Source organism: Aotus nancymaae, unplaced genomic scaffold (genome assembly GCF_030222135.1).
Source record: "Aotus nancymaae isolate 86718 unplaced genomic scaffold, 86718_ANA_hifiasm-v0.15.2.pri h1tg000057l, whole genome shotgun sequence".
NCBI classification, from domain to species: Eukaryota; Metazoa; Chordata; class Mammalia; order Primates; family Aotidae; genus Aotus; species Aotus nancymaae.
The window spans coordinates 15,496,740-15,640,918 of record NW_026988471.1 but is presented as its reverse complement, the minus strand read 5'-3'; the positions used below and the strand labels follow the sequence as shown (position 1 = coordinate 15,640,918).

At 42.2% G+C, this 144,179-nt stretch overlaps 1 protein-coding gene across 1 annotated transcript; it reads left to right on the top strand.

Moving 5' to 3' along the window:
* Window positions 1-30,145: 30,145 nt before the first annotated feature.
* Window positions 30,146-141,155, top strand: CYRIA (CYFIP related Rac1 interactor A). Its single transcript, XM_021669019.2, has 12 exons — window positions 30,146-30,193; window positions 73,499-73,651; window positions 103,786-103,865; window positions 125,822-125,943; window positions 127,550-127,655; window positions 129,494-129,630; window positions 130,099-130,176; window positions 130,353-130,469; window positions 130,561-130,640; window positions 132,055-132,181; window positions 136,193-136,263; window positions 138,303-141,155. The coding sequence occupies exons 3-12, from the start codon at window positions 103,796-103,798 to the stop codon at window positions 138,364-138,366; spliced, it is 972 nt and encodes a 323-aa protein (XP_021524694.1). The 5' UTR covers window positions 30,146-30,193; window positions 73,499-73,651; window positions 103,786-103,795; the 3' UTR covers window positions 138,367-141,155.
* The last annotated feature ends 3,024 nt before the right edge of the window (window positions 141,156-144,179 follow it).

Sequence of the window (144,179 nt, the reverse complement as noted above, 5' to 3'; positions counted from 1 at the left end):
CTCAGAATAAACTTAACCAAGGAGGTGAAAGATCTCTACTACAAAACACTGCTGAAAGAAATCATAGATGACATAAACAAATGGAAATACATCCCATGCTCATGGATTTGAAGAATCAATATTGCAAAAATGACCATACTGCCCAAAGCAATCTATAGATTTAATGCAATTCCTATCAAAATGCCAACATCATTTTTCACACAGAAAAAAAATCCTAAAAATCATATGGAGCCAAAAAAAGAGCCCAAATAGCCAAAGCAAGTCTAAGCAAAAAGGTTAAATCTAGAGGCATCATATTATCCAACTTCAAATTATACTACAAGACTATAGTAACCAAAACAGCATGCTACTTGTATTAGTTCGTTTTCATAGTGCTAATAAAGACACACCCAAGACTGGGTAATTTATAAAGGAAAGAGGTTTAATGAACTCACAGTTCCACATGGCTGGAGAGGCCTTAAAATCATGGCAGAAGGTGAAGGAAAAACAAAGTCATGTCTTACATGGTGGCAGGCAAGAAAGCCTGTACACAGGAACTCCCATTTATAAAACCATCAGATCTCATGAGACTTATTCACTACCATGAGAACAGTATGGGGAAAACACATCCATAATTCAATTATCTCCACCTGCCCCTACCCTTGACATCTGGAGATTATCACAATTCAAGGTGAGATTTCAGTGGGGACACAGTCAAACCACATCAGTACTAGTATAAAAGTAGATACATGGATCAATGGAACAGAATAGAGAACCTAGAAATAAAGAATCTGGAAATAATCTATTCCAATCTAGAAATAGAGCATCTAAAAATAGAGACTCTAAAAATAAAGCCCAACCAACTGATCTTTGACAAAGCATACAAAAACATAAATTGGGATGAAGGATATCATTTTATTCAATATCATTTACTTAATAAATGGTGTTGGGAAAACTGAGCAGCCACACAAAACCAGATCTCTATTTTTCACCACATACAAAATCAACTCAAGATGCATTAAAGACTTAAATCTAAGACCTGAAGCCATAACGATTCTAGAAGAAAACATAGGGAAAACTTTTCTGGACAACGGCATAGGTGAAGGATTTATAACTAAGACCCTGTATTAGTCTGTTTTCATGCTGCTGATAAAGACATACTCAAGATTGGGAAGAAAAAGAGTTTAATTGGACAATTCCATATGGCTGGGGAAGCCTCAGAATCATGGTGGGAGGTGAAAGGCACTTCTTACATGGCAATGGCAAGAGATAATGAGGAAGAAGCAAAGGTGGAAACCACTAATAAACCCATCAGATCTATTTAGAGTTATTCACTAACATGAGAATAGCATGGGAAAGACCAGTCCCCATAATTCAATTCCTCCCCTGACCCAGGTCCCTCCCACAACACAATGGGAATTCTGGTAGATAGAATTCAAGTTGAGATTTGGGTGGGGACACAGCCAAAACATATCAAACCTCAAAAGCAAAAGCAAAGAAAACAAAAATAAATACATGGGACCCAATTAAACTAAAAATCTTCAGCAATGCAAAAGAAATAATCATCAGAGTAATCAGAAAATTTACAGAATGGGAGAAAATATTTGCAAACTATGCGTCTGACAAAGGACTAATATCCAGAATCTACAAGGAACTCACACAAAACAACATAAGAAAGAACAAATAAACCTATCAAAAAGTGAGCAAATGACATGAGTTGATACTCCTCAAAAGAAGATATACAGATGACCAAAAAACATGAAAAAATACTCAACATCATTAATCATCAGGGAAATGAAAATTAAAACCATACTGAGGTACCACCCTACCCCAGCCACAATGGCAATTATTGAAAAGTCAGAAAACAATAGATGTTGGCATGGATGTGGTGAAAGTGAACGCTTATGCACTGCTGGTGGGAACATAAATTAGTACAACCTCTATGGAAAACAAACGGAGATTTCTCAAAGAACTGAAAGTAGATCTACCGTTTCATCTAGCAATCCCACTACTGGCGTTTTCACCTTAGGAAAAGAAGTCATTTTATATATATATGTATGTATATATATGTATATATAAAACCTACATGTGTATGTTTATCACAGCACAATTCACAATTGCAAAGATGTGGAACCAGTCTAAGTGCAAATAAACTGATGAGTGGATAAATAGAAAATGTGGTATATATACATCATAGAATACTACTCAGCCATAAAGAACAAAATAATGTATTTTGCAGCAACTGGCATAGAACTGGAGGACATTATTCTAAGTGAAGTAACTCAGGAATAAGACATCAGATACTGATGTTCCCACTTATCAGTGGGAGCTAAACCATGGGTACACAAAGGCATGCAGAGTGGTATAATGAACCTTGGAGACTCTTAACAGGGAGGGTGGAAGGGGGATGAGGGATTAGAAGAACTACCTGTTGGGTACAATGTACACTACTCAGGTGATGAAAGCACTAAAATATCATACTTCACCACTATAAAATTCATCTATGAAACCCAAAACCACTTGTACCCCAAAAGCTATAGAAATAAGAAAAAGAAACAACAATTTTTTTTTTAATGCTTAAAAGGAGAATGGATGAAAAAGAGCAATGACAATTCTCTAGTAAATTATAGCAGGAAAGAAGAGATAAAGTGGAATTCAAAAGGAACTAAAAGTACGTCTTCGAAGGGGATTTAAAAACTATAAGAGAATTTTGTATATAATTGACTGCTAACAGATTAAAATCTCTTTCATTTGAATGAAAATGTAAATTGGCAAAACTTGATTATGAGGAAAAGCAAAATATGAATGAACCAATAACTTTGAAAAACACTTAAAACTCTGTCACTAAAACTAGTCCCATAAAATGGCATCAGTGCAAAATATTCTGTAAAGTAGACTTCTGGGATTCCTATGCTGTTTTATGTTTTTACATCACAGAAATAAATAAAAAAATTCAATTATTTTTATAGTTTAATTCTGACATCAAAATGTTACAATGATACTAAAAAATTAAAATCATGTATTGAAAATATATGTATATTGCATAGATAAATAACATGTTAGCCAATCAAACCCTGTATTTCAAGTTTTAAAAATAGGACCTCTCTGTGAGGTTACTCAAGGCAAAATGGATAGCAGTTAGTGAACAATCTCAGCAAATAGAAAAAGTAAGACTCATTTTAGTTGTACAAAGTTAATTCACCTTTATGAAGTCATGGTAAATTAATATATTCACAAGACAAAGAGGGAAAAACTGTGTGATAACTTTTACAGACAGCAAGCAGGCATCTGGTAAAATTAACATCCCTTTCTAAATAAAACAAAACATCTTTTCAAATTAGAGTTTAAATGTACTCCTAAATGTTATTGACTTGGGAACCACAGGTGTGGTCCATCTCCAGCAAGATATCATTCAAGGGATGTGCCCTGAATATCTCCTAGCCCCAGAGCATGAAGCCAGCTGCCACGGGACCAGTTTACAGAAGACCTTTCTTATCTCTTTAACACTCTTCACTCCCAATCTCCAAACTTGATGGGTTAGAAACTGCTTACCAAGCCAGTGTAGGGGAGTAGGAGTGCAGGAGACGGGATAGCATAAGTGGAAAAATTAAAAAACAGAGGCCATGGAAGGCTTCTTGCCTGAAACATATTCCTGCTGGGAGAGGAGAAGACTTAAGCCTAAGTCAACTTTGGAGTTCTACTTAATATCTTGGACTTCATATTCTAATTTTTGATTGAGATTGTTTGAAACTTAGATTTTAGACTGTTATCTAAGAGTAAGGAGAAAAACTATGTGTCTGCTGGAGTTATCATCTAAGAGCAGAGGAAAATTACCTCCTCTAAGACATCAAAAGGGATTGGAGTTTTTATTGTGTTGTCAGTCTTGCATATTTAATTGTACTGGTTGCATTTATTTTCAGTTCCATATGAACATTTGAATTAGCTTGTCAAGTAACTATAAAAACAATCCTGTTAAGATTCTGAGTAGAACTGCATTTAATTTATACATTGATCTGTGGTGAAGTTACGTTTTTATAATACTAGGTATTTTCTATTCAAGTGTCCTTTTTATATCCTTTGCCAGTTTTCTAATTTACTTCACATAGGCTATGCATATTTTTGTTAAGATTTTTCCCTAGGTATTTTTTAATGCATTTGTATAGCAATAGGAAGTGTTTTTCCCGTATAATTTCCCTCAGAATTTCCACTTTTTTATCTTACAATTTCCATGTAATCATTATTATATATTTATTGAGTTTTTTTGTGAGTCTTTAGTCCAACGACCTAACAAAGTCCATTAGGCTTATTTGTTGTTTTTATTGTCTAAATAATTAAATAGTCTGCAAATATCATTTTTTGTTTACTAATATTTATGCTTCTTATTCTTAACAAATTTCATGCAGTGGATTATGCAACTACATCAATTCTTGCTATCAGAGTGAGGCTATTTCATTATATCAGCTGATTGAGGAGTGTGTGTGTATGTGTACATGTGACCAATCAGGAATATGTTCTGACATCAGTTAAGATGATCCCATGACTCTTATTCTTCTATATGTTAATAGTGAATTTCATTAATTGTTTTCCTCATGAGGAACTATTATATGGCAATAACTATAATAGGAAAGGAGAAACCTTAGTCATAACTCATTATGTTTTTAATTCAATGCAAAATATTATTTTATAAGTGTCTTTTGTATGAGTTTTGCATATACGTTTGTGAGGCTAGCCAAAATTGCGTGTGTGTGTGTGAGTGTATGTGTGAGTGTGCAAGTGTGTGTGTGAGTGTGAGTGTGCATGTATGTTAACCTTGTTTAGGGCTTAGTATCAAAATAGAATTAAATTGGCTATGAAGTGTTATTTTTCAGTGCTGAAAACCAGTTAATACAACACCGGAATTACCTTATTTTTGAAAAGCAACTGAATAGGAATCTGTTTTTATGGGGCTAGATCTTGACTACTTTTTAAAATTGTTACACATCAGTAGATCAGTGTGCTAACTTTTATTGATTTGATTTTACTATATGTTACCAGAAAAATCACTCACATTTTTTAGTTTTTCAACTTTTGCCCTATAGTAAATGTGTTATTCTTCTATCATTTTAATTAATTTTTAATTATTATTTTCTAATCTCCATATTTTTTCATTTTTATATTTTTGTAATTTGGGAAATTAATTTGTCATGGATTTTCTATCTTATCAGTTTTTTCTAAAATAACCCCCCTTGCTTCTTTTTATTATTCAGGGTTTTTTTAATAACCTTTTAAAATTTCCATATTTCTTGCTTTTATCTTTGTCAAAGCAGTCTTCTTTTCTGAGGGGATTTATTTTGATTTTTTTCTTGCTTTCTTTAGTTGTATGCTTACTTCTTTTATTCTCAATGTTCCTTTTTTCTCTTATATGAAAGTAAGACTATCTATGAAGACTGCTAAGCCAACAGTCTAAGGCTTTCGAAATGAAATGTATTCATTGTAGTTTATTTCTAAATAGATATTTTAATTTTCTCTTTAATTCAAAATTATTTAAAATCTTATATGTGGCCATTTTTATTAAAGTCTAACATACATACAAAAACGTGCACAAGAAGTAACAGGATTGTGTGTTTCAAAATTTTTTTTTAGTTTGAAATAAGTAATTTTTAGTGTAAGACATTCTTTAATGTATTTTCTGATTTTATTACATTATAACGAGAATTCAGTCTAGTTTTTTTTGTATTTTATTAAGATTTTCTTTAAGATCTAATATAGTGTCTTTTTTGAATACTCATTATTTAAAAATATATCATTTCTGTTTTTTGGTACAAAGTTTCATAGAAAATAGACATATAAATACATATATGAATACATATATATGATATCATTCACACATTTTCATCATATAATGTATCTAATGATATTTAATTATCCTTAGTTGTTCTAAAATTTGTTCAGGTCACAGCACAGCTCACAAAGAAATTTATTTGTATGGCACACTCAGAAAATGAACAAAGCTGCTTGAAGCCTGAGGTAATTGGTTTTAGGCTGTGGCTGCCTCGGGTCCCACCAGGCCACCCCATGGCCACGTGGATCAATATCTCAGCACTTCAGTGACCCATCTGCGGCACACCGCTGTGGGAAGGGCTGGGAAGCTCAGCTCTCAAGCGTTTGTTATTGTTTTCTTAATCTGCTGATTTCAGAAAACTGTGCATTAAAATGGTCTACATGAATGTGGATTTGTCTGTTTCCCTTTTAATTTGCTAATTTTTTCTTTACCAATTTTGAAGCAAGATTGCTAGAGATCTAAAAATCTATGATTCATATGGATACTATGATTTTTAAGGATTATACTATTTATCAATATTTTATCTCTCTGTCGTCTTGCTTAGAAATCCTCACTTTAAATTCATTCCTTCCTAAAATTAATATTGCTATTTTAGGTTTTGTACTATAACAGTGTACCTGGTACAAATAAAAGAGCCAATTTACGTTACTTACAAGTGCTACACCTAAAACAGAATGAAACATACATTTTGCCTTTTATATTTCATTCTGTTCTAGGTGTGCCACTTGTAAACAGTACAGAGCCATTATCCAACCTAAGGATCTTTTTCCTTCATATTCACTGTAATTATTTCCTTTTGGACTTATTTTGGCATTCATATTTTATACTTAATGAGCTTTCTCTGTGTTTATTTTTATTTCTCTGTCCTATTTTTGTTTTAAGAGATTGAGTTTTCTTTGTTCATTTTATTCCTCCAGTATTTTCATGTTTAAACATCCTATATAAATTTTGCTGGTGAAAACTCTTAAATCATTGGATTACATATCAATCTCTAGAGCTAACCAGTATCTATATCTTTTATTTCAACAGGATAAAATCCTTAGGAAAGTTTCCTCTATTTCTTTAACCCTAGCCTCTTTGTATATTAAGGTACAGATTGATGCTAAAATATTTTTAAATTATGCAAAAATAATTATTTCAACTATAAGCCATATTGGTTGCTGGGGTTTGGTGACTTTGAGGTTTTTGCAAGGCTATTTAAGAAACAAAATATATATCTTCCCCTTTCTTGAATTTATTATTTATTTCAATACAATCTATGCTCAAACGAGTCTTTCGGAAGGTTCTCTGAGTTGTGAGTTTTAAGAGCCCTTGCATCACCAAGAACATCTCAACATTTTCCTCTCATTTGAGTGTTAGTTTGTGTGCCAATTCTAGAACTCTTCTTTCAAAATGATTTTATCTCCTAACTCTGAAAAAACTTCCTCCATTGTTCTTAGCATCCAGCATTGTCAAAAGAAGTTAGGTGATAATCTAATCTTTACTGATTTTTTCTTTTCTTCTTCTGCAAACTTAGAAGAATTTCTCTCTTTTATTTTATTCTGAGCTTTTATTATCACATATCTAGATGTAAATATTTGTTTATTTATCTATTTAAATTAATCCCAAGTGGCACTTTTTGGGTCTTTAGGTTTGAGAACTCTGTCTCAAACCACTTACTTTCTTCTGAAGAATAAGTTGTAATCTGACTGTTTTCAAAAAATAGATATTCCTGTTTTTAATTCCCTAGAGAGAGGGCAGGTTGCTGGTAGGAAGTTGAGACTTAGAAGGTGCTATACGCAGAATGGCCCTTCAAAGATATCTCATCCTAATTCCCAGAACCTGTGAGTATGTTGAGGCATTCCTGCCATGATTTTACTACATTATATGGTACAGTTGAGTTTAAGATGGGGAAATTATCTAGCTGGGTCTGATCGAATCTCATGAGTTCTTGACAGCAGTGTGCTTTCTCTGAAGCAGAAGGGGAACTTAGAAACATTGGAAGCATAAAAAATACTCAATGTGTCATTACTGCTTTGAAATGGAGGAGGCCATATTCAGAGAACATGGAAAAAGGAATATGAGAGCCTAGAGGAGCTGAAGGCAGTCCAGGTCAACAGAGAGGGGAAAACAACAGGTACCTTAGACCTACAAACCCCAAGAAACTGGATTTTGCCAGATACCTGAAAGTCATTGGAAGTGGATTTCTTTCAGAGCCTCCTGATAAGAACCCAACCAGTCAATACTTTCATTTTGACCCTCCCCTAAGGCCCTAAGAAGAGAACCCAGTCATGTCTACCCAGACTTCTAATCTATAGAACTGTGAGATAATAAATAGGAGCTGCTGTAAGCTGCTAAGTTTGTGGTAATTGTCATGCAGCAATGGAAAGCTACAGACAGCAAGCCTTTTTCAAGTGGGAAATAAATCCCTGCTTCTTACTCTTGGGCTTTAAGGATGGGAAATATGTGGGTAGGAAAGCGAAGTAAGTGGTGACAGTATGATAAATGGAAGATCTCCAAACAGAAAAGTGAACATTTTGTAACTAATGTCATACAGTCAAGGCCCTTGCAACCTTTTCCACCAAGCAAATGACGGTCCATTGTTAAGCTGCAGAAAGCTATCAATTTCCTTGTATTGATTCAAACTGGGTCAACAACATATCCTTCTTAGGTGGATATTACTTCTTTTGTTTAAAATTAGAAAACCACAGCTCATAAGATAAAGTGACTTGCTCGGAGCTACATAGTCACAGTCAAGCTGGGATTTAAAACAAAGCTTGTTTTTTTTTCCTGAACTCTGGATGTTAGTTCATTCATAACTAACACTCCAGTTCAAAGGCTGGGACAGATCTTTTCTGAGCCTTACGCTCCTAGACTAGGACCTGACCCTGCCTGGATCCTGCCAGCTCCTTGAGATCTCCATCTAGTCCTGCTTAGACTGGACTTCACAGCTGACTTTCACTGCCTCTTAAACACCAATATGGAAGCCGATGGGAATCACCCCCAGCCCCACCAGTGACCCTAAAGCTAAATATTACATCAGTCCATCTCCTTTACTTCTCTCTCAAGGAGCCAGCTCCTCCATCTAGACATTTGCTTCTTATTCTAAGACCATACTCCATCCCCTTCTGAAGAAGGAGGAGAGGACATTGAAAATACATGCATGTCCTTTTTTAGTTGTCACGGTAACTGAGAGGTGCTCAGCTATTGAAATCTGCTGTTCCTACAATTCATGGGTCAGTTCACACAATGAAAAATCGTCTTGCCCTAAATGCCAGTAGCACCCCAGCTAAGAAACACTTGACTGTGGCTTGTTTCCCTTCCCCGTGACCTGAGGCAGAACATCACCGGATTTTACCCAAACTAGTTGTATCTGCCATACGATGCCTGCTGCAGTCTTGCCCCTACCCACCTTTCCAAAACTATTCCTTTTATGAATATCCTCGAACACCTTATATGCTCCCGTTCCTTTCTGCCTCCAAATTCCTACACTTTTTTCCTCTAATATCTTTCTTCCACTTGTCTATTTGCCTGGTGACAGGCAATCACTCATCCCCAAAGTAGCTGAAGTTCTACTTTTAGGAAGTTCTTCCTAAGTCCCTGAGGCAGGGTCTCAGTGAGGATGGAGGTCTTCTCTGTATCTTCAGAATTTCATGTTAATAAATAGTCAGACAAATAAAGTAGTTTTTCAACGAATATTATTAAATAAATAAATTAGTGGAATGAATAAATTCTATAAGCAATGCTGGATTATTATGTAAATGAGCAACTGATTGGGAAGAAAATATGCGTTGCATATTGCTCTGTAATACATTTCATATCATAAATAGCCTGCAACCATTAAATATCATCCATTGTCTTATGTGATGCTGAACTCAAGCTAAAGTGGAGCTCTCAGTGCATTTCAAGGTGCCTTGAACAGTCTCCTCTTATGCTCATAAGTACTTTGCTTGTTATCAGCTGTGCCCTGTGCACACAATACTTTGCCCCTTTTTGGCAGGCTGGTGGCTCATTTGAGCCATGAAGCTCAAGGGCAGTGACCAAGTGAGTGCCCACTGGCTGTGCCTGGGTGCCTGAGAAAGGAGGCAAGCTCAGCTGTTCCTTTGCTGTCCCTTTGATCTGTATTCCTTCTCCTAGAATATTATTAAAAAATGGAAACATCCCATTTTAAATAACATAAGAGTTATTTTAAAAATACTGTAATTTGCAAAGAACATGAACTCATCCTTTTTTATGACAGAAAACCAAACACCGCATGTTCTCACTCATAAGTGGGTGTTGAACAATGAGAACACATGGACACAGGGAGGGCAACATCACACACTGGAGCCTGCTGGGGGGTTGGGGGGCTAAGGAGAGAGATAGCAGGGGGTAGGGGGATTGGGGAGGGCTAACATTAGGAGAAATACCTAATGTAGGTGTCAGGTGAATGGATGCAGCAAACCACCATGGCATGCATATACATATGTAACAATCCTGCATGATCTGCACATGTACCCCAGAACTTAAAGTATAATTTTTTAAAAAAACCATAACTTTGCATCGAATATGTATCATCTTTTCAATATAAACATATCATTACAGATGAAGCCTCTGGAGGCCATGTACATTGACTGATGGCTCTCCAGTTCCCTGCATTGATTAAATGGGGATGTTAAAAGTCCACTTCTAAAAAATGAGAAGTGCACATAATAAATTTTGTGCTCCGGATGCGGAAACTCCTATGCACTGTACCCGTTTATTCACATGCTTCAGATGCAGCATTTACTGTACGTCCATGAGATCCCAGGCACTGGGAGGCTGAGGAAGGCCAGCACTGTTATTCTCAGAGTTCAAGGTCTAACACTGGAGACTGACCCACAGAGTTTATGATGAGAGAGGTTGAGGCAAGCAGGGGGGCTGACTTCGCAGGGCAGACACCCTTCTCTTAGCCAAGGGGAATTGGAAGAGGAGATAGGAGAGACTCCCATAACAGACAAGTTCCAAATCTGAATTTTAATAAAGTAGGAATGGACCAGACAAAGAGAGGAGGAATTCCAGAAAGAGAAATCAGCTTGTGCTGTGCAAATGCCAAAAAGTTGCTATGAGTATTGTTTCTATTACCTTTCTTATGATTGCCTATTTGTGAATAATACTTGCCTAATTATTAATGATACATGGCTTGGTGTCATATTGTACCATCACTGAATGCTACTTCTTTGTTGCATTGCTGTTAAAGTCTCAGTTGTTTATATGTTGTCTCCCCAAATATCTACGATGTTTTTTCCCTGCATCCTAAACAGAACTCATGCAGAAACACAGCACATCCACTTGCCCAGAACCTGCTCCCTCTTCAGTCATCCCTTCTCCAATCCGTCAGTCACACAGACTCAGGGCCTGGGTTCATCTTTAGCACCTCCTTTCCCTCTTCTGCTTCCCTTCTCTGCTCCCTGTCCTCACAAAGACACTGGTTATGGAGGCGCAGCACTTCTGCCTCTGTTAAGTTCCCTTCCCACCCCCAACCCCAGAAACATCTCCTCTCCCAGCCCTAGACCTGCCTAAACCCTCTATGAGGGGTCTGAGGGGCCTCAGTTATGGCCACAGGCTCCGCCCTGGCCTCCTGACCCCCAGGCTCGTCCTCTCGTGTCTCTGCACATGGGCTGAATGACTGAACTCCGCTGCCTCTGTGCTTCTGGTGTTGCCCTAGCCCTTTCAGCCCAGCAACATGGACATAACATCTTTCTTGGATATTACAGGGATGCAATGAGACTCGAGACCAGTTTAATATGGTGCCAGGCACAAGGAATTGGAAAAAGTGAGATTTTGGACATTACTAATGTGCTTTTTCTTTGGCCTTTCCAAGTACTAGACCTTTAATATGCTCCAGAGATGTGTGTGTGTATGTGTGTGCATGTGCGTGCGTGCGTGCGTGTGTGTGTGTGTGAGACAGAGAGAGAGAGAAGAGAAAGAGAGGCCAGGTGGAAGAACAAGGTTTTGACATACAGGAAGAAAAAAAAAGAGTTATGAAGCAAGACAATAATCCCCAAGCTAGACTATTGTTTTCAGAAATATTTACTGAGTGCATTTTTTTTCCATGCTGGCATACTTAGAACCAAATTTGGATAACTATATTCTTAGATCTTTCCCAAAGTGTAGAGGAAAACATTCTTCTCTACCCCTAAGATTTATTGCAGTCAGAAATAAGGAGCCTCTGACACATAGGGAGAAGAAATACTCAACCCAGTGTAACTTTTTCAGGCTGTTGTCCGTTCCAGGGAAATGATGGTTTCAGATTTCAGCACTTATTGTAGAAAAAATTAAATCTTAGAAAGAACTTGGGGAGAGAGGGCAACTGGATGGGGCCTTGACAGTGAAAAGCAGACATGCATGGGTCTGCTGCCTGTGAGAGCTAAGAAAGGCTAATTCTGTAGAGAGGAGTGACCATTTCCCCCTAGGGAACATTGCTGAAGCCAGAGGTATAGACAGTCTATCAGCAGTAACTACAACATGAAGATCACTAGCATTCCTGGCACCCACATGGCCACGCAAATAGCAGGTGTGGTTCTGATACCAAAATGTGCAACCTGGACAGAGGACCAGAGGAATCACAGGGGCCTCTGCCTTTCCAAGGCCAGGAGGCCATGTTAACTTCATTTCCCATATTCAGACTCTATCTTAGGCAGAGCAGTGGGTTTGTGCAGGAGGGGGACCCCAAATAATGAAACAGTTTTTTTTTTGAGATAGGGTTTCACTCTGTTTCCCAGGCTGGAGTGCAGTGGCACGAACACGGCTCACTGCAGCCTCAATTTCCTGGACTCAAGTAATCCTCCCACCCCAGTATCCTGAGTAGCTGGGACTACAGGCATGCACCACTGTGCACAGCCAATGAAACAGGTTTTATCAATTCTGAGATTGAATAATGCCTTGAGAGAGGTCTTCAATTTTAATATGAGACTAAACTTTATACCAGACTGAAATAATTGAGATTTTAGTAGTTTTTGGAGGGGGGGTGTGTGTGTGTGTGTTTGATGTGTGAGTGAATGTTTTATTGCATTCTGGCTAACCAGCATAGAGAGATTTTTGAGAAGGCCATTTGATTACACACAAATTTTTTTTAAAAACAATTACCATTTTCTCTGCAAATCCAAGTTGCTGTGAAAGTTGACTTTGTGCCTTCCTCCTGCGTAGCCTTCCAATCAGTTGTAGTGAGGAGAAAGATGAATAGGAAGAGATGAAAACTGGAATATAATCCCAAGAAATTATTTAACCTGATATCTAATTGACTCCATGATCTATCCTTACCTACCTTCAAATATTATTTCTCATTTATTCCTTTAATCTACCCAATCCCTTTCCAAGGATCATTTCTCCCAAATTTTGAGTCTCTCTGAAAATGAGCTACAGCTTCCTAATTAGAAAATTGTTCTTATGCTTCTGGCAGGGGCCTCCCCTTCCTCCCACCTGTCTCAATGCTTCTCTGAAGCTCATATTCTTCCTCTCTTTGTTCTGAGTTCATGGACTCTGGGTACCCAGGGCTGAGCCTCAGTGGACACAAAGAATAAGAGCTGAAAGTGGAGATGAAAAGAAACTGGAGCACCAGCCTGGCAGAAGCATGGGATCAGATAAGAACCAGGGAGCAGAGACAAAGAGAAGGGGCTCTCTACAAGTGACACAAAAATGGCCTTTGTGTGGAACAGGCACTGCTGGGAGTTGAGGAAGTAGCCTGGCTGGGCCATTTTTGGGAATCCTACCAGTGGCCTCTGGCCTTGTTTGCTTCTCAGCTTTCTCTATTTCCAGATATCAAGCTTCAGGGTGGCATGGGCTGGGATCTCAGCAACAGGTGCCTGTGAAGGGGAGAAGAAATCTAGTCATAAAGCCAGTTTCATTATTAAAACTACTCAAGAAACCCCCATTGCTTGTTGTCTGCTGAGTGCCTGGCCCTGTGCTAGGAGAGTCAGGAAAAAGAAGGTTTTATCAGAAGGCACCTGTGCCAATGAGTATGCTCAATGGAGTGGGATACATTTATATTCACAGATCAGGATCCACCAGCAATGGCACAAATGCTGCTGGTGGTACTGCAGACTCCTAGCTCAGTGCTCTGTTTCCGTGACACTTCTTCTGAACTATTGTTAAAGCACGTGTGCCTGAGCTAACACTGTGCATGCTCACTCTGCTTAAACCCTCCTACTCCCAACCCTGTTTCTCTTCTGTGCCCTCATAGAACCATGTTCATTTCTTTACTGGGTCTGTAGTATTTTGTCATGAGGATTACAAAGTAATTCTTGAGATTTTGGGGAATATTAACGTGATGGCTTTAACAGCTACTTTGAAAATAAAAATTTAAGTTGTTTTCCTTACCAAGCAGTGGCAGAACAAACTGAGTCTCTAGGGAAAGTTTGAGGGTTAGTGTGAGAACGAAAGTGCACCTTTTGGGGCTTCCGGGTCTAAGGGCCATTCCAAGTTGGCTGCATCAAAATATCCTGCTTTTCCTTTCTGTGTGGGCCTGGTCTGGGTGACCGCTTTGGGATCTTGGGGCCTGATCCCTGACTGCCTTGTGTTCTGGCTTGGAGTATACGGGCCATCTCCCCTTCTAAGACTTAGCACTGTGTGTCAGGACTTGGTGGGTTGTGTCTGTGTTCTCACAGTGATGCCCTGAACAGCTTTTACAGCTTCTGCAAAGATGTGTGAAATTGAATCATAAACCAGAAGTTCCATCCCGCCGCCCAGTGAACTTGGCAAAGACAGAAGTGTTCATCTTCCCTGTGTTGTGTTCGCCCACATGAATCTCTCCTCCCATTCCCAGAATGGCCCCGTCATCCTCTCCTTTTTCCTCTGTAAGTGAGTTCTCAGCCAGTTGGCTCTGCTCTTCCACCCTAGCCTCACTAGGATCCGCCTTCCTTCATCTTTACCAGCTCAGGCAGCTGCAGCCTCCTCCCCGATACCTTTGACTTCTTGGATCCTTGTGCTGCTGCCAACAGTGTATTTCCAGATCTGCATTCAAGACGATCCTTTCTGTGCCAGCCCTCCTCAACCTGCCCACTCTTTCTGCCACTTACTAAAAAAACCACAGAACCTCAACATGAAAGGAGCTGATCCAGGGTAGAATTTACCTCCTTCTACAGCATTGCAAGGTGGCCAAGCAACCCTGTTTGAGTGTGTCCAGTGACAGCAGACTCCCTGCCACACTAACTCTTCTTCTGCAATTTGTGTAGCTCTAACAGAAATCTCCCCTCAAAATCAAAGAAAACCAAAAAGGGCCTTGTAAAGTTCTCAGAATACGAATCTATTATGGTGCGAGAGTGAAATAGGGCCACAAAGCTACAAAGACAAGTTAGGGCAAGTTCAGGGTTAAAAAATACTACACTGCCTTCCAATCAAAGAGCATGCCATGCACACAGTCTCCCTTAGGTCTAGCTGAGCTCTGCCCCCTGTAGTGTCCATCTCTACTCTTATTGCTGTCCTCTGGGGCCACATGGGACTTTGCACAACTACTCTCATGGGTTTCTGGAATCTTCTCTTCCTCGGGGTCAGTGCCTCCTAGGCTTTAATACATGCTGTCATCCAACCTGGATTACTTTTTCTACTGGTTCATATATTCAGCCTTTCTTTCTAGATACATTTTTCTGCACTTCCCTCTGGAAGCCATATCTGATAACCTCTCTTCTCCAACTTCTACTTAATTCTGCAGCAGTTTAGTAAAGTTGATGAGAAGTCTTTCTACCATTTCCATGGGCTTGTTTTTCTCAAATAGAGCTGGAAGGCAAGAACTCATGTTAGTTTTATTGCCTATATGTAAACAAAGCACATTGGAACTTTTCTTCAGTGATTGGCTTCTAGCTTCCTAATTGTGTCTCATGTCATATGAGGAAAGTGAAGCTCATGGAGGTTGGCTGAGTCCCAAGTTCCTTCAGCTGAGTGCTATCAAAGCAGGAGTGAAACCCAGGTCTCCTGACTCCCATTCCAGTGGTGATGTTTTTTCCCCAGTGTATCCTCTTGGCCTATAGAATTTAATACAACAGTTCTTTCTGTGAAATACTTGCCTGTTCAGGTGTCTGTATGTCCTCTGATAAACATGATCACTCTTGTCTATCTGAAGTAACACCAACCAATTTACGTATAATCTCTCATTGAGCCTTTTTAAAGCCTTTGTAAAGAACTACGTACAGACCATAAATGCTTTTTTGATTATAATAGTGATTTTTACCAAAGGCCTTCATTTAGGATAAGTGTGCAACTGCAGGAAGCAAGGCTACTGTTCCTACTCACATTCCCACATTCACTACAAGCAACTTCAAAGAAATTTTGCAGATGGAGCAATGCCACTATATTGCAATTTAAGCTTTCTTCAGTCATTTATCTGCAACCACACTCAAATTTCAATTCCTCAAATAGAAAATGAACTGAATAGACATTAACAAAGTAATCTCTCTACTTCTTTGAAAATTGCAAACTAGCTGAATTTTTCTCTTATGGTTGATAATAGCCATGAAGAAACCAATCATAATTCCTTCTCTTCAGCCTCTGAAATACATCATTTGAAAAAGCTTCCCTTATTGGGTAATAAAATGGGAGGAAAAATCGTATTAGAGACTAATGAACTCATATAGTGTTATTTTCATCGCTTAGTAACCTCAGGATATGAATAATTTTCTTTAAATGAATTTTTTAAATGTGGACTAAGGAATCCATATCCTTAAAAGCCTGAAGTTGTCAAAGTAGAGTGATAACTTTTTTCAAGTTTATGAATTTTGAGACGGAAAAACAGTCTTTTAGGGCTTCAGCTGTCTTTAACTTCAATTACATATTCTAGCTAAAGTCATTAAGCCCAAGCACTGACCTAGATGGAGAAAAAGAGGACATCAATTCTAAAGGCATGAACATTTGGGACAATAACTGTAGCCACAGCTCAAAGTGGAGGCATCCTGTTTTCCTACAGGGATGGACAGAGAACTTCACAAAGCACATGCTACAGGCTGAGGCTGTACCTAGGACTCAAACTGGGCACCACTCAGAGAAGGCATTAGCTGGGCTGATCCTGGAGAGTCCATCACAGCCTTTAGTGACTTTAGAAGTGAAAAGAAAGAAGATGCAGTGGAAGGGCTAGTTGTGTAACCAGGAAGGGTTGGTCCTTTGCCAAACAAGTGGAATTATTTGAGAGTCAAAAATAAGCCAGCTTCAGCCCCGTGTTTCCCGTGTGCTTATCTACAAAGTGTCTGGCCTGCCTACAGGCCAGAAGCAGAAGTGTCTTCCTTTCTGCTAAGGTTTTGTGTGTTCCTTTCAGAATATATATGTCTTTATATCCTGTGAAAATTAATACAAAGTGAGCTGATGTGGAAGATACTCCCCTTACTCAAAACACTGTAGCCATGCTGTCTTAAAAATGGAGAAACAAATCAGCCAGAAATTGCAAATTCATAGCCTAATTTGAGACCAAGAAAGGAAAATTCCATGTTGAGAAAAAAAATAAGAGAGAATCTCAAAATGGTAAGTGAGACTTAAAACTGAAAAGTGTTACAGGGAAATTGGAACCTGTTACAGGCCTTAACAGCTGGGACTGGGGATTAATGCCACCCAGAAAGGGGAATCCAGCCAGAAGCCCCATGTGTGGGGAGCTGAAACTGAATGGTCTGAATTGATTCTGCAGCCACTGGTATTGTTATTTGTAAGAAAATCACTGCCCACGGTCTAGGCGCAGTTACTCACACCTGTAATCCCAGAACTTTGGGAGGCTGAGGTGGGTGGATCACTTGAAGCCAGGAGTTAGAGACCAGCTGGCCAACATGGTGAAACCTCATCCCTACTAAAAATATAAAAATTAGCTGAGTATGGTGGCATGTGCCTGTAATTATAGCTACTTGTGAGGCTGAGGCAGGAGAATTGCTTGAACTGTGAAGGCAGATGTTGCAGTAACCCGAGATCACACCACTGTACTCCAGCCTGGGAGATGTGAGACTCTGTCTCAAAAAGAAAAAAAAAAAGAAAAGAAATAGAAAATCACCGCCCATCTAACCCAAGAAAGTTGTAATGAAACTTCTTATCCACCTAGGTCAGTGGATAAAAGTAAACACACCTTCAAAAAATCAAAACACAGGAAGGAGTCCAAATCTAAGCTACTTAAATAGTTCAGGACACCAAAGAAATAAATTAACATAAACATTAGTCCAGTACACTTAAACTCATAAAGCATCAGCAGATGCAAATGAGAAACTGTCACACAAAGCAAGTCACATGGGTTTCCAATAGAAAATATCCTCACTGACCAAGAGCTCATAGACAAAATTATAAATCATACAAGAAAATGAATGATCCAGAAGAATAATTAAGAGAAACAATAAACAATCCTGGAGATAATTTTGAAAACTTAAAAGTAAAACTAATTAAAATCAGTAGCTTCCATTAGGATTTCTCTCAGGATTTCAAGGATAATTCAGCAACAGAAACTCTACCAGTATATTTTATTATATTAAACAAATTAAAGGGGAAAAGTCGTATGAAATACAGAGAAACCATTAGATGAAATTTGCCATCATCTGTGATAAAGACCCTTAGAAAACTGGAAATAAAAGAAGATGCTTTTAATTTTATAAAGAATGGCTACCAAAAACTTATTGAACTACCACAACTAAGGGTAAAATTCTGAAGACATTCTGTGTAAACTCAGAAATGAGACAAGGGTGATGGATATAAGCACCATTATTCAACACTGTACTGAAGGTCTTAGCCCATGCAATAAGACAAGAAAAACAAGTTAAGAGGAATAAGAACTTGAAAGACAAAGTAACAGCTACACCTAACTGTAATTAATGTGACTGTCTAGATTAAGGGTTGAAAAACTTTATCTATGAAAAACCAGAAGTAAATATGTTCAACTTTTTAGGATACATGGTCTCTATCACAACTACTCAGCTCTGCCACAGAAGCATGAAAACAGCCATAGATCATACACAAGCAGATGAATTTAGCTATGCTCCAGTATAACTTTATAAAAACAAGTTGTGGGCTAGATGTGATCTGAAGTTCATAGTGTGCAAATCTCTGACTTATATGCATATATATATATACACACACATATATATATACATATATATACACATATATATACATATATATATATACACGTATATATATATATACGACAAATACTGAAAATCAGTAAAAGATTTCATCAGGATTGCTACAAATAAAATCACAATATATAAATCAATAACTTCTTACATGTTGGCAATAACTAATTAAAAATCCCTTATCCACAATAGCAAAATGATTCATTCACAATAGTAATAATGTGAAGTGTCTATATATACACACACACATTAATATATATGTATGACTGAGTGTGTGTATATATATACATATATACAAATATATATTTTAAAATCTATATCAAAAAGAAAATTCCAAAGAAAGCCAAGAAATTTGTTTAAAAATCAAGAAAAAAGTGGGCACATTAAATATCAGAGATGAAGATACATTATAAAAATAGATTAATTAGAACAATGTAGTATGTGAACAGGGATAGATGTGAACTTGGTCTATGTTAGAAGAGATATTAGAAAACAAAATGGAAAAGACTGTGTTGGCACAAATGGCTTTTCCTAAAATAAAATAATTAGATCCCTTTCTTATAGTATTCTCCAAAATTTATTTTATATGTATCAAAATGAAAAATATACTTTAACATTAGATGTAAACATTGAAAAAATATATTTTTGACTTTTGGTCAGAAAAAGTTTCCTTAAAGAAGAAACAAAAAAAGAAACCCAGAAATTATAAAAGAATATAAATTGGCTTCAACAAAATTAAGCCCTCTAGATGATAAAAGACGCCACAACAAAGTGAAAAGGCAAGCTGCAGATTAAAGCAATTAGCAATACGTAGAGTAGATGATTAATTAATATTCAGAAAATAATATCTGACTCTCATAAATAATAATAGGTAAACCATAAAATTATAAAGTATAAAAGGCATAATAGCTATAATTGTAAAGAATAGGTTTAGATATTTTTCAGAAAAGAAAACCTGAAAAATCAGCAAACATATGAAAAGATGTTCAGTTTTCAGTCTCTCATTAGTAATTAAGAAAATGACAATAAAAACAATAAAATTAAATCTCAGAAATAAAAAATACCAGAAAATTTGACAACAGAAATACCGGAAAATATATGGAGACATCAGTATGCTGATGCATTGTTACTATGAGCAATAAAATAGTAGAACCATTTTAAAGAGGTATTTGTCAATATCTGGTAAAACTAAATATATATATAGTCTACAGAATTACATAGTTATCATGAAGGAACATTCTAAAAACCCATATTATTGAGTGAAGAAACAAAAAACCAGAATATTATGTGATAGTATTTACATCAACTTTAAAACTATGCAATATATTAAATGTATATAGCTGTTTAAAGAATGTTCAGATAGTGTGGATGGAAAGACTCCCAACAAATTCATGTTAGTTGTTGTCTCTGGAAGGAGAAAAATGGGAATGGGGCTGGAAGACGTGTCAGTTGGGTTAAATATGGTTATAACTCCAAGATGCTACAGGAGGGGTACAAGTTGTTGGAGCATCTCACATTGCTCACATTGCCAATTCAGGCTTCCAATCCAGCAGTGACTTATGACTGCCCACAAACCATTGGTCAGAACTGATTACATGACGCTGCAAAGGAAGCAGAGAAATGTAGTCCTCTCAGTGCCCCAAAAAAGAAAAGAACCAGACGTGACTTGGCACTGTAAATTTAAGATTTACAATTTTCAGTTGAACATTAATTTTATTACATAAAAGGAAAAATTGAAGCCCAAATTACAAAATGTTAATATTCTGGGTGGCAAGAACATAGATGTTTATTACATTAATGTTTGTCAACGTACCCCTTAGAATGAGGTAAGAACCTCTCAATCATTACTCCTTAGTGTGAATTAGATTATCACACTAAGACAAAAAATAAGAAAGAAGAAATAAATGCATGCTGAAATCACACTTTAGTTACTGACACATTCACCCATCACTTTCAACAACTAGTAGAATCTCCTTAAAAAATCAGAAAATTTATCTATAATGACCACTCTCTAAATCTCCCATCACTTCTTTCAAACCGAAGTATTCATAATGTCCTGAACTCACATCTGGGTACATTTGTTGCTATTTCTAACCTTCTCCCTTTTCCCTCTGGGTCAATTCTACTAAGCTGAAATATGTAAAAATATAAAAATATAAAATTTATTCAATATTTGGTAGGGGGAAAAAAAGCAAAAGAAAAAAACAACCAAAAAAAAAACTTCTGACCACCTGCAGAAAATGGAGTATCAAATTAATATGCATGCCACTTTGGCAATAAACAAAGCCAACATATTCCACTGTGTTTCTTCTGCTACATGAAATGATGATTTCTTGTTTTGCTTTTCACAGTCTTTTCACTTCTGTCACTTTACATGATTCTTTCAACATTCTTATGAGGTAGGCAGGGCAGGTATTTATTATCCATAGTGAACAAATAAAAACATTGAGACAAGAGAAGTTTGCTGACTCACCCAAAATCATACAAGGAATTCAAAGCGGAGCTGTTCCCATCACCTAGGAACGAGGACCGCAAGCTCTTGCCACTCTATCGCTCTGCCTGTTTAGAAGAGCAGATTCTGATTCTTGTCCACATATTTGGCCAGGTCCTTCTGCTATATACACTCGTTCTTCCTGGAGATAAGACTTAATGGAAGCCAATGGGATCCATGAGAAATTGTGAAGGAACTTGATAATTTACAAACAGAAGACGAGCCTCCTAGATATGCAACAAGCTGTAAACTTTAGTGCTCGTATCAGAAGGCGGGGTGAATGTCCACTATCAGAGACCCTAAAACACCAGCCTGGAAGCAGCACACGATTGCTGTGGTTTTGAATCCCAGCTCTGCCATTTATTTGCCTTATGACTTTGGGAAATCACCTTCCCTCCCTGGGCCTCAGTTTCTCTGTCTGTCAAATGAATAAATAGGTTTAGATTATGCCTAAAGCCCCTCCTCCTCTGAGATTCTAAAAGCTGTAAATGCTTAACTATGTATAATAAAAGGTAATGTTCCTTTTTTCTTTATAGAAAAAAAAAATCCACATTAAATGGATTCACTGAAGCCTAGGTATAGATGAAACCCAGAAATCAGAAAAGTAACAGCACTTATATATGTAAACATAAAACCACCAGATTTTCTAAAATTTTCCATTTCTTCTCTCACTAACAGATGGGAGGCAGTTTGATAGAGTTTATCAGATGAAGCAGCTGCCATCTTACATGAGTGACACTAATGAGACAGGTGAAATATTCGAGAGCCCAAGACTGTCTTCAGGAAACCACTATAGCTCTGCCAGGGTCATACTGGGCATGCCTGGAGGTTTGTCTTCCGCTCTAAAAATAGACTGTGTAAGTACTATTTTTTATAATGATGATGACTATTATTTAGAGTTTGCCCCAGCCTCCAGGCAAATATCCCAGGAAGAACAAAAGGACGCTTAGTATAATTAAAACAAAGAAAACGTAGAGGTGTTGGCATGTGAGAAAAGGAAGTGTTTCGACATCAGAAGCCAAGAACTATTTGTTGGATTTGATTAATAATCACTAATGTGGATTTTATTTTCAGATCACACGACATCGTGGAGTTTTGTTTTATTCATACACACACAAAAGCATCCAAACAGCCTCTTTATGAAAAAGTTATCACATTGCCCTTCCGGGTTTGATTGTACTTTTCCAGAAATAATTTGAAAGGGCAATTTTTCTAATCTCTGGATCTTGAGGATTCAATGTAATGTAGATCAATTCAGTGGATATGATTAAGCTTATATTAGAGGTCAATACTAAGTTTAAGTTATGTTAAGTTTATATTATATATTTAGATATCAAACATTGAGAACACAAACGTTGTGTGTGTGTGTTTTTTGTGTGTGTGTGTGTGTGTATGTGTGCGTATAATTTCTAATTTTCAGGACCCCAGAAAATAATGGGCAGAATTAAAACACTTTGAGATACATTCTAGGAAGAGGAAATAGCAGTTACAAAAGCAGATAGAAGTGATATATTTCGAGTTAAAGAGTGGAGAGAAATGCAGCAGAAAGAACACGTAAAGGCAGATTATAACTGGCCATATGAGTTCTGCAGAGAATGCAAGACTGTGGTCTAGTGTAACAGGAAGCCATTGAAGAGTTTCAATAAAGAGATTCCATGATCATAGTTGTCTTTTAGAAAGGTCACTTGGGATGCAGGGTGGACAGTGAATTAGATAGGCTAGATATGAAGGCAGGGAGACCAACCAGAAACCTGTTAAAATAACTATGGTGAATATTGATAAGGGGTTGATCTGGGCAGTGACTGAAGGAGGGATAATAAAGAAGATATAATAAATATGAATTCTAAAGATAGCAAGTTTCCTGCAAGTATCACTATTCTAAGGCATTCCTCATTTAGTTACAGGGTTAAAAGGTAAATATGATAGGCTGAAAATTATGAATATGGCCATTTATATAGCTGTCTCATGTAGTAATGGGCATTTAAACATGAAATATTAATATAATATTAGAATAGCTTACAAAGAAGCTTTACAGAGTCAACCATTCTGTTTGACGATAATTTTAACACTGTCTTAGTACTGAAATTGTACTTTTCAGCTGCTAAAGGTTAAGATCAACAAACCCATGAAAAAGTATCCGCGGATCAGGACTTGGAACAGAAGTGATTTGTTGAAACTTTTCAAATAAGAGAGAAAGAAAGAGAGACAGAGAGAGAGAAAGAGGACAGAATCTCTGATAGGAAGAGAGAACCCTGGCCTATGTCTGAATCAGACCTGCCCACTTGCTCACAAACATACTTTCTGAAAAGCAAAGAAAGCATTTGCAAAGTAAAAGAAGAAGATTTGGTTGTCCAAAGAATTTAAGACTTGGTCCCAAACTATGAGTCATGACACCCGTGTTTTAATTTCTTGGCTGTGGCTGAAACTCAGTTGATGACTTGAACAAGTTACATCAAGCCTTAATTTCCAGGCTATAAATGGGTATAGTCATAAGTGACCCCTACTTACCTGTTTGTGTAGTTGAATAGATGACTTGCATATGTCTATTAAATGCTCTAAGTCCCTGCTCAAAGACTAGCATATAGGTGTCATTACTTCGATGGTGGTGATTTTGGAGACTGTGAGCTTTGAAGGTGGTGAGTTTGAGTACCCTAAAGGGGCAGACTCATTTTGTCAAAGGTGCCAACAATAGATACAATCAGCAATTTCTGGGTTTACCTGGCCAGCCAAAGAATGAGATCAACTGACCTATAAAAAGTATCAGAAGATTTGGACTTAAAAGAAATAGAAGTCACATGCTGAGAGTTTCCATATCAGAGAGAAAGAGAGAGACAGAAAGAACAAAAAAATTGTTTGCACATGAAAATAACTATAATCACTTTTTAAATTTGGTAGCTGGGTGATATGGTTTGAACCTGTGTCCCCACCAAATCTCAAGTGGAATTGTAATCTCCAGTGTTGGAGGTAAGGCCTGGTGAGAGATAATTGGATTGTAGGGGCGGGGCTCTCAAGAATGGCTTAGCACCATCCCCTCTGTGTTGCTCTCATGATAGTGAGTGAGTAACTTCTCAGGAGATCCGGATGTTTTAAAAGTGGGTGATACCTCCTTCACTTACTTTCTCTCTTACTTTTTCTCTGGGCTTGTAAGATGTGCCTGCCTTCCTTCACCTTCAGCCATGGTTGCAAGTTTGCTGAGGCCTCCCCAGAAGCTGGGGAGATGGCCAACATCATGCTTTCAGTACAGCCTGCAGAACCGTGAGCCAGTTAAACCTCTTTTCTTTATGAATTATCTGGTCTCAGGTATTTCTTTGTAGCAATGTGAAACTAATACGCTGGGTTACATCAGGCACTGTGCTAGCTACTCATTAATGGTCTGCACATTCGTGATCTTATTAACATTCCGGTCTAGTACACAGTAGGCCCTCAATAAACATTAGTTGCAAAAACAATTATTTGTGGCAAGTCCTGTTACAACCATTTTAATTATGAATGTGAGAAACAAGACTGGGGGCAATGAAGTATGCAAAGTTCCTACATGGTCTCTCTAACCTCCCTGCCCCTACTCTCCTTCCCTATTATCACTGTGTCACCAGTGACCCTTACATTTCCTGGGTTATGTAATTTTTCTTTCTTCAGTGTTGGCTATCATTTGACTCTATTTTTCTAAATCCTGAGAATTCATCTCCCACTTCTCTTTTTGGGGGAGAAAGGTGGATGGTGATGTTTATACTCTTTCTCACCTTGGAAGTCAACAAATGTATTATCTACATTTGTAACATGCGAGGAATCTATTCTAAATAGAATGCTCTTTACATCCAGAGTTGGGGGCTCTTATCAAATAACTGGCAGGAACCAAATCAGATCTTTGACATTCATATGGGAAAAGTACCAGCAACACTTTTTTGTGCTTTATTAATGTACATTTATTAAATTTTGTTAAAAAATCTAAAGAAATGCAAGGCCAGATTGAACGATTCACTCAGCCAACTGGCATTAGTTAAATATTAATATTTTTTATCTGTCGGGTACTCTTCTGGGTGTTGAGGAGATACAAAAACCAATAATAAAGCATCAATCCTGCCCTCAAAGAGCTCATAGTCTAGTCTGGAGGCACATACAGTTGCTGTTCACTACTAGAAGATTCTGATTTGTGATATTGCCTACCTGTTAAAATTTATTTGTAACCTCAAACTCAATACTCCATCGCTTTTGTGATCTGTAGACATGCCCCAAGCATGAAGCACTTGAGGCGCCCAGACAGGCACGTTCCCAGCTGAGGTCCAGCAAGACCATATTCTGCCTTCTTGTTTCCACTCTTATAGAGTGTCCTTTTTGTGATCTGTTTAGTGCTACACTTCTTTCACATTTTTGTACTTGTTGACCATGATTTCACTGTTAAATAATGACCTCCAAGCACAGTGCTGAAGAGGCATCTAGTGTTTCTAAGAAGGCTGGGAGGTTCCTTACAGAGAAAATACATGTGTTATATAAACTTCGTTCAGGCATGAGTTATAGTGCTGTTACCATGAGCTCAGTGTTTTTTGTTTCTGTTTTTGTTTTAGACGGAGTCTTCCTCTGTTGCCAGGCTGGAGTATAGTGGTGTGATCTCGGCTCACTGCACTCTCCACCTCCCGGGTTGAAGTGATTCTCCTGCCTCCGCCTCCCAAGTAGCTGGGACTACAGGCCTGTGCCACCACGTCCAGCTATTTCTTTTGTATATTTTTTAGTAGAGACGGAGTTTCACCATGTTGGCCAGGATGGTCTCGAACTCCTGACCTCGTGATCTGCCCACCTCGGCCTCCCAAAGTGCTGGGATTATAGGCGTGAGCCTCCACGCCCAGCCAAGTTCAATGTTAGTGAATCCACATTGTATATTAAATAAATTATTTTTAAACAGAAACACACATAAAGCAAGTTTATGTGTTCATTAGTTGACAAATATGTGACCAAAGGCTTACAGGAGCTTAACCCTACATTTCCCCTAGAAGCTTTTGCTCAGCATTTATTCAGTATTTAAGATGACTTATAGAATATAGCTACTGCACATAACAAGAATCAGCTGTGTAGAAAGTTATCCAATCATCACAGCTTGGTGAGTGTGCCTGTAGAGTGCTAGTCTATGAAGCACATGGGAAAGAACACTTGACTTGGTCATGGAGAGCTGAAGGAGTCATTATAGAGGGGTTGCTTTTGAATCAGTTTTCAAAAATAATGAGTAGAAACTCAAAGAACAGACCAGGTTGAAAGGTCATTCAAGGCAGTGGTGAACCATGTGTAAAGGAAGGAAGGTCTGGAAGAGCCTGACATGCTCAGTGATTAAAAGTGAGTAGAGGCAGAGCTCTTAAGTCGTGTGCTCCAACTCAGCCACAGGCAAGGATTTCCAGCCATCACAAAGTTTCTCTACACAGTTTGGGCTGCGATTTTTGCAACAAGGAAGTGTGCAGCATGTCAGCTGTGAAAATTGGCTCAATGTTTATAATCAAATCTATTATGCTCCCTCTGAAGCCTAGTCCATGTTTCCGTAGAAACCCCTAGTTATATAAAGGGGCCCCGGCCAGCAATTGGCAAGAAAACCCACCACCTTTGGAAGCCATTATAGTAATGCCAGGGGGAAAACATTATATAATTCCTGCTGGAGATTAGTGGGCTTGGAGGGCAAAAATAAAGATTCCTTCCTCTCAGAGTACCAAGCACAGAGCACTACAAGCTTCAGCACACAGGATTCCTCTGTCTCCCTGCCCTGCCCTTATCTATGAATTAATCCACCAGCCAGTGGGTTAATAAGCACTTTAACACAGCTTGAAATGAGCACTTCCTACATGCCCAGTGCAATTCAAGGCACCACAAGGCCACACACACACACACACACACAAACACACGACACTTAACATATTTTTTCTTTTACAGCTACAAAGCAGTTTATAATAGCCTTCACATCAACCTTCTCAGGTAGATTTTATTACTCCAATTTTATGGAAGAGAAAACAAAAACACCAAATGATAAAGTATCCAGTGAGTGGCAGAATTCAGATTTATGTTCAGCTTTGACTTCAAATCTACGGTTTCATCTGTGACTCAGAAAAAATTTAATAAGTCCCTGTCCCAGAGAAACTTGTTTATGTGAAAAGTCCTGAATGCCACTACTGAGAAACAGCTGTCACACGTGATGTGTCAAAGGAGTAAGTGGTTCAGACTGTCAATTTTATAGAAATACGCAGAGGACAGAAGTTTGAGCCAAGGTATCACACTCTCCCCTAGGCCACCATTAGCATTGGAAGAAATAATTTTTGGTAGCTGAGATGGCAGAGGTAGGCATGTCATCGAAAGTCCAGAAGCAGAAAGGGTCCTTTGAAGAGAGAAAGGAGTCAGGTGGGAAAGGGAAATGTAAATCATTGAGTGATTTAGAGGGAATGCTTCACAAGGTCTTGGACAGGTCTCAGTGGGTGGAGAGGGCACTGCTGCCTCCTCTTCTTTCTCCATCCACTGTTGCTAAGGACCTTAACCTCTCCTCAGTCTCCTTATTTGGTACTCTGGTCAAGGACACTTGGTCCCCAGGAGCTCCCAGGATCAAGTACAGATTCTCAGGCTGATGTTCTAGCTCTGCATCTCTGTCCCATGTTGCGGGATCCCCCTGATACGTTGGCCACCCCGGACCACTTTTCACCCAGGCTCCACTTTGCCTCTCTACGTGAAGTATCTTTGTCCCCACTTCCTACGTATTGAAGTTTAACTTCCCACCTCTAATTTTAGCTTAAAACTGCCCTTTTCAAGAATCTGCTCTCAGTTTCCCCCAATCACAATGAATTCTTTTCCTGCCCACATGGAACATATCTCTATTGTAGACTGTCTCCACAGCCAGCCTGTCTGTCCTCCTCAAGACCAGGGAACTGTGTCCTTATTCCATCACTTAGCAGTGCCTGGCACGTCATCCATGCTTCATCAATCTCTTTTAAAAAACAAACACATGAAAAAGAGGCCCTTGAAACTAGAACAGCTCAGTTTACATTTAATTTAATTAAGATACTAAGGTTCGTTTTAGCAAACATTGTGAGTGTCAACCACCTGAAAATCCATCTCAACTTACCTGCCTCCTAAATGACAGTTTAATTTCACTATAATCTTTATTATAATAACCTTTAAACTTGTTATTAGTATTACTGATAAAGTTAAAAGACTTTCATCTGGTTATTGTGTCTTAGGAAACAATTATTAAATTCCACACTGATCATTAGACAACCCTATTATTTCATAATAGGCTGGGCAATACTATGCAGGTATTCCTCAATTATTCAAACAGAAGCCATCTCTAAGTGTGTGGAAGTGAAATCTCAGGCATCAAATAGTCTACTCACAAACAAGCTGTATTATTAGAGACAGATGGGTGTAAAGTGAAAAGTCCTCGCATGGTCTGAAATGATAGTGTTTTATGGGATGAATGGTGTCTGTGGCTGATGAGTCCTTGCTGGTCCCCAAACCTGGCCAAGCTCAAGGGGGACAGATTATGCCAGAAAATTTTAGGGGTGTGTGTGTGTGTGTGTGTGTGTGTGTGTGTGTGTGTGTGTGTGAAGTAGACATGGTTTAGCTCATGGCAAGAAGGCTTTTCTCATAGGAACACTCACAGATAAAACACCTTTGCGGAGATTGACAAACGAGGCTGGTCTAGGGCATCGGGAAAACTCAAAAAGTTAATGGGAAAGTGTTTTTTTCTGGTCCTAAGGACCCCTTCCAAGTGGGAAATAATTTCACTCTAACTAGGCAGTGCCTTTCTGACCTCTGTGAATTTTTGCCAGAAAAACAGACCAAGAGCCTCTGTGGGGAGTTCAGGAGAGCCTTTCAGAGCCCAAAGGAAACGTGGGCAGCAAGTCCTTCCAGGAGAAGCACCCTGGATCTCAGAAAGGAGAGGGGCCCCAGCACGTTCTCCTGATCCCAGCCCACACAGGGCCCCAACCTGTGCAGGGTCGGGCACATACCTTGGCACACTATGGGAATTTAACACATGTTTCATGATGTTCTGGCTGATGGAATAGGAAAGGAAGCAGCCGAAGCCAGGGTCCGCAGGAGCTCTCCCTCCCCTCAACAGGAGCTCTGACTCACAACCTGTTTGGCACTGCTGAGTCCTCTCTGGTTTCCTGAATCTCCCTCTCTCTAATGCAAAAAGCCTCCATGGCAGATGTTTTAGAACAATGATCCTGTCAATGATGCTTTCTTTTTGCATCCTAGAATTTTTTAAGTGTTTTTGCGGACTTACTCTTTAAGGTTAATTACATCTTTTGGATTAAGCCTTTGGGAAGCCTTTACTGTGGTCCCATGAGATAACTGCGGGCCCCCAGGCTGGAGATCTGTTAATAGGATGAGCAAAAAGGAACTGGGAGCGAGGCTGGGTCAGAATCTCAAGTAATTTGGGAGCGGGCCTAGGGATTGGGATGATTTGGCTGGGCATGGATTTGAAGGTGAATGTGCGTCTGGAGATTGCGGGGATTTCTCCTTTTTCTTGGAGGGCAACAGTGGGTGTGGAGGAATTCGGTGTGGAGAAACAGAAAGGTCTGCTTCAGGCTTCCTCTGGGAGGGCAAGGCCAAGAGGCCAAGGCTGAGAGGGGGCGGGGGCGACCGCGCTCCGCGGGTCCGCATCAGCTCCTGGGAGCAGAGGGCAGAGGCGGGAAAGGAGATGGGGTCGTCCGGGCGAGGGTGAGGACGCGGCGGGTGACAGCGCGGGTGGGGATCCCCGGGGGTGGGGCGGGGCGGCCGCCGCGAGCCGGGCTGGGGGCGGGGCGGGGCGGGGCGAGGCGGGGCTCCGGGGCCGTCTCGCAGGCTGCGGCGGCCGCGGGAGAGGCGTCCACGGCGGCGGCGGAGCGGGCGGCGGAGCTGGGCGGCGGCGACTCGGTGAGCGCGGCGCGGCTGGGGGCGCGGCAGGGGCGCGGGCGGGGGTCTGCGGGCTCGGGGCTCGGCCTGCGCGGGGCACCGCGGGGCGGGGCGGGCGCCTCCCGGCCACCCTTCTCCTCCCGGACGCCCCTGCAGCCTTCGGGAGGGAGGCAGAGCGGAGGACCCGGTCCTGGAGCCCTTCTCCAGCGCTCGCCGGCCAGAGGTCCGGTTTTGTGCCCCGTTGCCCCCTTTCTGCGGTGGCTGCCTCCTGATTGTGTTCCTTTCCCAGGCCACCCTCCTTCGTCCCTCACTCACTTACCCCCAGGTATCATAAGCTCCAGTCTTGCGGGGGACCCCAATCCTCTCCTTCCCACCACCCGAGGCCCGGGGCTCCTGGACACTCTACAACCCCAGAAGGAGGGATGGTCCTCTCTCCCCCTCCCCTGTACACCTGGACCCTTCTGCTGCCACCTGCCACAAAAGGTCTTAGCCAGCCAGAAAGCTGCTGTGCCTGGGACCCAGCACTCCTTGCCGTCACCCTCTCTCCCCCATCAGAACCCAGAACCCCAGTTTGGCAAAAGACACTTTTCCAATACTGAGCTTAGGGAACAATTTGACCCACTTCCCAAAATGCTGGTCCCAGGCCAGCCATGCTTTTTGGTGGAGACACCTGTCTTATCTGCCAGGAGACATTCTCTGTCAAAATGGGCCAGCCCTTCCCTGGGTCCTCCTCCAAGCTACTCCTACTTGCTAGCCAATATCCCCAGAGACCAGGGCCACGAGCTTTGTCATTTAAGGCCTCCAAAGCTATTTCCCCACTCATGCCCAGAATTCCCCCAGTCACTGTTTGGGGAGTGCCAGGTCCGGAACTGATGGAGCGACCCTTCTGGGTCCAGGGCCTGATGTCCTCTCCCACATCCTTGTTTACCCGCCTGCTCCCCAGGGAACTCCAGACAGGGTCATGGGGCTGGAGTTTAGGGCCTTGATCTCCCCTGAACCTCTGTGACCCTCCTTTTTTCCCTGTTAGAAACTTTCCTCTCTGTCACCAGTCACTATCTCCTCTGGATGGGAGATGGGCCATCTGCACAGTGTTGAGTCCCCAGGGCACAGAATGCTGATCTGGGACCCTGGGAGGCTGGGACTTGTGCTGGGCCAGCAGCAGGAGAGCGGCTGCTAGCCGAGTCTGGGCTTAGGGAGTAGGGATCTTTGGGTGGATCATTTGTCAGCTTTCACTGATCTCCGGTTGGGGGCGAGGGTTTGCTTTGCAGTGGAGACAGGAGGCAGAGCAGGGGCTGTTTTTCCTGCGTGCTTCTGACTGTCTTGTGTTGCTATGGTGACAGTTTTGCCTGTCTTCTTCCTTCTGACTCTTCTGGGAGCTGGTTTTTATTGGTCTGTTGTCCTGTCTTTCATGGCTCTAATTTCTCCTTTCTACTTGCTTTGAAATAAACAGTCATAAACATGGGCGCTGGGCCCAGGCTGGGGGCTGGCAGAACTTCACCTCCTGCTGGCCCTGGGTTCCTGTGAGGGGAGAGTGGGAAAGCGAGGTGGAACAGACTTGCCCACATTCCCTCCTGCCTCTGGGCTCTGGCTCTGGAAAGGGGGCAGCAGCATCACAGCTTGAGCACATAGTGGGCGCATAGTGCCTCGGTGCTAAAACTAGATCCCAAATGTGGTGAAGGGCCTCACTGGTGTTACTTCCTTTCATCTTCACAATAGCCACGTGGGGCAGGGGCTCTTTCCACTTTGCAGATGAGGAAACTAAGCTCAGAGCAAGTGAGCTATTTCCCTGAGGTCACATTGATTTGAGCACACAGTCAGCCCTCAGTTTTGGTTGAATGAATGGAAAAGTGATGAGACTGACATACATTCATCTCAGTTGGGCTCCCTGGCCCAGTCCCAGAGGGACCACAGAGACCTCCTCAATCCAGCTGCCTAAACCCGCACTCCAGGAGGCTCTTCGGAAGGTGTCTCCACTTTCCCTGTCCCTGCTGGACTCCTGTGGAGGGAGCTGCCAGGGAGCTGCCTGGTGTGTCCCAAGTGTACCCTTGACCTGAACTGTTGAGGACCCCAGCTGAGAGCAGAGTGAACCACTTGTGACTTCCTGTTTTTACTCAGCACCAAGAAGAATTCAGTTTAACTTTTGCTCCCAGGCCCAGATGCAACCGGGTAAGTCAGGGACACAGAGTTGAGTAGACCCTCCCAAGCCAGCCCTGGGCAGGGAGTTCATAGCTCCCCAGGGCCATAGGGGCACCCACTGTCAGCTGTCAGGGGGTCTCCAGTGTGGCTGTTCCCTCCCTTCCCTGGTGTTTTTGCGTCAGTACTCCCTTCACGTTGCCACGCTCTAGGTTTGTTAAAAGTAAGCTGAGCAAGTATTATGGTAGCACGAAAAGACCAGAGAATCAGCAGCCTCGGTGTCAAATGTTGGCCTTGAGAAAATCAGTTCACTCATATAGCCTCAGTTTCTCAGTCTTTAAAATGGGGTTGACATCATCTATCCTATTGGCCACATTTCCTTGTTCTTTTAGGATGGAATAGAATAGCTTGCAGGGAGTGCTTTGAACACTTTGAAACACCCAAGGACCCATAATGTCCTGGTTCTTTTGGGAGATATCAGTGTTAAAGAGAGCCCTGAACCACTGTCCAGAGATTGAGAACTGACTTAGGAATAATTAGGCTGTAAAATCTCAGTGTTAGACGCATCCTCCAGAAGCATTTTGCCCAGCCTTGATGTTGAATCCTTTAATTCATTTATGTACCCTACGTTTATTGAGTATCTGCTCTGTACCAAATGCAGTTTTGGAAACGAGGGATTCAAAAAATAAACAGTTTTTCTGTTTTCAAAAAAAAAAATGTAGTCAAGAGAAAAGATCTTTGTAATACAGTGAGAGAGGTGGTGTGATAAAAGGAAGGGCAGGCTGATGTGGGCGCAGAGATGGCCACTTGACTAAGTCACCCATGAGGGTTGAATCAGGTGGCCTGTGCATTGTGGCTGAATGCATTTGTCCTTCCACTGCCCATTTGAGGAGCAATGGAGTGATGGCTAGAGAGCCACTCATCAGCCGTTGTGAGCAGGGTAGGGGAGAGAAGCATGGTGGGGAACCAGGCCTGCCTTTCTCACTGAGTTTTGACTCATCCTCTCATAGAAGCCTCCAGTTGCTACTTCATCATGGTTAAAGTCTTGTCTCAGTGGCTGCATGAATTACCTGACAAGGTATCATGGTGATTGGAAAGAAAGTGGTCTTAAGAGTCAGACATGAGTTCAGACTCCTCCACTACTGCCTTGTCTTAGCTGTGGTTGAAGGTGCATCTAACCTCTTTGGGTCTCAATTCTTACATCTGAGAAATTGCAATAATTATACTTGCCTTCTAAGATTTAAATGATCTTATGTATTTAAAGGGTCTGGCATGGTGCCCGCCTCACAGTAGACTTGCTGTTATTTAGTTATATTGATTAGAAATGTGTTCTCAGTTACTGGGCCTCTGGGTCCCCTTAAAACCATGGTACAAAGCTCTTTGGATGAATTCTAGCCTTTGGAGATCCATTCATTATCTGAGAAGGTTAAAAATTGCCTATGCTCAGGCTCCTAGCACTGCTGGTTAATTTTCAAGTTATCTCTCACTAGATAAGCTATGTCCCACAATACCACTACAATGCAGGAATTGCCAACACTTTTCATTTCTCAGAGGAGAACAGATTTGAGGTGGCAATAAACACCCTGACTTTTAGAAACTTATTCTATCTCTGAGAATACTTTAAAATGAATGCTTCATATTTTTTATTCTGAGCATGTTGAACTTTCTTTTAAGCTACCATAAACATGAATATACATTTTTCCCAATTATCACTACAACTCTGTGACATTAGTATTATTGTCTCCATTTAACCCCAAGGGAAAGGTAAAGTCCCTTACATCGTGTCTAGCGTCTCGGAAGTGGCAGGACCAGAATTTAAAGCTAGGTTCTACTTGCTCTTTGTGCTGTGGTACACAGTCTTGTCATTTCCTTGGCTGGCATGTCAGTGACCTAAAATAATTGTGTTTGGATAATGCAGGCAGATTTTAACAGGGGTGGAACCGGTCAGCGTTGTAACTCAGTCTCTTAGTAAATATTTAGAGTTTATTAGGATTTAGCTCTCAACATAGCCTTAAGAAGGGTTTCTGCAGTTGGCTGGGGTTTTGTTTCTACAAGTGATAAATAGAAGAGGAGTTTGACACATCTGAGTTAAGGGGAAATGTTTGATGGTGCTAGAAGTAGCTTCCTTTGCCCAAGAATGGATTGCTGGTTTGTCACTGAAATAAACTGAACCTTTAGGCAGGCCAAGATTTTGCGATTGAATCTATGAATGGAAAGCATAACAGTTGCTTTCCAGGGATACAAAGACAGGAGAAACAACAAGGTCAGAACATATGAGTGGATGGCTCTTCAAACACAAAGGTGATTTGAAGTCAGTCTATTTTTTTTTTCTTATTTTAAGACAGGATCATGCTCTGTCACCCAGGCCAGAGTGCAGTGATGACATTGTAGCTCATTGCAGCTTCGACCTCTCCAGATCTCCCACCCCAGCCTCCTGAGAAGCTGGGACCATAAGTGTGTATCACCAAGATTTTTTTATTTTTTTGTAGAGGCGGGCTTTCTCCACGTTGCCCAGGCCGGTCTTGAACTCCTGGGCTCAAGCAGATCTTCCGCTTCAGCCTCCCAAAGTGCTGGGATTCAGTCTGTCAGTACAGCTATCACCTAGGAAATTGGAGATATTGAAAAGCAGTTATAGAAGTGCTCATGAACCTTTCTTGTGTAATTTAGAAGCCTAAGTTTCCTGGTTTAAGAACCCCATTTTCCCCAGAAATCCAAGAGCTGAAAACGGCTGCCATGTTTCCCAGCAGTGTGTTTACCAGGTCCAGCTTAGCGCTGCAGACAGATGCGTTTCTATTTGCAATTATCTCAGGGCCTGAGTCTGGTGTCTGCTTATTTAATGACTTCACTTTCTAATAAAAATTCTGTATGGCATAGATAATTAGATTTTTTAAATGAAACTGGGGAAATGGAGTGCCCCAAAGAGTTTAATTGCAGTTTTATGATGGATCAAGCATAAAAATAAGATTAGTTATTTGACAAATATGTATGGGGTGGGTTCTTGCCTTGTGTTGCACTAGGATACAGCGATCAATACAACATCACCCCTGCTCTCAGGTGGCTCTCCCTCCACGGTGGAAACAGGGGAGGAAACACGCGTCCAAGTGGAGCTTGGCCAGTGTTATACAGAGTGCCGTGTGCTGGGGGAAGAGGGAAGCGTTGTTTTGACTCTTACTAAAATAGAGTTCATTCCCTCCACATGGGCGCTCTCTGTGGAGCACCTGAATTACACCTGACATTATACGGAAAGGGAGCACGAAGCAGAAAAGCGCATGTCCTGGAAGGCTGCCCACCTAAGCTCAGCTGTCAGCTGCAGGCCTCACTTCCTCGTAAGGGAGGAGCAGGTCTCTGTGCTTCAGTTTTACTGTTGGTGAAATGGGAAGGCTGGATTTCATGACTTGAAAGGGCCTTTCCACATCTAGCCTGATGATTCTAGTAAGCTCTTGGGCTCATTTCCTCTAGTGACAGGTGAAGAGGCAAAACCTAGCCGTCTTAGTTAGCAGGGTTGCCAAGAGAGAGCTGGGATGCGGAGAACCAAGTGTGTCTTCAAAGAATCCTCTCAAGGAGCTGAGAAGCCCTGCTTTCCTTCCCAGAAAGGAAACAACTTTCTGGTTGAGGCTTCCGATAAAAGACTGATGACAGTGAGAAGGGACAAGCAGAGACACAGGAGTGGCACAGAGGCACCAGCTTACTCCCATATTCTGGAGCCTTCACCACCATGAATGCAGAAGGAGGCTGACCTCACAGATGCCTTGGTTACTGCAATGTGCTCTTCTGTTTTAAGTTCATGTGGTTTTTTTAAAAATTATTATTTAGTTTGATGACTCCTGAATTTCCAAACTAAATGCACAATCATTTTTTGATCATGAGGAACAATGAGTGACACACACCTATCCCAACATTCTTCAAGTTCTCTCATTCGCATTGGCAACCAGATGCAGGCCTTTCCAGCCACAGCCATGAGGCTGGCTCCCAGTCACCTCAAGTAGAGAAGCTTCATGCTGCAAGAGCAAGTGGAGAGTCCAAGAAGCCCTGGGGTCTTAGAGTCACTCTGCCCACTCACAAGCAGCCTGGGCTTTGATAAGCTGTCTGATCTCTTGAGTCTTATGTTCCTACTGAGCCATTTAGGATATTGTCAGCAGGACAATGATAAGCATTTTGTACCCACTTTTAGCAATCTTCTGAAGAACTTTTGAAACAGATATTATCCCCATTCTATGGATGGGGAAACAGAAGTCCAGAGGTGTTAAGGAATTTACATAATGTCACCTCATTAGAAAGGTGGCATGTTTGGAATCTGAAACCACATCTGTGTGCCTTCAAAGCCTGATCTCTCTGTACCGCCCACACTAGAAATAAGAGCTGTGCATAGGTGACGAGCGTGGAGTTAATTAGCATGTGTCTTGGGTAGAACTTTCATCTCAAAGAGTGGTAGTTTCTGCTGGCCAGAGGAACCTCCGTATCCTAAAACTGAATGAAGTATAGCTTGTATTTCAAGTGCTTCCCTGTGACTGGTGTTTCTGTGTTTGGCTGACGTCCTTCAGGGCGTCCTTTGCTCAGCCCACCTCTATGGAGGATGCCACCCAGCAGTAATGAGCTGAGCCTGCAGTGAGTGCTGCATATGGCCTTGCCAAGCTGTGGATCATGCCCAGTCGAGGCAGGTGGTATCCGACTTACTTCTCAGGCCCTTCCATGGGACAGCTTGCAGTCATGGGAAGAAACACAAGATAACTACATTCTTAGCTTACAGAGTGACAGACATGCATGTAGATGACACCCCTGCTCTTTCTCTGTTCCACAGAAACTTGGGGGGGTTAGATAGATAGGTAGATGGATGGAATGAAGAGAAAAGAACAGGAAGGAAAAAAGAAGGGAGGAAGGAAAAGAAAAGAAAAAAGGAAAGGAAAGAAAGAGAAAGAACGGAAAAGAGGAACTGAGACCAGTGGCCTTTCCAAGGCTGAGACAAAAACTCAGCTACTACAACTCTTTGAAATCCAGACAAGTGACATCTGCTTCTTGAAGTTCTGGAGCAAGTGTTTGGAAGCAAACAGACCTGGGTTGGATGGAATCTTGGCCCTTCCCTTGGGCAAATTCCTTAAGCTTGCTAAGTATTCCAGTTTGTGAACTAAAGATAATAATGTTTGTGTCTCAGGAATATGGTGAGGAATATGTAAATTAAATATCCATCCATCCTCCGTTTTGCCTGATCTTTGAATAAAATTTGTTTGTAAAGTTTTTGCTACACCCTCTAGGTTCCTCTTTGTTTGTTGTTCTGGGTGGGAAACGACATGACGTGAAACTTCTCCTTTCTCTGACTGCACATTCCTGAATCGTCCCTGAAAAAGCCCCACATAGTCAGCCCCTCTGGACTTGTGTTTCTAGCTTTTCAGCCTTCAGTTTATGCCTGAAGTGAACCTAGCCATATTATTCCTAGACTGTAACAAGGATAATGATTCTTGTCAGCATCAAGCACTGTACACACACTAGATGATCAATCTCCTGATCCTAAGTGTTTTTCCTATTTTTTAAGAGTGTATTTTTTTTCTGGAGTGTTGCAGTTTTAAATCCAGGTCCTTTCGTACCTTCAGAAGTAATAAATGGGGTCATAAGCTATTTTCTGACACATATACATTCACTTATTTTTAAGTCCAAACTCCAAAAAGCTCTGAAAATGGGAAGTTTATTTCATCATGCATTTGAAAGCAAAAGCTGGCCCAGAGACTCTTTATAGCTTTTATGTATTACACTCAAGATGAATGAGGTTTTCAGCAGAAAGATGAGTGACTCAGACCCTGCTGGGCATGTACATAATATATGGCTTATGTACTCTTTACCTTTCTAAAAGGAAGCACTTCTGAGCAAAGGGTCTCAAAGAAGAGTTTATAGATCTTGCAAAAAGACTAAAAGAACTCACTGTGTCGGCAAAGTCCAGATGGCACAAGTGAATATCCTACCTTTGGCTATTAGAGGGTATGGTGACATGGCCCATCTCATGCGTATCAAAAGCGTTAATGGCCATTTTTATATTTTGTCAATTAACTGAACTAAATGACCGTGCTTGGCACAAAAACAAAACAGCAGCCATAAAACATTTAAAAACATGAGCTTTCAAGTTTCATTGGGACAAAGTCTTTAAAAAAACCTTTTTCTGAGAAGTAAAAATAAGCTGGGAATTTTTGATCAAGTGTGGCTCATAATTAAGTTTTGGTTTGGGCCTTGGAGGGGAAGGTAGAGGGAATTTTTTAATCTTACTCATCATTTTACCCATGTGAGGAAGAACCAGGGCTAAAAGAGCAAGCATGGGGAAGTGAAAAGCCTCAGCCAAGCGTGAGAAGGTTTTGGTTCTTATCTTGGGTCTGCTCTTGGCTTGTTGAGTGAGCTTGAGCTTGTCACTTCCCTTCCCTGGCCCCTAGGAACTGAGTTATTGAGTAAATGACTTCTTCCTTTGTCTCTCTGAGAATTAAGACATGGAGGCTAGGACGTCAACAGAGAAGGAGAGTGGGAAGCACTGAGCTGTCTGGCTGGGTGTACTGGGAGCTTCTTCCAGCCCCAGGCTGACCTCCAGAGGGATGCAGAAAGTTTCCCTGTGCTCTGCTGGGTTCCCTCCGGGGTCTTCCTTTACTTCTTCCACAGCACTGGTCTGTGCCTTTGGCTGCTTTGTGTCAGATTTATTTTGGCCCTGGCCATTCGCACCACTGATGCCCACGAGGTCTCATTGGCTGCTTGACCAAGCATGGCCATTGGCAGTGGCCCTAATGGCAATGGCCATTCCAATGTTGCTCTGCTTTTGGGGTTAGACCGTAGCTAAGCATTATTGAGGAGGTGTCAGAGAGGAGGGTGAAAGTTTTCTATTGTAGAGCACAGGGCCAGTGCAAGATTTGTCCAAGGAAATGGAATAGTTTATGTAGGGTCCTGTGTCTGTGTGGACTAGGTGTTTAAATAGAGAACATTTAGGTAAACAGGACTGGGGACCGACCCCCTGAGCTACCTCTCCCTGTCTCACCTTATCTTTCTCTCTTGTTTTCTCTTTCTTTATATCTTTGTCTTGAGTTTATTATTAATGCATCATAATTCTGACTTTTTCTAGGTTAAAAGCTTAACATTTCTTTCGGTATCTGATGATACTTCAAAATCATCAGCTTCTCCTCTCTGAGGACCCACTCTGTCTGTCTGGCGGAGGGTCTCACCCACTCATAACCAGTGATAGCCATGTGGCTTCCACCATGGGGGAGTGACCTTAAGTTGTAGGATCCTGAAGGCCTTTGGTTTGCATAGACTATTGGAGCCACTAGCGAGTTGTAAATATGGTTCACATCAGGGCGCACAGAGATGAGTGTGCCTCTGGGATGGCTGAACCTTCGAAGCTAGAGAGGCCTGGACTTGCGAGTGTGTAAGTATAACGTGTGTGGTTTGGATGTATGTGTGTTTATGTGTGGCTTGGAGTGGGTGTGTGGGTGTGAATATGTAGATGTGTATGTGTGTGTTGTGAATATGGGTGTGTGTGTGGTTTGTGAGTGGGTGTGTGGGTGTGAATATGTGGATGTGTATAGCTGTGTGTGTATAGGTATGTGTGAGTGTGGGTGCTGTGGATACGGGTGTGTGTGGTTTGTGAGTGTATGTGTGGATGTGAATATGTGGATGTGTATAGCTGTGTGTGTATAGGTATGTGTAAGTGTGGGTGGTGTGGATATGGCTGTGTGTGTGGTTTGTGAGTGTATGTGTGGATGTGTATAGCTGTGTGTGTATAGGTATGTGTAAGTGTGGGTGGTGTGGATATGGCTGTGTGTGTGGTTTGTGTGTGTGTGTAGATGTGAATATGTGGATGTGTATAACTGTGTGTGTGTAGGTATGTGTGAGTGTGGGTGGTGTGGATATGGGTGTGTGTGTGTGTGGTTTGCGAGTGTGTGTGGATGTGAATTTGTGGATGTGTATAGCTGTGTGTGTATAGGTATGTGTGAGTGTGGGTGCTGTGGATATGGGTGTGTGTGTGTGGTTTGTGAGTGTATGTGTGGATGTGAATATGTGGATGTGTATAGCTGTGTGTGTATAGGTATGTGTAAGTGTGGGTGGTGTGGATATGGCTGTGTGTGTGGTTTGTGTGTGTGTGTAGATGTGAATATGTGGATGTGTATAACTGTGTGTGTATAGGTATGTGTGAGTGTGGGTACTGTGAATATGGGTGTGTGTGTGGTTTGTGAGTGTGCGTGGATGTGAATTTGTGGATGTGTATAGCTGTGTGTGTATAGGTATGTGTGAGTGTGGGTGCTGTGGATATGGGTGTGTGTGTGTGTGGTTTGCGAGTGTGCGTGGATGTGAATTTGTGGATGTGTATAGCTGTGTGTGTATAGGTATGTGTGAGTGTGGGTGCTGTGGATATGGGTATGTGTGTGTGTGGTTTGTGAGTGGGTGTGTAGGGGTGGATATGTGGATGTGTACAGGTGTATATGTAAGCGTGTGCATGTGCGATGGGAGAATCCTTTTAGTTCCAAGGAAGCACTGTAGAGGGCAGAGCCCTGCCAGGCACTCTCTGGACAAGGCTCTGTCCTGGCCTTTGTGTAGCTCACAGGTGGAATTAACTACTCAGACCCCCCTGCGGGCCAAGGGACCTTTTGTCTTTCAGGGACCAGTGACCTCCAAGAAAGGCAAATCTGACAATTAACTGGCAGAAAGCAACTGAATTACATTTCTTAGGGAGGAATATCCAATTCTGCTGCTTCAGAAGCATAGAACCCTATAAATCTTATTCCACACATTTCAAACACACTCAGATCATTTGCGTATGCTACTTTAGAAATAAAAATAAAGAAAAATCTAATACAGGTTAAAAAGAAAAAAACACTAAGAATGCATTCAATTTTATGTAAAGTCAGTTGGGAAAAGTAGGAAAAAGATTATGAAAGAGAAAAGGAAGGGCGGGGGAAGGAGAGACGGAGGGAGAAGCTGTGCTGCAGCTGCCGGAGCCCCTGTGTGATCCGGCCATGCTTCAGTTGCCTCATGTTTACAAAGTTCAAGTGTTTAGGGTCAAACCCAAGCAGGGCTTAGCAGAGTTGAGACACTGGATGTGAGAAAGAAGGAACAGAAGAGGAGGTGAAAGATTGTTGCAGTTTTCCTTACCAAACTGAGGAGGATCAGGAAGACCTTGTGGGCAGTGGAGCGAGCACTGTCCAAGGAGTCCCCGGGTATAAGCCTGACTCTGGCGCTGACCCTCTGTCTAACCTGCTCTAAGCTCCCTCTCCTCCCTAAGCCTCAAGTCCTCCATTTTTAACAAGTATGTTTGACTAGATGAAGTCTAAAGCAATTCCTGTGTTGGTGAGGCAAGCCTGGCCCCACACTCGAGGCCCAGAGGCTTTCTCGAGATGGAGAGGAGATTGGCTCTGGCCTGCAGTCACTGAAGCCAAGAGCCCTCTTCCCCATGGGTCCAAAGTGGGGTTTCCTCTTTCATGACTCGGGGCGAGCGGATGAGCTTGTGCAGGTATGGATGAAGCGCTAAGTGGATATCTCCTATTTTTTTCTCCCTTTGAAACATCTGTTTTGTCAAGTCCTCGTCCCTGTTTCTCCCTTTCACACTGTATGTTCAGTAACCTGCTAGTAAGGTCATGGGTTGTGTAAATTTATCTGTTAAACCTCAGATTCAGGAAGTAGGTTGAGTAGTTCATAGAAGCTAAAATAGCTACAGTGCGATCGCTATTTGTGGTACATGAATGTGAGGTTTTTTTTAAAAAAACTGGTGACTTACAGATTGCCCAGTCCAGACATGACCCCGAATTTTTCAAAGTATTCCCAAAGTTTTAATTATATTACTAACAGTGAATTATTAATTCATTCTAACTATTTGGATAGCATTTTTATATACATTTTTCATCCCACAGACAACCTTCTAAGGTGATATTTTCATTTCTCTTTTAACGATAAAGACAAAGAAGGTTTTAAAATTTGCTTTAAGACATAGGACTGGAAATAGGGCACCAGGATTTGGTTGAAGTCTGCCTGGCTCTAAAAGTTCTACACATTTCCATACTACACACTGCTTCCAGGCCACAATTTTATTTTTTTTTTTAAGAAAATAAAATCCTTTTTCCTGCCATGACTGGAGTCTCTTAAGCCTCAGAAAATATGATCATAGCTTCATTTCTTTGCCTTTTTCCAGAATGGAGGTCCACGGTGTTCCCTACCTTAATGTAAATTTCATGCAAATAGTATATGGTATTTCTATTTAACAAGCTTTGACTGTGTATTCCCAAAGTACCAGACAGTTTTCTGGATACTTGCAGATGTGTCATTCAATGGAAGAAGCAGTTGTGCTCTTTATTATGTAGAGGGCAAAACCAAGACTCGGAGAGATGCAACATTGTGGCTTGCTTTGTGAATCAATGATTCACAGACTACAGTTTTATAGAGTGCTTGGGGTTGTGTCTTGCCCTGGAACAGAAGTCCTCCTTGTTCAACCAGGAGATCGAGTTGACTCACCAGCTCCCACCTTACAGGGCTGGGGTCCCCAGCATCTGTCTGCTGCTCATAAGCCAATCTGTGGTTGTGGAGAAAGGCAACTTCCTCTTGTCTCTTCCCATGTTGTTTCAGCCTGCACCGCTATTGGCTCATTTTAGCTCACCCAAGCTCCTTTTTCAGGTTCACGGCTCATCCTTGACTTGCAAATACTACGCATTAGCTTCGTATTACAGAAGAAAAAATGGTAATGTGATTTACCCAGGATCACACATGAGCTACATCCTCTTTTCAAAATGTCCTTTCTGTACCTAGACAGACTCTTTGAGATTCACTTCTGGTGTAACATTCGCTGGAAACCTTCCCCAGGTCCCCATCAAATTCATCCATCTATTCGTGCATCAACTTATTCAACAGATATTTATTGAGCACCTACAATGAGTTGCACACTTCTCTTGGTCTGTTTCTGGGGATTCAGCAGTAAACCAACACACAAAACTCCCTAACCCATGGAGCTTATATTTTGTTGGGGAAAGATGGACCATAAACACATAAACAAGTAAAATGTGCATTACGTTAAATGGTGACAAGTTCCATGAAGAAAAATGAAGCAGAGGTGGATATACAGAAGGATGGGTGGATGACAGGAAGTTTGGGGAAAGAGTTGCTATTTTAAATAGGGTTGTCAGAAAAGGTGAAGATTGAATGAAGGCCTGAAGGAAGTGAGAGAAGAATCCATGTGGCTAATCGGGGGAAACTGTGATCCAGGCAGAGCCTCGGCGAGGGCCAAACCAGGGTAGAGTGTGCCTGGCCAGGTGAAGAAACTGCAGGGAGGCCAGAGCTGGAGCTGAGTGGACAAGTGGCCAGTTGCAGGCCATAGGGTCATGGAGACATCACAGGCCAGCCTGTGATTTCAAGGCCCTCCTGGCGTTCCCTCTGACCCAGAACATTTTTGCTGTTTCCAGTTCACTGGCTTGTTCTCACGCTGGCCTGTGCACCACGCAGGGCGGGCCCAGGCTTGTCCTCAATCTTCACATCCCCAGCACATAGCACAGGGTCTGGAATAGAAAGAAAGCACAGCTTTTATGAAGACCTCTGCTCCTATTTACTTTTTAAGTCCAAGAGTCCTAGTTAAATATTATTTGTGATTTTTTTTTAATAAACATGGGAACTTGGAAGAAATGCTGGCTCTAAATCCCAATTAACCAGCTGGACAACCATCAGACAGGCAGGATTGTGCTAAGGAAAGGATAAGGTGCCAGGAAAAAGCTGGAAGTGAAAGCTGTGGAAAGGAGAGTGTTAATTGGAGTCCAGAGGAAGACAGCTTCTTCAGAATCCCCGGGGATTAACAGCTCGCCGGATCCCTGCTGGGGACTGGTGTTTATAAAAAGTGACCGGAGGCTGGAACAGGGAGGCTCTCGAGAAACCCTCAAAGTGTGTCAGGATTTCAGCCAGGACTTTCCACTCCCACTTTGCTGACGCAGAGGGTAGCAGGGGGAGCCTGTGGGACCTGGAAGACTGTCTCTGGAGACCTTTCCAGAAAGAAAAAAAAAAAAAAAACCTATCCTGGTAGGGCCTTTCCCCTCACAGAGCAAAATGCTAGTCTTTGAGAAGCTTGAGTTTCTTCAAATGCAGGGAAAAATCCTAGCACATGTAATGGGACTACAACAAGGGGAGAGAGGAGGGCTAAGGAAAAAAAGCATTTGGCCCAGTGACACATCAGAGTCGGGGACCTCTGAGAGCTGCCGGCTCCCACCTCATATCCTCTCCCCATCTGAATCCTGCTCCTCAGGACAGTGGCTTACAGCGACTTGTACCAACTTAGAGCCGGTGGCACAAATAGCTCAATGGGGTTGGAGTGTGAGGGGGTAGCTAGAGCTCAGTGAAGACTGAAGCTAGAGGACATCCTGAAGCTATGGGAAGCTATCAGGGAATTTTCACAAAGGAGCAATGGAAATGGATTTCCAACCAGAGGTATGTGTGAGTTTCAAAGGATGGACCCCATAGTTACAAAGTTGCGGAGTGCTCATTACCGAGAGTTGGGGAGGGAAGATTGCTTTCAGCTGCTGGATCAGGTAATAGGTTTGCTTAAAAATATTAAAAAGGGGAAAAGCAAAGACTTGCCTTTTCCTTGTTCAACAACCGTTTTTTGAGAACTGACTGTGCTTAGGTGCTAGAGTTGTTCCAACAGATAAACCCTGCCCTCATTGAACTCATTCCAAGGGGCCTCCCTGAAGAAGCTTACTTGAAGGTACTTGAGGTAAGATGACGGGAATTTCCTGCATTCAATTGCACATAACAAATTTATAAAATGGGGAAATTAAAAAAAAATCACTGCACCTGATATTAAAATTATATAAAGTTACTTCTTGGTCTGCCAATGACATGCTCAAAGCGACTGGACAGCCTCCTTGGGCCTTCATCTGCTCATCCTCCAGTGGAGCTAATCTTCCTTCCTGCCTGCCTTTCAGGAATATTTTGAACATATCAAGCTTTGAAAACAAGTTGAAATCTCTGTACAAATTGCAGGGTGTGGCTCACATGCCTGTGAGGGACCCATGTTCACAAGGTACTACCTGGTGAGAGGTTTTGGGTGAAGGACAGAGTCTGTTCACAGATCAATTTTTATCAACTTTACTTCTCCAGGTTTGTCTGCAACTGTTTGGGGTTATTTTTCCAGTTGTCGGAAATACTTTTCCTGATTTTATGTTAGTATTTGGCTTCTGCAATGCAGTGCAGTGCTTTACAGACATGCACACGTATATGTTTACCTAATTGCTGTGGGATGATAATTTAATGTAGTTGATATGACAATATAAGAAGGCCAAGGCCAGGATTGTTGCTCCAGGTACGAGGAGGCTTGAAAACAGCAGCTGTGGGTACGTAGGAGTGGAAGGTGTTAGAAGTCAGCCTCGCTTGGGTCAGGGTAGGAAACCAAGGGTGTGAATTGTCATGGAAAGCCACATGCAAGGTGCCAACCCTCCCAGACCCCCCAGAAATAGCTGTTGAAAATTGAGCTTTCTGGTGAAAAGATCAGCTGCTGCAGAATGCCTTCCATATATGTCAGCAAGTGGGGCCAGAGAGCATAGAGCGAGCCTGAAATGTGTCTAAATAAATGATTATGGTGACTCACTGGCCCCCATTGAAAGGAATGTTTTTTTTTTAAAGTGAAAGTAAGAGAGAACAAAGATAATAAAGCAAAAGAAAGGAACAATAAGGTTTGAATTTAAAACAATAGAAGCAAGAAAATTGAATTAGTCACTCATGTCAAATCGTGTGAGCCTCTGTCCTGAATTGCTACCTCCCTTCTTGACTTGCATGAAGGTCACGGTCTTTCTGTTTGAATTTCCTGGCGAAATAACACACCCTCTAATTGTTGCCATTCCCAGTGCCGGCTCCAGGCATGGAATGGGCATTCCGGGATATTTGTCACAGAGCCACTACAGAGCTTGTCTGTTGAGCTCAGAAAGCCTTTCCATGGCCAGAGAGGAGCATCCAGTCTCTCTCAGATATTTAGTGTTGCTTTGTGGAGCCTCTCAGTGTGAGAGCTGGGGCTGCCAGCCCGTGAAGCTTAATGGAGAAGGTTCTGCATTTGTTCTATTGCAGGCCTGTTGGTCTGTTGTTGCATCATCTGTGATATCAGGAACTGGCCCATATACCAGTGAGACCTTTATGATTTGCTAGTGTTTTAATCAATCTGCAGTTTGCAGAGATTTTTACATTAAAGTGAGTCAGTCTTGTTATATACTATAAACTCACTCAGTGAGTGTATATAGCTTTGCTTCTCTTTCTGGTTGATTTCTGGGCCATTGCTTAACCATTCTTATGTCTTGGGATCTCATCCATAAAATAGACATAATTTCTTCTCAGCAGACCCCAACATAATACTTATGAATAGAAAATGATTTAATCTGGAAAAATGTGGAGTATGTCACTTTTGGTGCAGTCAGAAATAACAGTGGCTGATGGTGACGGGTATCTTGCTATGCTCTGTGTCAGGGGCTGCAGGTTGGTTTCAGTGGCACTGGTGCACATTTCTTCTCATTCTGGAACCTGGCCTGAAGGAGTGTCTGTTTCTTGGAATGTGTCATGCTCATGACAGAAGTGATTGAGCAAGGTGGCAGAAACTTGAGACTCTTCTTAAAGCGTCTACTGGGATGTGCCTTTCTTTATTCTACGTTCACTCCATTTGCTAAACCAGGCAAATGTCCAAGTCCTGTATCAATTGTGACCTTCTCCCAGGGAAGGGGAATCCAAGTCGTCTGGCAACCATCAAGACTGTACTGTACAATCGTCCCCTGTACTGTGCTACCGTGCACTGTACTGTACAACTGTCCCCTGTACTGTGCTACCGTGCACTGTACTGTACAATCGTCCCCTGTACTGTGCTACCGTGCACTGTACTGTACAACTGTGCACTGTACTGTACAATCGTCCCCTGTACTGTGCTACCGTGTGCTGTACTGTACAACTGTCCCCTGTACTGTGCTAGCATGCGCTGTACTGTACAACTGTCCCCTGTACTATGCTACCGTGTGCTGTACTGTACAACCGTCCCCTGTACTATGCTACCGTGCACTGTACTGTACAATCGTCCCCTGTACTTTGCTACTGTGCGCTGTACTGTACAATCGTCCCCTGTACTGTGCTACCGTGTGCTGTACTGTACAATCATCCCCTGTACTGGGCTACCGTGTGCTGTACTGTACAACTATCCCCTGTACTGTGCTACCGTGCGCTGTACTGTACAACTGTCCCCTGTACTGTGCTACCGTGTGCTATACTGTACAATCGTCCCTGTACTGTGCTACCGTGTGCTGTACTGTACAATCATCCCCTGTACTGGGCTACCGTGCGCTGTACTGTACAACTGTCCCCTGTACTGTGCTACATTGTGCTGTACTGTACAATCGTCCCTGTACTGTGCTACCGTGTGCTGTACTGTACAATCGTCCCCTGTGCTGTGCTACTGTGTGCTGTACTGTACAATCGTCCCCTGTACTGGGCTACCGTGTGCTGTACTGTACAACTATCCCCCGTACTGGGCTACCGTGTGCTGTACTGTACAATCGTCCCCTGTACTGTGCTACCGTGCGCTGTACTGTACAACCGTCCCCTGTACTGTGCTACCGTGCGCTGTACTGTACAACCGTCCCCTGTACTGTGCTACCGTGCGCTGTACTGTACAATCGTCCCCTGTACTGTGCTACCGTGTGCTGTACTGTACAATCATCCCCTGTACTGTGCTACTGTGCGCTGTACTGTACAACTGTCCCCTGTACTGTGCTACCATGTGCTGTACTGTACAACTGTCCCCTGTACTGTGCTACCGTGCGCTGTACTATACGATCGTCCCCTGTACTGTGCTACCGTGTGCTGTACTGTACAATCGTCCCCTGTACTGTACAACTGTGCACTGTACTGTACAATCGTCCCCTGTACTGTGCTACTGTGTGCTGTACTGTACAACTGTCCCCTGTACTGTGCTACCATGCGCTGTACTGTACAACTGTCCCCTGTACTGCAGTCATCCCTGGGAGAGCGACCACCCCTCTCCCAAGATATCAAAATCTGCAGATGATCAAGGCCCTTATATAAAATGGCATAGTATTTGCATATAACCTATGTATCTCCTCCTATATACTTTCACTCATCTCTAGATTAGTTATAATACCTAATGCAATGTAAATGGTTGTTATACTGTGTTGTTTTTTAAATTTGTATTATGTTTTGTTGTTGTTATTTCTTTATTTTTTTTCTGAGTATATCCATCCTTGGTTGATTGAATTCCAGGGATGTGGAACCCGTGAATATGAAAGGCTGACTACAAAATCTTTTGCAATTGAGGAAATAATGCTGTGTAACAAGTACATTGTAAGCTTATTAAACACAGTGTGAGGATTATGTTCTTAGTAAGGTAATATTTGATTGGATACTAAGAATGGAGCTTATGTCTGGTATCAATATTTATTGGGAAATATCACACTAGGATGTGGTAGTCTATGATGGAGGAAATTTTGTGTCACCCACCCCTACATTTTAAAGGTGAGGCCTACATTCTCTTCCTGGCATATAGTAGGTATTCAGTACACACTAGTTGTTCTGAGTAAATTCATGAGTTCACAGCTGCTCCAATACTCTAGAAACCCAAGGCAGTAAAATATAATTCAAGTCTCTGCAGTCTATTTAAGATTAGAAAACAGCAAAGCCACATTTCAACTTCATGCTAGAGAGATAAAAAGGTTTATCAATTTGTTTCTGAAATTCAAGTGTAATCACATCCACAAAGCCTTTTGCTGAAATTCCCCTTTTGATGAAACTCATGTCATCCCATCTAATAACTCCAGTGGCACAGACTTAACTCAAGGTCTCCAGCATTGTTGATGGGCAGTGGCCTTGACAGGGACAGTACTGACATAGTGCTTTTGACCATTGTTGTGTCTTTCTTTGCGACTGTCCCAAATGCTTGCTATTCATTACCTTCTTTTCATCGCTGTTGTCATTGTTGGTCCTACTCTGTCTTCCTGGGAGCAATGGTAACCTCTTAAATTTAGAAACAACAGAGCCAAGGCAACAAGATGTGAGGGTAGGGCCAGGCTATGCAGTGGATGTGGCAGAGATTCCACCTCCCTGGCGGAGTTTCTCCAGGATAGGTAAGACCACCCGGGACACTTCTCCACTCACTAGCTGTGTGACCTTAGGCAAATTACTTAACATTTCTGTGCCTCATTAGTCAGATTAATGGAATGAAGATAAGAATAGCATTTTCTCTTAGAGGTGCTGTGAGGATTTAATGAGGTGATACACGTAAAGTGTTTAGAGCCATGGAGGTCAGGGGGATGAGATTGGCATCATGGTTGGAGGGGGCCATGGGCCTCAAACTACTGTGGTGGTGGCTCCAACCGGAGCCTCTCAGAGCAATGCTCATTGGAAGCACAAAGGCCATTCACAAGGACATTGTCATTCACCTTGATATAGGTGGGTCAGGGAAGGCAGTCTGATGGGCAGATAGGTGGAAGAAGTGTTTGAGCTGTGGGGTGGGGGGCGGGGGCACTGAGTGAGCCATGCCAATATCTGAAGGAAAGATGTGGATTGTACAAGGCAGAGGAGAAAGAAAGTGGGGAGAGCCCGAGATGAGAGTGTGCTTTGCTAATTCAAAGAAAAGCTAGAGGGGTCGGTATGTATGTGAGGAGTAAATGAAGACAGCAGTGATGAGGGCAAGAGGGAGACTGGACCTGCTGGGCCTTGTAGTATGAGTTTTGATCAAGGAGAAAGGAAACTAGCACTTACTGAGGACACATCGTATACTAAGCTCTGAGCTGGGTCTAATCTTTTCAATAATTCTGCAAGAGCAGCTGGTACAGATAAGAAAGAGGAGTTTACATTTTTACGTATGATCAATCAGGTGACTCACACATGGCAAAACCAGAATTTAGACAAGGTCTTTTGGATTTCAGAGCATACTCCAGACATGCTTCAAATTTAGACGTTTGTTAATTATCTAGTATTTGAATATACTTGTTCAATTCTTTGCTTCAAATCAACTGAAATGATACAGGAAAGCTAAATTTCAACTCACTAATTTGCATTAACACAATTAATGACTGTAAAACATCTTTTTGGAAGGAAGACAGTACCAGATGTGGTTTCATTGCTTGAGCAAATTAACACATCCCTGTTACCTGGTATGCATTAATCTGGGTTCTTCAGAGAAATAGAACAAATAGGAGATAGATACAGATATGGATGTGGCTATAGATATAAAGAGATTTATTTAAGTAATTAACTAACATGATAATGGGCGCTCAGATGTCCCAAGATCTGCATCTGGCAAGCTGGGACCCAGGAGAGCTGATCATAGAGTTCCAGCCTAAGTCAGAAGGGCTGAGAACAAGGAGAGCTGATGGCGTAAGTCTGGTTCAGGTCAATCCAAATGCCGGAGAAGACTCATCTTCCAGCTTAAAGACAGAGAGGGAGAGAGAGCAAATCCCCGCTTAATTCACCTTTTATTCTATTCAGGCCTTCAAGGGATCTGTTGAAGCCCATCCATATTGAAGAGTGCCACCCGCTTTACTCTGTCTACTGATTTAAATGTTAATTTCTTCCAGAGATACCATCACAGCAACACACAGAATAGTGTTTAACCAAATATCTGGGTACCCCTTGCTCCAGTCAAGTTGATACATAAAATTAGCCATCACAAAGGCCATTTTTTAATGAATGTAAGTACAATTAAAGAAAATGTCAAGTTACAATAAGGAGGCTCCCACACTGCACGTGGCTCCTCTGGTCTTGCAGGGAGGCCTGAGCTTGCCTGCCCCAGAGCCGCATTTCTCCTTGCACTGATCGGCTTCTCTATATTCCTGAGACTTCCTTTGCCTATACAAGCCCTCTCCATTTTCAGGGCAACACTCAAGCTCGCCTCATAGGTCAACTAAGCAGGCAGTATTCTCTGAGTTAATCTTGACTAGGGATTTTCAAAATGTGTTGTGTCATGGCTGCATGGAAAATGGTAATATTTGTACAGCACACCAAAGAAATGGATGAAGCTGCTTGTAGCCACAGGGTAGTGGCCTGTTGGGGGAGGAGGAACTCTAGACACCTTGATTCTACCAACTGTCCCCCTAGACCACAAATGTACCTTTGCTACATGGTTGGAAAAATCTGATTTAAATCAAGCCATCCATCTTATAGATGGGAACACTGAGGCCCAGAGAGGGGAAGACCAGAGCTAGAGCCACCTAATTTTCTCCTGGGATATGCCTGTGCAGTTCTGGTCATACTGCATTGCCTGCCTGATCCTTTTCTGCCTCCTCATTTCTGAATTATTCATTGGGCATTTGTCACAGACTGTCAGGGACAGCTGACTTGTGTGGGTGTGTGGGTGTGTGTGTGTATAAGCACATATGATCTTTTCCCAATTAGATAATAAATCATCTGGGGACAGGATCTTTGTCATGTTCTCTTTCTTTTCTTATACCCTCCAAATTACCAAGCATATCAGATCGTACTTTTCTATGTATCAAAGTATAAAGTAATAATCATCCACCATTAGCCTTTAAAATAAACTGTAGCATTCATCCTACTTCAAATGTCCTTTCTTCTAGAAAGTAGTTGCTAATCCCTAGCTGCCAGTGATCTCTGGTTTGTCTCATCTTCCACAGCATTTTCTTTGTGACACTGTAGTGCTTTTACTGCTTTCCACCTTATATTAGAGTCATAGCTAGAAATATCCCATCTCCTTTTCCAATGACGTGACCACCTCAACAGTAAAATATGTATGGCTCATGTAATACAGTGGTGTTTACTTCACAGGCATTCAATTCTAACTCCTCATTTTAAAATGTCTATTACGCATCAGATACTGCACTATCTGTGTCATTGCAGGAGCTCGTTTAAACTCCAGAGCAGCTATATATGGTGCATATCAGCTTTGTTTTATTATATAAGGAAACTGACGCTCAAAGAGGGGAGGTACCTAGTTCCAGACTGAGTTGAAGCCAAACTTCTGGTTCCAAATGCTATACCCTTGTTCTAGCCCAGGACAGTTGCCTGCTTACCTTAGCAAATGTTTGAGGAATAAATGTGCAAGCCAAGAATAGGTGAGTTAATTCATTTGAAGGCTAACAAATGCTGAACGTAAGTTATTTGTGGCTTTTGGAAATCGTTGTGAAAATATCTTTATACTGCAAAAATTGAAAAGAATGTTGATTCTTATGGATCACTTTTGCTCGCCTATGGGTTGTCTCTGAAACATTTGCAAGTTCAATTGAAATATAACTTTCAGATGAAAGAATGTTATCACTGTCCCAAGTCTTTCTTTCCTGATTTCTATCACCATGAAAGCAGAAGTTTATACTTTTTCATTTTAATGGTAATCGGTTTCCTTAATAAGTCTTGCCTTGGAGAGGTAAATTCAATCAGCTGCTGTCTGCTATGAGGCTGAGTTGTTGCGGCTCCATGTGTGTGGGTTGGTGGGGCAGGTCTGTCTTTATTTTTCTGCTCTATTTTCTTCTTATTTCCCATAGCAGTAACTGACCTGTTGCCTGTTAAAGACTCCCACAAAGGTAGAAGAAGGCATGCACAGCCATGTTGGAATCGTCTTCCACGTGGTTATGTAAGTGTGGCCTCCAAGGAAGTTACTTCCGGAGCCCAGTTAATTTCTGACTTAAGCCGAGCCTGAAAGCCTCAATCATGCTTATGAATTTGGTAATGGCAAGTGTCTTCACAAACATCTGGGAAGAAAACAAGCTTAGAGGAAGCTTTGACAGACAACAGTAGTTAAGCCCCAGCAACAGTGTGACAGATGCCAGTTGAACAGTGTGATAGGCTCCAGCTCACAGGTGGACATCCAGAGGAGAAATGGTCACCCGAAGCCAGAACACAGCAAGGGCAGTCTTCCAGCATGACTAAACACTGAAGCTTTCATGACTCAGCCCATCCACCAAGGGGACTGATCTTAGAGTTTCAGTCCTAACCTCCCTGTGTGGCAGGACAGACACAGCAACTAAGTGGGATGTGTGACTTTACTCACATCGGCTCTCTACCCTCTCTACCTGGGGTCAAACCACAACAGCAGGGTAGAGAGCCCTGAGATGCTGGCACAGAGAGTTGAGAAATAGCCTTTATTATGCCCAGGCTTGCAGGTAGATGAGCTTGATCTTCAGTCATCAGATACTTATGGAATGTCTGCAGGCACTGTGCTTGGCACTCGGGCTAATGATGGTTCATGCATTTTCTATCCATAGGTCAAGTCTAGTAGAGAGCTCTTTCTCAGAATATATTCTTGTGTCATTGGACTTGTCCTAGCAGGAGATGTTCAGAAGGCATTCATTCATCTCTTCACTCATTGAACAAAGGCTTTGAAAACACTATGTCTGGGTGGGCCCTAGGAACATAACAGTGAGGAACACTGATGTGAGCCTGGCCCTGGGAGCCTGCAGGGTGTCTAATGGTGGGCGAATATAGATAGAACTGGGGATATGGTTTTTGTAATCATTTTTAAAGGTATGAATATATGCATAATGCAAACAAAATTGTAGAGGGAATGTGTACACAATTATCGATCAACTTTAGTGTTGATTGTTGCTTCATTTACATCTTGACACTATGTCTTAAAAAATACAAAAATTTTCAAAAGCATTGCTGCACATTGAGGTCCCTTGAAAGTGTCTATGGTAGGTCTGGGCTCAGTGGTGCTTCTCTAGCGGTGTCCTTTAATTCAGGCAGGCTTGTGCAACACTGTCCCATCTTGAAGTATCGAAGAAAACTTTATTTCCAGGACGCGGTTCCTCAAGCTTCTCCTGCCTACAGGAGCCTTTCAGCTGCCTTTGCCTGTGGCTCAATGCCATTCATTGTTTAAGGATTATGGACTAAAGTCATTCATTCATGCATTTGACAGATATTTATTGAATGCTTACCTCAGTGAGGGAAAAAAGTAAATAATAAATAATAACTGTAGCAATGTTAAAGCAATAATAATATTTTATTATGGTAATAATAACATTAAGAAAAAAGTAATAAAGTCATGTATTTATCTTATTTGTTGTAAGTAATAATTATTATATTATATATAGTATACTATTATAAATAATAACAACTTTAAGGTAAGGCAATAAGTATTTTTTGCCTTCTAGTATATTAGAAGGTCAAATGGTCAATGGAGCCAAACCAAGGGGATTGTGGCTGCTGCAGAGGAGGCCATTGCAGTTGAAAAGGATGGCCAGGGTAGTTCTCATTGAAAAAATGACATTTGAGCAAAAACTATTAAAAGGTGAGGAAATGAGCACACATATATCTGGGAGAAATGTGTTCCAGGCAGAGAGAAAGGGCAGTGGGACTTATGGATCTGAGGACAAGCTACGAGGCCAGTGTGGTGGACCTGAAAGAACACAGGAAGAGGAGCAGCTGCAGCTGATGTCAGAAAGGTCCTGGGGAGGCGAGGCCTTCCACACTGAGTCTGATGAAGTTGGAGAGCATGTACCAGTGAAGGGTCCCGGTGGGATTCGCATTTTAGTGGCATCACCCTGGCCGCTCTGCGGGAAGTAAACCACAGGCTGTCAGGGATGGAAGGGGCGGACCTGGCAGCAGCATGTTTGTACTGGACTAGTTGGAAGGTGTGCAGGGATGCCGGGTATATTTTCAAGGTAAAGGCAAAAGAATTTTCTGAAAGATTGAATTTGGGGCATGAAATAAAGAGGAAGCTCAGATGATTCAGTATTTTTGTCCTAGCAACTGGAGGGATGGAATTGTCATTAGCTGACATGAGAAAGGATGTGGGTAGAGCAGGATTGGAAGGAAAGAGGAGGACTTCCATTTTGGGCCACGCTGAGTTTGAGTTAGGCATCAGAGTGTAGCTTCTGAGTAGACTGTTGGTTATTAATGGCAAGGGTGCGGTCAAAGCTGGAAATGTAAACATGGCATTTATCAAAATACAGATGGTGTTTAAAGGTGTGAAACTAAGGCAAGATCACTACAGTAGCGAGTCCTGATAGAGCAGAGAGAGGCTGAGGAGCCGAGTCCTGGGAAGTGCCAATGTTAAGAATTTAGAAAAAGAGAAAGAAGTAACCAAAGAGACTAAGAAGAGGTCAAGATTGGGAAGAGGTCAAGTAAATAAAAACCTTCTAAAACGGGTGATAACTCAATTGTGTCAATTATTGCTAGTGGGTTTAGTAAAGATGAAGACAGAGTTGACCATTGGCTTCAGCATCGTGGAGATCATCGTGTCCTCTGCTCTCACCCCCAGCCCATGCAGCCTGCCTTCTTTGCGTGCCATCATGAATGATCTGCTTATGTAGCTACGTCTCCTGCAAAATAGTTTTCTGGCTGCCATCCTTCAGACACGCTCACTTATGTGCTTATGCAACATTGTTGAGCACCTCCCACGTGCTAGATGGAATGAGTATGCAAAGTTGAACTTGGTGTTTTTCTACCCTCAGATGTCTTACAGCCTAAGGAGAAAAGCAAGGTGTCTGGCATCTGCTACAGCAGAAGAAGGGATGGAGGGATAGTAAAATTATGAGAGTTCAGAGGACAAAGAAATTTTCTCTGGGGGTCAAGTTTGAGTCCATGGATGAAGTGGCCTTTAAATCTGGCCTTGAAGGCTGGACAGGATGTAGAATCAAAGAAATGGAGGAGAAAGAAGAGTATTTTAGATAGAGGGGCATATAGGAGTAAGGGCACCCAGGTGGGAAGGCTGGAAAGGGGGCCCTGAGCTGAAGGCACAGCACAGGGAGAAGAAGAAGTGGAGAATGAGGTTAGGGTTTGGGCCAGGGACCCGATGAAGGCTCCTTAGAAAATAGAGGCTGGGCTTTATTTCTTAGTCAATGGATGAATCATTAAAGGTTTCTGAGCCACAGAGTGATGCAATAATAGCCGTGCTGCTTTGGGAAGAGTCATCTGGCTGTGTGCACAGAACTGTCCAGGAGAAAGATAATAAGGGCCTAAATTAGGGCAGCAGCAGTGGGAACAGAGGAGGGGGCGAATGTGAGGCACTGCAGGAGCGGAGTTCATGGGCCTAGCACTCCAGAGGGATGGGCACGTGGTGGGGATCTGGGGCCTGGGCCCTCCCTGAGAACCTCGTCAGCCTTTTGAGGTCAGTGGCCTGGGCTGTCCCTCGTGCTTGTCACCCCCACCTCCACACCATCCTCTTCTGAGCCCATGTGTGCTCAAGCTTCACCTCATTAATGAAATGAAGCTACTTATTTTTGGAACTCTGTGATTAACACAGTTCCTGTGCTTAGGAAACAAAAGCGTTCTGTGCATTTTAGGACTCTCCACCTGCACTGTGTCCATCTAAAAAGGTGAGAGCGGGCACATCCAGATCACTTCTGGCTCCAATCTCTGATCTTCTGCTGCACTTGATCTGATCTATTGCATGCAGCATTGCCAGGAATTGTGGAGCAAAAACAGCTCTGGAGGCCCAGAGTGGGCGATACATGGTGCCACCCGACCAGCAGCACCACAGGAAAGGCCAAACTGCCAGATGGGGCTCTCCACTCTGCCTCCATAAGACCAGGCAGGCTGCCTGCCCATTTTCCCTAGAAACCCAGCCTAGTCACTTGGCCAATTGTGCCAGAGAATGGAAGCCCTCTCAATGCCCTGCGGTTCTCCCAGCCCCCATCCAGGGCCGGCTGGGGCATGGCAGGCTATGGCCCCCAAGGGTATCATCACTGATTTAGGGAGGCTAGAACCCTAGCGCTGTGGGGGAAGGGCTGGCCTGCTGCCAGTCCCAGCATCCCAATTCCTGTGGCAGTGCAGGGGGAAGAGCCTCTGTGGGGGCGAGGCTGGCTTCCTCCTGAATCTGCCCATAAAAGGATAAAAGCGCTGCTATCTGGTCTGCATTGGTAGGATTGCTGATGATAAATTTTTTAAAAGTGTGGATTTTTTCCCCCTTTTTGCAAGGATATGTGTGTGTGCATGCAGGCGCACGCGTTCGGGTGTGCCTGCGTTCACACAGTTTGCAGCCTGTATGTGCTAACAGATGGATTCAGCCTCATCTTTTATCCGGTGTTACAGAAGATAAAACTGAAACTGGATGATATGCTGCCTCTTCAATTTAAGAGAGAAAAAAATAAAATAAAAAAGCTCTTAAAGGAAGCCCTTATGGTAGAAAAGAGTGATCCAAAATATTGTCAGGCTTTACTCAAAAGGCAACGAATAGCAGAGCCATTTGAAAGTAATTTTTCTCCCTCCTCCCTCTCTGACTTCTCCAAAATATATCATCTATGTGTCAGAAGTAGGGCAAGCTTTAAGGCTATCATGAATTATATATCAAGGGACATCATTTCCCAGGAGTCTTGAACAAATGCCCCACGGTTTAAATTTTACAGACATGCTCTTCCCCCCAGTGGCAGCAATTTCTTTCACTACAGTCTTCCTGAGATGGAATGGGAAAGTGTTTTGCAAAATGCACAATGGGACGTTATGCTAATAAAGGTAATTGTGCAGTGGTTGGAAACCATTCCTTCCTGAAAGAGGCTTTTATTCTCCACAGATTGCCCCACACTCCAGGTACTTAGGCAGAAGGCTGCTTCCACGGGTCTTGCCCTCTTTAAGCTGGAATCAAATACTTTCAGGGTGAGGGCAGATTGAAAGAGGGAAACTGAAATCAACTGGGCATTTCTGTGCCCATCGCATAAGGCAAAGACCCTGCCATTTCATCTGAATTTCAGACATGCTTTGCTTATCTATTCATTATTCCCTAAGATTCAGGAAGAGCTTTGTGAAAGTCATTCTTTCATCTAAAATTGGAAACATACATTCATTAGCTAAATAAGAAAGGTGGGTTTGAGGGTCTTGGTATTTTGCTTCCTCACCGCTGTTGGTTGGATCAGAAAGTTAGCCCAGAACATGGGAGCGGAGGATGAGCGATTACCATGCCAGCCTGCGGTGCTGGGTAGGGTGTTGCAAGACACTGACAGCGACAGCTGCAGGAAGTGGCTTCTCCACTCATGCTTCATACTCTCCCTCCCAATTCATTCTTTTGCGGTGGATATTTTAAAGTTCTGAGCTTTTCTGTATGCAGCCTTGAGAGAGTCCAGATACAGTTCTTTATATAGGTTTGTCATTTTCTTAATCTTTAACAATTGTTTATTAATTATCTCACTTTATTCTTACAACACTTTTGAGATATGGAGGGCACATCATGTTTTTCCCATTTTAGAGAGAAAATAGTTGATGCAGTGGTGAAGTCACTTGACTAAGGTCACTACTGCCAGAGTAGTGATATTATACAGATCAGCTGTAGATCTACACACGCAATACTCCACACTCGCATGATATAAAATACAAACCTGGCAACAGCACCCTGTCTCTGCCAAATAATGAAAGGTAAAACCCTATATTAAAAGTGCAGGTTCCTTTAGGAGGATTTGCTGGGACTTCTGTGATCCTCCTCCCAGCCCCTGCTTCACATGCAGCGCAAGCCTCTCTCCCACTCCATCCCATCAATTCCTTATGCTCCAGCCACACTCCTTCCTCACATGGGGAGCTTTGCCACTCTTGTTCGTTTTCAAGGCCCATGCTCTCTGAACACCCTATTCCCACTTCACATCCTCACTGCCTCAGTTAGTGGCATATGGAATTCACACTCTGATTAGGCACCAGTCACTGCAGGAAGCCTTTTCTGGCCAGATCCCATCACAAAGGTGGAGTCCGGTACTCACTACAGATGCTTCCACACCAGCCTGTGCGACTGCCACACTGTAGTTAATCGTCACTTCCTGGTGTTTATATTTCCTGGAGGCTTATGGGCTGTTAGCAAACAAGAGGGCGGTACCATACCTTGTTCTCTGAATCTTCAACCCCAGAGGGGGAAGAAATTCAGGAAGCCAGTGACAGCCTGCAGGGTGGGCTCCAGTGAGATTCCTTCTCCTTCTTACTGCTCTTTTGTCTGAATGCACCTCAAACAAAGGCTTTACCTAAAAGGTAGGCTTCGGTGACTGTGTGCCATTCAGGTGTGTGGCTCCAAGATGAGGTCACAACTGCCACCCCACCCATCACCCCCCATTACCCAGGCCCTAAGCCCCACATTCGGCAGACGTGTTAATGAAAGATACCGATTTCCAGGGTCTGTGGTATCTGATTGGTCCCTAAGTGGACACAGCCCCTGGTGAAGAACACAGAGTTCAGGATCAGAAAACCTTCTGCCATTGACTGGCTGTGTGATCTCAGAAAATTCACCTGGACCTTTGTTTCTGCAACAGTAAAATGAGAGCGGTAGATGCTACTGAAAGCTGTTTTGTTAATAAGAGATTATTTTGTATAATGCAAGATACATAAATCATATGCATAAGTATTAGCCATTATTAGCAGGAAAAAATTCAAGTTTGCAATCCAATAAATTAGGGGATTATTAATAATATGTAGCAAAATTATTTAGCCATTACTGAAAAAGTCATTGGCTTAATCAGTTCAGGATACTGTAACAGATTACATAGACCGGAGTACTTAAATAATGGAAATGCATTTCTCACAGTTCTGGAGGCTGTGAAGTCCAAGGTCAAGGTGTGGGCAGATCTGGTGTCTGGTGAGGGCTGGCTTCCTGGCTTTTAGTTGGCTGTTTCTTCATTGCATCTTCATATGGTGGAGAGAGAAAAACCATCTCTGTTGTGTCTCTCTTTTTTTTTTTTTTTTTTTTTTGAGATGGAGTTTCGCTCTTGTTACCCAGGCTGGAGTGCAATGGCGTGATCTCGGCTCACCGCAACCTCCGCCTCCTGGGTTCAGGCAATTCTCCTGCCTCAGCCTCCCGAGTAGCTGGGATTACAGGCACGCGCCACTATGCCCAGCTAATTTTTTGTATTTTTAGTAGAGACGGGGTTTCACCATGTTGACCAGGATGGTCTCAATCTCTTGACCTCGTGATCCACCCGCCTCAGCCTCCCAAAGTGTGTGTCTCTTTTTAGAAGGTCATTAATCTCATTCACAAAGCTTCATCCTCATGACCTGCTTCTTCCCAAAGAATCTTCCCTTACCTCCAAATACCATTCATTGGGAATTTAGGCTCCAACATATGAATTTAGGGGGATACAATCAATCAGTCCCTAGAAGTCAACATGTTGCTGCTTTACATATTACAATGTTAAGTTAAAAAGCAAAGAGTTTGTTTAAGGCACAAGCATTGCAATCAAAGAAATCCATTAGCTGTTTGGCCAAGCAGATTTCTTTACTGCACTTAGCCTGGGCATCACAAGACCCGCTGTGCTGGGATGTGCATGTGAGGAATGAATTACAGAGGCATGATGGAAGGGGCCAAGTTCAGCCCGGGAGATAGCCGGCTCCTGCTATGTGGTGGTTTTGGAAATTTCTTTTCTATTTTTTGTTTGTTTGTTTGTTTGAGATGGGGTCTTGCTCTGTCACCCAGGCTGGAGTACAGTGGCATGATCATGGCTCACTGCAGCCTCAACTTCCCGGGCTCAGGTGATTCTGCCACCTCAGCCTCCTGAGTAGCTGAGTAGCTGTAACTACCGGCACATGCCACCATGCCCAGCTAATGTTTAGTGTTTCCTTTTCTTTTTCTCTTTTCTTAGAGATAGGATCTTATTATGTTGCCCAGGCGAGAAAAATTTCTTCCCTGAAGTTGTCCTACTTCCAATCTGTGGCCCTAAGTCCCAGCTGAAGTATAACCAGCTTGTCCTGAGTTCTGAGTAAGCCTTGCAGAGGGAATGTAGAGACTGCAACTAAAACATTTTCTCCTACAAGAAAGGTGACTCAGCACTGGACACCAAGCAAGCTGCACTTAGCTGAAAGTCAGTAAGAAACTCAGGACGAGGCCTGGGGCAGTCGGCCTCCTATCCTGGGCCATGGGCCTCTCCTCCACAAAGCAAGGGGCTGGGCAGACAGTTGCCCAGGTGGCTTCCAGCTCTGGCATTCAGTGCATAATAATTTATAGTTGAGTGAGTTGTCATTCATAGAGCGGGAAGGGTGGAATTATCCCCATTAATCTGCTCACAGTTCTGGCCCTTGAGAAGCCACTGGGTCTTGCCGTGTCTCGAATTAGCTCTGGGCCCTTGGGCTTTTAATTAAAGGGCTTTGTGAGTCAGATGGTTTATGGTCAGATTCAGATCTTCAGGGAGACACAGAGGGAGGTCCTCTGTTCTGTCATCTGCTTGTTTAGAAATCAGCTGCCTCTCAGTGTGAGAACTCAGAATCTGGAGTCTTTCAAGGAACTTCCAGGAATGACTCGTGGTTACGCTTCACCCCCTATTTTGCTGACTCCAGGCCCAGAGGCTGGGGGACAGTAGAGATGCTGCCTGCCATTGCGTCTTTCCTTATGTGTGTCTGAGTGGTGCCAGCCTAGTCAGAGTCTGTTGCAGTTCCCCGTGCTTGCCACAACGTTGGTCGCGTTTCTTACCGAACACTGTTTCCGCTTCTGGTGGTTTGTGCTAAATGCATTTTCAATCCCAAGTAGTACAGAGAATAAATGGATTGTCTTTAAAAAGTGGCTTTGAATGTGTCGAAAGCAAGGTTGCCTGCTGTGTGTTTTTGACAATTGCCTCCCCAGAGGAGCCTTTGAAAACCTCACTTTTCAAGATGTTTCAACTCCTATTAGAAAGTGACTTAAATAAAATTGCTCTTCTGACCATCGCTGTTCTGGATGCCCGGCTAGTGATTATTTGTCTAACCTGAGTCTCCAGGGCTACAACTTCACACCGTTTCTTTTCACTACCCTCCCAGAGGAGGTGAATAGACACTTGTCAGATTCTTCTGCCTGGTGTCACTGTGGGGGGATGCACACACTGGAGCATGGGCTTGCTAGAGAGAGACTGCATTATTATTTCAACTAGACACGTTTGCTTTTCCCGCAAATGATTACGGAGCCCCTGTAGTGTGCCCGGGACCATGTTAGGGCAAGAGCTCTGCCTCATCCTTGCATTGTCAACCTGTAGCATCCGTGGCAATGTTCTATACCACTGCCCTCCCGGGGTTCCCACAAGCTGACTCCAGTATCTTTTATTTTCCTTCTGCTTGCTGATGTATTCAAGATATTTGAATGGGCTACTGTGCGACTATCTCCCCATCAGGCTCTCTCAACCTTGATACTACTAACATATTGGGCAAAGTAGGTCTCTGTCAGGGGAGGAGGAGGGGCTTTCCTGGGCATGGTAGGATGTTTAGCAGCATCCCTGTCCAGTAGCACCACAGCCACCTCAGTTGTGACAATCAAAAATGTCTGCAGACATTGCCAAATATCTCCTCCCTATTTTACATTGACCAAAGTGCTCTTTATGCCCTTCACAGTTAAGGAAACTTAGGCAGGAAGAAACTTGCCCAAGTCAGACAGTGAGTTGACGGTAGAGCTTTAGCTACAGTTTAAGTCCTGTCTTCCCAGCCCAGTGTCCATCTTATGGATGCATTCAGTGGTGTGCTCATAAATGTTTCATAACAAATTCTCTGGGATAAACAAAAGCCAAACAACCTTGCTGGGAGCATGGGCCAATTTCCATGGTGTAAATACTCCCGCCATGGCTGGCTTCAGGCTCCTTCCATGGCCTTCCTGAATGTGAAGTTGGGAAAAGATCTGTACAGTTGGCTCCGGTGAGCTGGTGCCAGCCAGCTCAGAATGCCCTCGGGTCCATGCGTCCTGCTGATCACATATTAGTCTTGCTCTCCTCTGGACTTGGTTCTGCCACCCCAAACACAGGCACTTATCACTGTGATGTGCTGTGGGGGAAGCATTAGTCTGGTAAGAGTTTTTGATAATTTATCTGTATAAACATAAAGCAGTTAGAATGGAGTTTTCCCTCTCTTCTGTTAAACAGAAGTTTCTTTTCAGAGTCTTTCCATTGAAGGAGTTGGAAAAGCAGTGGGACAGCTTTGGTGTTAGAGCAGAAATGAAGTTCCCCAGAAGGGTCCTGGACAGAATGATCTCTTGGGCAGAGACTAGATGCTGTTACTCAGTGTCATATGTGTCTAGTGTAAGGTGCTTGGGAGGCATCAAGGTGGTGACAGCAGTTGGGTTTTACCATTCTGGAATATAAGTGAAGGGGTGTGCCTGGTATTTTAGTCCAGATAGCTGTCATAGAGTCATAGCTGCTATGACCACTGGGTGCCTCATTTTCCACACCTGTGAAAGGAGAAATAGTGATCCCCTTCCCACTATTGGTGTAAAGAGCAGATGAACCTCTGCCTGAATCTCAGATGCCTACTGCCCACTTGGTTGCTTGGTGGATGGGCTGGATACCAACAGTGTAATCTCATCAAGCCTAAAGTCTTTGTTGGTCGTGACTTTTTCACCTTGACCATGACTCAGTGTCCTGTGTTCCTTGGTATCCTATCTGTTGCCAAATATTAGACCAGGGAGAACCTGGGACTGAGGGAAGCACCCTCAGCTAGTTGTCAGGAGATCCAGGTTCTCCTCCTGCCTTTGATATCACCTCATTACACAACCTTGGGTAATACTTCGGTGTGTCTGGAACGTGGATAACCCCAGGGGACAGGCAGGAGCATGGTAAGGCATTGGATTTTATCATGAAGGTGGTGGGAAATACTTGGAGGGTTTTAAGTATCATCATCAAATGTGTGTTTTGAAAAGTTTTCTCTGCACAGGACAGGGCCACAGCCCAAGCAGGATCAAACCAGTTAGGGGATTGGTGCAACAGTCCAGTCAGAAAGTGATGAGGTAGCTGGGTGCAGTGGCTCATGCCTGTAATCCCAGCCCTGTGGGAGGCTGAGACTGGCGGATAGTTTGAGACCAACCCTTGGCAACATGGTGAAACCCCTTCTCTACAAAATATACCAAAAAAAAAAAAAAATAGCCAGGCATGGTGACCCACACCTGTAATCCCAACTGCTCAAGGCAGAGGTTGCAGTGAGCTGAGATCATGCCACCGCACTCCAGCCTGGGTGACAGAATGAGACCCTGTCTCAAAAATAAATAAATAAACAAAAGTTACGAGACAACTCATAGGCACTAAATGCTAAGTGACACAGACAGAAAATGCTATGAGAGTTCAGAAAAGGGAGAGATCAGTATGGATTACAGTCTTGGGGGGGTATTAGAGGACACTTTGTGGGGGAAGTAAGACTGCTGCTGGCCTTGAAGGTTGGTAGACGGGGCAGACGGGTGAAAATCTAGGCTGCAGGGCAGGACTGGAGAGTACAAAGCTGCAGTAAAACACATTTGGGCTTAAGCTGGGAGTTTATGTAAAGGATGAGTCTAATTAGTATGCACTCATTTATAGAGGGACTTGTACCTTCAGCTTAGGAATATGGATTTTGTTAGAGGTGGTGATTCTCACATGGAAAGTGCATTTTCCTGTAGTCAGTTTCTGTGGGGATCTTATCCTTATCCATTCTTCTATCCACTGCTTCCCTGATTGGGGCGGGGGGTGTGTACCCACCTCCCACAACCCTGTGCCGTTGGGGAAGGCAGAATCCATTTACATCTTGGGGACGAATGCAATGCTGAATACTGATCATATGACCCCTGATTTGCCTCACAGCAGGGAGCCCAGGAACAAGAGCAGCTGTGCTATTGTCTGGAGCGCAATTGCCAGTGTTTGTCTGCCGAGGCCAGGGGTGACCCTTGCCAGCATCATAGATAAGCCGGTTCCCAGCTGTCATGGGTGTGTTCTCAATCGTTCCTCATCCTGTGGACTCTGACTCTCTCCTGCTTCCCAAGAATGATGGAAGTTTTTTATTTTCCCCCGTGCCTGCTTTGCAAAAGTGTGCCTGGCTCTGCCCACAAAGATGAAGGATGACCAACCTCAGAGTATCCAGATGAATTGAGATTTGTACTTTCTGTGAAGTGTCAGGAAACAGTTTGCTAGAAAATAGTATGAGCGATATATTGTTGCCTCTGAGGCTCACATGAGGAAATGGAGGCTCAGAAGTGTGAAATGACACACCTGAGGTGGCACAGACAGGAACTGGTCAGGCAGAAACCAGAAACCAGGCATCCTCTGGACTTCAGCATATTCCTGTTGGGTTTGGACCAGAGCGTGCTATAGAAGGAGCCTCATTTTCAGGGTAGTTTTAGCAGAGGTTTGCCTGATAAGAACATGACTTTCTCGAATGGCAATGTATATCCTAGGTTAAGCTGTTACAGAAACACTCCACTGAAGGACACTTCTAGGCATTGAGGGTCCCAAGACTCAGTCCCAAGACTCAGCCACTGTGCATATGGCAAGTGACTTGCTCCATTGTGTTAGGGAGATTTAGGTCCAGGGCAGAAACTGGAGTCCAGATCTCCTGCTGCTCAGCCCAGAGTGCTGTGCCTCCTAGCTGGCCTTATGGCATGAGTGATCTCTATAGAACACCCAACAGAAGCCACCTGACAGTGTCCCTTGTAGATAGTGCTGTAGGCCAGGGCACTGGGAAGTTTTGAGGTGATCTGTGGGACTCGGGGGATTTGCCATGTGACACCATGTGGTTTTTGGGTATATGAGAGCTGTGGGTATTCACAGGATATGCCAGAGCACACCAGAGTTGCTGGAAACTTGGACAACACATGACTCTAGCCAGATTGGCTCTGGATTGTACTCACTGCAGTATGGCCATGGTACCATTGCGTAGTTTCTCACTCCAAGGCAGCACTGGCCTAGAACCTCTGTAACATACCTTTATATCTGATAGTCAGTGTCAGCTTGGCCCCACTCACTTAGGGCAGTAGTATTTGCTGAAGTTCAAATAGATGCCAAATACTGCACTGGTCACTTTAAATGCTAGGTACCCCTAATGACCCTGGAATTAAGCTGTTATTCTCATTTTGCAGATAAGGCAACTAAGGCTTAGTTCCAGAGACCTGAGACTGAGGTCCATGATTGTTGGGCTTGAGACCCCAGGCTCTTTCCACAGCTCCATCCTCCACTAATACTTACTAAAGCATCTGGGGTATCAGCTTACCATCCGGCTACAGATGAAATTTAGAAGGATCGGTATGTGTAAAGTCCTCCACAGCCTGGCAACAGCCTCTTTTTCTACTCACTGTATCTCTGCCACCTCTTTCCTTCCTCCCCAGCTGTGCTGGGCTGTTCACTGCCCTCAGAGAAGCTGAATTGTACAAATTCAACCATCAACACTTCTCATTTGAGCAGGGCTCTGGGCTAGTTACAATAGTTTGTAAAGATGAATGAGACATGGTCTGTCTTATTAAGGAACTTTCCACCCAATGGTGGAGATAAAACATGAACACAAACATAATAGCTCATTTGGTTTTCAAAGTAGTCCAAAGAAGCTTGCTGGTATATATCTCCATGTGATCTGCACTTAACAGGTGTTGTGTCTGAGGATCTGACAGTCGTGACTGAGGGTCACACAGCCCAGCCAAGGCCAAGTTAGGGGTACACCAAGGTCGAGACTAAGTGAAGGCATCCTCCTGGCTTTCATCACCTCGGGGTGGTGAGGCTCAGACTCCACAGTCTGGACTGTTGGGTTTTGTCTCAATGAGACAAATGGAGACAAGGCAGACTGTCAGCTTCTGACATCTCAAACCCTCTTAAGATGTGCCCCTTACCCCTCCCTAATGGTGATGCTCCTGTAGTTGGAGCCCTGGATGGGAGGAGGGGAGGTAAAATTGCCCCTTTGTCTGGCATCCAATTGTGCTGTTGCTCTGGCTTGTCAGAGAAGAGGAAGCTGGCCTCCTTGAGTTTCTAATGTGTCTCCCACTTCCTCACTCAAAGGAGACCTGGTGTAACTGACATTCTGAAATGCAGTCTCAAGGAGAAGGAACTCACCCCAGTGGTTGTAATTAGGCAGTGCAATGTGAACTTTGCAAAAAGCTTTGTGGAGTTTCCTGAATGCTGCAGCCAGTTTGACAGGTGTTCTCCCGCCCCGCTCATGAGGGCACTCACCTTAATGGTTGTTCCGGTGTTACAAAGACGCTCGCTGACAGATGGTAAACCACAACCTTGGGAGACGGAACTAACGTGAGCCCAGGGGTAGAGATCTGGGCCCTTGTTCTGGTTCTGCTACCATTTGCCCACTTGCAACTGACTTCCCCACTCCATGACTAGATACGCCACCTCTGAGGGTGGCCTGGGTCCTCTCCTTTGCAGTAGAGTACAATGGTCAGGGCCCAGGCCGGGGTCTCTCAGATGCAGGTCCAAATGCGTGCTTCGTTATCTACTTGTCGTTAACCCAGGGCTCGTCACCCAGCCTCTCTGACTGTCCAGCTCCTTATCTGTAAGATGTGGATCATAGGAGCACTGCTGTTTCCAGCAAGAGTGGGCGAGGGCTGGGTGGAACACTCAGGTGATGTCTAGCCCATGCCTGGCACATAGTTGGTGCTCGATGAAGGAGGGTTGGTATCTTCTGCCCCATCACCACCATCACCGGTGTGTTGACCTCTGACTGTCTAGAACTGCCTGAGCCATGGCCACTCCCAGTCACTCCCTATCTGGTCTCTGGGCTGCTTCCATGCTCGGGTTCCCACCATGGGAAGGCTGCACACTGGGTGGCATCAGACAAATCCTTTCCTTCTCTAGGTCTTCAGTATTCCCCAGAATAACATTATTATTGCTATTAGGAATGATAGTAATAATAATCATAATCACAGCTGTTGTGTGTTGAATTGTGACCCACAAGAAGCTAAGTGCATTCCCTAACTCCCACAACCTGCGCACATGACCTAATTTGGAAAAGGATCTATTTTCCAAAAAATCATCACTTGTAGAAGCCCCTACACAAAACAGGTGAAAAGTCTCTCTGTTCCTGTTATTGCAGGACGAGGGCCCAGAGCCCTGCCAGTCAGTGCCTCCCCAAGGGTCCTGCGAAGAGTTTCTAGGGCCGCTAAGAGCTGGCAGTCTTCTCTGGGGCCTCCAAGAATCCCTGGCCTCGAGGCCCCGTGATGCTCCACGATTAAACATATGCCAGAAATGGTCTCTTCAGAGAATGGACAAATGCCCTCTGCTTTCTCATTAGCACTTCACTTTACCTGTATTGATGTGAGAGGTTGTCAAGACTGATTTCCTGGCTTCAAAAGAACAGCAGATTCTTCCTTCATCTTGGGCAGAGATTCCTAAGGGGGCAGATTCTTACGAAAAGAGTAAAGCAAAACTGAGCTTGAAATGCCGCCTCCTTCCCCGTGGGCCCAGTAGCTGGGAAAAGGGGGATCTCTTACCAAGCTAGAGCTGCTCACCCCCGGGCATGATCAGTGCCTGCTGGCAGTGGAAAAAGGCCAGGCCTTGTCTCAGAGATGCACCTGTCCCCCGAGGACCCCAGGTCTGTGTCCTCCCAGTAGACTGCGGTTTCTCCAGCAGGTACAGTAGTGGTGACAGCCGCACTCCCATGCTGGCTTCCCGTCTGCTTGTCTCAGGCTGTCCTTGATGACAGAGCCACAGAGTCCTCGCTCTTGAGGGACTGGCTGCTTATCAGAACAGCTGGGCATTCGGGTTCTGGGCTGCCACGGCACAAGGAACCCACCCGCCTTTAAAATATACTGTTTCAATTAGTGACATCCTTCCTTCTCAAACCATAGCATGACTGCTTTATAACCAAGTGGCATCAGCCTGTTTATCTCTAAGGCCAACAAGCTCCACGAATTCAGAAGACAGGCAGGTAAACACAGGGAGAATGAATTATTACAAAGGAGTATTTGTGTGGATTGGGAAGCAAGGCATTGTCCAGGAGGGTTCTCTACCAATACAACTGGACGTGAAAGTAACCAGCCCATGGGAGTGTGGATTGTATTAGGGTGACCACATGTTCTTACATGCCTAGGACAGTCCTGGTGTCTGTCCGTTGTCCCAGCGTTATTTTTAAAAGGGCCCCCTTTCACTCTCAGAGGTATCCAGGTTTGGATGAAAAACCGTTGTCACCCCAGTTGTGTGTCTGTGTATGTAAAAGTGGCTAGCAGCACTTAGTGTGGATGTGTAGCGTAGGGAGTATGTGGATGTAAAAGCCAGTGCCCATGCGCTCTGACAGCTCGGAAGCTGGCTGTGGGTTAGCACTGCTGCACGGTCATGGGTAAATCACTTAACCATTTCACAGCACACACGGCTCTGAGGTGAGATCAGGAGCCTCAAAGTCTGATAAATAGTGGTTCAGATCCTTTCTCATAGCCTACTAGCTTTGACCTTTACAAAATTACTTAGCTTTTCTCAACTGTAAATTAAGAGGAATCATATGGACCTCTCAGAGTTGGTATCGTTTTCACATAGTCTATGTACAGTATCTAGCATATTTCCTGACAAATCGTAACCTGCCAACAAATGGTGCCTGTGTTGTTGTTTTTATTCCAGGACAGTGACTGTCCTTTAGTCTTTTTCAATGGGGAAATGGTAAGAGATGATCCCGTCTTTCCCGGCTTTCCAGGCTTCATGAGGCTGTAACCCGGTGGCATCCCTGAAGCCTGGTATCCTGCGTTTGTGTGCCCTGCTGTGCTGGGGATGCAGAAAGGAACCGCCTGCCTGCCTGCCCAGCTGCTCCATCCCTCTGGGACATGGGAATTGGATTCCTAGGGCATCATCCTCTCCACCCAGCCTGCTGGCTCTCCCATCTCAGGCCCTCCCTTCATCCCCTCCCTGGCCCAGCCACTCCCTCCTCCCACAGTGGTACTGTATAAACACCAAGACCAGAATGCCATTTACTGGTGTTGGCTGACATTGGTCGGCTGCTACCCAGAGGGGACTGGGGACCAAATTCCTAATCCTGCCTGCACAGCACCTCTCAGTATTTCCTGCCTGGAGAGTCTCTATCTTCCTTCTCTCCTTTTGAAGGAAGGTGTCATCTGTTCCCAGTGTATTTGCTTTATTCTCTATCTTTCCACTATTTGGCTTTGCAGAATTTGAGCCAGCCTGCCTAAGTTCACACCTTGACTTTCCCATGGACAAGTGACTTAATCACTCTGTGCCTCAGTTACCTCATCTGTAAAAGTGGACAATAATAATGCTACCTAGTTCAGTTGCCATGAGATTTCAGGGAGTCACTAGGTGCATAGTGCTAAACAAAGCACAACACACAGTGAACAAAGCACACAGTAGGTACTTGATCAGCGTTAGTTATTTTTATTATCTAAACACCTGCCCCTTCTGGTTTCTCAATGTTGGTCTGTGCTGCTGGCATTGAGGAACTTAGTCTAAGCTCTGCTGCTGGTGAACTGTGGAAACAAGCGTGCCCCACCCTGGGCTTTGGGTCCCTTGACTGCCTGCCCCAGAGGGTGGGGACATGGTCTTTGGGGCCCTTTTGGCCTCTCATAGTGGATATTGCCTTCCCTTCCGTTGCCCTGCCTTGTTTTTCAATTTCCAGATCTCAGCCCTCCCCTGAATGGGACCGGGAGAGACAGGACACAGGGAAAGGTCGCTGGACTGGAAGACAAGAGATGCCTATTTTGGGCCCTAGTTCTGTTTTGAGACTCTGGATGAGGCCCCTCCTGTCTCTGATTTCTCCATTTGTAAACTGGGGTGATTACCCATCAGCTTTGTACCTCTCTCAAAATGAGCGAAGATATAAAGATATGGAAAAGCATTTTACTGGCTGCCAGGTGCTACAGAAGGGCAAGCTCCTGATTGTGTTGGCGGTGTGAGTCCCAGCAGGCCAGGCACAGGGCAGAGCACTGTGGAAACAGCGTGGGCCACCCATGGCTGCTTGGATGGGAGCAAATGCGTGCTGGTGTTGCTGGTGATCTGTGAGGCTGTGCTGCCTGTGGAGACGCGAGATGAGAGTTTTCAGTTTCTTTCCCTCCCCTCGCTCTCTGTTCTCCCTAATAGACATTTGGCCCCGGGGTGACTCACACAGTAAACCATCAGCAATTGCTTCAGAAGGCTTGGACTCCTCTCAAACATATACTGACTTTTTGTTGTTCTGTGTTTACTTTAGGGGAAGTGGGGCAGATCCCTGGAAGGCCATTAGCTGTGGGACCCGGAGTAAGCCCCTGTCCTTAGAGAGCTGTTGTGTTGCATCTGTTAGGTGGGAGGAGGTGGGATAAGAGTGAGTGTGGTGTTGGGGTCCATGTTAACTGAATGCTCATCCATGGATTGGAGCCAGGTCGGTGACACTAAAACCCTCTCAGAAGATTTTTAACCATACAAATTTCCTGGCCATTAGCTAAGAAGCTGACAAAAAATACAGACCCAACCCTGTACTGCTTAGCTGGTACAGGAGACCCGCTGGAGTAGGGGCGCCAGTATCTAACAGCTTACCCATGAAGGGGTTCTGCATTCTTTACCCACTGGTGCCCATCAGGGGTCTACAAATAGCATTAGCATTAGTAGAAGTGGTATTCGGTTAGTATTAGGGTCATCTCTGTGTGTGGTTGTTCATACCAGGTGACTGTCATTCTTTACGATGTGCATCTGGAGTTGAGGAATTTCTGTAAGCCTCAGTAAATAAGTAGAGTGAAGAAAATGGACAGAAAACAGGCAGGAGGTGTGGAAGAATCATGATCAGGAGGAAACCCAGTATTCCGCCTGACTGACCCTCTTGGTTTTGTGGTGGAAGATAGCAGCATCCGTGCTGAACCCAGCTGAGTGAATCTGTCCCAGTCATGCACACTCAAAATGGGTTGAATTTTGAGGACATTTGAGAGAAAAAAAAGCAGTGAGGATGGGATACCTCTCCCGGATACCTGATCACTTTGAGAGCTTTTCTCTTGTTTCCAGATCCTTTGGTGACGCACCTGGCCTCTCAGCTGGTCAGGAGGTGAGGAACAGGGCCTTACCCCAGAATCCATCTCTGGAAATTCACCACCTTCAGTGTCTACACCCAAGTGTGTGGAAAACAGTCCTGTGCCAGGCTGTGCTCGGTGGTGGGAAATGGGATTTGTGGACCGCAACCCTGAGCCTGCAGGAAGTAAACTTCTTTGCCCCACCCTGTTACCATCACGATCCAGTTTCCCAAAATGCAGGTCCCAGCTCCACTAATGTCCACTCAGAAATCACTTTCTCATCAGACCAAGGACATTTCAAAGTTGCTGTGTTTTCTCTATCATTTCCTTCCCTCCTCCCCCACTTCCTGTTTTTTCTTCCTCTTTCTCCACCCCCACCCCGTCTCTCCTGGCATGTCCCTTGTTGTCTGAGAACAGGAACAAAGCCCTGAGCCAGGGAGCGTTGATAATCATGACTTCCTGAGGTGCCCTCTTGCTGCTGCCCCTGCTGCTGAGAGTCAGAGCCAGCCCAGCCTCCGAGGGCCTGGGAGCCCCAGCTGGGAGCCTGGCTGGAAGCCTTGGACTTTAGACGGCCCCCAAGCCCCACCCCTATCCCCCACCCCCATCAGAAAGAGAATCTAATAAGAATAATCTTTCATGCCCTTACAACAATTCCAGTTTCCAAAGAACTGCCTCATGCATTTGAATGGAAACACTGGAAAAAAACAGACAACTCTAGTGTTTCGTCCTAGTAACGAACTATATAGTTCAGTTTAGATAACAAAAGGTAGATTTAGGAGGCCCAAGCTTATTTCTGTTTCTGCCTTGCATCTCTTTTTTGACTCTGCAGATCATTCTGGCTCTTGAAAGACTGGTTTCCTACCTCCCTGGAAAAATGGAATTAATGGTATCTTACAGGGATTTTTTGAGGACAAATTAATAAGAAAGTATATCTATACGATTCTTATGATATGCTTGACAGGTATTTGCTTAATAAGTGAGTGCTGTCCTCTATTTTCTATGATTTGGTTTTTTGCACAAAGGAGTGGACATTTAAATGCACAGTAGCCAGGGCGAAAGGAGTCCATATCTGTTGCTGTGTTTCTCTGAAACATGGAGAGAGAGGTGGGGGTGGGGGCAACTGGGTCCACACTTGCTTCTCACTGAAAAGCAGCACTCACTCCCCACTGTGTCACTGTGTTCATGGGTCATGGTATTTTATAACAATATTTTTCTAATGAGAAACAGGGAGAAACATCCCAACCACATGCCTGAGGTAGGCTGTTTTACGAATTTAGCTCCGAGAGGTGAAACTACAAAAACAGCAATCCGGAAAAAGTGCCACCTCCCTTTTTCAAAATCTGTTAAACAAAAAATAAAAAATAAAAAGATTTCCCATTCAAGGTCAATGACCACTTGTTTGAGAAATCAGCCTGACCATGTGGCTGCATTTTAAAAATATGTCAAAGGTCCGAGAGTCAGAGACATGTTCCAATGTGGATGTGACTCCCACACTGCTGAGTCCTCAAGGGAGGCTGTTTTCTTCTCTGAGCCTCAATCTTCTAATTATGAAATGAAAGAATTAGACAAGATTATCTCTTAGATGTCCTTCAGGCCTGATAACCTATGATCTTGTGACTCTCTCTGCTCTCCTTAAAAAATATATTGTGACACTAGCGGGGAATGGAAAATTGCTTCTCACAGTAACGTGACTTGCCTTCCCTTTTCAGCAGGGTGTCACCATCTGAAGGACAGAAAAGCTACAGGACTCTAGGAGGCCACAGTCCTGATTTAAGCCCGACTTACTTTGGCCAGGCAGCAGCTAAGCTGGTTCATTCCATCAGCCTGGATTGGTGAAACTGAATCACAGGAGATATTTCCAGGTGAGAAACAATTGCTTGTGGTCATAGCATGTAGCACAACAATAACCGTCATTGTACTGCAGGAAGTGTGTCATCTGCATGCTTATATTATGAAGGACGTGAAAGTATTAAGAACAGTCATTTGACCAGATCTGTCCTTGATCAGAAGCCGTGCCTCCTGACATCACATACATCTAAAGAAAGGCAAATGAAAAAGGACATGAATAGTAACTGACATTCATTTCAAGGTAGCTGTCTGCAAGGAGTTCAAGGCCCTGGGCTCTATAGCTGTATTCTGAGTGAGATTTGTGCTATCTTTTGAGGGTTAAGGAATGAAAGAGGGTAGCTTAGAACTACACACAGGAAAAGAACAGATTCGAGCTGCACATCTAGGTTCGTTTTTCCTTGCAGAATCCATTTAAGATTTAGTATTCCTTTCTGCCCATGCTAGCTGACCGGATTTAGACAGTAGGAGGAGAGGTCCTTTGGTAGCCAACCTGAGATGGAATTTAGATCTCATGTTAGAGACCTGACTTGCATCCCACCTGCTACAACATCTTTAGAAACGAATTCAGTTCATGAAGTTTCATCCAAGAGCACTTGCAGCAGACAGGGTGCAGCTAACCACTCTCGTCACCCGCTTCCCTGACCGCCAACGCAATGGCTGTCTTCTTACTGCTTTTCTCTCTCCCCTCCTCACAATCATTAATGGTTCTGTCTTCTTATTGCTCTTTTCTCTCCCCTCCTCCCAATCACTTATGGATCCTTTTCTTCTTATGTGCGAGGAATGTGGCCACATCTACTAGAATGTCTTCACTGGACTCACACCTGATGTAGGCTGGCATCCATCCCAGATGACTGAAGATTGGTCAAGGGTTCAGCTGCCTGGACTGTGGTATATTAACACATCTCTCTCAAGTAGGCCCAGCGTCCCCACAAGGACTAGGTCAGGAATCATGAAAAAGATGCCAACACCTTGAGAAGGCTACATATCTTTACCTCACACTAGTTTCTGGTGTTATCTTCTGCTGCCCTCTGTCTTGAAGCTCTTGCTTCTCAGCTAGCTACTTTGAGTTTTCTTGAAAACTAAAACCAGAAGCATTTCATGAAGCTAAGCATAGGACAGAAGGTAAAACCAGGTGATACCTGAAGCTCCTTTTGCATTCCTAGGATTGTTTTATCCCAGACTTGCTTCTTATGCCAGACTCACATTCTTTGGGGAACACGCTTATCTCTTTCCTGCTTCCTTTCTGCCTCTTGAGATTTCTTTCTCTAGCGTGGTGTCTGAGCTAAAGCATAATTCAGTGGAAAGAGAAAAGCTTTGCGATTTAGACACACTTGACTTCAGATCTCCGCTGTGCTATGTGTTGGTTCAGTCATTTTGCTTAAATCATCATTTTAAATCCCCAAGCTTCTGTTTCCCCCCGTAAGGTAGGGATAGTACACTCCTTGTTATAAGCTGGTGTTGAGGATTAAGTGAGATCTCGCATGAGCATGGTTTCTTGCTTATAGGAGACCTCAGCAAATGCCAGCTCCTCTCCCTGCCCAACCTTTTCAAGAGCTACTTAAATACAGCTTTGATCCCATATCTGGATTTCATTTGAACCTTGTGCCTAAAATCCAGGGCAGGCGTTGTCCATAAACACTGTTAAGTCCCAACGATTTAAAAATGAGAGAACTGTTAACAGGCGTTTTGACTTCAGAGTTCCTCATCCATAGAAGCCTTTTCTCACCTGGGCTTTAGCCAGATTGCCTCCCCAACCTGGCCATTGGAAGGTTTTCTCTGCCAAATCCAAAGTTAGAACCCCTACTTTCCTAGACTTTTGACTCTGTCCTCTATCCCATGAGGTATTAGCTGAAAACTAACTCCCTCCCTGTGGCTTGTTCCCTTCAGACTAGCCTACATCCAAGACCCAGAGTCATGGGTCAATTGATTTCAGGCAGGTGTCCTGGCCTGGCAGTCAGCGACAGTCAGCGTCTAAGCACGTGCTCATTCAGGGCTTCCTTCCTTGCCTGTTAGCTTTTCTGAGGCAGTCATTCATTCAGTCATCCATTCAGTCAATAGATATTCACAGAACATGAACCATGCAGTGGGTGGCTTGTGCTGATCTTGGTGCTAGGAATACAGGACAGAACAAAACCAAGTTCTCATTCTCAAGGAGCTTGCATTCAAATAGGGTCAAGAAATCATCAGCAAGTAGCAAACGTGTGTGTATTACATCAGGCAGTATTAGGTGCTACGAAAAAAAAATAAAGCTAAGTCAGAGAGCTAGAGTGTTGAGGGAAATGGTCATTACTGTTTTATACAGGCTGCCAGGGAACACCTCTGGATAAGGCATTATTTGGGAAGGATCTAGAGAAAATGAGGGAGCAAGGGTAGAAAGAATAGCCAGAACTGAAGCTCTGAGCAGGGAATGTGCTTGGGCTTTACCCAGCCTCGAGTGACCAGTAGCATTGGAACAGGAGGAACGTGGAACCTGTGGACGGAAGCGAGGGCAGAGAAGTCTTGGGCGTTTATGGTCTGGCTGGCTTTTCTGGAGATTTTTCGACCCTTCCTTTCTCTTCCCCAGAGCTCTTACCCAGTGTAGTGTTAGCCATTCATTCAACAATCTTTACTGGGCCCTACCTACTGAGACTCTGCAGATTAATGAGTCTGGGCCCCATTCTTAGGACCCCATTGGCCTGGTGCTAGTTCAAGGCTTCCTGGGGAAGTTGCATGGATAAAGTAGGATGAAGTAAACAGTTGTCTTAATTTGATCATCATAGAGCCAATTTGCTAGAGTAGGAATTTTCCACTGGAACCTCCCATAGGCCACTTTTACCTATTCTCTTGGAATTCACTGACATGATCAACTATTGCTCTGTCTTGCCTTCAGGGTAGGAGGAGGATCATTCATTCAGCAGACATATGAGTGCCTCTTCTATGTGAGTGCTGCACTAGGCATTGGGGATAAATAAGGACTAGGTCAGCCCCTGCAGAGTTGCCTCTGGTTTTACCAGGAAATGCACTAATGGCTAGACAACACACTTTTATCAGTGTTGCAGTAGGAATGGGTGTTTGGGGAGCTCAGAGAGGGAGTCCCTGGCCCAGACTGAGGAGTGGAACCACGGAAGCTCCCTGGGAGCATGTCTGCACTCAGTCCTGGAGATGGGATATAGCCAGACAGGTACCGAGCTTGGAGGCCAAGATGCTTCAGGGAAGGGTGTTAGGAATTTCCAGGCCGGGAGATGGAAATGCAAAGGCAAGGACGGTGCCTTGGAGAACCCTGTGCACCTTCACCTCCCTCCTGAGACTGTGGAATGTGGAGAGGTGAGTCTGAGAGACCAAGGGACTCACTTAGAGAGGGAGGTGAGGGTGTGAATTAGAGATTTGCCAGACGAGGCCAAGTGGTTTGAGTCTATTTTGAGGAGAGCTCAGAGCTGCTCAGTTTTTAAGCAAAAATGGATGAGCTGATAGGATTGGAGTTTTAAGAGGCAAAGAGCCTAATTTTGTTTGAAACCCCAGGTCCTTAAAATGCTTATTTTATACCTCCTTCATATATTATTATAAGATTATAGTTTCTTCGGCTGTAAAGTAAGTTCACACAGATCAACTGAATGAGATGGCTGTGGGTAGTAGACGCATACGGTGGCCCTTCCCACCGTTAGTGCTGCAGTGAGTGTTCAACGTCAACATTTCATGCCTAGTCTTAGTACACAAATAGCTGTGAAATGCTTAGAACATAAGCTTTGTTTCTTATAGAAGTGGCTGGCAAAACTTACACTACTCTAGTAGAAATTATGAGATTTAGATCTTGTTACTTTTTCTTCCTGTCAGAAAATGACTGGGTAATATCCTTTCCTTAACCCTCTCTCCACTGAATACTTAAATCAGAGTGTTCTCATTAGAAATTACACACTCATTAAACAGGTAATATCTGAGTATCTACCAAGGACCACACCCTGTGTTGGGCCTGTGAACATCAGGACGACTCAGACATGGTCAGCACCTCTAGGAGTTCCCAATCACGTGACAGACAAGAGCAGCCAACAATCAGAGGAGCAGATAGTGGGTGAGAGCCCAGACATGAACAAAGTGATGTGGATGCGGAGGATGGAAGGTGTTCTCTGCCCAAGAAAGTCAGGGAAGGCTCCAAGAGGGGCCATATGGTTTGGGCACTGAAGGATGAGTAGGAGTTGGGAGCTGGAAAAGAGACGCTCGGGTACATAACTGCACTCTATAAATAAGGGCCAACATTCATTTCTCTGTCATGGGTGAGGAGGAAATAGCCAGCCTGCTCATCATGCTCAGATAATGCCTCGACTCTGCTTTTCAAAAATCCATTAGTAGCCACCTCCTCATCCTCCCACTTTGTTCCCAACAGTGACTAAAAAGAAGGAAATTGACTAATTTGGGTTGATCTTTTCTCTGACCCTATGGAGGTGTTAGTGAGCAGAATAGGGTAAGGGGACCAAGAAAAGAAGTAGAAGGAAGAGGAGGAGGAATTCATCTTCATCACCCAAAAACGCGGATTTAACAGCGTGGATTGCACCATAACTCCCTGGTGGTGAAATGCAGCTTTACAGAGACCTGAGTCTGTTTCTTCTAAGTGAAAACTGCATTTCCCCTGTTACCTTCTTCTTGGAACTCTTGGGGTAGAATATGTATATATGTGAGTGTGTATATCTATTTATCTATATATATATATAGATACACACACAGAGAGAGGGTTATGTACATGTGGGTGTACATGTGGATGTACTTACACGTGTGTATCTATGAGTGTATATGTGCATATGTATATGTGTGTACATTATGTAGGATTTATTCTAGAACCTAGCTCAGAGCCTGGTGCAGCTGACCTCCCATCACCCCTGCTGGCTGAAGATGAATGGATTGGCTAGATCTAAACTTTCACCTATAGGCTTCCCCGGATATGACAAGATCTCTGCACTTCGTGGTATTGGATATTCACAAGCTCTAGGAGGGAACCTGGGACCAGGTACAGAAGATGAGACTGAAGCTCAGGGAGGAAGTGGCTTGCCCAAAGTCCACAGCTATGAGAACGTCAGGATCCAAACTCTTGTGTAACTGTCCCCTCTTCCACTATACATGCTGTGTATCAACCTCTCCGCAAGCAGATGGGGCTTCAGGCAGACCAAGGAGGAAATTCTGAAGCTAAGCATTGTGTGTGGACTTGAGTCTCACCTACACTCCAGAATGCAGGACTGGGCGAGCAGTGGGGTCAGAGCAGCACATGTCTAGAAGCTACATCTTTCCCTCTGGGTGTCTGCTCACATGCTTCCAGGGACGGGGAACTCTCCAACTTTCAAGGAAGCTGGTTCTAGTTGTAGACACTGGGCAGCCATCCCTCCTTACAGAATCATCTCTAAACCTAACCATGCCTCAGTTCTGGTTGTCATAAACGTCTCAACAGCGAGGGTCTTTGGGGTGGGTGCTTTGCTCTGATGGCGTCTTTTGGAGACAGGAGCAGCTCGTGACAAGCCCTTTACTGAACTGCATTTAGAACCACTCGCCTTCCTTACAGCCAGCGCTGTCTGGTTTCTTGTTCTTAGGGGCCCTATTTGTTCTTCCTAATGGACTGGGCTGGAGGCAAGACAAATGGCCTAGGTTTCTTCTCTTCTTCCTCTAAAGAAAAGTAGATTTCAGCAAGTGCTTTCTCTGACCCCATTCTCTCCAAAACCCTGGCTGCAGCCAGGGGGAGTGAGCATGTCTGGTGAAGTTCAAAAGGACTGTTTAAAAAGAGAAGGAAAGAGAAGATGCTGGGAAGAGGGAGTGAAGAGAGGAAGAGGCAGGGTTCTTTTCAGAGGCAGCATCCTCCCGCCCCTGCCCCTGCACTGAGGCAGGTTCGAGCACACTCTCATCCTCACCTGGGCTCTGTTGTCCTCCATGTCCTCAGAATCCACACCAAAGGCCCCCTCCCCAAGGAAGCCTGCCTGGATCGCCCAGCTGGAAAGAGTTCCTTTCTCCTTCAAAACCCCACAGTGCTGCCTCTATGTGACACTTTCCTGGTACAACAGGGATATAGATTTTTTAAAAAGTGGGGGGGGGGTGGGGCGGGGGGTGGAAGGAGAAAAACAAAAAACGACCGTGATATCTGGGGTTAGCTTGGATTCTAGTCCAAACTGCCACTGACTCACCAACTAACCTTGGACGACCCTCTTCCCTTTATCATAACTATGAGGGAATTTGGCTTGATCATGCAGCTTCTTCCATCTCTGAACTTGTCTTTAAGAAACCCAACTCCCAAAAGAGTCCTTGAGTCCAGTTGAATCCCACATGGCCTGGCAGGACCCCGGTGTGGGGTTTGCACTTTAACCACCTCCACCAGGAAGCCCCACTGGAGGGAGATAAATCACCTCTCACCGCTTCATGGCAGGCAGGGCCTCTGTCAGCCCTCAATAGACAACGGCTGATCTGGCTCACAGAGTGAAAGCGGCTCAGCTTGTACCCCGCCCTCCTGGCTGCAGGCCTCAGTGAGGCAGCTACCAGCCCTATGCCGAGAGCTCTGGCACAGCTACTACGTTCAGTTGCTTGGTTTCCGTCCTCTCTCCTTCTTCCAACCCTGTCTTTGTTCCTTCTTTGGGTTGGAATCTAGGAGAACTGGCTTGGGCAGGGGGTTTTGGCCTAGGCCTGATGGCAAGCTTGCCTTTCTCTGTTTGGAGCTGTAAGCTGGCAGCACGCTGGCCCCAGGATGGAGACTGCACTGACCTGGAAGTCGGAAGAGCCCGGGGGTTGGGGCCAGGTGCACGCTGGCAGAGGAGTTCTGAAGAATCATGACTGCTGAAACCAGCTTGGCCAGTACTTCCTCTAAGGCCCCCACTTGGTCATCGGTGCCCCTCCTAGGACCTCCTTTCTCGAACATCAGCTCTTTCGCGTCTCCAGACCTGAAGGCTTGGCTATGCTGCAAATCAGGGAAGAAGGGGAATGGCCATCTATCAATTGTCTTCAGTTGCTATAAAGTGTAATAGAAGGAGCCTAGAAACCTGATGACATCTGCAGAGGCACATGTACCTAGTTTAAGGACCCCCATGTAACAGATGGTTTATGTGTTAGTGGGCTTCAGGTGAGATTTGCTTTAATTGTGGTCTTGATGTAATTCTTTGTAGTGCTGTGGTTAGGAGCCCAGGTTCTGGAGCCAGAATGCCTGGGCTGGAATTCTCTTCAGCCCCTCTCAGCTGATGCTCTTGGGCAAGTTATCAAACTCTTCATAGGACAGTTTTCTCATCTCTAAAATGAGAAGACTAACAGCACCAGCCTTGTAAGGCTTCTGAGATCATTACATGAGTTAATATAGGTAAGCATTTAGAAAGATGCTTGGAGCATTGTAAGGACTCAGTGATTGCTAGCAATTTTTATTTTGACTTAAAGCCTCAGTTGAATTTTCTATTAGAAGCAAGCGTCTGCAGTACAATGTAGGTTCAAACATTTGCTGACCTTTTATGAAGCATCTTCTGCGTGCAGAACTAGGTCTGGATGATGGAATTGCAAAGCCGAGGCCGGCATCCTGACAGATATCAGGATGAACACCCGGCAGGCATCCCTAGTGTGTGACACCATCTGTGCCCTTAGACAACCAGTGAAAGGTCTTAGGAGACCAGAGGCAGGAAGGGCCTCTGAGCGAGGAGTCTTCTCAGGAGGAGTGAATGAGAGGCCCAGAGTCAGTGTGGAAGCAGGAGCCCGGGGCAGCCGGGGAAGGCTGAAGAGTTGACAAAGGGTGACTTAGGGAAGGATGCTGTTGTGAATGGAACAGTGGGAATCCAGCCAAGGAGAGAGGAATTGTTCAGCAGGGAGTTTTTGGTGCTAGGGTGAGCGGTAAGTTCTGCCTGAAGCCTCTTCTGTGCAAATGCCTGCAGGCCCCAGGAACAGATCTTCCACTTTGTCCAGCCCTGGAGTCAGGAGGACAGGGACGTAGAAAGTGTAAGTGGCGGGTTCCCACCATGGAGGACGGAACAGCCACCACTCCAAGGCCGAGTGAGCACAGGCCTCCTCTGTGTACAGCCTGAGCCAGGCCAGCCTCGTCCCCTTGAGGGACCTGACAAAGACGGGCTTGTTCTCCCCTGACATCAGGCCTCGCCCTCAGGATTGCTCTGTGCTTCGGGAGCAAGATCTCACATAGCGATAATCGAGCTAAACAGAAGAGAAGAATTGAGTGAAGATGGTCCCAGGCGTCACCATGCCAACGCTGGGCCTGCTGAGGGCACCTGCCCTGTGTCCTGTCTGCACCTCCCAGTTTGCACCAGGGACATCCCACTGGTAGAGCTGCTGGTATCGGTTCGGAAAGGCCAGCTGCCTGGTCACTGGGCCACCAAATGTTACAGTCACATTCAATAATAGCTCTAACATGTAGGTTGACTATTTTCTGCTTTTGCATTGCATCTAGATTTTCTATTATAACAGAGATTTCTGTGGAGAGCTATACCTCGGACATTTCATAAAGCTCATTGTTGGAGGGAGCTGAGGGATCATCTGGTCTACCTCTGTGTGATCCCATTTCCAGGTGAAGAAACAGGCTGGGAGAGTGGAGGCAGTGTTGGTCGTGGAAAGAGTCAAGACTTCATAGCCATCTAGTCCAACTCAAGCATTGAGATATTCTAGTAAAGCACTTAGTACAAAGCCCAGCCTGCAATGGGACTCAGTAAGTCCTGTCACTGGTTACAATGTAAACTTTCATTTGTGCCAAGTGCAAGCAATCAAGGGGCCCACTTAGAAAACCAAAGGCCTATTAAACCAGCAGGAGAGGAGCTCCGGGTTTAGGAACCAATCCTAAAGCAACCGCTGCGGACTTGGGGGATGCAGACAAAAAAGGGGATATGACACCGGAACCTCAGATCTTAACTAAGTGCAGGGATTCTCAAACTTGAGGCCACTGAGGATTGGATTAAAACGTAGACCTGCATTCAGCAGTTCTGGGGTGGGGCTGGAGTGGCTGCATTCATCACACGCTCCCAGGTGGGTGCCAGTTCCCAGACCATGCTCAGAGCAGTTAGAGCCTAGAAAACTCAAAGAAAAGAAAGGTAAGCCATTTTGAATTTCATGGTTAGAAGCAGTTTATGGAAAATTCATTGCCAGAACTCCTTTATGGACAAGAACTTCTGGCTCCTGTTTGGAGCCTGAGTCAGTCCATGTAATGGAGTCACACAGAAGGGAATGGTCTTGATGTGATTGTGTTTTAAGTACCGACCATAAAACAGGCAGAAAGTAAGCTGAGCAGGAGAGAAACGCAGTTCATCTAATACAATAGTTGCAGCAACGGAGACGTGACCGCAGTGCTACAGGACAGAGAAGAGGTCCAAGAATTTTGCTGTGCCTCAGTTTCCTTATCTAAAAAAACTACTCTGCAGAGAGATTTTGAAGATAAGAGCCAGCAAAAGAGCTTGACATCCAGTAGGCATTCAAGAAAATGCAGCTGTGGAGAGGGCTGTGGCACCTTGCCAAGGCCACATGGCTGCTAAGAGGCAGGTGAACGGATGTCTCCACGCTCTCTCCTCAGTGTATTTTCCATCCTCCACTGAGGACCAGAGGACCTGAGGTTATTTTGTGTAGCTGAGCTGGGTTGTCAGATGGTATGAGCTGAAGAGCAATGCAGATCTTGTGTTGGAATCACAATTTGCTGTCTTCAAGCGGAATGAAGACTTAGCCCGAACACTGCTTGATCTGTCTGGGAGGCTTGCAAGCCCACCAGAGGATGAAAGGCAAAGCGTTCAAATGTAGAGACCTGTGTGGCCGCAGACAGCAGCTCGGGAACCCCGATGACAGGGGAAAGTTTAAACCAGGATAGAGCATGGCTGAGTCATCAGGAGATGGGCTGGGCTTACACAGAAATTCGGAGATAAATTTTGTGCGTTTGTTTGGTTTAATTGTGGTCTTGGTTTATCAATCTAAACAGGGAAGTTCCACAAGGACTTTGCTGCCTTCTCTTGTGGACTGCAGGTTTCCTGAAGGGACATCCTCCATGGGAGCAACTTGTTCCTTTGTCCGCCCCCCGTCTGTCCGTAAGAACAGGCTCGGGGGTACAGATCATGAATTGAGGGTCTCCAACTATGCGCATTTCCATTTCCAGAGCATTTTCCAGGCCCAAAATGTAATTTTAAGTGGAGGTTTTGTTTAAATGAGCTATAGAAACTCGTTCTGATAAGCTCGTGGTAGGATCCTAACCTCTCTTTTTACCCTTAGCTTGAGTGAAGTTGATTCAGCCACAACACAGATGTTTTCCTCAATGGAAAACGTGACTTAAGAAATTAGTTGAAGGGGCTGGAGAGGATAATTACTAAACCAAATGGCGAAGTCTATTCGTGTTTCCTTCTCAAATGTCATAGCCCCGTTTTCTGGCAAAGCGGTCAAGACAAACGCTTTTGAAATGACCTTGAAGCGGGAATTGAGTTACTACATTAAGTGAGCACTTAACTACAACTGTGAGTTTATACACTTTTTACAAATGAGGGGAATAATGTTTAGAAATATTCAGGATGTTGAACTTGATACCTCTGTCCTTTTTTCACAAATTTCTTCCTTTGTATTAAGTACTTACCTGACCAGGTCTGGCATTTTTAATGTGAGATGAGAATGCCCCTTAGTGGATAAAGTACTTAACTGCAAGCTCTTGCAGTTACCCAAAGAAAAGCTCTCCATTTTAGCAGAAATAGGCAGTATAGTAACTCTTCAAACTGACCTGTTGGAGGGTAGTTGTGAGAATTAAATGAGAGTATTTACATGCAGCGCTTCATGTAGCATCGAGTGTAGGGCTGACACAGCGGATGGCTGCTGTTAGTATAGTTATTGGATCATGAGAATTTGACTTAGATGAAGGCCTCTATGAAAACAGGGGAGTGAGTCTTGGGGTTTCAGTGTCAAGGTCCTCTGTGTCTGCCCTGGTATGCATTAGGAAAGGGAACTGAAGAGAATCGTGTCCTCCCGTGGGACAGGACTACCTGCTGACTCTCCTGCCCAGAGGTGGAGACATTAAATATCTGAAAGTGCACTCCTGAAAATGCACGTAAGTCTCCTAGACATCAGCAGTCTTTGAAATTCCTTCAGCAGGAATTTTGACTTACAGGAATGTATTATTCATTCTCACACTACTATAAAGACATACCCAAGACTGGGTGATTTATAAAGGAGAGAAGTTTAATTGACTCACAGTTTCACATGGCTGGGGAGGCCTCAGAATCAAGGAGGAAGGTGGAGGAGGAGCAAAGTCACGTCTTGCATGGCGGCAGGCAAGAGAGCTTGTGCAGGGAACTCCCATTTATAAAACCATCAGATCTCATGAGACATATTCACTACCACGAGAACAGTATGGAGGAACTGCCACCATGATTCAGTTACCTCTCACCAGTTCCCTCCCACTACACATGGGGATTATGGGACCTATAATTCCAGGTGAGATTTTGGGTGGAGACACAGTCAAACCATATCAATAAGCATCCATAAAATGATATCCATCTCAGTTTGGTGGGGAGACATTGCTATTTTGCAAGCCTGTCATTGAAGTTGGACTTCTCACACAGCTCAGCCACCTGGTCAGAACCCATGCTGAGATGGTTCTGCATGTTTCTTGTCATGAAAGTAAGTCTCTGGCCATTGCATCCTAGCAGTGGGAGGCAGGCTCTTCTCAAATCCTGCTGTCTGTTTTAAGTTAATTTGTGCATCATTGAGGACGTATTTTACTTTTCTGATGACTAAAATTTTCTTTCTTTTAACTCTCAAGCATAACATGAGATCTTTAGCTATAGCCTTATTAAAGTGAGGGAGACCATGGTGGAAAATTTTTATTCCTCCTCTCCCTTCATCCCACTCTCTTTTTTCCTTTTTTTCTCCTTCCTTCCTTCCTTCCTTCCTTCCTATCCTCTCACCCTTCTCCCCCCTCCCATCCATGTGCCCTCCCTTCCTTCTGTCTTTCTCTCTTTCTGAGTAGTTGCCTGGAAGGACCTCAGGCTGGAGGAACTTGGATACTGACTGTGGCCTTCACGCCATCATTCTTCACTCATTCTTTCATGTATTCAGCCAACACATACTCCCTGGGTGGCTTGCTATGGATTCAATCACGAGTAAGTCCCAGTTCCCATCCAGGGGACCTTTACCTCCTAGGAGGAGAGACAGGCAGATAAGCGGGCGTGACCAGGAATTCAGAAATGTGGTGGGAGAGAGGACACAGGGGGCTGTAGCATGAGGTGCAGAGGGCCAGGAGTTCCCCCCGCAGGACTGGGACAGGCATCATGGCCTGGCAGGGAACTACTTTCAGACAGAGCAGGCTTAAGAGCCACACAGGAAAACTGGTCCCACTACTTCAACATAACCAGTAGAGTGGGAGCTGCCAATAGCTTGGCTTTCACAGATCTTAGAGCCAACCCTGTGACAGCTGCCACTCCAGAGACCCCTCATCTCCAGCCTCCACCCCCCAGTACGTGTGATCTCAGCAGATCCCAAAGTGAAGGATGCTGGGCTCCCTTCTTCACAGCTCATGGGCTTCTTGGCAGTGGGATGTTCACTGGGAGTTTCTCCTTCTCCTCCATCTCGAGCTACAGCCCCTTTCTGCAGGAAGCCTTCTCAGACTCTTCTAGCCTGGATATGGTACCTCCTCTTTTGGACTTTTTGCCCCAAATGCTTTGCCCAGATCACAGTCCTCACTTGAGCCTCCCTCCCCATTTCAGTTGTCTTTGAACATGAATTCTCATCCTTACTGCAGGAGCCACATTTTATTTAGCTCTAGTCTCTAAAAAGAGCAATGCTCATGTATTTATTTCTTTGACTAGTCACCAGATTTCAACACTGTGCTAGGTACAGAGGACGGCTTGATGATTAACACCTGCCCTCAAGATGTTCAACAGACAGGTGTATTATATTTTTGATAGAAATATATGCAAGATATATATTTTGGGTCTATATATTTTGGGACTAAAAGAAAGAAGAAGTCCATCCTACCTTTGGGGCAAGTGTCAAGGATGATGAGGGGTGCAGGACTGAGGGAGGATCAGTGGAATTGAGTAAGATGGGAAGTGAAATGTGTATGGTTAGATAACTAAGCAGAGCCAGTACAGTTTTGTGAACTATACAGAAATTTTGGTTATGTTTATAATTTTTAGAAATGTCCCAAAAGTTTATCATGTATTCCAACTACATGCTGCAGTGTACATAGGCTGCCGAGGCCTTGGTGCTTTTGAATCTCATCTTTATCATCTGTAACTCAACAGGACTGGAACACTGGGCTGGATTAGGGACATTCCTCCCTGTTCCAGCATTTTAGGGTTTTATACAATGAGAATGTCAACAATCCCCAAAAATGTATGCAGGCAACCTAATGCCAAACCATGTGCTAATGAGTTAATTAGAAATGAGACACAATTTGCTGTGAGTTTCCACAGTCCTCTTCCCCTGATCAGAGGCCACAGTCCATGTCTTAAGCCATTTTCTGTTTCCCAGAAACATCGAATAATAGCACAGGAGTATTCGACAAAATAACATAGCAGCTCAGAGTGTGAGTTTTCTAGTATGATGGGCTGTGTTTGAATACCAGTTCTGCTGGTGATTAACTGAGTTACCTTGGTCAGGTTATTCACTTGCTTCAAGTGTTCTCATATGTAAAAGGGAGATGGTAATAGCACAGAGCCTTGAGTTTGATTTTGGCATTAAAGATGGTACTTATATATTTAGCACAATGCCTAGCACAGAATATATGCACACTCTGTGGAAGTCATTATTATTATTCATCTTACTAAGTAAGCAGTAAGTACTCAATTGCATATTTTGTTGGCCGTAAATCAGTACATATTGGCAATATGCTCTGTCTGCCAAAATTCCTCAGTACCATCTTGGGTTGCATCATTAAAGGTTTAGTGTCCAGATGGAAGCGAGATGGAATCCTTCTGGTCAGACCATACTCAGAGGCCTGGAAACGGTTCTGGATACTACACAGTAGTAGCTTCTTTGACCAGTGAGAGGGTGTGAATAAAATATCAGGATGATCTGAGAACCTCTTTTTCCCGTGATATGGAGGAAGAAGCTTATGTTTTGTTTTGGGAGGAGATGCGGCAGGGGAGTCATGGAAGATGTCTTCATTCATTACACATACACGTATGGTATTCTTTCTATGTGTCAGGCCCTATTCTAGGAGTTGAGGATACATAAATAAATGATGATATGTACTAAAAAGAAAAACAGAGTTACTGGGGAGTGGGGGTCAAGTAGTATTTTGGACAGAACAGTTAGGTTAGGCTCCACTGAAAAATAAATCCCAAATGAATAGATAAAGAAAATCTGTGCAGAGTGGGGAAAAAGCGTTCCAGGCAGAAGGACTAGCAAGTGCAAAGGTCCTGTGGCAGAAACGTGTAGTCTCCAGCTGGAAACTGAGGTCTGAGGAGGGGTGAAATGACATGCCCACGGTCTTGTAGCTAATCCATGTTGCAGTTGAGATATTGATATTCGAAGTCAGGCTTTTCAGACAGCAAAGCTCATGCCTACTGCACTCTGCTCTTTAGACAGGGGAGGGAGAGAAGAGCCTGGGGCCCCAGAGGTCCCCCTTGTGTGCTTTATCCCCTGTATCCCTGGCCTACAGTTCCAGAGATGACCAGCAGAGGGTACCATGCACCAGGTTTCCGCAGCCACTGCCTGAAGCCATGTTGAATGAGCAAATGTCTGCAGCCGCCTCTGTGAGATCTAAATGTCTCCTTGGCAGGAAATCCGCGAGGAGCACGGCGGGGTTGTGCAAACAGCCTTACAATGTCCGCTTGTGTGTTTGCACTCGCTTTCGCCTGTATCGCCCACAATGCTCTGTTTTTTTTTGGATAATGGGGCTCTGTGGACCCATGTGCCTTGTCATGCAAAGGGAGTGACCTGCGTTTGTCATAAATGGGCTCTTGTATGATTAATAGTCATGTGAATGATCCCGTCGCAGCAGCGGTTCAGCACCCAGCTTCACCTCTTCACTGACGTGGTGGTCTGAGTCGGCTTTCTTCTCCAGCTCCAAAGCAGCAGTGCAGGATTTATTGCTGAAAGGGAAATGACTTGTTTGCACTGTGGTTGCAATTTTTAAAATGCGAGGCAGGGGGCGTAGATACTTATTTGTTGTCGGGACTTACTGCATGCCAGATGCTGCATTAAGAGCTTTACCTGCCATTGTCTTACTACGATACTGAGAAGGAAATATTTTGATTTGCATTTCACTCACAAGGGAAACGCAGATTCAGAAGAGTCCAATGACTCTCCCAACGTAAAGCTCATGCTGTTTCTATGAAATGATTCCCTTTCGTTTTTAAAGTAGCTTGGTCTGTGGTCCACACGCTACGAATCGCCATCCTCATTCCACTTGGCCATCTATAAACTGAAATTTGTGATCTTCAAATAGATGAGGGATTTCCTTGTTTCTGGACTTCCGTGTATTTATTTTACCTCCTGAAAATATATCAGTCTGCATGTGTACATTTTTCTGAGAAAGCCAGTTTTCATTAGATTTTCAAAGCAGTCTGTGATCCTAAAACAAAAGGACCAATCACCCAAAAATGTTTTTATTTGGGGAAATGCTTATTTTTCTCTGACCTGTTTTTCTCACCAGTGACTGTTTTCTCTACTCAGTCTGTGTGGTTGATGTCTTTGGTGTTGCTGCATAGCAACTACTTACTCAGCCCATCTGATCCATCTCAGTGGCCATAAATGAAGAATGGGATGTGTCGGACCCTGCTTGGTGGTTGGGTGGGGAAGAGTGAGGAGGCGTGATTGAAATGGCTAAAACATGGACAGCCAGTCAGAGATAGTCCCTGCAAGAATCCACAACAGCAAAGGTGCTTACTTATGTCTGAGGCTTGGGGAGGAGGTTACTGGGAGAAACGATAGTTAGAGCGTCTTTAGACATTCCAGGAAAAGGGAACAGCATGAGCAAAAACACAGAGAAAAAGCCAGGCACTGTGGCTCACACCTGTAAGCTCAGCACTTTGGGTGCCTAAGCGGGTGGATTACTTGAGGCCAAGAGTTCAAAACCAGCCTGGCCAACATAGTGAAACGCTGTCTCTACTAAAAATACAAAAATTAGCCAGATGTGGTAGCATGCAGCTGTAATCCCAGCTGCCTGGGAGGCTAAGGCAGAAGAATCACTTGAATCCGGGAGGCAGAGGTAGCAGTGAGCCGAGATAGTGCCACTGCACTCCAGCCTGGATGACAAAGCAGACTCCATCTTGGGGAAAAAAAAAAAAAGAAGCAAGGAGCCAAGACCACTTGAACACTTGCACTGTCATATTCTGGTGTGGCTTCTGTGCAGAGTGATCAGAGGAGTTTCAGCAGAGGGGCAGGATCTTGAAAGAGAGCTCCAAGCCAGGTTTATAGCCTAGCATACCAAGTAAAAATTTTACCGACCTTTATTTGACAGCCAGCTTGGCAAGCGTTTACGCTAACCATGGCTAACTTCATCTACACAACTAACTCTGTGTTCTATTTGCCCCCTGGATTCTGTTTCAAGAAATAGCAGCTCCCCGCCTTGGCCCCTCCCTGCCTGACAGGCCCACCTCCCACCGCTCTGTAGGCTCTCACCTCATCCACCTTTCCTGTTCCAGCCTTAGGTTGACGGTCTGCCCAGCTTGCTGGAGTTCCAAGCCAGGACTTTGACTTTAACATGTTAGTTTTGTTTGCAGTGAAGAGTACGTTGAAAACAACGGCAATTGCTCCTTCAGAAGCTGGAAACAAAGGCAGAGCCGCACCTGTCTCCGAGATTTCAAGTGAGGTTTTGACATTCTGGACATTCTTGATGCTTGAGATTTCATGGAGCATGCTAACCTCCCTTGGCCTCAAATTCTTCAGGTTTTTAGTATGTGATAGCTATTATTGGATTTTTTTTTGATACTAAAATAATTTTTGATATCCGCCTGCATTTTCTAAAATAAATTTGACCTAGGAGCAAATTCCCTGAGCTTTGACATGTAAACTCCAAAGCCTCCTTTGGTACCCAGGTGAGCTCGTTTAAGAATCCTCAACATCTGGAAACCTTAGATGTCAAGTCATCCCATGGTCCTGAGGCCATTGAATTCTGCAGGGCCTTTTGCTTCTCAGAAGCCCCGCTTTTATCAGGACTCACCTCCCTGCCCCTTGACCTGATAGGTTGCATTTTACCACCTGCCAGAGAACTACAGGGGCAGATAAACTTCATGAACAAATGCATGATGCAGTTTCCTGGGGAACGAAAGCCAGGCAGGGCTTTTTTGTTTTGTTTTGTTTTGTTTTTAGTCCTATTGTAAGGTAACAGAAATGGAAGAGACTTAATTCCTCAGAACTCACTGTACATGTGACATTCCCTGCAATATGTTCAGAGACTGATGAATGATACCAGGGCTCTCGAGTATCCAATTTAAGAGTGGGAGGAGGAGAGAGAGAGACTAGAGAGAGAGAAGACGAGGACACCCAAGAGTAGGGCAGAGGGAAGAGGCATGGATCTAAGGGAGGCATGGAGAGCATTTGGTGGGAGAGTAGATCAAGGGGTACAGCAGGTGGGGGAATCTCAGGTGGTGCCCCGGGCTGAGACTGGGAGGATAGTAATGCCTTTCGTTATTATTGAATAGTGAATATTGAGGGTGTCACTGGGAGGATAATAATGCCTTTCATTGGGTGAGGGAGGATGAGATTTTGGGAAGGGTAGAAAGTGAGATTTCTGTGGCCTTCCCCAAATGGCTGTGCTTGCGGCCTGGCCCTGGGAACAGAAGCCCAATGTAGAGCAAGAGGTTGAGAGTCATCCGCCTGTGAGTGGAAGTTGGAGTCCAAAAGGTCTCACCAGGGAGGATGAGAAAAGGCTGAAGAAAGAACATGGAGACCAAGACTTAAAGGCCAGATGGAGAAAGTAGAAACTTAGGAGGAGCTTCCAGAGAGGTGAGAGATGAGGACGAGGGTGGGTCCCAAGCATCTCAGCAAGGAGGAGTTGATCAGCGGTGCCCACGACAAGACTTCGCCTACAGCTCTGCTCTCAGAGGGTTAGAGGGTCCTGGCTGTTGCTGATATAAATACTTGAGAAAGAATTCTGGAGGAAGGAGGTTTGTAATCCAAAAGAACTGACAGTCTGTTTAAGCGAACTCACTGTCAGAACAGCCCAAATTTGAGGTAACTTCTAGGCGTTCCCGTTCACTTTCTAGAATGGAGCTGAAGCCAACCCAGAGAGGAAGAGGAACTTGCCCAAAGTTACATTAAGTGAATGGCATCTCCAAGATGAGTGCTTGGGTCTCTGGGGCCCCTTGCCCTGCAGGGATCCCTTTCCCTTTAAAATGAGGCAGCACGGGCCTGGGTGGGCTGAGAGTGTCCACCTGCTTAGGTGAGAAGCAGACGTCTCAAGCAGTTTTCTCATCAGTGTGTTCTTGATTTCCCAAGAGAAAGGGGACAGGTTCACTGCTGACTTCCCAGCTGTGGCCTGGGCCAGAGCTGAGCCCAGTTTGATTGCTCTCACGTTCACTAGCATTTGAAATCAGGGGACACATTGACTTTCATTCTCTAAAAAAGAATTAATTTTGCCCTCATTTCTTGGGTACATTTTGCTGCTGTAATATTGATGTTTATGGAAAAATTAGCTCTGATGAGGTAATAGTCTATTTCAGAAAACTGAACTCAGATATTGAAAGAGCTATTTTAAACCTGCACTTAATTGTTTAATTCCATAATGGTTTCTTGGCATTTTTTTTTTAAATTCCCATGAATTGCCTTACAACTGGACTCTAGCAGCTTGTATTCCACGGGGAATGCCAAGACCTTTTGAGGGACACCATGGTATTAATGATCGATGAGAATATTCAAGGCATTTTCCCATTCGAGTACCATTACTTGCAGTGTTAAAACGTTTTGAAAACACATTTTAGCCATTAACTCATTTTTATTGTCAGATGAAAGTGCTTAATAGACTCACTCCACTTCAGTTTTCTTCCTTCATCTTGGAAAGAAATCATCTGTTGGATTCTTGGCAATACTTCCGACAACGGAACCGAAAACCTCATGACTTCATTGCAAAAGATGGCAGATGGAGCAGGGATATACAGCCCAGCCCAGCCATCTAAAATCGCTAACCTGGTTTAGCAAATACAGGCTCCCAGAAGTTATCAACCGAGCTACTTCATTCCCCTGCTGCGTATTTTCCCACAGAAAAGCAGCTGCTTATGTCACTTAAGAAATGTACCTGTAGTTGAGAAGTATTTTTTAACAGCACCTATTTTGTATCTGACATGTTGTAAGCCGATGATTAAATGGAAATGGGTAGTTTGTTTTGCCTGTAATTCAAAACAGTCAGAGGGTGTAATGTTGTATATGGGGTTCTGTGGTGACCAGGAGAAAGCGTGTCTGAGTCATCTGAATTCTAGACATGTCAGGGCCGGGCGCCTTCCTCCTGGGACACCCACTGGATGTCAGCCGATGGTTGGGAGGAGCCAGAAGTGCTGCTGACTTTGTAGAGCACTGTGGGACATCTGCAAGCCTTTGATGTCACTGACAGCAGGAGCCGCCCTGGCTCCCCATCAGGATTTCTCCAACTCTGAACCTTGTTGATGAGCTTGAAAGGTAGATTGTCTTAATCGCCCTCCTAAAATCACATCCAGTCTCCAGAAACATTCCTAAAGCCAAAACTGGACTGTTTTCCTCTACTCTTCTTTTCTTGTCCCCTGCTGGGGAAATCTTGGGGCCCCATTGTAGCGAAGTCAGACTCATGGTAAAACAAAGCGAGGTAGCAGGTGCAGATGCAGCCGCCAGCCTGACGATGTGGGAGGCCAGGTTGCGCTTGTAGCTCTGCTCCCAGCCCGGCACAAGGCATTGGCCAGGTGAGTGTTCCTAGACCTCAGGATTTCATAAACCAGTAACATATGCACATAAACCTGGCAAATTTAGGAGACAACTACAACATCATTTTATAAGATAAATAAAAACCTTGTGACGTAGAAATGGTGTTTCTATGAAACACCTACATGATGAAAGGCTCATCACGTAGGCTTTTTTTTTTTTTTTTCTCATTTTGCCTTGGAGGGACTGAGGCTTGGGAACCACCAGTCAGAACAATCCTAAGGACTTATTTTCCAGTGCTTACTACATGCCAGGCCTGTCCTAAGTGCTGGGAATACAAGGAGGTGTAAAAGCAGCCCTGCCCCAGAAGACAGGGAGATACCAGAGAAAGCATATATAATTATGGTTTGCTGTGATATGCACTGTCACATGGCACACAAGGCGTGTTAGGTGAGCAGAGAGGAGGAGCTCACTCACGAGAGTGGCTTTTGTTTTTGCTTGTGTAGAATAGAAGGGGAGGGGGAGGGCACAGGAAGTCCTTCCAAGGATCCTGATTTCCACCCTCCTACTTGAAAGCAGGTGTGGGGAAGCAATTGCCAAGACCTGGTGCTTAGAGGTCAGATAGAAGGGGATTCCAGTGACCCTGTTCTGTCATTGGTGAGCTGCAGCAAGTTTTTAAGTCTCTAAGATTCTTTATCTCTGAAATTGGGATAATTAGAGTAACTTTCATGTGGTTGTTGTAAAAAATAAAATATAGTAATACATAAAGCACCCTCCTCACTCTGGCCTGCAGATCATTAAGAATGTTAAGCAGACAGAGCAGCATGTGCCAGGGCCCTGAGGCAGTCAGGAGCAGAGCCCCTCTAGGGACGGGACGTGCAGGGCAAAGCTGGAGTGGAGGGACAGGAGCCAGGCTTTCTGTGCGCAGTGCATGCATTTGAATGCATTTTATCCAGCAGGCACTGAGGAGCCACAGAAGCATGTTAAGCAAGGAAGTAACATCTCAGATTTGTGATTAGGAAGATGTCTCTGCTGGCAGCATGGAAATGAGTGGAATGGAGACAAGACTGGTGTCAGGAAGATCAAGTTAGAGGCTATTTGCAGGACACTGGCAAGCTCTGCAAGGGTATGGATTAGGAAAATCAAGGTGAGGAGGAAGAGAAGTGTGCAAAATTATTCTCGACCACCAGCCAGGGTGTCCTTGCTAGGGAATAGAGAGCATTCTGAGTTCATCATGTCTTAGAAAATGAACTTGAAGTCCCATTTACTTTTTGTATTAATGGACAGAGCATGAGATTGATAGCCACTTCTAGTCTATTCTTTGACCCTAATGCTGGGGATTCTTGAGCCCATCCTTTTGTTGTAAAATGAGGGCTTTCAAAAGATGACCTCAGTTCTAATGTAGAGTATATTCTCAGCCAACCTGGATTCCCAGGATTCTTCACATCTGGGTGGCAGCTTGCTGCTTCTATGGAGCAAGCCCTTCCAGAAGACTTCATCCCACATGGTTTTCTCTTTTCCTTCAGATCCTGAGAAAACACCTCCCTTCCTGTAGACCCACTAGTGTAGACCCAGCCCCTTTGAAATCTAACGGAAGCTGTGGGCTCTCTCCCCAGAAAAATTAGCATATTGATTCAACAATACAGCATTTGGGGATGAAATTTGGGGATGTAGGAGGACTTTATATTATGAAGTCCAGGACCCATCTGGAAGACCTTGAGAAGGATACTTACATACCTGTTCATAGCGTTCTTACCTGTAAAATGAGTCTAATGATAACTTTCCTCCCTTTGACACATGCTGACACTGAAGATAAATGCAGTCAGACACATCTTTGACAAAGATGTGAAATTATATAAATATATGTCATTGCTGTATTCATGTTCAGTCTGTAGTTTAAATGCTATGTTGAAAAAAAAAAAAAAAAAAAAAAAAAAGGATGAGCCAGGATTTCCTTATTCCCAGAATGTTGAGTTGTAAGTAATCCGAGTCCTCGATTTCTTTAAGTCTTTGCACCAGAGATGCCAGAGATTATAGATTCTGGAAGCTATTGGGTTATTCAAAATGATAAGACAATCTACCCCTTCTGGTAGAGGTCTTATTATCTGTTAGAGATGAGTATTATCGTCTTAGACCTTAAGAAAAATGTTAGAAAATAAACCCTGGTAGGGCTGCTGTTGTATTTATTTATTTTCTCACCTTCTGTTCATTATTGATAAAAAGTAGCATTGGCTTAGGAATTGTCCTTTCAAATAGTCATAACCAAAAAAGAAATATCCTAGGAGCTTGTTATCTAATCATGAAGACTGAGCATTGAAATTTCGGTGTACGCAGGCAGAGGTCATCATTCACACTGCCCTGTTCCCTGGGCTTGCATCCTTTGACGTGTCTTATTCATAGAAAACAAACAAATTTCTCCATAAACCGTGATCACATCTTTTTAAAATAATCTCTGCTTGATTTCATTTGGTTTTATACTCTGGGAGTGCAGCTAATGTTATCAATTTAATTTTTTTTCTTCTAAACAAAAATATAGCTCCAAATAGTGAAAAAAAAGTGTCTGTGTGTATGAAATCTCTTCCCTTTTTTGAAACTGGAAATGTGACTAGAAAATTATTTTTTAAAGAGAGTCATGGTTTTCCACTGAGTAGCCTTAAAGCCAACTCTCATAGAAGTGGTTTTGAGCTGAGAGCCAAGAAAGCGGTCATAGGAAATACCATGTGTGCCTCCAAAATTGTCACCCTTTAAAGATGAGTGCCTCCCTTGGCAAGGGTATACCTCTTTAGAATCACTGCTCCCACTCCTAAAGTGACTAGAGAAACGCCCTTCTTCTGGACTACTTGGGGGAAAAAAATTGAAAGACCCATTTTAAAATACTAGTGCAATAAATGAATCTTGCGGAATAAATCTTCGGTTTTCAGAGGATTGATGAGTCACCCAATGTGTATCCTGTGTTCCCTTCACACTCAGAATCCCTCTCTAGCTGGAGGTCTTCTCTCACCCAACCCGGATTCCCAGGATTCTTCACGTGTGGGTGGCAGCTTGCTTCTTCTATGGAGCAAGCCCTTCCAGAAGACTTCGCCCCACATGGTTTTCTCTTTTCCTTCAGTTCCTGAAGAAACACCTCCCTTCCTGTACATGCTATTGAGTAGCACTGGTGTAGACCCAGCCCCTTTGGAATCTAATGGAAACTGTGGGCTCTCTCCCCAGAAAAACAAGTATGTCCATTCAGCAATACAGCATCCTCCACACACCTTCGGCTGACCACACTCTCTGAAGTCCCCAAGCAGGGGCCTCCTAGGGATGTGGGGCCCTAGGACTTCTCCTGTGCAGAAAAGAGCATAGACTTCAGATTCACAGATTTTCAATGTCAAATGTGACTCTATCTTTTATTCTCTTGTAGTATTTGGAAAGTTGCTTAGCCATTTGAGCCTCCATTTTATCCCCCCAATCAATATGAAGATAATGATAGCTACCTGAAGTTTGCTGTAAGTTTTGAATGAAATAAAGTGTGTGAACGCTTCAAGTATAGTGCCGCATGCACAGTGGGCACTCAATCAAATGCTGATGTTCCTGTTTCTCTCATAAATAGTAGTAATAACTATAATTACTCTGTTACTTAATATGTATCGGGTACAAACTATTATTTTCACATTCAATTAATATCTTTGAGTACTTAGGATTTACCAGGAATGTACTTTTAGATAGATTAAATTGTTTAATTAAACTCGTGCTGTTTCCCGAAATAGAATGTGCATCACCTGAATGCTGAAGCCATGTCCTTTCTCAGTGCATACCCCACCTGTAAGTGCCCTGGGGATTAATTCTCTCAGAGTAATTGTTAAAGGGAGCATTTTTATTAGAAAACCAAAGGAGGTAGAAGAAACTTGCCACCCAAACTGTTATCAGATTACCTTTTCATGGGACAGGCATTGCTCTTTCCTTTTACTTAAGTAGGTCACTGTCACCAAGAGAGTCAGTGTTGACGAAGATAAACCAGATCTCCTAGGACTGGAGTGGGCAGCCACCCCAAGTCCCCTGCTTCAGATTGCTAGAAAATCTACATGTTAACTCTATGTTCTTTGACATTTCATTTCTTTTCAGTAGCAGTATTTATGAACTACTTTGGGTGAGTTCTCTTTATTAGATAATTATTTTCCTTAGACTTTGTGCTATATGACATGGGGTACACATAGACACAACTGTTTGGTTAAAAAGTAAAATCTGGCTGGGCCCGGTGGCTTGCACCTCTAATCCCAGCACTTTGGGAGTCTGAGGTGGGCGGACCACAAAGTCAGGAGATCAAGACCATCCTGGCCAACAAGGTGAAACCCCATCTCTACTAAAAATACAAAAATTAGCCAGGCATGAAGGCAGCTGCCTGTAATTCCAGCTACTTGGGCAGCTGAGGCAGGAGAATTGCTTGAACCTGGGAGGCGGAGGTTGCAGTGAGCCAAGATTGCGCCACTGCACTCCAGCCTGGGCAACAGAGTGAGACTCAGTCTCAAAAAAGAAAAACAAAGGTAAAATATTGGTGATAATCTGAGTATTGTTAAAAGAGTGACCTCATCATTCATATTTTTAAAAGCATTTTTATGCTTGGGAATTTTGCATTAAATATGGGTTTAAATTTTTGTAAAATTACCTGAAGCTTCTAATTATCACAAACTTATGTAAAAATTGTTCTTTTGAAAATTTAATTGTTTTTCATAAGAATTTATATTTTTAATCAGCTTCTACACTTAATTTTAATAATTCTAAGTTTTCCAATCTCTAATAATGTATGTCTTCCCCCAAGTATATTTTGAATATGAAATAAGAAAACGTATCTAAAATACAGTGTCTTGAATGTAGAAAAATCTCTTTCAGCCATTAATGCCTATAAGCATTTACCTGGCTATAGTTTAATGTGGAGAAGATATGCATAAAGGACCATGGATCTTAGGACACCAAACTTGAAACATAAAGAAAAATGGAAATCATGTGGAATCATACGATGCTGGGGACGTCAATCCATTTATCAGATTCCCTGAATACCTTAAACTATAAGAGGAGCTGTAATGTTGAACAATTTTATGTAATATTTTCCCAGCCCTTTACAATACACATGGTGCTTTCACACTCAGTTCATTTAAGCTTGCAAAAGTTCCATGCAGGAGATACTATTATATTACTGTTTTGCAGATGAGGAACCCAAGACTCACAGCTACAATGACTTGCTCTGGAGTAACAGGCAGTTAGGTGGTACACTTTTTTCTATGATCCCGTTCACGTATTACTTATAGTATGCACCCCTTTGGATAAGCCATGTTGTTACTTTGGCCTACTCTGTCTTTCAGATTCTCAAAACTGTGTCTTAATCTCTGTAAATTAGTCCCAGGTTACAATGCATCGGGAAATAGACCCAGCAAATGCCAGGGACCCAGTGACCCAGATGCCCAGACACCTTCACTTCAGTAGAGAAGGGGCGAAGTCCTGTAAAATCTAGGCAGGGAAGACTGGCGCCTCTGAGAGTAAAAGGCCACCCGGAGAGGACACAGATGAAAGGAGGGCCACCTTCCAATGCCCCTCTCCAAAGCAGAAACATCCAAATAAAGGATGTTGATTTTCAAGACCCCATCCCCTCATGAGTGTGTATCCAACTGGTATATGCTCTGCTGTCTCTTCACCTGGTAGCCAAGACCTTGTACAGGTTGAGTATCCTTTATCCAAAATGCTTGGGACCAGAAGCGTTTTGATTTCAGATTTTTTTTTGATTATCATACCTCCTGGTCGAACATTCCAGGTACAAAAATCTGGAGTCCAATAAGCATTTCCTTTGAGTGTCATGTCAGTGCTCAAAAAGTTTTAGGCTGGGCTTGGTGGCTCACGCCTGTAATTCCAGCACTTTGGAAGTCTGAGGCGAGCGGACACCTGAGGTCAGCAGTTCAAGACCAGGCTGACCAACATGGAGAAGCCCCATCTCCACTAAAACTACAAAATTAGCTAGGCCTGGTGGTACATGTCTGTAATCCCAGCTACTTGGGAGGCTGAGGCAGGAGAACCACTTGAACCCTGGTGGTGGAAGTTGCGGTAAGCTGAGATCATGCTATTGCACTCCAGCCTGGACAAGAGCAAAACTCTGTCTCAAAACAAACAAACAAAAAAGTTTTAGATTTTAGAGCATTTCAGATTTCAGGTTTTTGAAATTGGAATACTCAACTTGTACTCTCTCCTTGCTCCGCCCCCACCAGACCCTCCCCACAGGAATGAATTTAGATCTGAAAACTTGCATGTGCACCAGTGTAGCTACATTATGTCCGGGTAGGACTTCAACTTAGAAATGATTTCTGAAGATGCCAAGGGAGTCAGTGTGTGCGTGTGTGTGTGTGTGTGTGTGTGTGTGTGTGTGTGTGTCTAAAGTAAGCCTAAACTTTACAGTATATACAACATACTAGATTTAAGTAATAAACTCTACACATAGCTCTACAAATACGAATGCTCTACAAATTACTACTTAAACTGTTTTATGCCTAGAACATCTCTTATCCTCCTTTATGCATTCTATTTCTAATCTTTCAGTATTTTTTTTACCTACATTTTTTGCCATACTTCTCTCCTTCTTGAAATGTTTCTCCTTCTCCGCTTTGGGAGAAATGGAGACATTTCCTATTCTCTGAACCTACATAAGCAGTTTATTTATCTGTAGAAACTGCCACGAATCATCATCATTTTAAGAAACTGAGATTAAAGTCCTCCTAGGGATCTCAGAGCGCTTGCTGGATTGCCGTATTCCCTCTGATATAAGCTCCCACACCATAGAGAAAAGTGATGAACTGACGTCCTTTGAGATGGACCCAGCGCCAGGTCACATTAGGAGGGTATCCATGGAATCACCAAATAGAATGTAGAATCCAGAATTTCCAGCTCTTCAGAGTACACCCCAGCCAAGCTACTCTGTCACCCATTTGGCCGTGAAACCACAGCTCTGCCCATGGGAGCTCAGAGACTCAACTCATTCTCAAATATGACTTCCTCTGTGAAACAGCCTCTTCTCTTAGAAACCAGAGGAGGTTTCACTTTGTCTTGACTCTCTCTTAGCCATGACTCTTTTTCCTTTTTTCAATAAAAAAAAAAAGAGCTGTACTTCTCTAGTATAACCTGTTTGTATTTTCTGAACACCAAATATTGAAGGGGACACTTCTTTTCTTTGGCTATCCAGGATCCCAAAGTGATAAGCCATCAACAAATGTCCTGGATCGGATGGCTTATAATTCATCTACTTCTTGCCGCTACCTTTACTTTACTGTTTCACTTTTTCTGTCCTACTCCTTCTACTTCTGTTACTTATTTGCATTCTGTAACAGTGCATAATAACTAAAGTCATTTTATTGAATGAGATAACTTAAGAAGCTCTATATGTATTAAGTAAGCTATTTCACTAGTACTGTGTTAATGGCTATGTATATTTTGTATTTACTGACGAGCTGCTTGAAAAATAATTGGAGAGTGTCTGTTATGCAGAATATGGATGAGAGGTCTTTCCAAGTAAAACTCTAGTTCCAATTAAAAATGACTGTGGTGTCTACTAGGTGACCATCTGTGTGATAATGGACCAATTCACTCTGCAGATCTCACTAAACCAGAAGATACTCCCATGAATTCTTATCACCTTGGCATGGGGCAGTAAGCATCAAATCATTTGACCATAACAAAATGAAACACAGCTTTTCTAGGTTCCATGAAACTAGACTTGAACTCTGTTTCTACACAGTGTCCACAGCCATTGTTCTAGAGGTCCCTGCTTGAGAGGTAACACATCTAGAATACTGGGAGTTTCAAGTAATTAATCTTGGTTGATGTTAGAATGATGTTCCAAAATATCTGATGATATCAGCCAAACCACTGAGATAACATTTTGAAGAGCTAGAATTCCTCAGCTAATATTTGGACATATTTTTACATGTGTTTGTTTCTATCTGTTATGAGTTTCAAAGGCTTGACATATTTTCTACTCAGGTACTCTGAAAGTAAAATCACATACAAGACAGAATTTTAGGAGGAAGCCCAATCCATGTAAGTCCCTTATGACACATTCATAGCACAAAACTAAGAAACTTAAGAATATTTAACTTCCATCAAACAGTAAAATCATCTTCCTACAAGAAGTGACTCCAAGTCCAAGCTGAAATTGTTCATTAAGCTGGAAACAGATTATTTCTTTTTTTATTTTTTTACTTTAGGTGCATACTATATCTGGCACTTCTCCCTATGTTATCCCTCCCCACCCTCCCCACCCTCAAACAGATTATTTCTTAGAGACCCAGGAGGATTAGTGAATGCTGCTTAGTGGCAGGAGTGGATTCTACCAGCCCAAGCTTTAGTTTGGCAGAACCTACCTCAAACAGGATTTTGCTCAAAAATATCTTAAAAGGAAATGTGCATAAATGCAGGGATAGAATGGAAGAATAACAGAAAGGACAGAGAATAATCTTCGGGGAGGGAGAAGTATGGTGTTTGCTTTCCATTGTGTGTGTGTGTGTGTGCGTGTGTGTGTGTGTGTGTGTGTGCATGTCCACAATATTCCTACACCTCAAGGTTGGAGATGTCTAGGATGTGTCTAGTCCACCCTTCTGCCCAACACATAACTCATTTTTCCAACGATGTTAAGGGGTGATATAGCATTTTTCTACTTAAATATCACCATTGAGAGAAAACTCACTATTTCAGTAGGCAAGTCACTTAATATTTAGATAACTATAATGTTTAGAATTTTTTTCTCATCATTTCTCTGTTAGTCTTCTCTTCCTTAGAGCGACATACAGCCTATTATAATCCCCCTTCCATAGGCTAATCCTTAACAAGTATTAACTATCACCATCATCAATAATAAAAGCATGTAATTTTTCTTGAGCACTTCCTGTAAGTGCTATGCTAAGCATTTTATACTTTTATGTCATTAATTCTCACAACTTGATGAAATAGATCCTTTTCAAAAGTTTATTTTACAGATGAGGAAACTGAGGCCTTACAGAGCTGAAGTCTCTTGTTCTGGGTAACAGAGGTAGTAGAAAACGGTTGGGATTAGACACCGGCCATCTAACACAGGGTAGACTCCTTAAACAGTCTCTCTTCTGGTTTCACGTTAGTGATTTATATTGAGGAGTATGTCTGCAAATGTGTGTTTTCCCAGCGGAGGATTATGGAGACCAGATTCCACCACTTGCTGCATATTCTCATGCACAGAGTCATACTTGCAGTGCATTCTTCTCTCGCCACGTCTTGCTTAGAGTGCTGTGTTTTTTAAAATTCCTTGTATCAACATAAATATTGTTGGAAACCATAGGCATTGAAAATTGAAGCCCAGCAGTTCCCTTGCACCAGTTCAGTAATTTTTCAAATTAATCTTCACAAACTGAGGTATCTGAGGCACAAGAATTCACTTACGGTAGAGTTAGAGGAATGTCTTCCCAAGAGCACATTGCCCAGCATTTAATTGCTCTTCCATAAATATGTGTTGAATGAATGAGTGGCTTGGTGACTTCCCTAAGAAGATAATATCTAGAGCTGAGAGCAGTAAAATTTTTTCTGTTTATTAAAAAACCCCTACATTTTAGCTATTCTTCTTTTTTTTAAGTTGAGACTGAAGATATGTAACAAGTTTATATTTTTTCTGTTGATTTGCTTCACCTTTGCAGATGTCTTAGGCTGCAGTTTTACTGAGAGTCACTTTTTGGGCATTATGCCTTTTCATTTTTAAGCTTCCAGAAGTATCCAACCTCATTACCACTGAAACATCAAATCACAAGATCCTCTAATTTGCCTGGGAGCCACTCCTCTGAGAAATCTGGCCTCTTATACATGTTAAGAGGAGTTCCTGGAGTGTAAATCTGTGTTTTCTAAATTCTATTCCTCGTGAGCTTTCTGGAACTTAGGTTTTTGGACAGGTATTTTAAAAATGCCCTCTTTGTTGTCTTGTCCACTGATATGACATGTTTCACATCTATTGCAAGGAAACAAAGCAAAGCTGAAACATTTGTTGTAAGAATCCAGGGGATTACGAAAAGTGGAAGGGAAGCACTTCGGAAAATATTCCTAAACTTTATCGCCTATAACAAAATTACCTGATTCTTTTCATAGAATATTCTTTTGTGTGTTTGGTGTTTTATATGGAGTGCAAGTGTATTCTCCAGAGAGAGCTTATAACACTTCTATCATTGTCATACTTTGTATGGCTTAGGCCACATGTCCCTAGTTTTAGAGACCCAGCACAGCTCGGAGACATTTATCTGCCACCAATTTAGAAATGAGTTGCTACCTTATTGCTCAACCCCTGGGTAGAGATGCTTTCTTTCTGGTCTTCAACGGTAGCTATAGCTGGTCCATGGGTATTCATGCAAGTCTTTTTTTATGTTGCTAATGGTATTTGGTTTTGTGTTGCCTTTCCTAGGTTTGCTGGGATGGGAAACCTGCTCAAAGTCCTTACCAGGGAAATTGAAAACTATCCACACTTTTTCCTGGATTTTGAAAGTAAGTTTCAAAAATCGTAATAATGGAAACTTTTTTACATACCTTAGTTTGTTGATAAGGAAGTTATAACATAAAGATGTTATATGATACTTTAACCAAATCCAAAGGTCACTGTATTAGTCTGTTCTCATGCTGCTGGTAAAGACATACCCGAGACTGGGTAATTTATCAAGGAAAGCGGTTTAACTGACTCACGGTTCCACATGGCCCGAGAGAGGCCTCACAATCATAATGGAAGAGCAAGGGACATCTTACATGGCAGCAGCCAAGAGAGAGCTTGTGTAGGGGAACTCTCCTTTATAAAACCATCAGATCTTGTGAAACTCTTATTCACTGTCATGGGAACAGTATGGGAAAGACCTGTTCCCATGATTCAATTACCTCCCATCGGGTCCTTCCCACAACACATGGGAATTATGGGAGCTAGAATTCAAGATGAGATTTGAGTGGAGACACAGCCAAATCATATCAGTCACTATGCATTTTTTTTCTGAAATTATTTCTAATGTCATTTTTCTTCTTCTTTGTCCTAATTTTTAAGAAATCCAATGGAAAATGTGTTTAATGTACCCATGGTTTTCTTTGACTTGAGAAGTGATCAACTTTTGTATCCCTAGCATAAATAAAGGATCATTTTAGTCTTTGTTTTCCTTTTGAAGGTCATAAGCCCACAATTATTAAGTGCACACAGAGGAAAAAAAAAGATGTGAAGAAAATCATCACATATTTTTCCTAAATATGTTTATGAATTACTGTATCACATTCCAAAGAAAATACTCAGGACAGTAAATTACAAAGATTCATATAAAAAAAAATTGCTAAATGTGAAAGAAAATGGTTATCAATACCAGAAATAAGGCTTACAGAATATTTTTAGTCATTTTCTTTATTCTTTATGTATTATTTGGTTTTAGGAACCATTTCAGGATTTTGACCATATATATATATAATATATATATTATATATATTATATGATATATTATTATATATTATATATTATATTATTATATATTTTATTGTATATTATATGTAATATATATTTTATATATTACATATAATATATAAATTTATATATAAAAATATAAATATACAAAATATATATTATATAAAATATATATTTTGTATATTTATATTTTTATTATATATTTATATTTTATTATATATTTATTATATTATATATTTTTTATTATATATTATATTTATATATTATATATTTGTATATAATATATAATATATTTATATATAATTATTTGTTATTTTATTATATATATTTATATTTTATATAATATATATATTATGTATAATAATATATATTATATATATATATTATCTTTTATCCAAACGGTTATGTTTCTCTTGTCAAAAGCTTTAAGTTTTTCTCAGGAGAAATGTCTTAAGAATCATGACTGAAAAAACAAAACAAAAGAGAGACCCTTTCTTATTTGTTGATTGAATATATTGACAAATGGGAATGAGGACATGAATGAGGCACATTTATGTTTACTCAAACTAAACTCATGTTTCTTCCTTAACTTTCATGTTCACCCCTTTTCAAAATTCCAATTCCACAATAGCAAGCACAGTTAAATGTCTTTTTTTCCCCAGTAATCACCATCTGTTACACACTCTAATATGCTTTAAACTTTAATTTTTCAAGTACTTTATCTCCATTAAAAATAATAGTTGGGACTTCCTTGCGTATAGATTAAACCTTCTAACACGAGTTTGCTAAGGAAATGCTATAAGACCCATCCAAGATGCACTAAACCAAAAGCAGAAGCTCCAGAGCTGTAATTTTTGGGGTCTTTGGAGGGTTTTAAATAGCTTCTTGAAAAGGAAAAGGGTCCCCAAAGCTCATATATTCTAAAAACACATTTAATATAGATTATAGTCGATGAAAGATGCCTCACGTTGCATTTAACTCAGTGTGCTATGTTGTTATTGTTTGGCTTGGTTTGGTTTGGTAAGGGGTTTAGCAAGAGGCAGAGTGGGTTGATATGTCAAACAAATGGGATTTTTTTGCTGGTTTAACTTTTGATATTCCTCTAAAAAATACACACACACACACACACACACACACGTTGTTAAAAGAATGATTTACTAATTTTTAAAAAAATTTTACAAAACAAATTAGCTATAATCTTACCACCCTTCTTTTACTATTTACATGTTTAATTGTTCCATCCATTTCTTATCAGATGCATTCTACATTGTTGCACTCAGTGTGTACCAAGGCCAAAATAGTAATAACACGTCCCATTTATTCATAACTGTGGGGGTGTGTAAAGGCCTGAAAGTAGGAGACTAATGTGCTTGTTCTTTCTTGGAAGCCCAGAATTCTGTGTGCATCTGTGCATGCTCGCATGTACCTCCCAAAATTCAGCAGCCCCACTTGCCTGCTTAGCTGTTCTTGGTCTCAGCTTTTTATGCTTCCAGAAAGAACAGCGTTGAGTTCTTGGTCAACTCTAATCTCAAAAGCCTTTAAAGTGATTCAAGTAGAATTTGCAGGGATTTAAAACTTGTTGTTAACTGGTATTCTCCTGAGCATCAGATTTCTGAGTCTGTGTTCAAAAACTCCATCCCTCACCACCATAGCAGGCAGGGAGCCGTTGAGAGGGGCTTCTGCACTGCCCCCACTGCCCCCACCCCCTGCTACTACCAGAGTACTCTGGTTTGCCCAGTCTAGTACTTTGAATATTTTCTTAATGTTTTATGTAAAGAAAGGTCATGGTGGCTAAATAGAGCATTTGGAAGTCTCAAATTTTGATGATGGTTTATCATACTAAAACTCCATTTGTCAGTGTAATGTCCTCAAGAGAAAGAAGTGTGGACTGGATTCCCATGTCTGGTGGCTTATTACTGGGACTAGAGCTATAGTATTTAAGGAAGACATAGAACTATAAATTTATAAACATATATAAAATCCTGCTTATTTTCCCATCAGTCCCATGGAGAAGATTAACTTTATTCCACTGAGACTCTGAGAAGATAAATAACTAGGGTGAAGTCACACAGGGAATGACTAGGAAATCAAGATGGGAACACAGATCTCTTTGGCTCTCCTCCTCCCCTGGCTTTCCTTCCCTAAGTGCTTACCACCAGCAGCTTCCTAGAAGAGCTATTGCCATTGTTCTATCCTTGACCAGAGAGGGACATCTTAGTTGTCTGCAAGCTAAGACATTTCATGGGAAAAAAAAATTATCCTGAAAATCCTATTTCCTAAATATGACTTTTAAGAAACAGTGATGATGGGCTGGAGGGGTAGAGAAGGTGGGCTGACATCTCATGATTTCTCCTTGAGTCTCTGGATTTCAACTCAGTCCACTAAGGGTGTGCTGAGTATGGTTGTGAGTGTACTTGTAAGTTACTCAGTGTTAGGGACATAGAAGTAAACAAGAGCAGCAAGTCTCAGGCTAGAGTGGAGGACAATATAGGCACTGGGTTCAAGGCGAAATAAATAAAGGACTTATAAGAGCACAGTGTGGCATGGGAGTAAGGAAGGAAAAGTGTACATCTACTCTCGGGAGACAGAAGGCTATGGGAGGAATTGAAGTCTTTTTGTAAGAGGTGGCATTTGGAATGGGCTTTAAAGAATGAGTGGTTTTTCTACAAGCACAGATAGGGAGAGTTTTTTACCAGATGGAAACAGTATGATTAAAGGCATAGAAACTGGAATAGGAAGGGCATGTTTAAGAACAGCAAGAGGTTCAATTTAGACAAAATGCCAAATGCTTGCTGGAGAGAAACGGGGAATGAAGTGGCAGGCTGGCTTGGGTTAGACCATGGAAGGTGAGGCTGCTAAGCTTATGAGCTTCGGGCTAGATGTCCAGAACCGGGGGTCACCTCTTAAGAGAATAGCTGACATCCCTGAGAGAAAACCAGAGAGCTGAGCAGATGGGAACATTAGGCATGTTTATGTTTAAAGGGGGCTTGGGCTTGAGCAGTCCGAGGATCTATGAGAGAGGTCAGACTACAGAGGAAGGAGGACATCTTACTAAATTGAGATTCTTGGAGGCAGGATCTGAGTCCCCCTCAGTTTTGTAACCCAGCACTTAGCCCATGAATGATCCTCAATAACAGGTGCTGATCCCATGAGGGAACATAGTGAAGCGGGCTCTATCCAGGCAGTCATGAGGGCACAGGTGATCAAGAAGGAGGGAGTGTAATGGATTCAATGCTGCAGAGCTGTCAAGAATGAAGCTTGAAAAGGGGCTGATGAATTAGGCAGTGAGCTGCCCAAGTCACTTGCGGCCTCTAGGGAAGCAGATTCAGAATTTGTTGCTTTTAATATAGAGACTGGATTGTAAAGAGTTAAGGAGGAAGAGGTGGCGAGAGGGAGGAAGGCTGAACAGCATGTGGTAACACCTTTAATGAATTTGGCACCTCTACTTTGAGTGTTGAATATTCTTTTTGAAGTTAGTGATGGAATATAATTGAACTGGGTCAAACAGTTATAATTAAGCTGGGTCAAAAAATAATAGAAAATTAGACACATCTGTCCTTAGGTTTTCCAGTTGCATAGATCTGATTTAAATTCTCATCTGACCTTTGCAGTGCGTTTTGTATACTTGGCATTCACATTTCTCTACAAATCACTTAACATCTTCTTTATTGTTCTTTTTCATCCCTCTACTTTTTTTTTCTTCTTCTCTACTTCCTTGTCATATCTCTATGTCCTCATTGAAGTCTAGGAAACAGGGGAGGAATGAAAGATTAATGCAGCAGCCTAATCTTTCATGAGTGATGGCTTCAGTTTACAGGGAGAAGTATGTCTGAAGCTCTACTCAAGATTGGGCAATCAGACCCACCGTTATGGCACCCAACATGGGCAGCAGGCATTAACCTTTCCATGAAATAGTTTCAGTAATTCCAAGGCTAAAATGATCATTAGAAACATCTGGGGGAACCTTCTTCTTGTATGATTACCTAAGCCTCACCTAAAAGTTCAGATTCAGTTGTCTAGTCCCAAGAATCCATTTTTCCCACTTTTCCAGGTGCTTCTGATGATAAGCTGCTTTGTAAACCACCTTTAACTCATGCATCCAGGTGAGGATACATAGGTAGTGTTTACAGCAGGGAAGCTGAGCCATGCAACTTTTTAAGCTCCAATATCCAAAGCTTGGAGTGGAAGATCTCCAAGTTAGGTAGAAGTGCCAGTAGATTACAGCCTATGCATTCTCACTTCAAATAAACTATTTCATTTTCAATCAGCAAGTAACTTGATCTGTCAAAGACTTCTTTTGGACTCTGATGGCCAATAAGCACATGAAAAGATGTTCATTATCATTAGTCATGAAGGAAATGCAAATCAAAACAACAATGAGATCACATTTTACACCCATTAATACTGTTCTAATCAAAAAGAGAGATAATAAGTGTTAGTGAGGATGTGAAAAAAAATAATATTCTCATACACCACTAGTAGGAATGTAAAATAGTATGTCTGCTTTGGAAAACAGTCTGGAAATTCTTCGAAAGGTTAAGCATAAAGCTACCATATGACCCAGCTATTCCACTCGTAGATATATATGCAAGAAAAATGAAAATATATGTCCACACAAGAACTTGCACATGAATGTTCATAGCAGCATTATTTATAATAGCTGAAAATTGGGAACAACCCAAATGCCCATCAGCTGATAAATGGGCAAATAAAATGGCATATCAATTCAATGCAACATTATTGACCAATTAAAAGAAATAAAATACTGATGTGTGGTATAACATGGATGAACCTTGAAATGATTGTGCTAAGTGAAAGAAGCCAGCTACAAAAACCACACAGTGTTGAATTCATCTATATAAAATGTCTAGAATGGGCAAATCTGTCGAGACAGAAAGATTAGTTGTCTAGGCCTGGGAGGTGGGGAGAGGGTTGAAGAGAATTGGGGAGTGGTTGCTGATGGGTGCAATGTCTTTTTGGGGTGTCAATGAAAATGTTCTAAAACTGATTGTAGTGATGCTTGCATGACACTAAGGATATATTTTGAACTGCTGAATTACGCACTTTAAATGGGTGAGTCATATGGCACGTGAATTAATCTCAACTAAGCTGTAATTTTTTTTTTGTTTTTAAAAAAGGATTTTTTTGGAAGATCCAATTCTTTTCTGCTTAATGCTGACACTATTCCTTCTTCCCAGAATATATTATTTCTCTTGTTTTCCTGATTACTCCACTTTTTAAAATTTACTTTCATTGGGACATAATTTACATGCTCTAAGATATATCAATTTTACGTTCACATTTTAGTTGGTTTTGACACATGCCATACTTTATCAAGACATAGGATATTCATGTCACTCCAGAAAGTTCCATCAAGCCCCTTCCCAGGCAGTCTACCTCCCAGACTCCAGAAACATCTATTAATCAGGTCCAACTTATATTGCAAAATATAAGTCTATAAAATCTCTAAGTTATTGAAATTCATATAAATAGAATCATACAGAATATGCTTTTTTGTATCTATTTTTCATTCAATAATCACTCAATATAACGTTTTTGACATCCAGCCATGTCATTACATATATCAATAGTTTATTTCCTTTTTGTTATTGAATACTCTTCTGTTGTATGACAACTTTTTTTCATTTTCCTGTTGATGAACATATGGGCTATCTCCTGCTTGGGGCTGTTATTAGTGACTGTGCTATAAACATTCTTGTAGAATATTTGTGGGCATTATATTTCTTGGGTAAATACCTAGCAGTGGAATTGCTGGGTGATACAGTTATATGTAACTTTTCAAAAAAGTGAAGCAACACAATATACTCTTATAACAAACCTGCACATGACACATGTACCCACTGGATCTAGAATAACAATAAAAATTAAGATAATAACAAGCATGCTTAAACGTACAAAACATAGAAAGAAAACCTGTGAACAGCTGTCCAAATGAGATTTGCTATTTTACATTCCGAACAACAACTAAGCAACTACAAGTGTTCCACATCTTCTCCAGCTTTTGGTATTCCAATCTTTTTCCTTTTAGCTGTTCTAGCAGTGGTGGGGTAGTAACTCATGGTGTTTTTAATCTGCATTTCCATAATAACTGACAATGTTGAACTCTTTTTCATGTGCTTATTGTATAATTGTTTATCTATTTAAGAAAACATCTTGTCACGTCTTTTGCCTAGTTTTAATTAGGTTGCTTGTCTTTGTATTGGTAAATTGTAGGAGTTCTTTATTGTAGGTTGGATACATGTGTTGTATGAGATATTATCTGGCAAACATTTTTCCCTAGTCATTGGCTTGCCTACTTATTTTCTTAATGATATCTTTTCATATATGGAAGTTTCAGATTTTGATGAAGTACAATTTATAATTTTTAAATTATATGCTAAACACATTCTGTATTCTGAGAAATCATGACCTATACCAAAGTCACAAAGATACTTTACTTTGTTTTCTTCTGAAAGCTTTATTGTTTTAAGCTTTACATTTAGGTCAGTGATGATCTTGAACTAATTTTTGCATATGTTGTGAGAAAGGTATTAGGTTTATTATTTTTTCATAGTCTATAAGATTGTAGTGGCACAGGTGGATTGCTTTAATGTCCCTTTTGTAAACTAGCTAATTGTAATATGTGTGATGTGGGCTACTTCAGGACTCTCTGTTTTCTCCGATTGCTCTATTGATCTACCTTCTCACCAATTAATACCAAATGTAACAAATAATAGGTCTTAGAGTCAAGAAGAATAAGTCTTTTAACTCTTTTGCAAGATTGTTTTGGCTATTCTAACTCCTTTACTTTTCTAAATAAATTTTCTAATTAGTCCTCAATTTCTACAATAAAAAATTCTACTGAGATATTGATTATAATTGCATTAAACCTATGGATCAATTAGAGGAGAATGGTTATCTGAGTAATATTCTTCCTACCTATAAATTTAGCATATCTTTCCTTCAATTTAGATATTGTTTAATTTTGCTCACTAATATTTTATACTTTTTAATATAAAAGTGCTACATATCTTTTGTCAAATAGACCCCTAAGCATTTTATATTTTGACTTATACCAGCTTTTTTATGATTAGTGTTTAACACGGTATATATTTTCCCATTCTTTTGCTTTCATCCTGTTTATGTCTTTATCATTATAGTGTGTTTCTTGTAAACAACGTATAGCTGGTCCTAGCTTTTTCATCCAGGCTGATAATATCAGCCTTTTAGGCTGAGCACAGTGGCTCACGCCTGAGCCACATAGTGAGACCCCATTGCTACAAAAAAATACAAAAATTAGCTAGGCATGGTGGCATGCACCTGTAGTCCCAGCTACTCAAGAGGCTGAGACAGTAGGATTGCTTGAGGCCAGGAGGTGGAGATTGCAGTGACTTGAGACCACACCACTGAACTTCAGTCTGGAAGCTAGAGTGAGACCCTGTCTCAAAAAAAGAAAAAAAATTTGCCTCTTAACTGAACACTTAGTCCATTTACATTTAATTAATTTTTGTATTATGTTTAATTAATGTTTGTATTTGAGCTTAGTATTTGAGTCTATACAGTTAATTACAGTATTACATTTACTTAGTGTTTGTATTTGAGTCTATCTTGGTGTTATAACTATTTGTTATATTTGCTTTTTTTTCTTCATGTTTTTCCTGACTTTTTGATTAAATCAAACTGTTTTGGATATTGTATTTTAGTACTGCATTTTGTCTTTTCTGTTGACTTTTTAGTTATGCCACTTTTCGCTTGCTTTAGAGATTATACTATACATGATTGTGATCTGCCTTCAAAATCTATTCTTTACATCGTAAAGAACTTAAGAACATAACACAGTATACCTGCAAACTAACACCTTTTCACTCGTTGCTTTTGTTATATATTTTGCTTCTATATATGCCATACACTTTTCATTGCAATGTGCTTTTTTATTTTAAACTGTCAATCATCACTTAAGAGAGTGTGTATGTTTGTGTGTGCGTGCATGTGTATGTGTGTGCATGTGATTTTAATAGGTCCTTCATTTTTACTTGCATGTTTATTTACTTGTTCTGGTGTTCTTCATTTCTTCTCACATAACAAGGTCTCTCTAGTGTCATTTTATCCAAGTCTAAAACACTTATTTTAATGTTTTTTTTTTTTGTTCAAATCTACTGGAAACAAATTTTTTGAGTTTTTAATCTGTCTAAAAATATCGCTATTTAATTTTCATTTTTAAAGGATACTTCCATAGAGTTCTAGATCCACAAGTTTGGAGGTTTTTGTAGTTGCAGTTAGTATTTGCTTTGTTTTTCTTAAAGCACCTGAAAAAAATAATTCCATTGCCTTCTGGCTTCATTGTTTCTGAGGAGAAATCATTTTTATTGTTGCTCCCCTAGATGTAATATGTTTTTCTCTGGCTGCTGTCAATAATTTATCTATTTTTCTTAGTAGTAGTTTGACTATGAGGTGCCTGGGTATGTTTTCTTTGTATTTATCCTGTTTATGGTTCTCTAAGTTTCTTGGATCTATGAATTAATACCTGTCATTAATTTTGAACATTCTTGCTTATTATCTTTTCAAATGTCTTTGTCTGTTGTTTTCTTTTTCTTCTTCTTCTGGGACACCAATTATATAAGTAAGGCGATTTGATACTGCTTCACGGATCTCAGATACTCTGTTCCATTTAAAAATTTATTTTCTTTGTATACAGTTTGTATAATTTTTATTGGTCTCTCTTCAAGTTTACAGATACTTTCTACTAATGATAAACTTATCAAAGAGCTTATCATTAGTAGAAAGCATCTAATATGGAATTTTTCATTTTTAGCATTTCTGTTTTCACTGGCAAAAACAGCAATTACTTTTACACCAACCTAATAAATAGTTTTAATGAATTTTCTGAAATTTTCCATTTATATATATATATTATTCAACATTTTAGATTCTTTAACATATATTCATAGTTATTTTGGAATCCTCATCTATAAATTACAGCCTCTGGGATATCTCTAGACTGTATCTATTGAATCTTTACTTTTTTGGTGATATTTTCTTGCTTGTGTTTGGTAATTTCTTCCTTTTTTTTTTTAACAAATGCCAGACAGCAGAATGGTAATGACTGATGTGACTAATATGGGCACTCAGAAAATGACCTGCCTTCTCTTCTGTCAGTCCACTAGTGTGGTTGAGTCCATGCAATCTCTCTAGTCTATATTGTTGCTTGTTATATCTGGTCACTGTAAATTCAAGATATTTGAGGGAAGGATCAAAGGGGGCCCTTTACCAGAGCTGGGTATCTGAAGAGTTTGTCTCAGTTTTCCTGTCACATCTTCAGCCTTCAGAAGGCCCTCTAGAGCACCTGCTTCTCAGGATGTCTTTTCTCAGCCTCCTTGACCTCACCAGGCAGACAGTTGTTCTTTACTTACTGGGGAGCGGATGATGGCTTTCTCTTCATTATTTTGCTGTGTCTACCACAGCAGACCTGGTATGCTGTGCCCTAGAGGGCACCTTCCCAGTGCGTCTCCCCTCCCACAGTAATAGATGACCACGCTTCACCCTCAGATAAGACTGAGAGTTTAGAAGCATTTCTCTTGTGTATCTTCCCCTGACCCAGAGGGTTTGCTTTTTAAAATCTTTTTTCCTTTCCTGTTCTCAGCTTCTTTTGTTAGCACTTGGTGAAGGTTCATGGAAGAGACTTTGCAGGTAGATATAGATTGTCCTTCTGCTTGGAGCTCCCAGGGCCTCTCAGCTTTCATGATTGTTCACACTCTTCCTTTTACAGTGTGTGAAAATATCAGCTATTTTCTTGTTACCTGTATTTATGACAGCTTCCTCCTCTTACCATTTCTCTGTCAAACTTGAAATCACCTGTGGTCTCATATCACCTAGGAAAGTCTTGCCATCATATGTATTATAATTCATTAAGGACTTTTGCAACCTCAACTGTCTTATAGTTAAAATAACATTTTATAGAGTATCTAACTGGTTCTCTTTGTTAGGGTGGGAGCAATATTCTTTGTGAAATTTTTATCTTTTTAAAATAATATGAAAATGTGTTACATATTTATATCTAAATGTCTTACAGATTTATATCTAAAAATTAGCATTACTTTGTATCATCTAATATATAGTACGTATAGATATTTCTCTGATTTTCTCAAATGGCATTTAATAGGTTTTTTACTCTAATCAGAACTGAAATGAATTCACAATATATTGGATTATGTTTCTTTCCTTTTTAGAAGACTTACCATGAGAGCTACCCTCTGATCAGACTTTAAATGCATAATATAGTATTTTTAACTGTATTACACATTTATAATCAGGCAAGTTGTTGTAGCATAGATATCTAGAACTTATATATCTTGTATAGCTGAAACTTTATACCCATTGATTAGCAACTACTTATTGTCCCTCCCCCATGCCCCAGGAAACCACCATTCAACTCTGTGAGTTTGACTCTTTTAAATACCTCATATAAATGAAATCATGCAATTTGTGTTCTTCTGTTACTTGTTTATTTTGCTTAGCATAATATCCTCAAAGTTCATTCATGTCGTGGCACATGGCAAGATTTCCTTCTTTTTTAAGACTGAATAATATTCCATTGTATATATATTCTACATTTACTTTATCTGTTTATTTTAAATGGAAACAACTCAATACTTTTGGTTCAATTTTTCAGATTGTCATAAAGGGTGTATTCTATGTGCTAGGCACTATACTAGTTGTGGTGTGAATACCTGCAAGTTTACACTCTACTGAAGGAGGCAGACATCATGACCAGCATCAATAATACAATGTTGGTAAATGCTGTAGCAGCAATGCTACCTGTGTTCTAGGATTCACAGGAGAGAATAACTAATTTGATCTGAGATAACATAGAAAGACAGTTGCAGAAGGGCAAGCGTGGGAAGATTTTCAAGAAAGGGTCACATAATAGCTTCAATGATGCCATATTTTACATCTTCCTTTCTGGGAAACTTTCTTAGCTTCCACTCAGGTTGTTTTTGAAAAAAGTCTCTATATTCAATGCCATTTAGTTCTCACTGCATGATGACTTTTCTTATACTGTTCTACTAAATTATTACTGATAGTTTGTAACTTTCACTTTAGAATGCCAGTCGTATTTTATTAATTGCTTCATCCCCCTCATCACCTGTCACTGTGGCAGGCATATAAAAGTACCCAATAAATGCTTTCTGAATCTAATGATCCTGTCCTCACCCTCCTAAGGTCCTTGAGGACAGGAACTATATTGTTGGATCCGTATCTCCCAAAAGTGTCTGGCATCATTTGCACTTAATAGGTTGTATTAGTCCATTTTCATGCTGCTGATAAAGACATACCCAAGACTGGGCAATTTACAAATGGAAAAGGTTTAATGGACTTATAGTTCCATTTGGCTAGGGAGGCCTCACAATTATGACAGAAGGCAAGGAGGAGCAAGTCATATCTCTTACATGGATGGTAGCAGGCAAAGAGAGAGACCTTGTGTAGGGGAACTCCTCTTTATAAAACCATCGGATCTCATGAGACTTACTCACTATCACAAGAACAGCCTAGGAGACTTGCCCCCATGATTTAATTACCTCCCACCGGGTCCCTCCCACAACATGTGGGAATTCAAGATGAGATTTGGGTGGAGACACCGCCAAACCATATAATTCTGCCTCTGGCCCTTCCCAAATCTCATGTCTTCACATTTCAAAACCAATAATGCCTTCCCAACAGTTCCCCCAAAGTCTTAACTCATTTCAGCATTAACTTAAAAGTCCAAAGACCAAAATCTCATCCAGGACAAGGCAAGTCCCTTCTACCTATGAGTCTGTAAAATCAAAGGCAAGTTAGTTGATTCCTGGATACAGTGGAGGTACAGGCATTGGGTAAGTACAGCCATTCCAACTGGGAGAAATTGGCCAAAACAAAGGGGCTACATGCGCCATGCAAGTCCAAAATCCAATGGGGCAGTCAAATCTTAAAGCTCCAACATTATCTCTTTTGACTGCATATCTCACATCCAGGTCATGCTGATGCAAGAGGTATGCTCCCATTGCCTTGGGCATCTCTGCCCCTATGGCTTTGTAGGGTATAGTACCCTTCCTGGCTACTTGCACAGGCTGGTGTTGAGTGTCTGTGGCATTTCCAGGAACACCATATAAGCTATTGATGGATCTACCATTCTGGGGTCTGGAGGATGTTGGCCTTCTTCTCACAGCTTCACTAGGTCACACCCCAGTGGGAACTCTGTGTGGGGGCACCCACCCCACATTTCCCTTCCTAACTACTGCCCTAGCAGAGATTCTCCATGAGGGTCCCACCCCTGCAGCAAATTTCTGCCTAAACATCCAGACATTTCCATACGTCTTCTGAAATCTAAGTAGAGGTTCCCAAACCTCAGTTTTTTATTTCTGTGTACCTACAGACTCAACACCACATATAAGCCACCATGGCTTGGGACTTGCACCCTCTGAAGCTATGGCCTGAGCTGTACCTTGTTCCCTTTTCACAGCTGGAGCAGCTGGGATGCAGGACACCAAGTCCCTAGACTGCACACAGCAGAGAGACCCTGGCCTGGCCCATGAAACCATTTTTTCCTCCTAGGCTTCTGGGCCTATGATGAGAGGGGCTGCCACAAAGTTCTCTGACATGCCCTGGAGACATTTTCCGCATTGTCTTGGTGATTAACATTTGACTCCTGGTTACTTATGCAAGTTTCTGCAGCCAACTTGAATTTCTCCTCAGAAAATGGGATTTTCTTTTCTATCACATTGTCAGTCTGCACATTTTCCAAACTTTTATGCTTATTTTCCATTTAAAACTGAATGCCTTTAACAGCTCCCAAGTTGCATCTTGAATGCTTTGCTGCTTAGAAATTTCTCCCACCAGATACCCTAAACCATCTCTCTTAAGTTCAAAGTTCCGCAAATCTCTAGGGCAGGGGCAAAATGCTGCCAGCCTCTTTGCTAAAACAACAACAAGAGTCACCTTTGCTCTAGTTCCCAACAAGTTTTTCATCTCCATCTGAGACCACCTCAGCCTGGATTTCATTGTTCATATCATTATCAGCATGATGGTCAAAGCCATTCAACAAGTCTCTAGGGAGTTTTAAACTTATCTACATTTTCCTGTCTTCTGAGTCCTCCTAACTATTCCAGCCTCTATCTATCACCCAATTCCAAACTTGCTTCCATATTTTCAGGTGTTTTTTTAGCTGCACCCCACTGTACTGGTACCAATTTACTGTATTAGTCCATTTTCACAAGCTACTGATAAAGACATACCTGAGACTGGGCAATTTACAAAAGAAAGAGGTTTAATGGACTTACAGTTCCACATGACTAAAGAGGTCTCACAAGTATAGCAGAAGGCAAGGAGGAGCAAGTCACATCTTACATGGATGGCAGCAGGCAAAAGGAGACATAGCTTGTGCAGGGGAACGCCTCTTTATAAAACCATCAGATCTCATGAGACTTCCTCACTATCACAAGAACAGGACAGGAAAGACTTGCTCCCATGATTCAGTTACCTCCCACTGTGTCCCTCCCACAACATGGGAATTCAAGATGAGATTTAGGTGGGGACTCAGCCAAACCATATCATAGGTGCTCAATAAGTATGCTTCATTGATTTTCCTATTATCTCATACTATTATACTTTTTGTTTTTAATTCTGGATTTTGTCTTTCTTTCATACCTTGACTGGGTACTACTTTGGAAACACAGAATATTTGATCAGTGTGTTAGAATTAACTGCAGGCAGAAGTCAGTCTGTTAGTGCCAAGAATCAGTCATCCACTGGTTAATCACTCACTATCTGAGACATGGTCAGGGATCAAGCCTTGGTAGTTTTCTTCTGCAAATGTATGTTTGTCTCCTCACTGGTGTACACATCCCTGAAGGGAGAATTTAAATGGCATCTTATGCTCATATTATTCTGTGTTTTATTCCATGTCCAGCCTAGGGCTGGGCATGAACTATAAGCTGAGGAACACTGGCTTTGATTGATAGTTACCAATGAAGAAACTATATGCAGAACATCTCCTGAATTCCTGCAGGATCAGCAGCAGTGGGGTGTGGGTTCTTAGTGTGGCAGAGGACCTGGAGGAATGAGATACAGTGCATAAATATAGGGACATTAGAAGAATATGACCACTTGTTCAAGAAGCATATGATTTTGTTGAGGAGATAAGATGTGAGCACATGGAAGAGATGGTAGTACAGGTGGTAGGGAAGAAGTCTATCACAGAGCAGAGAACAAGTGACATGCTAGCTGGAAGTACATGTTCTAGATTGGACTAAAGAAATTTCTTAGAAGATAGTGGCTGAAAAACATGGTTTTCTTGCAAGACAAACTCACATCAATTAAGATAATGGAATGCCAAGATCAATAATGGATGTGGTGGGGGGCTGGGGTATAAAGAAAGAAATTCTGAAGTCTCCAAATCATTGTACTCTTAAAAATACTCTGACTATGTTGACCTATTAGGAATATACACTCTTACTCTTTAAAACAAGAGTGTTGAGTCAAATCAGCCTATCGCCTGCGATTTTTGTTGTTATTGCTAACTCAGGCCACTCCCTGCCACGACTGGTTTCTTCTTTCATCTGTTCTTCTCTGCTACCCTCCCATCTCCTGAGGCTGGTCACAGGAGGCTTGATCATCTTGTAAGAAGTGGGAAAATATCAGAAATTATCAGATGTCTTTTGGTCTAGTATCCTCACTTTACAAAAGGAAACAAACAAACCAAAAACAGAACGTACCAGGGAGGCAGTTTATTGATGGCAATACAGGGATTCAACGACAAAAAAAAACTTCAATTTTTGGCACATTTGCTTTTTAAGTGCTTTAAATCTGTTCCATCGTCTTCATTATGACCTTGCAGGTAGGGAAGAGACAGGCTATTCTTAGCTTCCCTCTCTTTTAGCAATAATGAATCTGGCCCAGAGAGATTACTTGGCTTGCCCCAAGGTCTAATATTGAGTGGCAGTGAAACCCAGTCTCAAAAATGCCATCCTTGGGCTGCTCCCACCACAGGGTCCCACTGTAGGTGAAGGAAATAGACAGCCCGGCAGGAACTTTGAGCCTCCCACTCTTTTCAGTCCTACTGCGATTGTTCCATAGGAAAGGGCTTTGGACCCCGGTGTAAGATGACTAATGTCCTCTAAGAATAAATACGTCAGCCCTGTCACACTTATGTTTTCCAGCAGACATTTGCAATTTCATGCTGTTTTCATAAGCAGTTAGTATTCTGCTATAAATCACTTCCATTTTACATCCCCAAATATTAATAATAGATAACTATTTATGCTTCTTAGTTTACCCTGAAGGGGAGAGAGATTGGGGGAGAGACGAAGTGGGTGGGAAAAAAGGGCAGAATTTAATTTACAGCTCTGGTGAAACCATTTTGCTATACTTTTTTCAGTGTTTATGCAACAGTCATGGGGCCCAGAGATAGCTATATATCCTATTGATGAAACGCCAGGGCATCGTTCAAAACCAAAGACATCTCTATGTAAATGGTGGTTTCTACTCATATTATCTTAGGTTAATTTGATTCTCTGTCAGATTTTCCATAGAGTCCTAAATAGGCTGTTAGGAAAATGTGTGTATGCTCCTGGTGCATTTGAAGACAGTGTAAGTCCTTGGCCAATTTATAAACATTAGAACACGTTGATTTGATAACCCTTCCCTAGTGCAAGCCCTGCTGTCATGCCCTGTGGTAGGTTCACCAAAGACCTTCCCAAGAAACAAAGCACATAACCACCTTCTTCTCCATTAGCATCATGGAATGTCATGCATTGGTTTAAATAAATATCACTGTTCTCCACAAGGAAATCTTCCACCCTGCCTCAGGTGACAGCAAAATATTGATAGTTAATATTCATCATCATTAGCAAATTGAGCCCCTGCAAACAAAACTAATCCTGTTTAACTATCTTAATATATAAGGTGCTTTTACTATTACAAATTCTAGACACTTGGAATTTAGTGAGTTCTTGACGACAAATGTGCGTGTGTGCAAGGTGGCAGGGCACATGATACATTTTCCTGTTTTCCACAGTAGCGAGTCCCGAACAGCACTTTAAATCATCTCCTCAGATAATGTCCTGGATACACTTGTTCCAGGGCTCCTGGAAGTATTGGTTTCTGAAATTGCCTGTGTAAATCACAGAGATTTTTAACTGCTTTATTGTTAGTCAGGGGCAACCCCAGCTTTATGTAACCATTCTCAATTTCAGTGAAATAATTGACAATGGTTAGAAGTTTAGAATGTGGTTCTTAGAAGAAACATTACCAAAGAAAACGCTGGCTGCAACTAGAAATGACCCATTTTCACCAATAACATTATTGGTGTGTGTGTGGTGGGGGGTGTTTGTACCTTTCTTTGACTAAAGGTCAGTCTTTGTGTTAAAAATAGAAAAGCAAAGCGCACAGTTCAGAGTTCCTGTTCACTCAGCAGATGCTTTACAGGGTTGCTGATAGCTTAAATTTAGTAACCTTTTCAATCACTAATTCTTCAGGGTACCTTTCAAGATGTCTTTCCATGACATCTGAAAACACAATAAATTTTAAAAACATGGTCACCAATTGAATCTGAATATGGAGAAAGCCAAGTGTAGGCTCCAAAGCCTCTCAAAGGGATTTTCCAGATGGCAAAATGATAACAGCTTTAGGATTAAAAAAGTAAACATAAGTGCAGTTTTTCACTGTGTCAGACTCAACAAATACCCTATTAGTGTGCTAACCACACTGAGGAGGCATTCAGGCTGTAGATCAATAATGGATGATTTGAGAACACAGATGTTAATGAAAGAGTGGATGGCCAATTTGACTGTAGGTAAATACCTATATTTTAATGGCAACCAGGAGAGATATAACCACACAAAAGCCATTTGACTGCAGTGAGCTATAATGGGTACCACTGCACTCCAGCCTGAGTGACAGAGCCAGACCCTGTCATTTAAAAGAAAAAAATTAAAGTCATTTTGGGAGTAGAGACAGAGGAGAGGATCTAAAAGTAACAGGACGTTTACTTAGTACACTGCTTTCAAGTACCCAGCATGCTGTCCCACCTTACCAATTTCTTCATGTATTCATTGATTCATCACATGTTTATTGCCTGTCTCCAATGGCCTTCTCAAAAGATCTCAGGATTCAAAGACAAGCAGAAAAAAAAAAAATCACAAAACACAGTGTGAGTAGTACATTTAAATTATTTGTTTAACTGTTCAGCAAATCTTCTCGAGCATCTATTATGTGCCAGGCCCTCTGCCACACCCTAGAAATATAACGATGAGTGAAACAAATATGACCAGAGTCCTATAGTCTAATGGTTAAGATTTTCATTAATTAGTTCTGACTGTATGATCATTTAGCTGGGGAATGAAAACAGAAAGAATCATGGACTTCCACAGGGATTTGGGCCAATATTACACTTCACTGTGGGACACACAGTTTTTTTCTCCATTTGAAAATAGAGACAGACAGACTTGGAGCTTCTCCCAGTTGTCACTCTCTTCCTTGGAAGCTGACACCCCTTGTGATTTGAGTCCGCTGAGAATCTTACGGCACTCTGGCCTGGAAGGCACGGACCCTGCTCCCCATCTAATTATGGCTGGAAGAGGTGACTTCAGTTTCACGACAGGAAAGAAGGAAGAAATTTGACATCCAATAAAACCAACACATTTTGGATAAAAATGAGGCAACACATTTCTAAGCCTGGATAAAAGAGGAAATTGTGCAGTGGCTTTCTCCTACCGCATCCCACCACTGCTAAACCACATGAGAAATATTTCTAATAGGACGCCAGGAAATCTGCCAAAAAAAACAGTTTCTCAGAGAGGGAGGCTGAGGACCAAGGGTCTTGTCTTATAGATCACTCCAGCTGCCAGCAGAGAATTACCGTAGGACGGAAGGTATTTGTTTACCACAGCCCCCCAAGTCTGCCTCCACTGGGAGAGAAGTGGTACCAGCTCCCTGGTTACTCATGCAACTCCGTGGTCATATACATGTCAATGTTGATTTGTATTAGAAAGGATCCCTTCACCTGGGAGAGAGAGTGCAGTTTGTTTGTCTCTAACGCCAGTACCTTTTTAGGTCACCCTAACAGAAACAATCTTATTTTTGAAACACTTAAGAGAGGCCTCTATTTTTGAAAACCGACTTGAAATCTTTCTCTTTTTCTGTTCAAATAATCATCAACAGGATTTTTTTTTTTTTTTATGTTCCTGCTGTTCTCTCCGGCCCACTTAGTTTTAATTCTGTTTTGTTTAAAACTTACCAAGTGGTGACTTGCTAGGGTGGAGCCAGGTGACAGCTGAGATTAGAAGGCTTTCTGGTCTGGCCTCAAAGTGCATTCTTTCCCACTTTTTATAATTATATTCGAATCGTCTTAGCCCTGAGAATCTTGGTCACAGACTATTTTGCTTTTCTTCTTCTCCAAATAAATACTTCTCTAGGAATTTGTCTTTGTTTGGTTTATTATTTTTTAAAAGAAGAAAGGATTTGAATAGTCAGTGTTTTATTTTTATTTGTTTTCTAGGATCATTGTTTTGCATTTTTTCTTATGTTTTCTTCCCTGACACTTTTCTTACTCAGAAACTGCCAGCCTTGCCCTGGAATTCTATTCTACCGAAACACTTTCTCCAGTTACGGGCCCCGTAGCTTGCGGATTTTTAGGTTTCTGTTTAAGACACTTGCATCACTTGAGAAAAGTTTGAGAAAGGAGAAAAAAGATAAAATACAAAGTGATTAATATTGTGAGTAACATCAAGTCTGAGAAAACTTACCAATGTTTGTGGGAAACACGGATAGTGCATAAAAACCTAAAAAAGTACAGGTTGAATATCCCTTATTCAAAAGTGCTTATTAGTACCAGAAGCGTTTCAGATTTTTTTTTTTTCTGATTTTGAAATAGTTGCATTATACTTTCCAGTTGAGCATCCCAAATCCAAAAAGCCAAAATGCAAAATGCTCCAGTGAGAATTTTCTTTGCACACCATGTGGGCATTTAAAAACATTGCAGATGTTGGAGCATTTCAGATTCTTGAATATAGGAAGCTCAACCTGTAATAAATGCCTTTTTCCCTTACTGTCCCTAGCAGACTCTGTTTTCTAACCTGGCAGATTTGGTTGGTTGGTTGTTTCCCAGCCTTGCTTTCTCCAGCTGCCAAGCCTTTTTCCAAGTTGTACTCTCTTCATGAATATACTCCCTTTCACCTTCCATCACCCCAGCTCAAGTCCTATCCCTTACGTTTAACTTTTCCACTCTTCCCAGACCATATTCATCTCTTTCTCTGAGTCCTGATTCACATACGTTCTCATACCTCCTTAGTTCCTAGTTGAAATGGTCTCATTCTTTGAATGTATAGTTTGCAAAGTTTCTGGATAACCTGTGAGGACCTATGATCTTTTTCTCAAAGAGAATTGCCATAGCACTGATGATTTTCACACTTTATTTATTAGGAAACACTACCAGTTTCTTAGGTCTTAGGCAAGACCTGGTGCGTCAACTAGTCTAAAAATCTCCATGGGTTCCAGTCATGGAGAGTGCAGGTAACTGAAGCAGGAGCAGCCACCCTGCTTCAGTTCCTCCTCTGATCTCAGCCTTTCGAAACACCAAGTCAGTATAGCCAGTGCTCCACTTGGCCATCACTTATCTTGTGGATGCTGTCTTTTTTTTTTTAACCCCCAGAGAAACACTGGTGAACAACCCTTTTGCAGGATCAGCCCCTTGTACTCCCACAAAGATTAGTTAAAACTGAGATTTGATCTGGGAGGGTTAGACCAGGTGTAAACTCGGCCCTCACCCTCTATTAGTGAGTTCTGCTGCAAGCACGCAGTGCCTCAGGATCTGGATATTTAAAAACAGAGTTTTATACAATGACATCTGTTTCCTCTCCATGAGCAGTGCCTTTGTTTTAGATGGAGAGATGAACTTCTGTACTAGACCAGGCAGATAACCTGTTATATAGGAATTACCAGATAAATAAAAACCAACCTTTACCACCTCTCCACCACCAGCCACCAGCTCCCATGAAATGCCCCCAGGAACAAGAACACATACTGGCTGCAGGAAGGTAATCAAGTGAGAATTCACTGAGGAGCTCAAGGGTACTTCTGTGACTGTTAGAATATTGTTTTCATTATGGAAGCTTCAGTGTGTCACTTGTTTTTGCGGGTAACAGTCATGGTCAAAACCAAAGATAAACAGAACGGTTGTCTTTAAAATGAACTCCCTGCACGTCTTTGCCAAACCTCCTTAGCATGAGCTCAGGTTCAATGAGAAATGATTGCTACATATCCTTGTGTTCAGGAGTGATATGCCTCTATCATGGTTTGAAGTATTTTAGTTATCCAGTTTTTAAACATGTTTTAAATATGGAAATATAAGGTGGACTGTTTTTCCCATCTACACAGATTTTCACAGGATTCACAGATTTTCAATCAAAGCAGAAATATTCAGTTGCTTCTCCTTTAAAAGGCAGACCCAATAGAGTTTCAGTTTTACAAGATGAGAAGAGTGACAGATATGGAGGGTGGCAATGCTTGTACAACATTATGAATGTATTTAATATCAATGAACAGCACACTTAAAAGTGGCTAAGATGGTGAAATTTATGTGTATTTAACTGCAATAAAAATAGTAATTTAAAAAAAAAAAAAAGACCAAAAAAATGTGGATTCAGAAAGACAATGTTTATTCTTTCTATCATCCAGGGCACTGTTTTACATAGGAGGTGTGCAAAAGATTTGTTCCATATAAATAAATAAGTGCCTATAATGATTCCCGTATGCTTATTTTATGACTATTAAAAGATCATTGACTATTTTGAACTGAGTAATTAACAGAAGTTGTGTGAGTTTGCCCTTCCAGCATCCTAGCAGCTTATTAGGTTAAAGAGTAAATACCAGAGTAGCAGGAATATGATAGGATTGTCAGGCAGGTAGAACTGAATATCCATCCTCATCCCAAGCTGTTTGTAAACACCAGCACTCTGTGTTTGTCGGTTTCTTTGTTTCTTAGATGCTCAGCCTACAGAAGGAGAGAGAGAAATCTGGAACCAGATCAGCGCTGTCCTTCAGGATTCTGAGAGCATCCTTGCAGACCTGCAGGCTTACAAAGGCGCAGGCCCAGAGATCCGAGACGTATGCCAATCATCACACTGAACCGACAACACCCAAGGAGCAGAGGGAAAACCACACATGCACGCGCATGCATGCATGCATGCGCATGCACAAACACACACACACACACATACACACACACACACGCAGAGCAAGATTAAGTAATAGCCATAGTATTTCCTAGAGTCCCAGGAAGAAGTACAAGGAGGGTAATGTGTCCTTAAAAACAAAAAGCATGGGCCAGACGCGGTGGCTCATACCTGTAATTCCAGCACTTTGGGAAGCCGAGGAGAGTGGATCACATGAGATCAGGAGTTCAAGACCAGCCTGGCCAACATGGTGAAACCCTGTCTCAACTAAAAATAAAAAAATGAAAAATAACTGGGTGTGGTGGCAGGTGCCTGTAATACCAGCTATTCTGGGAGGCTGAGGCAGGAGAGTCACTTGAACCCAGGAGGCAGAGGTTGCAGTGAGCTGAGGTCGCGCCATTGCACTCCAGCCCAGGCAACAAGAGTGAAACTCTGCCTCAAAAAAAAAAAAAAATGCATGAATGGCCCCTTTTATTCTAATGCATTAATATGAGCACACAGTGCTATAGATTATGTAAAATATTAACTATTCTCTTCTCAAACATACAGGTGATATTGCAGGTCTCACATTTAAACAATAATGTGTCAATATATTACTTCATTTAAGGGAAACAATGTAAAGTCTGTACACAGCAGTTGAAATATGAATCGTGAAGTCTGGGTGGACATGTACTTTCTGGCGTTTGGTAATTAGGCAGGTTGCACCAGTGTTATACACAACAGCCAAGAAAACCACCTTGCTTTCAGTCTGTCATCTCAAACGTTTTACGAGATTTTCTAAAATTAACAAAAAACGAAACAAAAACAAAAAGAAAATCGCCACTTGGACTTTTACAACTTCTCAATGCCTTAAAAGCAAGAAATTGCACACTCTTTTTATTTTAAAGCATTAGTTTTGTGGAAATATCAACACATACATATATGCATGAAAATATATATACACACACACACACACACACATGCGCGCACAGTACTGCCGCTGCCCCCATCCTTCTGAAAAGAACACCACCACCATCATAATCCTCAAGTTGCTGAAACTCAGACAAGGCAGAGTTTCTAAGAAAGTAACAGTCTACCAAGAGGTGGTTTTTCTTCTTATGGGTCACCATTTAATTTAGATAATTTAGATAACATGACAAACTGGCAGGAATGCAGTACCTATTAAAGAGAAAGGAAATGTCTACAGAATTTGCACTTTATAATGAGCACTAATTCCACTTTAGAAGAATCAAATGGTGATGGAAAGGCTGAGTTTCTTCCAATTAGCTGTGAATTTTTTGTATTCAAGATAAGAGAAACAAGTAAGATGACACAGGATCTAATTGTAGAGCCATTTGCTGTATGTTCAAGTGTTAAAATTTCCATTCAAAATGAGCATCTTGGGGGACAGTCCCATGAACCAATGTTGATGTAAGTATTATACATCAGCAAAGCACAGCAGGGATTGTATTTTTAATTAAAATTTCTCAATCTTAGGGTATTTTGATGTGGAGTTTGCTGCTTCTTTTTAAACAGACAGCTCTACTGTGTTTTTGTAGGCAATTCAAAATCCCAATGACATACAGCTTCAAGAAAAAGCTTGGAATGCAGTGTGTCCTCTCGTTGTAAGGCTAAAGAGATTTTACGAGTTTTCCATTAGACTAGGTGAGTATGTGTTTGTACTTTTCATGTCCCGCATATGGAGTTCTGTTTTGGTGTTTGCGTAGGTAGGGGGAACAGCTTACCATATTGGAAAATGTCCCACATCCATCCACCATGTCAAATGACAGGCCATAACAGCTCTTGTCATTTTCACTTCTTTCAATCCACCACAAAGTTTCTTCCCCTGAAGTTACTGGCACCTTTAATGTGTCTCTACCAGTGAGTATCTTCTTGATCCTGTTCTCTGCTGTGTCCAACTCTTAATAGTTTTACTGTGAGCTGATCACACTTCTGAATAACAGAGAAGTTGAAAGATACAGGTTACCTGCTCACCCAACAAAGAACTTGCTTGTCTGGAGTCAAATGATAAATTTAATAGAGTAAAATACAAGAAAAACAAATATAACGTTATATCCTTAAGCTTTAAAAAAAATTGTGCAAGTACAGGACGGCTTTGTAGATGTTGAGTAATGCCAGATCTGGTTGGTAATACGCTCAATGTGACCAGCAATATGACAGAATCACTCCCCAGGGAGGAGGCTTCATTGGTTAATATAGTATATCTTGAATGAGGAAGGCAGGTCTTACTCTACTTTTGCCATAAAATGAGTGCCACAGATTAAGAGGAAAACACAGAACGTGAAATATCTTGGGAAAGTAATGATCATGATGTTGAGAGGACTAGAAGTTAAGACCCAGGGAAGTATTGAATGAACCAAACCAGTTTTCCAAGAAGAGAGGGTTTCTGAAGACTCTCTGGCAGAAGAGAGTAGCAGAGAGCGTAGACTTCTTTTTATGTTTCCTTAAAGGGTAGACCCAGTTAATGGAAATTCTGAGGAGCCAAAATTTAGCTCAGCAAGAGGGGAAACAATTCCTCATTGATAGCAGGCCAAGGTAGAACTGGCTGCCTTCTCAGAAGAGAGTGTATTCTTATACATGAACATCTCAAAAAGGCCAGAGACATCCTTGTAGAGATGCTATAAAAGTTATGTAAGAACTATATAGAGCAGACATGCGCAAACTTTTCTGTAAAGGGTCAAATCGTAAATATTTTAGATTTATAGGCCATCCTGTCTTTTTAGCAACTACTCGCCTCTGCTTCTCTCACGCAAGGGCAGCCCTAGTTATTACATAACAGAATGAGCATGTCTGTGTTTTAAGAAAACTTGCGTTTATTTACAAAACAAAAGTAGTGGACCAGATTTGGCCGATGGGCCATACCTTGCCAATCCCTGCTATAAAGGATTGGTTAAACGACTCCGTGCTATTAGAAATATATTGAAGAACAAGCTATAAGGGAATGTCTAGAAACAGACAAGTGGGAGTAGTGAATCTGCTGTAAGAACAATAATGGAGGTAGATAGGGCAATGGGTTGCTAGAAAATTATTCCTGGGATTAGGTTAGAGTGTGGGTGCAGAGAAAAGTCAAACAGGAGCAGAGGTCTTTCCCTGCAAAGCCAGTCATCTAACCTATGTGTTTAGGGCACTGTCGCATCTCATCCTGAATCATGAATGGCTGTCTCATGCACATGACCCAAAAACACATATTTGCAGTATTCTAATAGTGTCAGAGATTGGGATTACTAAATATGTCCAGGTCCCTCTGAGCTTAGAGACACATTTACAAAACACTGTGGTCATGGGGGTTTTCTGCAGGGGAGGCAGCCTGCCCGGCCATGTGGGATTCCTTCTCTTTCTGGTCCACACACAGCACACCTCACGTAGTTATTGGGAAAGACTCAAGCAGGTGGTGTCTGAGATTGTCAGCTGAGGCTGGGAATTGTCTTCTTTGAAGGATCTCTGTGGGCCGCTTCCAATATATTCATCTCTTTGATTTTCAGAAAAAGCTCTTCAGAGTTTACTGGAATCTCTAACTTGTCCACCCTACACACCAACCCAACACCTGGAAAGGGAGCAGGCCCTGGCAAAGGAGTTTGCCGAAATTTTACATTTTACCCTTCGATTCGACGAGCTGAAGGTTAGGCCAAATGTGCTGTGAAAATTTAATGAGCTTGTATTGAGTACTTACTGTTTACAGCTGCTCTATTAGTGCTGTGGGGTGGGTGGGTGGATAAATGAGTAGGATGTAACTTCTCCCCTAGAGAGACATATAATGTGGTGAGAATTTGCATTCCATGTGGCGAAAGTAATTTAACATAATGATTTGTATATGGAAATTTTAAATCTGCCAAATGAAATCAGAGAAAACCTTTTCAAGTATCTGTTCTGCATTGAGCCCAAATATACTTTCCCTGAAATCTAGCCCACAGGGCATATTTTGAAATAATGAAGCTGTGGGTCCTTATTTTTAACCAGAAGTTGCTTTGACTCTTATGTAACAAAGAGAAGCCCTGGAATATTTATAAAACCTAGTGTCTGAGCTCCTAATGCACATCCCCCATCTGATACTGAGAGATGACCTTCGCTCCTCTCTTTTGAATTTCAGATGAGGAACCCAGCTATTCAGAATGACTTCAGCTACTACAGGAGAACAATCAGTCGCAACCGCATCAACAACATGCATGTGAGTCCCTGGGTCGCCTTGACCTTTGCACCCTTCTCCATGGCTCTTTTGATTTCTGCATCAGGCAGAACCAGAGAGAAGACAATGTCCTTGTCTGCAATGCAGTTCCAGAGGAGAGTATCTGGAGAGTTTGAGTTTCTCTTTATAAATGCATCTTCTCTTCTTGTTTTCATCAGCTAGACATTGAGAATGAAGTCAATAATGAGATGGCCAATCGAATGTCCCTCTTCTATGCAGAAGCCACACCAATGCTGAAAACCCTTAGCAACGCCACAATGCACTTTGTCTCGGAAGTAAGTGAAGCTGAGAAACGAGGTGCTTTTCTTCTTAACTGCACAGAAGAGCTGCAAGCAGCGTTAACGCACATTTGTGTCTCCCATTTAGAACAAAACCCTGCCAATAGAGAACACCACAGACTGCCTCAGCACCATGACAAGTGTCTGTAAAGTCATGCTGGAAACTCCGTAAGTTAAATCAGAGGTGTATTCTTGGAAACTCCACCCAGCCAATGTCTGTTATGATGAAGATGTTAATGGCGTGTACGATTTGGGTCAACACTCTAAAGTTTTCATTTATATCATCTGCTTTAATTTCATTAAGAATTCTGGGTAGCAGGTGTCACTATCCCTATTTCATAGCTGAAAAAACTGAGACCCAAACTGGTTGACCGACTTCCCAAAGATTGCATAGCTTGTTAGGCAGCAGAACCAAGACTCAGATCAAAGATGCTGTAGAAGATGTGTAAGAACCAAATGGAGGGTGTGTTAAATGATGAGGTATCATGATAAATACATTGTAGAAAAGATGTAAAACCAAGAGTTTACATGATGAGACTGTTTCAAGACTGAGAATGGAGGTCTCTCTCTCTCTCTCTCTTGCTCGCTCTCTGCAGTTTTTTTTTTTTTTTGTACCTAAACTAGTCACTACTTGTTAGATTTAAAAATGATTGAGAATGTTGAGGTTGAAGCAGCATGGTAATCTGTCCTCAAAATTCTGAGCTCCACTTATGTCTGCAGCCCCTACTGTGCCTTTAAATAACCGGCCTGACTTCCCGAGCCTCGGTTTCCTCATCTAATGAAGTTCCCATAAGGCCATCTACTTTGCAGTCTTTAGGAAGACCAAAGGCATCAAGAGTGCCTTATAAAATCTGATATCTTGTTCAAATGTAAGATGGCATTAATTTCAAATATTTCACTTGTACCAAAGTTAAGATGTATTCCAAGGCAAAAATAGTAATCGTTTTCATTGCGGAGCCAATTCATAATGAAATAGATGCCAAGAAAGCCTCTAGAATTGGCCTGAATTATCTGAATCATCAGGGACCCTGTCAAGGTAAGTGGACAAAATTCAAACTCTACAAATACTCTTGGTATCAATGAATGATATATATCTATGAATGATACATATTTTGTTTAGGTATTTTTGCCAATCCAATATATCTGCAGCCTGTTTCTTAACAAAGGAAGTTACTCTGACTGGAGACACGATAGCTGCTCTGTAGAAATGAACCTGATTCTTTTTCTCTGTAATGATGCTATTACTCTCTATAATCTTGGACAGCCAGAAGGACCTGCTATAAAATATCCAAGATTGATGGGTGGGAGAGTGATGTACATGATGAGCTAGTCCGTTGAAGGGCAAATGAGAAGGGAATTTACTGCCCTTTAATTTACCGTATTTTCACACTGAATTGCTGGTTGAAGAGATTCAAGGAGAGTTATCATCATGGATTTCCTCAGAAGCACATTAACTGGTTGTTACAGGTCTGGGATTGTTCTCAAGAGAGGATTGGAGGCATCTAAAGTAGCCAGTTTTGGGGCCAGAGGAATCACATGCTCTGACAAGGAAGTGACGCTGCTGCTGTTTCTTCTCTTGCAGGGAGTACAAAAGCAGGTTTACTAGTGAAGAGACCCTGATGTTCTGCATGAGGGTGATGGTGGGAGTCATCATCCTCTATGATCATGTCCACCCTGTGGGAGCTTTCTGCAAGACGTCCAAGATCGATGTAAGAACAGCTGTGAAATGTGCTTTCCAAATAAGGCCCATGCAGATTGCCAAACAGACTTTCCTTCTCTTCCTCAGGCTCCTCAAGACCACTCCACGGAGAGTGATCTTTCTAAGATGCACAGCCTATCCTGGCAGCTGTCCTCACAGCAAGATGTCCAGGCTCTTTTATGTGCTTAGGACAAAACACGCAACCTCAAAAGCATAGCAGCAATGCTGCGATGTTGATCCCCTCAGCCTCTAATGGAGCTGTGCAGATGGACAATCACTTAGCTACATGCTGTCCCTTCATTTTCCCAATGTGCCATACAAATAGATGGTTTCTATTCTATACATGTCCTATCTTGAAGAGTTGGGAGATACTGCCTTATAAGACACCATGGTCAAATCCCAAATGACCCTTTCACTTCCTCTCCCACCACTCCCTACCTGTTGCTCCACTCAAGCCCCATGCTGTTCCTCATCATTTGGATATGAGTGATATGTGTGAGTACTTTCTCCTGCCCAGAGAGCATTCCTCTTCCTCTATGATGGGTGTATTTCTTTCAGACATGCTTCAAACGTCACTTCATCTAAGAACACATTTTCTGCATGGGATCAGCCCTCCTGCTCCTCTGATCCCCAGAGCACTCACCATTTTGTATTTTCTGACTCCTGCACAGTTTCTTGACAAGGACAAAGACCATAATCTCTATGCCTAATGTCTGCTCTACTGCCTGGGACAGTACCTGGCACATAGTGGGTGGCACTCAACAGATGCCCTGTAGGAGTTTTGATGGATGGATGGATGAATGAGTGAGTGAATGAATGAATGAAGATAATTGAAAACACATGATTTCAGTGCGCTGGTGCTTTTCCTGTTGATTGTGGGATAGAGCACATCTCTTCTTCATCCAGCACCTGTCTGCAGCACCAACTCAATAGTGTATCCCATGTATTCGTTTAAAGCCTTTAATGTTCAGAATAGGACCTCTTGGTAGTGACTTACTCCAGTGTAGCTGAGTCTGGGTGGCACACTGTGTTCACTCATCTGCAGAGAACAGTGTCCTGACGCTTTGGCCTTATGCAAGAGAAAGTCTACATGCCCAGGAGGGCCATAAATCTGAAGAATACAAGATAATGTATCAATAAAAAATGTAACTTGGATTACTCATTTTGAGGTTCTGGGTTTGTAGCATAGTTAGGTATGTTTCTTCCTAGAATCTTTACTACTTTTAATGTAATTATTTCTGTTTACCAAGAAAATAAATATTTATGTTAAAAACTTTTTGGTTGGGCATGGTGGCTCATGCCTGTAATCCCAGCACTTTGGGAGGCCGAGGGGGACAGATCATGAGGTTAGGAGTTCAAGAACAGCCTGGCCAACATAGTGAAACCCATCTCCACTAAAAATACAAAAATTAGCCAGGTGTGGTGGCGGGCACCTGCAGTCCCAGTTTCTTGGGAGGCTGAAGCAGGAGAATCGCTTGAACCTGGGAGGCAGAGGTTGCAGTGAGCTGAGATCACGCCACTGCACTCCAGCCTGGGTGACAGAGTGAGACTCCCATCTCAAAAGAAATTTTTTTTGACATGTAGGAAATGAAGATATAGAAAATTAAATGTATCTGTAATAACCTCACCGTAAGCAGAGGACCACCGTTCATACGGCAGCATATGTGTGTTACTTTCTTTTTGTGTAGATGCTTGTGTGGACGTCTGTGTGGATGTCCTTAACAAATTAGGAACCTGCTTTACGTGCTTTTTGAATCATATTTCTTTTACATAAAAGTATATTATGGGCATTTTTTATACCAATAAATATTTTTACTGTATCCTTTGTGAGGCTTTAACATTTTCATACTATAGATTGAGTATAAATAACTGTATAAATATTATTTGACTATGGATTGAGTTCATTACCCAGAACTTACGAAACATTCTCATTACCATAGCCATTTTTCAACTTGTCACAAAGTCAACAATTAAAAATACACTGCGTAAAATTATGCCTTGTAGCCCTAATGTTTAAAAAGCTTGGCTTTGCATGTTATTTGCTGAGTCTTTTGGTCGAGGCTGTAATCAGTATATCATGTTAGGTCTTCACACATAGCCCTGATGTTTTCTTTTGTCCATGGAGGTCTCACTACATAAGGCTTGTTCATATGGATGTTTGCATGTGCCTCTAAGAAAGTGAAATATGGCCAGCCCCAAACCAAAGGTTCCCCTCTCCCCACAAACCTGTTCCTTCTCCTGGGTTCCTGTCTCAGGCATTTTATCGTCCTCCAACCAGTCCCTGAGGCAGAGCCTAGAATTGTCCCTGAGAACAAGGAACGGTTTCTTCACCCCGTGTTTTATCAGTCACCACGTCCTATAGAGTCGACCTCAGATTAGTCCCCATCTCTCCCTGCTCCTCTATGCCCACTGCTGCTCCCACACTTCACACTCTCAGAGGCTCTCACTGGTCCTCCTCTCTCCGTTCTTGCTTCTTTCTGGTCCCTTTCTATATTAACTGCATTGCTGGATTATTTGACACCTGTCAAGGATAGTTTCTACAGTAAAAGGCCCCCAACTCCTGAACACGCTGTTGAATTCACACTGCATCTGGCCCTAGCTGCATCCCGGGCAGCGTCTTGTTATTCATACCTACAGCTTTAATTGCCCTAAGTGGAACTCAAAATTCCCAAACAGCATTCCCTGCTCTTCCACCCCTTTCCACATCTGCGTTCTCACTGCTTATTAGGCCTGGTTCACAAGAACACTTCCACACTAGGATAATGAAATACAGGAGAGGGACAGAATCTCTGGGCATCCCTGAGATGCCAGAGATGGCATCCCTGGGCCTGATGCCATCCTAGGCCTTGGGTGGCACATCCTGGCATGCTTGTAGCTTCTCCCAATCCAGCACGCATGACAGACATCTCTAATTGGCCATGACATTCTTTCTTGACGCACTTATAGTGATCCCCACACTCTGGCAGCCTCCATCAGTCTATCAGGGTCTATCAGGCCTGTAAGATAAAACTTTTGACATACAAGAAGCACAATGACAGAAAATGTTTCTAAGGGCCGTAATAAAACTGGCCCTTCATATAACCAAATCCAATATATAAGATAACAGCGTGTGAATAGCTGGGTTTAAAATAAGTGATTATGTTATTTGCAGAAAGATTCTTGGTTTGCCAGAAAACACTTCAAGATACGCATACTGTCATGTGAGCAATATAAATTCAGTTCCCATGCACTTCCCAAATTATGGGTCAACTGTATTATATGGACACAAAAAGCTAAGACACTTACCTAGGTTTGTGAAGACACTAAACAAACAAGCATGACGGGAACTCAGATATTCAGCCTCCGTGAAGTTCACATTCTGAACGGTGGCCCTTCATCAGTCCCCTCAAAGGTGATTGAGACATAGACCTGCTCCTCCAGGAGCTCCTGGTCTGGTGAAGGAAAGAAGTTAATATGGGCACTAAACTCCCCAAGTGTCTCTACTAAATGGTAGAGTAGTCTTGGGAGCACAGAAAAGTGTTGGTTACTTCTATCTAATGAAGGTAGAGAGGTCAGAATAGGATTCCAGGAGGTGCTGATCTTCAGCTGGGTCTAAAATAATTGTTAAGGGTTTGCCAGTCAAATAGCTCAAAAACAGAAAACATGCAGGGCAGAAGAATGGCGTAAAATTATTCAGTAAATCTCAGCTGAGCACTGAGTAGACAGAAGGCCGTGCATTTGGCTCCATAGTACAAGGCAAGAGGAACAAAGTCTCAAGTCTTTGTCCTTAAAGACAGGAAAGTGAAATGTACAATTGCAATATAGTATGAAAACTGATAATGATTGCAATCATACAGAATCCTCTAGAAGCCCAGAGGAACAACTTATCAGCCTGAGGGCGTGGGAAAGCCTGTTGGTCATTTCTGTGTTAGAGTTCTCTGGGAAGAAAGAATCTGACATTATGGATAGGTGTTATTATGGGTAGATATTGCATAGACGGTATTACTAAGATATTAACAAACATTGTGCTTTCTCCCCCTAGATGAAAGGCTGCATAAAGGTGTTGAAGGAGCAGGCCCCAGACAGCGTGGAGGGGCTGCTGAATGCCCTCAGGTGAGCTTCAGCTCTTTGTTAGGCTCTCAGGGAACAGCCAACCTTTCAGGGCTATTGCAAATGTAAATACTGTTGTGGATAGCACCAAACTTAACCCTTGCATATTTTAACACATTGAAATATCCCTAACAATCTTTTGAGGTCAGCACCATTTTTATCATCCCCTTTTTAAGGATGGAAAAAATTGAGATTTAGGGAAGTCAAATAACTTGCCAAAAGACACACAGTAAATGGACAAGCTAGGACCTACACCCAGGTGTGGGTGACCCCACGGGTCATGGACCTAATTCTCAGCCACACTACTTTGGGGCTTATAGGAACTTCTCAGAACAAGAGGCTTCCAGGCTCTCACTTTCTCCTTTACCAGTGGTTCCCAAACCTGGCCACCCTTGAGGATTTTGTGGGTACCTTTTGAAAACACCACATGTGACTCAGACCAAATGAATTGGAATCTCTGGCTAGGGGCTCAGGTATCCATTTTGTTTGTTTATTCTAAAGCTCTCCAGGTGGTTCACATGTGCAGCGACCAGAATTGTGAACCCACTGTCTAGATGCCTAAATATTTGGCCAGCTTCCTGGCATGTTTCAGCTCCTCACTGCTAACAAGTGATGCCTAGGCAGCTACTTTCTTCCCAGGGATGCATGTGCTTAATCCATTTCAGAGAGGGGATTCTTTTTTTAGCTCTGACACATCTGTAAGAATTGGTTGAATCACACTGCTGTGTAAATCATTCTCATACTAGATTGCAATCTAGAAGGTTTATGGTCCCTGATGTCTTATTCATCTTTGATTCCCCTGCGTTCCACTCAGTGTTGTACATGCAGTAAGTGTTCAATAAGTCTAAGTGGGATGGATCAATAATGCTCTACCTATGTACAACACTCAAGTTTTATACTCCACTTCTAATCACATTGTCTCATTTAATCATCACAAGTCAGAGAGGTAAGGCTGATCTGTTATCCCCACTTAATAAATGAAGAAACTGAGACACACACAAAATGAACAAAATAGACCTGAGGTTGATGCTGTTTTGCTGAGTTGCTAAGTCATCATCCTTCAGAAGAGATTTAGTATTAATATAAGAGCCTTTCAGAGTCCATGGGAAAACCAAGGGTTTCTCCTGGTGTCCATTTCACCCCACGATGACTCTATACACAGGAAGAAGGCTTTAACTTCTGAATGTTTTGAGCTCTCCAGCTTCGTTCAATCAAGCAAAACGCTGTGCTAGGCCATGAGTCCCATCTGATTTGTTAGAATCTGTGCCTCCTGGAGGCAATGTAGTGACCTGAAAGGAGCACAGGCTTTCCAGATAGCAAAATACAGGTTTGAATCAGAAATCACAAATCTCAAATCAGTAACCCTGTGATCTGAAATAGGTCATTTAACCTCTCTGAACCGCAGTTTTCTTATCTATAAAATGAAGGTAATAACCTCACCTTTACAGAATTATTGTAACACGAAACTTAACATGGAGCATCCAGGACCTGGCCAAAATTTTATTACATGTTAATTCTCTTTTCCTTCCTTAGCATAAATGATTCTACTCCCGGTTATTGGGAGGCTTCAGATTGCACCACTTTTGTGGGTTCGCTTACCTGCGTTTGTGCCCCCTTGTGGTGGCAATGAGGTTAATTAAGCATTGCCAGGAAAATGGAGAACCATAAACATTCAAGTTCTGGGCAATGCAGCTTTGCAAATCCCTGTTCTGAAATTTGTGAGTCAGCAGGGGTAGGCTCAGTCAGGATTCTGCACTCAATCCTATGAAGTCCGCCTCCCTGGAAACTAAGACCGCTCATATCTCCTCTGTGTAATTGTTTGATTATGTAAAAAAATCTACTCGATTTAATAACCATAATACAAAATTCCTTTGGAAGGAAGAATCAAATATTAAATCTGTCTGAGAAGACTGTGAGCACTGAAGTGTGTGTCTTTGTCTAAAGAATTAAGCTCAAATATCAATTGTGTTTCCCAAGGTAAAGATGGACCGAAGCTTACACAGAGCACTGTTTGCCGCTAACCTCTACCATTCTCCATCCAGGTTCACTACAAAGCACTTGAATGATGAATCGACTTCCAAACAGATTCGAGCAATGCTTCAGTAAGCTCTGCTCAAAGAAGAGGATCTATGTGCTGACCTCAGAAGATGTATATGTTTACATAATTTAATACAGATTGATGTTAATACTTGTGTATTTACATAACCGTTTCCTTCTTGTCACTGAAATATATGGACCTTAATTTGTATCCTGACTGACTCAACCCAGCAGAGCATAAATTGACTTGAGAGCCTTACCTTTGATGTCTGAAATGAAACCCCTTTCTCCAAAGGCAAATTTTGGAGACTTTGATCTTTGCTACTGGAGTCCTTTAACAACACCTGTAACAATCAAAACTTCCTAATTGTTTGTGGTAGTATTTTAATTCTAGATGTGTTATCTCTTTGGGAAGCATAGTTTATAGAAACACAAAATATTTGATTTCCTGTGTCGGCTCAGCTGCAAGAAACACAACTGTTATCTTGACAGAGGAAGAAGGGAATCCAAGAAAAATGCATGTGGAGAATTAAACCCAAGTGTTTTGAATTCAACACACCCCCTCTTTGTCCTCAGACTGCAATCCACACGTGCAACTTTTCTGTTTGCACGTGTTTTATTAATCAGCATATTCCTTTTCTGTTTAGATTTATATCCCTCTAATGTTCTCTTTTAATTTCACAAGAAAATAAAAATGCCTGTATTTTAATCAGTTAGTGGGAGAGCAACAGAAATAGATGTGCTCTTGCCACTGGACTGATGAAGGAGGTTGTCTGAGAAGTGGGGGACAGGTCCGCAGAGGTGCACTGAAGCAACAGGACAGCAATCTCTCTGCCTCAACCCTCTGCCTACAGTGATTATGGAAATGGAGCTTTGGCTTTGAAGTTATTTGTAAATTTACTAACCTTCCAGTTATCTGCAGAGTGCTGGGTGCACAGCCCCTCCTCATAGGAGCCCTGTTCTCTGAAGACCATTCATATGAGAACAGAGGTCTAGGGTACTGCATTAGTTACCAGAAAACTAGAGGAATTTAGAGGGGAAATATTCATGTTTTCTTTTTCTCTGGGTTTTAAAATTGGCTTTTCCCCAAGAGCCATTTTTGCTAGCCATGTTGCTAGCTTGTTGCAATGTAAAAGCCCTGGTGCGAGCGCCTGAATTGAGTCCTGGCCTTACTAAGGAGTCATAGTGCGATCTTGGGAAATGTGTTTAAGCTCTCAGAGTCTTAACTTCCTTTTCTCTAAAATGGGCAATTAAAACAATCTTCAAGAGCCCTGTAAGGTTAAAGCCAATAAAATGACTGACTCCGCCCTTGTTCCTTAGTAAGTAATATCCAGTAATCATCGCCCCACCTTGTCTTGTTGATGAACAATATTATGAAGCCTGCAGTAATTCTCTCTGTAGATCAGAGCTTAGTCAGAATGGAATCATGAAAATCTTTGATTCTGACCTCCCAAGGAAAAATGAAACCCAGAGGATGTGGTTATACAGGATGGCTCCCATGTGGGCCTAGAACCCAGGAAGCTTCACTCTTAACTCCATGCTCTTTCTTTTATGCCATGTGGCTGTGAATACACACTATAGGATGGGATTCAACCCTTCTAAGTAAATCCTCAGTCTGGTCTATATTATTATTTGCCTCTTTCCACTAGAAGGAGTCACCCAGACGTTTAGTAAATGATAATCCGAGAAGTGGAGTCTGAGTACATCAGAGTTTGGCATTGTTTGCAACATCCCAGGAATGAGCTGTAAGATACCATTGCTTTCTGGACTTTAGTGGTTAGCTGATCTTTCTTTGGATCCTCCAAGAAAAGGGAAAAAAATACTGGTCTTATTTTGTTTTAGCAAGGGAGCTCAGTCAAGTGGAAGGAAAGATTCCCTGGTCTGTATCTAAAATCAGTCAACAGAGAAGGAAAAGGCTCTTTTCCTTGGAGATTTTCAAGCTGAACAAGTACAGCTGCTTGGAGGAAGGTTCTCTCATCAGAATACAAATAGGCTAGATGGCCTTCAAGACTTTTTTGAACCTAAGGATTCTAAAACCCTAGAGGAAGCTGGAAGGTATGATTATACCAGGTGAGGAAATTTAGGAGGTATTCATCTTAAGAGATAGTCTATTTGGTGTCACATGTTACACTTGAGCAACAATTTTCTAGAATACAAATATAGAACCACGTAATGTTTATCCTCATTGGGTCAATTTCTCCCCCTCTATCAGGTGAGGATATTAAGGCTTAAAGAAAGGAAAAGACTTGGCAACTACCACAGGGCTCATGAGGGGCTTGAACCCATGTCATGTGTCTCCACCACAGCTGCCTCTCAGCTGGCTAAAGGAGAAAATGTTAGGGATTACCTGTCAAATTAGATTGATCTCAGAGTAAATAGATGAGCACATTTATAACTTTAAGTTAGACTTTCTATCAAATGGGACCAAACGTAGGGAAGGGGCTGCTGGCCTGCCCCAATTTAGCCAGGCCACCTTGTTTTAAAGCCAAGATTCGGCAGTACGTGGATTCCGAGAAGTCCAGGGTCTGAATTGTTGCCTCTGATTACTGGAAGGACAGGTTAACTGAATGTCTGTGATCACTAACAGGTGATGGGCATTGTGCTCACTCCAGAGATACTGTGGGAGACAAATTCTTTTAACAGGCTGTCCACCCAGAATCAGGAGTCATTGAACAATCATGGATTGTTGCATTTGGTTTTTTGTTTTTGTTTTTGTTTTTGTTTCTGTGCTGCATGCACATGCGTCCAAGACTCACGGGTGGTTTAGGGGAAAGTGATAGCAACAATGTCAATGTCATTGTTAACTATATTTCATATTTGAGGTCTCATCGTTTTCAAATAAACAGTGTTTTCCATGACTGAGATATTTATTTTGGGGAAAGCAACAAGGTAAAAATTATGTTTCTCATGCACTGCCACTTTGGCGTTATGACTCTGTTCTCAGAAACTCTTTCTGCGCCACTAGGAATTAGTAGTAAAAAAGAAGAAACAAACAACTGGAAATGGAGGTCTTCAAATATGCTGACCTTTGGGGTAGAATATTAACAACCAGAAAGAAAGGTTTGGATATTATCTTTTAACTATGAGTCAATATCATGCTTCATCAACATTTGTTCCTAGTTATCACCATTGAATTATGACATAAATGGTAAACTGAGGCTAGTAATGCATCATCACAGTTAAGTAAAAATAATTTTATGTTTTCCCTAAAGAAAAATTAAGCCTCCCAATCTTGGCATCCAATTGTGCAGTAGAATTCAGAGACTTCTCATTCAATCTTGTATCCTATACAGCTACAAATATTTTTTAAATGTTAGTAATAAACATTGGAATTTTGTCGTAAAGAGTCCAAAATCTTGGAACCCAGTTTTCTCACTACATCTATAAGGGCCATTACAGACCCAAAGCTGTTTTGAAGTTTTCATATGTTGTTTTCTGAAGTCATTGTAATTTTTTTTTTTTTTTTTTTTTTTTTTTTTTTTTTTTTTTGCCTGCTTTGCCTTTTTTTGTACAGGAGTTTTGAGTGTGAAATGAAAATTAAAGTTTGGTATATATATTTGAAAATTCACCTCTATTTTATATGATGCTCAGGGTTGAGTGGGTGATAAGCACATGATGATTAGTCTACATAGATGTTTGCCAGACACTTACTCTGAGAAAATCACACTAGCATCCCTTTACATCTCTGTAACCGAATTTCTAAAAAGAAAAAAAAGTAATACCCAAAATGTGCTACTCTTGATACCAGCTGTCTTTTGTTCATTTCAGCAAGAGAAACCTGAATAACGGCCAATGGCAGAAAATGACAAAAGGGCAGAAAATGAACAGAGACATAATTGATATCTAGAGATGCATGAGCCCTACTTGCCCAGAGATGCTAAGAAACGCTAATAAGCGATCTTTTCTTCTTTCTTTTGAGTGCAGGAGTCCTTTATGGGTTTGGCAAGATCAGCAAATAACATATTTTACGTTAACTACATTTTTCAATGTAAGCCCTGAAATAATTCTTTTAACTATTCAACTTTGAGGGTTTCCTAGAACACTACTTTTAATCCCCGCACTTCTGAAGCTGATCACCTGAGACCTGATTGTGTGTACTCTCCATGGCTCAGAATTCCCGAGAGACCTTCCACGATGCTCTATGAAAAAAAAAAAGGCACAATTGTTTGGATTATTTGTGGCACAATGGGAAATAAATGGAAGTGGGAACTTTTCTGTAAATGAACAAGTGGACAAATTTAAGGAGACAAAAGCTAGAAGGAGAGAGAAGGAAAAGGGGCCTTGAAGAGTAGGGGTGTGTGTACCTAATTAAATTAGTGTTGAGCAGCAAAGTTATAAAAAAAAACTAACTGTCAAGAGGAATACAGATAGTGAAGAACTGAGGGATGTACAATTCAGAATGGTCTTCCTATCAGCCAGAAATTTGGCTGTTATTCAGGGTTCTGTTGAAAGGATGGGGATGAGGAGCTCAGCTGGCCACATTCATGAAACCTGGTGAATATTTGCCGTCTGTATTTACATCTGATTTCACCTTTTGGCTTATCCATGTGTAGATAGAATGTCCGGGTGTTTGCTCTTTGAAAGGTCTATATTATATTTAGCAATCACAACTTAAGTGACTGATTAAATAATACTGAATTGAATTGATAATTTAAGCTATTCATATTCATTAAATACATTAATCCATCTAATACCTAAATCCTGATGCAGACTGGCCTAATACCATGCTGACTTCACCTTTATGGTACCTTTTACATCATAAATAAAGTTCTTGGTCATTCTGTCTGCTTCTGCTCAGATGTCAAACTCTAAAGAAGGGAGGTTTTCTGTGCTGGTCTCATCAAGTTCCTGGGGATGTCTCTGTGATGCTCTAGTTCTTTCCTTGCCTATTGCTCTTACACAAAAGTCTGAAAATTCTAGAGCTGTTGGAAATGGATGTTTTGAAAATACGTTCTGCAAAATACCTCCATCAGATTGTCATGTGAAATTGTGCTATGTAGGATTTTAGGTAAATCTCTGAATTTAATTTTAAAGAATGTCTTTGGATACAGTTTTTGAAAACCAATTTAAGAACATCTTTTCTTAGCAGAATGTGGTGACTCATTCCTGTAATCCCAGCACTTTGGAAGGCTGAGGTGGGTGGATCACCTGAGGTCAGGAGTTCAAGGCCAGTATGGCCAACATGGTGAAACCCCATCTCCACTAAAAATACAAAAATTAGCTGGGCATGGTGGTGCACACCTGTAATTCCAGCTACTACGGAGGCTGAGGCAGGAGAATCTCTTGAACCCAGGGGGCAGAGATTGCAGTGAGCTGAGATTGTGCCATTGCACTCCAGCCTGGGCGACAAGAGTGAGACTGTCTCAGAAAAAAAAAAAAAAAAAAGAAATGTTTTTCTATGAAATCTTCCAGTTTCCTCCACCAAAACTCACAGTTCCAGATTCTTTTCTCTGTCTGCATTTTGTGTGTATTTTTAAATGTTCTTTGTTTGCACTATGACATGCTTTGTTTCAAGATGCGGGCTATATTTTATTCACCATTCTTAAGCCAACCAAGAAGTGAAGTTGTTAGTGCTGTGATTTGAGGAACAGAAGTTTTAAGATGCTCCCTGCATCTTGAAGAACATGTCTCTAGAAAACATCAAATGCACTGCGCAAAGCCATCAAATTGTTTTCTTCCAAATGTCAATATATTTGAAAAGATATTTATTTATGTTATATGAGACAAATAATAAAATCTCTGTGGGGAAAGGTACAGGAGCAGTGGGGTTCTATGTGAATGTGAGTGGGGAGGATACGCTAGACCATGCATAGAAATGATAGGGAGCTCTGGGCTAAACCAGGTGAGTATTATCTCTCAGAGGTGTCATGGGTGTTTCACCA

Coding starts and splice junctions, on each gene's coding strand:
- CYRIA (XM_021669019.2), top strand. CDS start 103,796: ATGGGAAACCTGCTCAAAGTCCTTACCAGGGAAATTGAAAACTATCCA. Junction 103,866..125,821: donor CTTTTTCCTGGATTTTGAAA/GTAAGTTTCAAA, acceptor TTTGTTTCTTAG/ATGCTCAGCCTACAGAAGGA. Junction 127,656..129,493: donor CGAGTTTTCCATTAGACTAG/GTGAGTATGTGT, acceptor TTTGATTTTCAG/AAAAAGCTCTTCAGAGTTTA.